General features: G+C 37.6%; 1 protein-coding gene across 1 annotated transcript; it reads left to right on the forward strand.

Moving 5' to 3' along the window:
• Positions 1-7,783: 7,783 nt before the first annotated feature.
• VEGFC (vascular endothelial growth factor C) lies at positions 7,784-86,804 on the forward strand. Its single transcript, XM_054825392.1, has 7 exons — positions 7,784-8,540; positions 65,010-65,223; positions 66,595-66,785; positions 76,878-77,029; positions 81,045-81,154; positions 81,414-81,744; positions 86,283-86,804. The coding sequence occupies exons 1-7, from the start codon at positions 8,397-8,399 to the stop codon at positions 86,395-86,397; spliced, it is 1,257 nt and encodes a 418-aa protein (XP_054681367.1). The 5' UTR covers positions 7,784-8,396; the 3' UTR covers positions 86,398-86,804.
• Positions 86,805-144,179: the final 57,375 nt, after the last annotated feature.

The following is a 144,179-nucleotide window of genomic DNA, read 5'->3' on the forward strand; positions in this document are numbered from 1 at the left end:
TTTTGACTGCTCAAAATTTTCAAACAGAAAAGGTAAGCAAAGGTGACTTTAATGTAATAATCCATATTTTGAAACCTATCTTTTTTTTAAATAGAATATCTGTACGCTACAGCTTTTTTTAATGCTTGTCTCTGTTCCTCCTCCTCTATCCAGATCAGTTGGTTACCCTGGGAAGATGCCATTACGCTGCAGGGAGTCTTACTAAGAAGCTGGGGTTGTTTTTAGTTTTGAATACACTCAGGCTTATATTCATTATCAATAGAGAAGATTAGGTTGAGTTCCACAGCTGGAACCTGCTACTGAAAATGGGTCTGTCGCTCTACCCTTTGCACTTAAGAGTTTTATGCTGGGACAGATTAGTTGAAGTGTCCCTGTGGAGTATAGCTGTAGGTTTGTGATGGCATAGGAATTTTAAAAATAGATTAGGCCCAGCATGCTACCCGCTTTTTAGATCAGTAGTAGCTGCTTAAATCCAAGTTACAAAGAGATAAGCAACCAGAAGGACGATGGATGTGCTGTACCGAAGGCCGCTTCGCTCAGCGATGATCTGGTTCCATAGGCTGCCTGGTCTAGCCTCAAGTGTTGAAAGTCAAGAGACTGGCCAAAGGAGAGAGATTAACAAGTTTTGCTGAAAGGAAGAAACAGTCAAGAACTAGTCTAAGAATGTTTCTTTTGTATAAATTCATTAATGATAAGGAGGAAAATTAGCACGGTTTTCACTATATTGTGGGAACTAGGATCTGTGTCACCCAGTGATGAGTGCTTAGGAAAATGAAATTTCCTGGCCAGTGAAGGAAGGAATTGCTTGTGGCCTCTGATGCAATCTGCATATCAATGCACCTTTGTTCTTTATTCTCTGTCATTGCTTGCCTTTTTTTTTTTTTTTTTTTTTTTTGCTTAGCAGCTTTTGGAAAATGAAAAGGTTAGCGATTGAATTTTGAATTCTGATGGATGGTGGCTCTTCATCCTTCTAGTTTTGTGCCCAGGATGTATCCTTAGGTCTGATAGCAACAGTAACAGTCTTGATTCAGCATAAAACATACAACTTCTTGAAGGGAACATGTTATGGTTTTTATTAAGCAATTGTTTAGCAGAAAATAAAACATTCTTAGTAACCAAGTTAAGCATGGTGCCAGTTCAAACTAGTAATGTTCATGTTCTGACTGAAAATTGGTATGTAGGTTTCTTGGTTTGCTGTCTTATCATTTGGTGGCTGGTTGTTTGGGGTTTTTTTAATAATAAAAAAAATCAGATGCTTTACTGTTTTTCTGTGATATGTATCCAAAAGGCAGATACATGGGGTTTATTTTAGGGTTTTTTTTCTTTTTAAGATGGAATGATTAAATCTAGTTTCAATGGTGATGGCAATAGCAGTCTCTATTCATTTCATTGTAGAGTATAAAGAACATTTTACCTTCAACTTTCAACTTCCTTTCAACCCTATCTGTTGGACTGACTTCTGGTGCAATAATGATGTGTAAATATAAGTATTTTTGTTATGACTAAGTATACATGGTTTGAACATGAGACTAAAAGACAAGAACAAATTTACTTTGTGGTTTGGACCTAAGTCAATGAGAAATTGATTCCGTTTCCCTCAAAATACAAGAAATGTCCTATTGGCTCAGAAAAACTATTCGTCCAGACTGTCTATCTAGTCTTCTGTCTCCAACAGTTGCAATTGAACATGCTATTTAGGGAGAGTACACAAGACTGCTCCTGCAGTCCATTTCCTTCACACTTTTCCAGCATCTGCATTCATTGAATTAAGTATGCAACGTTGTACTCCTCTACTTCTTTTCTTTTTCTTTTTTTGCTTTTCTTTGTGTATCGCTTTATGGTCTTGATCTCCATTAATTTGTCTGATTCATTTTTAAACCTCATAGTTGTCTGCCTCCAACTTCTCATAACAACAGATTCTAGAAGTTCACTACCTGGGGGGGGAGGGATCAACAAACCCAAACCACCAAAAAAAGCCAAACCAAAACCCAAACAAAATCCCCAACCCAAACACAAACCACTCTTTCGTCTTTTTAACCTAATCTCCAACTATATTCTACTGCGTGAAAAATGAAGATGGGGCTAAGCAAGAATCTCAGATCTGAATGTTCCCACATTTTGGCATTTTTGGTTTCTGAATCAGTACGATGGGCTGAGGCAAGCTCTGCAGTCTGAACCAGGACCTCAGGAGGGAAGTTTTGACCTTCGGCCAAACCTTGCAATAGGTCACTAACAATGCTTTTGCTAACCACAAGGAATCAAGGGCAGCATGAGTGGAATACACCTTTACTTTGCTACGTTTATAGATGAGATCTAGCTAGCAAGGACAGCACAGACAGGTAGCCTTAAGACTGGAAATAATTTTCATAAAGTCAAGAAATGAGTAGAAAAAAATAGGAGACAGTGGACGCCATTCAGTTAGAGAATGTGAGCGCTCCACTTACATTGGAAGAGTCAGATCTTCAAGTGCAGGAAAGGGAACATCTGGGTGGATGGAAAATCCTCAAAAAATATCCAAGAGTTACAACTGATTGCAAGCTGAGCATCAGTCTGCCTAATAGGCAAATACCATATGGGAATGTACATGCATAAGAATGGGATGGGTTTTTTTGTTCCGCTCCCGTTTGTTCTGCAGAACACAGGTCAGTTTTGAAGTACCCTTTTTCAGTGTTGGGCATTATCTATCAAAGAACCCCTGGATCAACTAAAGATTATTCAAATGACAGTTAGAAGGATAAGCAGAACCTTAGAAAATAAAAATATATACAAAAATTTTGGAAAAAATTGTCTTAGCTTAAAACAAGATGACTAAGGAAGGAAGGGTAAGTGTTCAAATGTATAAAAGGCTATTTTACATATGAGAAAAAAAATTGACCTTGGTAAGGAAAACCTATTAAATAATAAGGAACATAAGGCTTATAATCAGCAATAATACATTACACTATTCTGGGTTTGGAAATTAATTTGTTTCAATACTGTTTGACAAGTTTTTTTAAAAAAAAGTTTAAATGCAAATTGCTGAAGTATTAAAAGAGTTTAGCATGTTCTTAATTTCCAGAACAGACAAAATATTGAACAGAAGGTTTGAAGCACTGAAGAAAAAGGGGGTGGGGGGAATGGGATGCAGCAGAATATATATGAGTGGAGAAGATGTATGCAGAAACAAAGTTAATGGCAACTGCATCTCTTTATGCAAATAATTATTTCTGCCATTGTTTTTGTAATGATATAGAAATGTCTCTTGAATTGATTTAGGATTGTTTTGTTCTATTACATTCCAAAATTGTGTAACTAGGGAAAAATGATTCTGAATACATTCTTTATCTTGTAGATTGTCGCTTAGAAGACTACTGCAGGAAGGTACGTGACATTATAAGTGTTTGTATGTGTAGTGGCCATGTGCTGTTAAGTCCTAATATGTTTTGCTGAATCTAAATTTGTTTATAGAGTGACATGACTTCAGTTATACACAGTTTAGATTGTGCACAGCTTTCAGTTAAGAGGCAGCGTAAATTTACAATCAGTCATTTTGTTGTTTATAGTCAGAGGTTATAACAATGAACGTCATCACTACGTGGGGAGATTAATTTAACATCCTGTAAACTAATTAATATTCTCTGCATACCTGGTCTTGTGTGAGACCTTGCATACAAGAGGGAAGAAAAACTATGGTAAAGAGAAAGTTCCTGATGTAAGACAGCTGAATAAAATGCGTGCTAGGGCTTTCTCTATTCTAAATTTAGGGCAGCTTTAGAGATATGTAATTTGCTTTGGGTAATTCAAACACTTTTCTTGAGATGCTGCCTTGTGCTGTCCATTTCTGCGTCATACTAACCCCTTATTATAGTAAGGGTTGCAAGGGTTTTATGCTATTACAGTCATCCAGTCTGTAACATAGAGAAATTCTAATGTTAGATGCTGATAGTCTTGATTTTAACAGTTTAGAAAGAGAATCCCTGAGAACAAAGAAATCCCAATGATCCTGTAATCCCTGAATATCAACCAGCATCAAAGGGCTGAAGACTAAGGATTCTTGTCTTGTTAATTAATTTTCAAGAGGGACCACCTTTTATACCAAATGAAAGAGAAATTTCTAGATAATAAAGTCCAGGTTGCTAGGTCAAGCATTGCAGAAAATGATTCTGCAGCGGTGATGTCTTTCTCATTGAGTTAAAGTTACACATCCTGGCAATATTTTTAGAGACAATGAATGGGTAAAGCTATGCTTCAGGATCCCTAGCTGGAGGTTTGGTGTAGAACAGTTTCCCATGGGTTGAGTTTTACAGTGAGGATGCCTGATCAAGGTCAAGGAAAAGATTTCAGTTGCTCTTGATGATTTTCAAGCTACCATGCTTAGATCCTTTTCTAGTATCATATAAAGAAATACTAAATGAGGGCCAATACAAAAAAAGTTATGTCTTTAAATCCGTGAGGAATGAGGAAGGCCGTTATGCATATAATCAGTAAAACCGCAGCATTCCTAAACGTTTCACCTAAATCATATATGTTTTATATGAAGAAGAGGGTCTGGGGAGACAAGTGGACTACAGCCTGAAATTCACTGCACCACCCTTGTTCAGTAGCTAAGTCTTGTCTTCCATAGAACTGGTTATGCCAAGTGGATAAGCAATATGATAAAAAATGTGTAATAAACTTGGGATTGAAAGAGCCAGTTGGCAGAAAATGCATTAGTGAGCAGCTGTTCCAGAAATTTGGCACTGAATCTGAACTGTCTTTTTCTTTCTTTTTTTCCCCCCTATGCATATCAGGCTCATTTACAGTATTTACATAGGACTCTGGTATTTGAGACACTGATCAGTATCCAAACTTTTTTTCCCCTGTGCTTTTAAGCATTGGAGGAAATATGGGGGAGTCCTATCTGTAGAGGAACTAAGGACTGAAGCTTACTACACTGTCTTCATCTTTTGGAATGACTCCAGAATGGCACTTCTGCAGACTTTTGAGTTGCCGCACTGATGGAACAGTGTTTTCTACCTTTTGAGACTTACCTTAAATATAAATTCCATTGAAACTCACCTGTAAGACTATGTGTGTTGAAAGAAAAGCAAACCATGCTATCTGTGATTTTTAACTCTTGGGCATGCCTCTATGTATCTATTTAAGAGGAGAATGCAAAGGAGATTTGTTTGAATCAAACACAAAAATTTAAATATAAGGAGGATGGAAATGACATTCGTGAAGAGAAAACATTTAACACTTAGCGTTTAACCCTACAATGAGCAAACAGACCAAATTACAATAGCATGCTACTGATTTTTCTTGCTGCTATAGACACTTTTCTATTCCCTGGTCTCGGCTCACGTTTCTTATAGCGGTTCCTCTCTGACTTTTTGTATTGCTAATGAATGGAGATAGGAAACAGACACATCCACGTTTCAGAAGCAGAATATGTCAGAGGAAAACACCAGGTATGTCTAAACACAGGAGAGGAGTGTGCCTGGCAGATGTACGTTACACCAATTTGAACAACAGAATGGATTTTTTAATGCAATTTTAAAACAACATCAAGAGAATTCATTTGAAGAAATCTTATATCTGACATAAAAAAATTTCCTTTGTTTGTCAACAGTTGCTGTCGTCGCTGTTGAAACATAACAGGGCAAAGACCTATGCCTGTATCTCTGCACTGTTAGGGATATCTCTCTAGTCACTTGTGTTTATAAAGTCAGTTTACTGTCAGTGTGCCACTTAGAACTTTAAATTAATTGTCCTGTAGGCTGATTTCTGCTTAATTTGAAGATGAGGAGGAATATTAATCATTAGGTGGTGGGGAAAGGAGAAAATGCTTTAAGTTAGCCTTCTTTTATGGGATGGAAAGAAATATAGCCTGAATTGAGGAAAATCTTGGTGTCCTAGAGCCAAGGGAATATTGGTTTGTAAACAGAAGATATAAAGTATCATAGATCTCAACCTCTTTATTTTAAAACTTATTATTAGACTGTGACTTGAGGCACTATGACTATGATTACTAGCTTTCAATTATGACACTTTAAACTTGCTATACAGAGCAGTCGGTGGAAATGCTCTCTTGCATAAAAGCCTTTGATCCTGTGATGGATGTTCTATGAATTAGGGGTGGAAGGGACAGAATGAAAGCGCTGGGGAAATAAATAATGAAGCCAGCTGATATTATGATGGCACAGCAGGAGTGGTGTGTTCCATCCTGTTTTGTGATTTAGTTATGAAGAGGCGTTCCTTGCGTGGCACTCGGTTATTGAAATAATAGTATCTGTGCATGATTTGTCAAGTGGGTTTTATTAACGTGCTGCCAAAGAACTTGTTTTCTACACCAGTCTGATGTTTCTGAGAGATTTTAACATGTTTATACTCAAACCAGTAACGCTGTATTTCTATTTAGATGGGTTTTCCATCCTGGACTATGCTGTCTTTAGGCTTTAATCCTATGCTTTGATCTGCAGCGCTGTAAGAACAACAACAATAGGCTTCTTAATTTATGTACGCTATTTTATATGTACACTATTTTATATCTTTGTAGATGTTCTGCTTAACTCCTACCACTGTCTTTGCTTCATTGCTTTACTGTGTTGTGAATATGTTAAAAAATTGTTAGTGCTTCAATAACTTTCTAGTAACTATAAAAACTTTTAGAAGTAGCTCTATTTAAACTTTAGATGTCATTCTGATTGCAAATGAAGTGATTACTTCCTAGCATCAAAAGAATTTATTTGTGTAGCAGCACGGTGAAGTACCATCTTGAAAATGATAAGAAATAAATCATAAAGAACAGGAGGTACCTAAAGGCCTAGAGACACCTTTAGGCATAACCCCCAGAGCGTCATTCCCTGAATAGTTACATAATGGGATTCCCGAAGAATACGAGCAGTGTAACATGAGCAGACTGCCAGCACCCAGCCAAGGCAGTCAGGGATCTGCCCCCACAGTTTGTTCCCATACAGTCTCGTTACCAAAAGATGTATAACAGTGATGCAGAACAACTTGAAAAGCTTTCTAAATATTTACACAAGGTTCAATAATGCTGTTCACATAGAGCAAAAATAACAGTCCGGGGAATATAACTTCTTTCTTTTGCATAGCTGAGATTTGAGCAGGCTGTAGTGTGTTACTTTGTTAGCAATGTGCAATCTGTTTTGGTTTTACCGTTTGACTTTTTTTTTTAATCACAGTGTAACTGGAACACAGTATCTATGCTCTGTTTTATTTAGGGCTCTGACTGGGGTGTAACTTCTGTTCAGAGATGACTGGGAGATGTCACTGATAGGAAGGCTACAAATAAATGTGGTACTCTGGGGTACTCTGTTTCTAACATGGCAAAATCTTTTTCTCTCCAGCCAAAAAAAGCTGCATAGTCTCTCGAGTGAAGCTGCCAACACTGCTCAACAAGTAACTGATTAGGATTAACAGAAATTTTCTTGCATGACTTCAGACAGGCTGTGTGTGTTTTACCCAAATTTATCCCTCGGTTTCGGAGCCGAGTTAAACAAGCCGGGCACTTCGCTTTCCCCTCGGGGCTGGGACCTACAGCAGGCTTCATGATCGCGGAGCCAAGGCTCGGGGCGGGACAAGCCCAGCTCCGCTGGACCGCCTGTGCCCCTCTGGGGTGTGCAGGGGAGCCTCGGGCCTGCTCGCCGCCCCTTCCCGGCACAGCCGCGGCGCGACGGGCCCCGGCCGGCCTTTTGCCTGCGGTGCGGGACGATCGGCTCCCCGGGGCGCCAGCGCAGCGCCAGCGGCAGGCGGCGCCGCGGCAGCAGCAGCAGGAGGAGGAGGAGGAGGAAGGCCGCCGCCGGCCCCCTCTCTGCGAGCAGAGGCGCAGGCAGAGGGCGCTTTCGCCATGCGCGGCCCCCGCCGCCGCCGCGCACCCCCCGGCCGCGCTGCCGCTGACAGGCGTCCGGAGAGACCTCCGCGGCGGGCGGAGCGGCGCGGAGCGGAGCCCCTCGGCCCGGCCCGGCCCGCGCGGGAGGGCGAAAGCAACTGCCCGGGTGCGGGCGGCCGCTCGGTCCCGCTCTGTCCCGCTCTGCCTCTCGCTCTCTCTCCCTCCTTCCCTCCTCCTCGCTGGGCTTTCCACCTCCCCTGCTCCTGAGTGAGCGCAGCCTCGGATGTCCGGTTTCCTGGTGGGTTTTTTACCTGGCAAACTCCGGATAACTTTGGGGAGAATTTGCAAAGCGGCTGGGAAAGTTGGGAACTCCCCTGCAGGCGTCTAGGAGCTGCTGCTACCGCATCTTCTCCATCCCACGGATTTTACTGCCTTGGATACTGCGAGGGGAGGGAGGGGGGGAGAGGACAGCGACAGACGTTGGAGGGGGGAGAGGAAGAGAAGGAGCTTCATAATTTCGCCTGCATTCTTCCAACTGCCCCGCGGCCCCGCTCCGCGCCCGCCCTGCCATCTTTAAGGCACAATGCACTTGCTGGAGGTGCTCTCCCTGGGTTGCTGCCTTGCTGCCGGCGCTGTGCTCCTGGGACCCCGGCAGCCGGCCGCCGCCGCCGCCTACGAGTCCGGCCAGGGGTATTACGAGGAGGAGCCCGACGCGGGGGAGGCAAAGGTAAGCCCGTGTCCCCGCTGCAGATGCCAGCTCGCCGCTCTGGGCATCTGGCTCCAAGTCCGTTTGAACGGACCGCCTGGAAATCCCACCGAGGAAAACATTTGGGAAAAGCTTCTCGAAGTGGGGTCTCTTTAAAAACGGGGGGAGGATTTGTTTAAGAAGGAAAAAAAGAAATTGTCTGGGGTTTTAGGGCTGCTGGAAGGAAGGTTGTACGGGGAACAACTGTATGTGCAAAGAAAGGCAAAACACCTGATCGGCACAGGCAGCCCAAGGGCTCCGCTCCTGCCCTGGTGCTGGGGCTGTCCGGCGGGGAGCGGCCGCGGCCCCGCCGTTTGCAGCGGAGCTTGGGCAGGACTTCAGCACCTCCCGGCCCTGGTGCTGGCAGCTGGAGCGGTACCCGGAGCCGCTCCGGTACCGGCGAAGCTGCGGGGTCCGGCAGCGGGCTGGGACGGGCAGAGCCGGGGAGCGCGGGAGGGGGGGGCTGCGCACAGGAACGGAGCGGCGAGGGGGGCGTGGGGGGACGATGGCAACAAAACCTGAGACTTTCCATTTGTTGAAAAGTCTCTTGGAGTTATTGACGCTTTGGATGAGTTGCTGCTGCGTGACGAGGTGATGGGAGGTGTAAGGTGACACTCGAGTCTGAAAATTTTCATTCTGCCCACGCGTACGGTGAAGGTTGGGCTTAAATTCTCAGATTCAAGTCACAAATACTTACAATTCTGTGTTAATTTTTGTTTGCATAGGAAGTTTCATAATGTAGAGTTCAAGTACCTTTGGTACTTGTGGTTTTGCAGTTCCTGGTATGCTGATGCATAGAAATGATGCATGCATAGTATGTGGTTGTATAAGCATGTGGCATTATTAGGAAGACCTTTGATGTCTGAGCTTGTAACAGTTCTTACCCTCGTCTCATTGTTTTGAAGATTTCTGACATACTTATTGAAAGCAATCGTGACCCAGCTCATTCATTATTCATTTCAGTATGGGGGAGGGGAAAGTGTGTGGATTAAAAGTTAAGCTGATACTCTGAATTTTTTTCCTCTGCTGTTTGTTTTACTGAGCAGAAGTTTGGGAGATCTTATTGAAATCTGTGGGAAGTCAAGTTGTGATAGTGTACGCTAGCTGTACTTATTTCAGGTACTCAAACTGTTGTAGACTATATGTTGTTCATAGAATTTGTACTTTTCAAATAATACTCTGCATGGAAAAGGTTATTGAGTATACTGTAGTCTCTCTTTGAATATTTTAATAACAGCCAAATGCTTACATTGCAATGTTCTGAATGCTAATATGCTATCAGTGATCATATTGTTTAAATATTTAGCAAGTATTTTTCAAACTTAAATATTTGAAAAAGGAATGCAAAATCATTTCAGCTGGTTGCTCTTATCATTTAGACTATTTATTAAAAATAATGCAGTACTTAGTGAAGGGTAAAAATATCTCAACTCTTTCCAGCCCATGACTACAAGCCAGTTATTTACAGGGTGAAACTGGTGTTTGAGTTGCAAACCCTCGGAATAGGTTATGCTGAAAAGGTAGAAAGAATACAGACTGGAGCATGGTGCACACTTTGTACACTTAAACTGCTGAGGTAGAACAGCTGATGGTGAAGATATTCTCCTAAGCGATGCTGTATGTTCCCATGCACATGTTGTGCACAGTCGCTGTTTCTTGGAGAAACTGCTAAGGCTTTGGGAGCTGCCGCTGTTGTGCATTGCATAGAAGTGCAAGTGCTCCCTGGAAAAAGGGGAACTGTCAGCAAACCAAAGGAAGAAAGGTCAAGAGACCGGGAAGTGAGTGGGATAGCATGTGTTAAGCAATTACGTTAACAGAAAAATGTTTTTGTGCCTGACTACTGGTGAGTAGTAGGGAGAGAGAATAACTGGATCCAAGTGGACTTAGTCTTGTTAGAAATCTTTAGCTGTGAGCTGTTTTTTCTGCTGGAACTGTTTGAGTGAGTACTGTGCATATTTGTCTCCGTGATGAGAGAATGTTGAGATGAATGTCTGAAGTAATTATGACAGGATTAAATAAGTAAACTGTAATTGTTTCAAGGAAAATATGATTATATTGTCAGTAAAAAGTCATCTACTTGAACTTTCTTAACATCAATGAAAAACATGTGATCAGTTTGTGTTCACAGACATTATGCTTCCTCTGTTTTTACTTTTCATCCATATGCCATACTGCTGCATGTTAAACTGCCTAAGTGCAGGTCATACAGCCTTCTGGGTCAATGCTGTACACAATATATTTAGTTCTCTTTACTCCTATTTTGAGAACTTCAGCTTTAGAAACCTCTTAAAAAGTGTGGATGAAGTTGAGGGTCCTCCAACATGGGAGGAAAAGCTGGGCAGAAAATAAGGGTATCGTGTTGTTGTGCAGGTGAGTAACTGTCATGCATTAATCTTGGCCTAGAGATTTGCAGCAGCTTGGAAGTGTTACAGATATAAATAGTAGTAGTTCTTCATATACAGCTCTTGCAAGGGCATGTTCCGCAGCAAGTGGGCACTGATAAGCTTGTGCAACACTGCCTCCCCCCCCCCTTTTTTTTTTTTTTCAGCCTAAGGGTAAAGTTCATTATTTAACAAGCTTACAGGGCCCAGATTAATACTTTTCAGCTGAACTGTCTGCTCAGTGGGATGGGAATGAAGGCTGATCAGGCGACCTCCTCGCAGCTGCACTCTGCCTCTCCCTGGTGGGACAGGAGGCAGGGCAGCCCCCGGCTCCCCCTCTCTGTCTGGGTGGCCTGCTGCAGAAGAGAACCTGGTATTTCAGTTTTCTTTCTGCTTTAGGGGGACCGGGGGAATCAGCCCTCCTGCCCCTGGAGTTCCTGCAGTTTGGCAGGGACCTGCTGCCCAGCAGGGATGCTCGGAGCAGCTGCAGCAAGGAGAGGGTGAGCGTTTGTGTGACACTGGTGACTCAGAACTTCAGCTCCTTCGATGGTGTATGAATAATTTAATAACTCTTATAATGCACTTAGTCTCTGGTTCTTGTTCTTTAGATAGTTCTGAATTGGGAACATGTGGTGAGCATACACTGTCTACCTGGGAGGGCAAAGTATTTAAAATAAGTAAAATAATTCTTTATTGTTTGTCTGCTGAAAGTTTCAAAATGAACTGGAGGGAATACGCAGGCAGTTATTAAAATGAAGGTGTGACAGTAGCATGTACCTAGGCTGCATTAATGGTAATAGGGTAGCAATAGCAGGAGTAGGTTATTATGGCAACAGCAATGGTTACGGTGGTATGTAACAACAACTGAAAAGAAGCCACACAGCTGGGAGCGTTTGTCGTATCTGCACCTTCATTTTGTTGCGTAGTCAAATCTTTAGGATTATGTGACTATACAAAAGCAATATTGGTCAATTGTCCCACATGGTTTTAAGAGGTTTAAGAGGACTTTTTTTTAAGATGTTTATATTTTTGCAGGGATTCTTAGTTATGTATTAGAATGGTAATAACAAATGAAAACGTATTGGCCTGTCCTAAAGTGCATCCCTGAAACTGGCAATTGGCATCTTTACCCAGACAGCAGTAAAGTACAGGCCAGTCTTTGTGCTATGATTCTGTGATTTGCTTTTTGCAATGAAGGTAGGTGTGTTCACTTGAGCTCCGTTTAGCTTGGATGCTACCTCAGATGAGAGATACCTTTTAATTATTATTATAAATCTGACCTAATCATAAAATGCTGCTAGTTGATGGCTAATGGAGTTGAAATGCTGTTAGTGTGGGAGCTGGAGGAAAAGCAGTGTGTCAATTTCTGGGGTTTCCTCCTGTCACTGTATCTTGATGGCGTAATCTCAAACCCATCAGTTCTATGGCCGTGTCTAAGTTCATGAAGTGTGCCTTAGTCTGCACTGTGATATTACATGCACTGGTGAGAGATGAGGCTAGGCTCTCCATTCTGAAAACAAGCATAAACCTCACTCCCAGTACTCAAGCAGTGCTAAATTGAGTGGGTAGGGAGAATGTTGTTTTTCTGCTGTTGCTGTTTTGTCTGCTGCAACTTTCCTTTTCGCGTGTGTAACCACTCTCTCTTTTTTCAGACACACGTGCACACACAGAAAGATGCTGTCTTGTTTTAGAAGCATGATTTGTATTGGATACAATGGGATGACATAAGTAATATAACAGGATTTATTATGAAGACTAAGCAACGCTTCTGCAAACATAATTATTAAACCTTGGCCTAGCCTTTTGCGTGAGTGGAGTACAATACTAAGCTCTAAGAGCTTGTGGCACTTTATAGTTCTCAGCGTAGGTATGTGCATTCCTGGGTATCATGTGTAAGCACACTTGTGTGCTGTGAGGGACTTCACAGGATTGCTGATGACAAATAACTGTACTTCTGAAGGTTGAAAAAAGCTTTGGGGATCACTTTAACTGCAGTGTTCAGAGGCTTTCAGAAACATCCCATCAAAAATATTATTTTTACGCTCACTTAAGTTCAGTGCGTGTTTAAACTCTTGCCTGTTCTTCAAGGGTGTGTGTCCACTTATTTTAGTAAAAACAAACCAGGACTTGTTCTTCAGGCTGCTGTAGCTGAGGGTGAAGGTAATAATCCTCTCCCACTGATACCCTGCATCCAGGATAGGAAGTCTGGCTATAACCTCGTGTTCAGCTACTGCTTTTTTGAATGTGGTCAGTGATTCATTAAAACAAAATGCTTGGAACAAAGGGAATCCAACCGAAGCCAGACTGGTATCCTATCAAGTCTAATATCCTTGTTTAATGTAAAAAATGTGCTACAGCTGTTTGTAGAATGAATTATAAGAAATTCCAAGCAAGATTGTTATTTGAAAGATGTAAACTCTTTCGAAGTCTAAGTTGTTTCTTAAGAGTTTTGTTTGGCAAGGTATTGAATTTTGTGTAGTAAGATATGTATGATTGTTTTCATTATCTATTATAAATGTTCAGTACCTTCCCCCCTCCCCTAATTCCACCTTACTTCTAACCTGAGTGATATGTAATACCAAGTTCCTCTCCATGTACGTGTGTATCTTCTTCGAAGGCACTAAGGGCTGCATAAATTGCAACAGAATTTTAATTTAAACCATTGATAGCTTAGGGGAACTGTGGGAGATTGTTTGTTGAATTGCTATTGTATATGAATTTGTCAACTTGTTTTTCTTGTTTTGTGTTTATCTGTCACCAGAAGTTTTTCTGATGACTTAATATTTATGTGTTACTCTATCTTTTCCCCTCTTTGTTGCATTTCAGACTTTAGTTAGGAAATAGCTAAACTCTAAGTCACTTATTCTTCTACTCTTCCACTGTAATCATTGTAAATCAATCCCTCTAGCTCTGTAGTAATTTGGCTTTTTCTTTTTGACATTTCCTGATTTGACTGAGATGGCTGTAACTCCTTACAAATATTTAGAGACTGCAATTGCCACTTGAGTGAATTAATGTTTTCGTAAGATGTTCCTATTTAGCAAAGTAACCAAGAGGAATGGTGTTCTGGGGGGGGAGGAGGAAACACAGAAAAAATGCCTCATAACTGAAAGAAAAAAAAATAGTAGTAGTTGGTATATTTTGGCTATATTGTAGTCTTTGAGTATGTGTGAATTTTTGTTTTAGGGTGAATATGTTATCTTACTAGATGTAGTTACTATTGGGATCCTGATTATGGTTAACTTCAATGAAAAATGACTGTTTGGAGAAGTTAATGACAGTAATTATGTGATACTGCCATCACCTTGAACCCCATACTGTTCACATAATGGCTTCATCTATTTGATGACAATTTTCAAGTAGCCTGACCTTGAGGATGCAGCTAAAAACTGTTGAAGGTGTTTCTCATCCTGTTGCTCATTGAATAGAGCAGGACTTTTTATCCTGGAAAAGGGAAAGTACTGGCAAATAATTGGACAATTCTTGGAAGACCCCAGAAGGCTGCTGGGGAGCAGGGGACATGAGTGTTTCTCTCCGGTGTCACAGGTGTGGCATCCCCTGTGCTACTCCTACCTGCTTGTAGCAGCATTGTGAAATAAGTAATTTCAGGAATCAGATATAATCTAGAGCAAAATCCTTCACACCATTAAGTGGTTTAATTTTTTTACTTTCCTTATCTAAGAATTCTGCTCTGTTGGGAGAGAAATTGAACAGAAGGGATTGCTTCTGACAACAGATGCAGCATTTGGCTATTTCCTCACTCCCCCCCACACCAGAGATCTGTGGCAAGCCCCCAGTCTCCCCACATGCATGTGTGAAAACTTCCAGGACTTTTAGAGATTGTTAGAAACAATAGATACCCTATTATCCCACTGTATTCAGTGTTGGTGTGGGTTCACCTTGAGTACTGTGCGCAGTTCTGGGCACCACAAGGATGTGAAGGTCCTTGAATGTGTCTGGAGGAGGGCAACAGAGCTGGAAAGCGTGTCCTGTGAGGAGCAGCTCAGGACTTTGGGCTTGTGTGGTTTGGAGAGAAGGAGGCTGAGGGGCGACTTCATGGCTCTCTACAGCTTCCTGAGGAGGGCAACTGGAGAAGGAGGTGCTGAGCTCTTCTCCCTGGTATTCAGTGACAGGGCACGTGGGAATGGTTCACAGCTGCACCAGGGGAGGTTCAGACTGGACATTAAGAAGCATTTCTTTACCGACAGGGTGGTCAAACCCTGGAACAGACTTCCTGGAGAGGTGGTCGATGCTCCAAGCCTGTCAGTGCTTAAGAGGCATTTGGACAACACCCCTAATAACATGCTTTAACTTATGGTCAGCCCTGAAGTGGTCAGGCAGTTGAACTAGATGATCATTATAGGTCCTTTCCAACTGAAATATTCTATTCTATTAGAGGTCATTCAGAAAAAGCGAAACTACTCTGTCTTTGACTGCAGAATTCAGCAGACCAAATGCATTTGCAGTGGACTGCTCTAGTTGTCCAGCATGCACTTGCTGCATCAGTCACAATATTTAGAGCCAAGAGAAGAACTGGCCAAGTGAAGCTTCCTACGTTAGCTGCTGTCTACTTACTCATGTTTGTGTAGACAATGAAACATTTGGGGGTTTGTTTTTCATGGGTGGTTTTGTTTCAAAATGAACAAGAGAGATACAGCTGGTAAGTAACCTCTGTAGTCTGCTCAAGGAACAGTCTCATTAGGGAGACAGAGTAGCAATTTTGGAGGTTGAGGTATGTATTACTTCTAGGTCAAATGTTAATTTTAGCAGGGCTGTATTATAATTATGATTAAAGTAAGAGCCATTCACCCCTTTCCAAATACGTGGCTATCCCCCTTACCCTGCAAGTATGGGTTCCATGTACACAATCACGTGAAGAAAAGCTGGTAGTTGTTGTTTGAGGTGTGCTGTCTGCACGTGGTGGGATCTGTGTTCGTGTTCTGCGCGCCGTTTTCCCTATCTTACGGAACTCTTGCTGAGGAAGCATTGCGAGGGCGGCATGCACGAGTGCTGTTCCCTGAGCAACCTGTAACCCAGAGCGAGCCTAAATGGACACTGCTGTGAACCTGTTCTGTTCGTGGAGCTCGTAAGCACCAAGACTGGGATCTGTGGACCTGGATTCACGTTTACCTACACTTCAAAGTGCTCAAAATTGAGCTCCAGGAACTGTCTGTGTAGGTGGTCTCGCATTTTGCTATATGCATATTAAAGAAACTTAACATGAAGAAAGAAAAAAAATTCTGAAGAGCTTAAAACATAAGGAAAGCCAGAGAAGTGAAGAAAACTGTAAGGAAAAGCTTCCCTGAACAGCTTTGGTTTTGTTTCTTCCTTAAGAAGAAAAGAGAGTATTTCTTGCCACAAGTGTTAGAAGTAATGTTGAGATTTATTTTTTTAAAATCCGTTTTGTTTGAAAACGTTACCTTTGGAGCTCTGAGAATTCACCATAGACTTGACCTGTCACTCTTCTTGACTAACAACTGCTAAGTACTGCAAACTATGTTGACAGCTTTGTGGCTGCTGTGAACTGCAGACCAGGGGGATACCATGAAAGTAGGCTTCACTAGAAGTCAAAGAAAGTGTTTGCATTTTGTACCCCTGAAAGGATCGTTCATTATTTGGTGTACTGCTGAGGACAAAATCTCTGCTTATTTGCACACTCACTATTAGAGAACATCCCTCCTAATATTTCATCTTAGAAATAATGCAGAAAAGGAAAATTACATGACTTCAGTCTTTCCAGTTACATCTGTTTGTAGCTGGTCACAGATACACTTGACAGCAACATACTTTGCCTGTAAACGTACTAGTACCAAGACTCTTGATGGAGACTGTATGTTTCATTTTTATAGACTCGTTACTTATGGTTAGATTAGCAGTGTAATTAACTGTCTAAGGAAACTAAGAAATAAACTTACGAGGTAGCGCCTTAGTGACGTTTGTCCCTTGCCTAGGGACAGATGTTTCCAAATTAAAACAAAGCCTATAATTTCCTCTTCACCCCACCCGCTCCCCAGCAAATCTTGCGTAACAGGCAGAGTGCTGCTGTGGTACAAGCGTGACCATTGACTGTGTTTCATTTTATTCATGTATGTCAAGGTACTCCTGTTACTTCTTTGCCATAAGGACTTTTAAAATTGTATTTCCTTTATATCGTTAATATTGAAATATTCTGTGATTTTTAAGGAAACGTGACAATGTTGTTAATTGAATCACAGTAGATTCAGTAAACATGGAAGAGTGGGTTTTTTCCAGGAAGGAAGGTAATGATGGACAATTATCTTGTCTTTCCAGTTGGGTGTGTTTCAGGTTGGCTAAAGAGCAGCAAAATGTTGGTCATTTAAAAATACCAAGAACCAGCTGTACAGAGCACAGCTGTCAGGAGAACATTAACAGCTGCTTAATATCCCACTGACGTGACTGAATATGGTGGGTATTGCCCTGTGTTCTTTGTAAAATTTCGTTGCCTTTCATGGGGGTTTCATCTAAACTGCCAGGCAGCAGAAGCCAAGAGGTTAGACTCAAAACCAAGTTTTCCGAGGGTCTCCTTGCTCACTTGCTGGAGTGTTAGTGATGCTGAGTTTGTGCCTTCTGCCTCATGTTCCCAGCTGCACCCTGAGACATGAGAACATACTTTTTTTAAACCTACAGTTTGGAAAGGTCTGGGCTCCTCTTGTGGCTCCGCAGAGCCCAGCAGGTGGGCAGCTCATGGTTGCCTTGGTGCAGTTTCTTTCTCCTGCCAGGAATGCCATGTTCATAGCACTGGGCATGTGAGAATGTCTGGTCCCCTCTTAGGAAGGGATTCACTGTGTTTGTGCTGAGGGAGGTGGGTTTGATGAACAGTCTGACCTCAGACTGAGATCAGGCCACCTTAGAGTGGCAAATTGGTTGATAAAGAGTCGTGTCTGCGGTTATGGTTCCCTCCAAGACCGTGATGCTCTTGTCAGAGTAAACGCAGCCTGTACAATTAAAAGCTCTGGAAAGTGATGCGTGAAAAAATGCTTTTATTTTTCTTGCCCAAGAAGAGCTGCCTATTTCTCTCTGATCATCAACCGTGAAAATGATGAGGATCTTTAAGATTAATGAGAACCCTACTTCTTTTTCTTTTTCTCCAGGTGGCTGGGCCAGCAGGTGATTAAATTGCTAAAAAACAAGTTAAAGGAGTAAAGAGCTGTAGAGGAGTTCTGAGTACTTTCCTTTCCGAAATATCTATGGACAGGCTGATAAGGCAGTAAAGGCACGTTGAACCCTGATCTTGGAGCAGGAAGTAGGGGGAGGAGCAGTGAAGGATTTTCAGAGGCCAGGACCATGCTTCAAAGGAAGGAAGAATTAGGCTGTTCTATTGCATCAGGTAGAACTGAAGAATTAGGCAAACTCTAAACTGAACAGTCATTACTAATCTGGATTAACAGCATAAAAAGGCTCTTTGTAGTAATGAAACTCTTTGAATATCTTAGCTAACGGTTTCAGAAAATTAATGAAACTTTCAAATCCTCATCTATTATGACAGACAGATGATCTGTACCTTTCCCTTGAGCCTGTAAGTTGCTGTTTCACTCCATGATTAGTTGGTGTATGGCATTTTTTGAGTATTGAAGTCACATAAGAGTAGAAGAATGCTTGTACCTGATCAGACAAAATGCCTGGTTACCCTTATATACCATTTTCGACAGTATCCAACATGGGCAATCTCGTTGGACAGCACCTGCTGCATAGTCACTGAACATGCACAGTGCACCCCACTGGTGTGGCAGAGGATGACTTGGAGAACAATGCTGGAAATCTCATTCACACCACGTGACAGAGTGCTCCTCATTACATCTTCCCCCTCGCCCTCCCTTCTCCCCAGTTCCTTCCAGGTGAAGGCTACCCTTTGGCCATGGGCATGTCTCTTCCTGCAAGAAGACAGTGCCCACTGAGTCCTGGCCCCCAAAAGTTTCTCTTTTTACCTTCTGTCCTATCAGCGGCCCTGCTTGATTCCCCCTGTGGGGGGGCTTCTGTGACATTCAGCTGATTTGTCCCTCAAACTGTCCCATGGAAACAACTTGGGAAATTTGTACTCTGCTTGCTTTGTTTCTTCATCTTTGCATCCCACAGACCGTGTTCAGGAGCAGCCCTGAAACCCTGGTGTGTGAGCATGTACCTGCTCCTCATTGCTCGGCCAGCTGGGGACTTCAGTAGGAAAACCCAGCAGCTGGCATCAGATGTTCACAGGGTCCCCAGGCTCATCATGTTTTTCATAGTGAAAGGGTGACCATGGCAACATGCACCTGGCTACAGCCACTCTTCTGGCTCTTCCAGTACCTCTTAGTTAGTTTTTTTGGCTGGGCTGCTGCTTCTCTTTTTTTTTTTTTTTTATGCCCTTACCATCCAAGGCCCTGCCAAACTACAGGACCTACTTGACAACCTCCTTCTGAGCAAAGAAATGGAAAGTGTCACTGCATGCTTACAGACGGTTGGTAGCAGGGCAACCTGTGGACTTCCTTGCCTTAAATGATGGGGAGGGGATTATTTTATTTTCTCTTATTAAACAGCTTTTGGTTGACTTTTGTCCTGTGTGTTATCCAGGTGCTCATTGGGCTCACAGAAGCTTTTGACATCAACACCTTTCTGTATCAAGAAGTTTGGCTTTGAGTGGATGTTCTGTTTAATATATATAATAGTAAATTTTTTTTAAAAAAAAAGAGCCCCAAAACTGAGAGAACCATTCCTTTTGCTTGTCTTGAGCCTGACACCTGTTAATGATGTATGAAACTTTCCCAATCCTTGTACTGGACAAGGCAGGGAGCAATTCTGTCTGTGCCACTTGTGGTTTTATTGAGTTCCCCGCTCCATTGTTTTCAGGCTAAAGATTCTTCGCTTATGTAACCTCCTTTTTATAATGAAGCTGTTCCTTACCTTTGATCATCTTTCTTAATTCTCTTTAAGACTGCAGAGAAAGGAAGGGGGAGAGCCAGGAGTGTACACAGGATCCCGGATGTGGGACACCACGAATGTGTGTAGGGACACAATGATGTTTTGTTCTCTTTCCTAATAATTCCATGTATATATTTATTTTAAAAACGTGTCTTAACTGGAGAGTATTTTGTAACATGTCAGACATCAGTATGATTAAACTGCCTCTTTAAAAGAACTACCCATATTTATACTGAAGAACTGAATGGGGGAAGGCATTTCATAGTTATTACTACTTCCTCAAAATTGATGTAAAAGCTGTTCTTAGGGGCCTATTTCAAGATGATGTATGATTATTTAACCTATGTTTTCATTATTCTTTGAATGTGTTTTTCTGCCTGCCACATGTGCACAGTGAGAGACTTAATGGGACTAGCTATCTTGTGAGTTATAAACCGTGAGCTGGATATTTAATGTGCTTAATGATTTTTTTTAAGAGATGTACTCTCAAAGTAACTTGTGAAATATGCCAGCAACCTTGCAGAGGTTGCTTATACCTGTTAACAATAAGATGTTGCTGTCAGGCAAGATTTGTCAGAATTTGGTTTTTGTGCACTAACTAGGTGCATACGACTAAGTAAATTTATCAGGAACTTACCCACACTTGCAAATTTTTAGATACATGTCAAGCCTAGCCTAAAGCATAAGAATATAAGAAATACCCCACTGGGGAAGACTACTGGTCTGCCGAGGCGAGTGTTTAGCCTCTGTCAGACTCGGAAGCACATGCTGTTCTGTTTGAGAACATTTGGGCTTAGTCGCTTCCTGCAGTTCACTCCCCTCATACGCTCCTAACATCCACAATTGTTTGGCTGAGGTTATTTTAAGACATGCCCCTGCCTCTTCCCTTCACTATATCTGTTTATGGACATCTTGTCCATGGGTTTGTCTGGTGTCAGACTGAAGGTGCCATGAAGGGTTAGTAGATCCTGAACTACTTCATACCAGGATGGTGCCAGCTTGGGTGCAGTGGAGCTGCTTTGATTTTGGTGACCAGCAATATCTGTAACGACTTATTCTACAGTTAATATTCTCTACTTCGCTCTTCTTTGAATCTTGTGTGTTACACAGGCACAAAAGTTATTTTCAGTACTTAGAAAATAAAATTTTCTGTTCATTTTGGTATCTGGGATATATGTCCTGAAACTTTCAAAGACCAAATTGAAGAGGAGACATAAATGTGTCATTTAATACTTTCATACTATATTTCAATCAAATGCGAATGTGTTTTTTTATATTTTGGTGAGTCACAGGGACTGGGCCCAATGTCAGATTTATCCCGCCCCCTTCATTAAGAGGCTGATTTTATTTTCATCTTTAGACTTTTATTACACACATGATGTCTCTTCAGTTGCTGTGTGTAGTTTTGCCAGCTTTGAGCAGTATTTTTCCTATAGATCAGAATCAAAATTTGTAGCTCTCTTGAGATGCTTGTGGTGCCCGGAACCCTTATTATGGCTTTATTTGTAGGGAATTCCCTCTTCCAAACACCACTTGGTGAACACAAGTGCAGTGCTGAGTATAGGGGTAAACCACGAGATCTTATCTTGCTCTTGGTGCCCTACTCCATAGAAAAGTATGGGAAGAGTTGCCGAAATATTTAGAGGAAGGTGGTGGAGTTAGATCTAAACAGTTTTTTCAGAAATTTCCCTTAATTTCCTTCTCTGCTCTTCCAGGAGGACAGCGAAGATAAGGGAATTAAGGGAAACCCTTCAGATAAGGATTACATAATGTGAGCTTTAGCAGACACCCAGCGTTAGCCCCTTAGAGACTTCTGTCTTCTCCTGAAGAAAATTAAGTCATCTAGGGTTTGGGTTTTTTCCCCCCTTGCGTTCATTGTTCCTTCTTCGTGGTGTTGGGACATCTTTCATCTGCCTCACTAGAGAAGTACCATGTGCTGTTCTGAGGAATTTGTGTATCCTGTGAAGGGTCCCAGTGAGGCATATACATTTAAATCATTACTATCTTAGAGATGTTATCTAACAAGTGATATATTGCATAAAATTGAGGTTCTGGATAAACATCAGGTTTTTTCTTCCAAATGTTTGTGCTACTGAATTCTGCTATTGTTCTGCATATTCTTCATTACAACTGTGAAAACTCTTTAGCTTTGATTTTTTTTGCTTTCCTTCCATAAATACCATGTAACAGGGATTTTGAGGAATTCATTGTGCATGCATTGTCATACAGCCCCTGACTTACAGACTGTTTAACACATGGTCTTATAAAGATTCACATTTTTATAATCACTGTAGATTTTTTAACTTTTCAACCACCTAATGAGGAAGCTATTAAAAAGAAAGCTTATTCTGAGCCAGAGCAGGGTGTGTTCACTAGCTAACTGCTTTCATTAGAATGGGAATTTCCCTTGCATTTACTTTAAATTCCTCAACACCGCACTAACTCATAAAGTGAAAAGTCTTACAAAGATGTGGAATTAATTGTTTATCTTATAAAACTTACACTGATAGCTGAGTACCGATCTTGAAAGAAAAATGGAATTAATTAGTGATTACCAAAATGAACACTTAAGTGGCTGAATTTCAGGCAGAACTACTCCTGTCCACTGCTTACCGGTTATTTTCCCATATACTTTCATAAAATCAGAATTATTTTGCAACCAGCCTCCTGATACTCTGAAATGGAAATGCTGGCCTGCAATATTGCCTTCAAAGACATCTGCGAAATTGAAAGAAGACAACCAAGAAAACCCCACAACTTCCCTGGCTCTACTCAGTGATGATCACAAGTGTGAGAAATTTCTACCATCCTCTTTGAGGGCACTTTCTTTATTTCATTCCAAACTCTAGCAGAGCTGTACCTGGGAAGGACAAATGATTTTTTTTTTTGTTTTGGTGGGTTTTTGTTACTGAAATTGCCGTGTTTTTATTTAAGACTTGTCTGCAATAAATTAATTTTCTGGTATAATTATGTTCCTGTAAGCAACACCGATATAAAGGTGTAATTGGTCATATCTTTCTGGGTCCGGCCATAGTAGTTGCAGAAGGTAGTGTATATGAATAACAAGTTACTGCATTGCATCTGGGCTATGGTAAATAAGGCTATACTTGCATCATAAATTTGACAGAAGGGGTGTTCCAGCCAGAAGCCTGTCCCTGTTCTCCTAGTTCTTATTCTTCCCTCTACTGGTGTTGGAAAAGCTAGTTATGGGGGAGGTAAGACAAAGGTACTACTTCTGGTAGCAGCATGGATTTGTGCTGGATTATAGTGACTGTGCAACAGTTTACTTATGAGTACTTTTAAAAAAGTACACATAAAACATTTTAGGTAAATCACTTCTAGTGACTGATCTTGCTTTACTGTGTAGCAAAATTAATTAGGAGTAGTCATGTACCTGGTTGCAGTGATTCTTTTGTGGATATGGTACCTCCTTGCAAACACATCCTCATGATCTGTGACTGCTAGTGTGAACAGTTTATTCCAATAAAAGTGTCTTTTTCATTTCATCTTTGCAAGTAAAGAGGGTGTTTGTGTAGGTCTTACTAAGCAAACTAATTTTGCATTTTGTACTTTTTTTTTTTTCCCTCCTTATATAAAACTCATTACTATTAAAGCGAAGGGCTGGTAATGCTGGACCACATTGCTAACCTAACTAGTCAGCTGTTCTTCCTGCAGAAGGTGGCCCAGGATCAGCTGTTAAGCTCCAACTCAGCTTTCTTTGTGATTAGATGCATTCTGTGTAGTACGAGGGTGATTTGGTTAATGACATATTTGCAAACAGCTTAATTAATGCAACAAAATCCATGCAGTTCATGAGCGGCTAAACTTGTGCTGACAGTTTGCAAGCCCATCCCTTGGTGGGTTATTATTTGTGTTAATGTTGAATGGAGGTAGTTGTCCAAAATGATTTCTACAGAAGTACTGTAATTAAAGTGATTGTGATCCCTATTAAGCTAATAGAAGGACATATAAACAAATATTGTTTATGTTCTACTTTGTGCTTGGACTTTCAGTGACACGAGTTTGGTGCCTGGAAACCTTTCTCTTGCTACAGTATGAAGATCTATAATCAATATTTTGCTGTCATTCCACATAAATAATACTGTAGCCTAGAGCCAAGATAAATCTAGTAGCATTGATAGGCATTGCAACCATAAATGTATGTAATATATACACTATAGTTTGTTACTTCAGTAAAAATCAAGTGTTCACAAGTTACATAATGCTAGAGTTAAAAACTGCCCTTTTTTGTGATGTTCTTCTAATACTCTTTCGAGTTACCTGATGTTCAGGGACATTGAGAAGATCAACAAAAATGCCCACAGTTGTATCGTCCGAGTCCAGAGGACAGCCTTCAGTGGGCATGGGCCTGCGTGATCAGTTTCCCAAAGCATCGGGAGTGCTGCCTTTTCCCTCACCCACTCCTTGCTGTCACCCCACGTCCCAGCTGACTCCATCCTCCTTATTTAACCCGTTCCTCCGCCTGACTGAGTGGGGCTCGGTGCGGGGAGGTGGTAAGCGGCACCAGCCTAAGTGCTTCCCCTTCCCTTACCGCAGCCCGTGCTAGCTGTGCTGAACCTCATTTAAGAGCTGTGAATTCATAAGGAAACTGATCCAGCTGAAGAGGTGGAAGCCCACGTCTTAAGACCTTTGGGTGCTTTTTGCCCATTCAAGGCAGTGTTGTGTAAATACTAAAATAGCCAAGGGGGGCATCAGGCTGTACCTTCAGGCTTCTGTCTTTCACCTGTGTTCTTCAGCAGCTCTTGTGTTTTAAACCTATCTGTTAGTTCCTTGCTGCTTCTCCTCTTCATCAAACTATGAAATGATGTGACCTCTCCCTTCCCTTCTCCGTACCTGTCATCCGAACCTTTAATTGCCATTTCTTGTGCAAATAACTGGCAAGGAAGCTGCACCAGGCTGTCACAGCTCTTTGACTCCTTTGGCTCTTTTTCTCTGCCTAGAAAATTCTGTGCCAACCCACATCTCTTTTCAGTGTGTCTGTGTCTCCCCCATCTCCCTCAGTAGCTTCAGGTCACAGCTTTCTTTTCCTGCTTCTCTCACTCTCTTTGAGATCCAAGTTCTAGCTGCAGACTGTAGCTCTGTTCCCTCTCCCAGTGTCCATCCTTCCCGCCCCCCCCCCCCCCCGATTTTCTTCTCAGGGCAGACTAAGCCTTTTTCTGCTTTCTGTTCCTTTACACTCAAGTTTGTCCTTTTTAGCTGTCTGCTCTGGAATCACTGGGAGTACATGAAAGAAAAACCTCACTGCTGTTGCTTCATGACCTGCTGCAGACCGGAGCTATACCTGCACAGCAAGTCTCGTTCAGCAGCTTCAGGGAACGTGTACTGATCGTTCCTTAAACCTTTTTGTGTTTTAGCACAGCAATCTGCCAAAGTCTTTACTGGAAATTCATAAGTTGTAAAGCTTATTTGTTGGGCAAATTTTGCTGAAGATGATAAAGTATGCCCCTGAGGCACCCTTTGTTTTTCTCTCTATCACTCCAGATCGTACTTCCCTGTCAGTTTAAGATGCTACAAATCTTCATTGAGGAGGCTGCACTATTTTAATGTGGACAAGAAACAGGCATTAGGACAGCTCCCCAGTGGAAAAATCAAGCTTCAGGTTAAAATCTGTCAAAACCTTTGAATAAACAGCTAGAAAACAAGGTCTTATAAGTGGAAAAATTGGAGCAGTTCCAGCTGAAGTTAACCACTTAAACCCACGTAGTTTGGTGCCGCCAGCCCAAACAGCGTTCCCATCGCCAACGTGCTGCTTTGTCCCCTGCACTGTCCCTTCCCGCGCGCCAGCAGGAGCGCGTGGGATCTGCGTGGGGATGTGGTATGGGTGACAGCTTGTCTGGGGGTAAGGTGTGAGAGTTAGGGAGTACTTGGTTGGACCCCTCTTTGAGTCTGGTTTACCTCATGCCTGTGTCTGCACAGGAGACGAGGACTTGTGGGAGGGCAGAAATAAGCAGCTGGGAGTAGAAAGAGTAGAGGTGAGCGGTTTTTTGGTGGAAGTCTGGGACATTTGTTGATCAATAACTTCAGATCACAGTGGTACTGTTAACTCAGCTGCAAGGGCCTCTCTTCTTTTTGCTTTGTAATGTCCTATGGAAAAATAGTCTTAGAGCAGAATGAACCTTGAAGGAGCCAGTAATTCCTTGGAAAACATCTGTGATTATTGGTTGGCTTTATCTCACTTTATCTGCTTAAAGGTTAAGCAACTGAGTCACGCTGTCTGGACTCCTGTTGTAACTGAAAGACAGAAACAGGCAGCCATGAGGAATACATGACATGACCTCATCAGCCACAGTTTCAAGGTTTCTTCAAAAATTTCAGGTTTCAAAAGTTACCACTTGTAAGTGGGCATACTGATTAGGGGGGCATTAAATGAAGGAAGTGCGTGTGTGTGCATTTATCTTGTGTAACTACAGCGACTCTTTCGCATTCAGTGTTTTCCATATCCTCTTTGCTGAAATTGCTGCAGGATTTTTCTTAAGTATATGAAACTTATGTCCTCAGAGCAAGCTTGAAAGATTGCCGAAGTCCTGAAGCTTTGCTCAATGTTTAAATCCCATGGGTTGGTGCTGAGTTACAAATAGTAAGTGGCTGAAGGAAAAGGTAAAAGGGATAAAGAAAAGCAGCAGCAGGGAAGAGATGGGAACTGCTGTCCAATTATTCCTACAGCTTCAGCAATATAGAGCTAGAAACTAAGGTTAATAGGAACACTATATAACATGTTCTATGCTGAGTCTAAAGTATATTTTAATTTTTTTTAAATCATGTATTAGATCAATGCATCTGATACCTAACACCAGCTGTTGATCTTGATTTCTGTTCAGTGCTAATACAGTGGAATTAAAGGAGAGATAATTTTAGTATGGAATTTCCTGAGGTCGTATACTTTTAATGTATTGTTCTGTATCCGGATGCTGTTGCTTAATTTAGGTCTAACTATAGAGTATAATGATGCTGGTTCCACCCTTATATGTATAGACACGCACACATGCACAGACAAAATGTGTCTATATATATACATGTAGATTCTTTTAAATATGTATTGGTATTTTCAAGATATTTAATGTGTACTTAAAACTGTCAACTAACAATTGTGCTGTAGCTGAAGTAAAATTACTCAATTTTTTTTTCTGTGAAATAATCTCTTCTAATTTTATGGTTTGATTCCAATAGGTCAGTTACAATTTAGAAAATGCACAATCATGAGGAAAACAAATTTAAAATGGAAATAGAGTCTTAAAAATAGGTGTTTCAAATTTTTAATTTTTTTTAACTGTCTATTTTTACATAATGCCTAAAACTTTCTTACCAAATCTGATAAATGTGGTGGAAAGACTCTAATTGCAGACTGATAAGCTGTCTTTCAGGAGCTGGTTATTATACTTGTTAGTCTTGATGAGAATGTCATACCTAGGTGTATGTTAAGAATCTAAGATATTCACTTTCTATGTTTATTAAAACCTTGATGTCTATAAAATATTAAGTCTGTATACTCATGTGTAAGTATATTATTGAAATCTAGTAGAGTGGGGGGAAATGTGTGTTATGAGGACGAGAACTCGTTTTGTTTAGAAGAAACATTTTTCAAGACAAAATTGTGTCTTCATTAGAGAAGTTTTTCTAATTGTTAGCTGCCTGAGTCACCAAATGGTCAAATCATGCTGTCCATTCTATCTGATGTGGGTGAATAGTAGACAGAGTTGAGCTAACTTTGGCTCCTCTCACTTAAAACATTGTATTGCATCGTATATCACTTCATAGTATAAAAGTTGATGAAGATATGTACAAGACAGAAGTAATCAACTTAACCTTTCTTTTATTAATCTGATACCTCTAAGTAGTTTTCAAGGTCTTTATTCCCTGATCTGTACAGACTGAAGTACATGCATGATTATAACTTATTCCATAGTTTGTTCCGTAGCTAAATGTGACCGTTCACAAATGTACCTTTGGATACACTCGGAGACCTTTGTGGCAGTGCCGATGAATCAATTGCCTACGCTCTGCTAACTCAGGTGCCAAAGCCAGGGGCTCTTTCACTCCTGCTCCTACCCGCTTGCTTCATCTTCATCCTTCTTTAATAAACGTTTTATTCTGAGTGGAGAAGTGAGACCTGAGCCACGTCTCTCTCACTTACTCATTTCATCAGACTCAGAACTGTGTTTCACAGCTTACCTTGTTCTTTTCTCATATTTGCCCCAAAGTGTGAAGCATAACATAACGCATCTCTTTCTGCTTTAAAAAGGTGCTTTTAGTAGACCATGATTACAAAAAAACCCCAGGTGATTTGTACTTGAAGTGCGGTTCTCTGCCCCAGCACTCCAAGTGATGGTTTCATAGAACATGTGACAAATGAGGAATACCGAACGCAGCTCCCTGTGTTCCTCAGTCATGTTTTTATGGCAAAAGGCCGTTTAACTTCGTTAGAAAGGAAAGTGGAAATGAATCAATAAAACCCCTTACTTCAAATCAACTGGAGTGCCTTGATTTTTCAGCATGGATAATCCTGACCCTGTCAGGCCTTGTATTTATGATTGGCAAAGTGCATTGGCAGAAGCAGAGCGTTAGAGAAAAATGTCGTCTTGCAAGCCTGGAAACTTTCAGTTAAAGAGTAGTTCAACTCTCATACCATGCTAGTTTGAATGGCCCTAGTAATAAATTGCAAGTGTTTTATATGGCCTATAAAATGACAACCTATAAAGATAGGGAGAGCAATAAACAAACATATATTACTGTTGCGGAAGTACTTACTATGTCACTGTTATCTGCTACATCACATACAAAAAATTTTTTTCACCCTGCTGTAGTAAAATGCTGGCAGTCCCAAATGTGAAAAATCATGAGTCCAGCACAGCAAAATAATGAGACTTTAAACTCATGATACTTGAAGCAAAACTGTGGTTTGCCTTCTAGTATTTAAGATTGAATATACTTGTTACATAGATAGAAGACTATATAACAGAAAGTAGTACTAGAAGAAAGATTTTAAAGCTATAGTAAATACATTTCTATGTGATCCTTCATTAGAGTATTGTCACTCAGAAAGGGTCGTAAGAGCCTCACACATTTAGAAGGGAACAACAGTGAGTTACAGCAGAGACGTACCCTCCTCCCCTCTTCTGCGTGTGGCGCTAGTAAGACAGCGACTGTCTCCAATTTTGATCTCTACAGATGAACCTGTACAGAAAAAAATTGGGTTGGGGGAAAGAGAAGCATAACAATAAAAAGAGAGGAAAATAACTTCTAATGAGAGTCTTAGAATTGCAGATCAAAACATGACTGGAAAAAGCACATAGAAATCTTCAGAAAAGAGAAAATGTAACATGGTAAAAGGCATAGCAGAAATTAAAAACTGAAGTCAGTGACAGTGGGTTTGCACTTTTTCTTTTTTTTTTTTTTTTTTCTCAACTGTGAGAGTGACTACCCTTTGGAATAAACCGTCAAGGGAAATGGTGACTTCAGCATCTATTCTGATCATCAAGTCTAGATGCTCTCAGGTAGGAGCCTTCATGTTTCCAAGCCGTTCGATTCAGTGCTGAGATACATAGATGAAAATGGCCGTTGCATGCGGGAGGTTGGAGTAGATGATCTTTTGGTGTGCCTGACCCTCCAAGCAGCATACCTTTGTACAGGCACACACAGTATGGCATGCCAAAATCCTCTTTGGTCTGACTACAAGTACAAAAAAGAATTAGAAATACCATGCTGAAGTCCATCTGGGTTAGTATTTGATCTGATTGTGTTGTGAATACTGAAGGACTGTGTGTGAAGTGGAGAGAGGCTTTTTCCCAGTTTTATCCTTGGGCTTCTGTCAGGCAGCAGATTAGGGCTGAGCCTAGGTAACTCTAGCCCACCAAGTTTATTGGCTAGTTACGTACTCACCCACTCCAAGTTTGCTGAATTCTTTTGTTATGGCTGTTTATAGCTTTTGCCTTCATAGTCTTCCATGGCAATGAGTTTGAGTTGCACTGTGTAATTGAGTCTTGGCAGGGAGCTGGACCCCCCCTACCCCCCATCTTTGTTTTAAACTTGTTGTTTGATTGTTTCTTTAGAGTTCATCCAGTTCTTGTTTTGTAAGAAATAGTATATAATAATTTGGGTATCGCCATTCATAATTTTACTTTTATCTTACAGCTCTCATACAGAAACACTTTGGCATTGTGGGGGGTTGTTCTTGTCTTTGTCTGCTTGTCAGATCCTCTTTTCATTTTGAGATGGGGTTATCAGATTAGTGCATGATGTGAGAGAACAGGGGCAGTTAATGAAGTATAATCGTACAAGACCAAAATGTAGTTATTTCCTGTCAAATCAGCTGATAATAGCAGGATATTTTATTCAAGTGACATTTCCAAACGTGACTTCATCCGAGACATGCTCATCAGCGAGTAACATATGGGGTTCTCTCTTCATTGTAATAGCTATATATCTTACCACGTGATCAGAGATTGCATGCTGCCTCTTACATGTCCTTCGTGTCCTTACATGTCCTCTTACAAGCACACGTGCTGCTTTTATGTGAGTGTACGTTCATCCATCGTACATCAGTAAACTAGAGCAGGTATCATCGTGGCATGCCCATTTCTAGTCAAGTGAAGACAAAAGAGCTGTGATCTTTCCATAAACATTATGAGAGGGAGCAAGCTGTGAGAATAATTCATGCAGCCCCAGCTTGCCTTTATATCTGGAAGAATCTGAAAAAGAGGATAGGAGGGAGGAAGCTGTAGCTACGTGCAGAAGGAATTGCTCTAGTAAGCCAAATCCAGTCAGTAATTTTGGGCACCTCAGTCCAAATGACCTTTCTAGCTTTGGAAGAAGTATTACATTTTTTAGAGTTTTTTGTCCTTGCTGTGTTTTGTCAGCATATGTGAAAGTTTGAATTGTGATTGCCTCCAGGAGTTTTAAGTAAAACAGTAAAAGCTCTGTTTGAGGATGAAAATAAGATTTGGCAATATTGCTAACAGGAAAACGAATTACGCTTTCAAGCAGTGTATTTAGGCAACAAAGATAATTTATTTTATAGTAAATATAAATGCACTACTCTTCCTAAACTAAGCATGCTAAACAGCCTGGAATACACTTTGCATATCAAAAATATGTGACTGTTCTGATTTGTTAAGGAATTTAAAAATAGTAAACTAAAGTTAAATCTATAAATCTAAGAGTTATTTTGGCTTATGTTCTTTTATTTACTCAGTTGTATATCCCAAATAAATGTATTAAGTCGGTAGTTACTCTGGGCTTGCACTAATGTGAAAACAGAACACAATCCATATTTTTGTCCCAATCTGCAGACTTACGTGCAGAGCCACACGTAGAAAGAAACAAAATACGTAGCCAACATCCCCAGTACAAATCTCAAGCCTTTACTCTTGGTTATACTTTTGAGTAAAAGATCAAGGGTCTAATCTTTCAGTGGCAACAAAGCGGCAGGGAAAAGAGCAGCAAGCTGCTAAGGGCCAGATCCTGTGAGCCAGCGTGACGGCGCTCAGGATATCCGTACCTCATTGCTGGGCACTGAGCCCTGGGTAGCAGCCTAGCGCGAAGCAAGGCAGCGTGCTGAATCGGGCATCTGGTGAGACTCACTGGCTGGTTTGGAGCTTCTGGTAGAAACCGTGCTGGAATAATGGATCCCCATTTCCTAGAGGTCGTCGATCTCCTTCACTAAGTCTGGTTTTCACATGGAAGCGCCTGTTGCACCTTGCGCAAAACTCGAGCTTGTCAGGCTGCGTGAAATGCCTTTGGAGTGTGTCAGCGTAATCAGCTTCCTGGGGAGATTCCCCTCGGGGACCCTCCTTTGTGAGTCCCAGATCGTTGTACGTGTGCAGTGGGTGCTAGGACGTGCTACTTTTTCAAACTGGTAAGCAAGCATAGGTGAGTACGGTAAAACGTCGTAGCTGAGAGTACTGAGCACGGTTAGACAGAACACGCAACTCCAGCTTATTCTGTTATCCAGGTAAACGTAGCCAGATCGAGCGCTGTTTTGTGTGGCATGTGATAAAAGTAGGTTAGATACCTCTTCGGTGTACATCAGGTGTTTCCTGTTATAGGTCAGAAAAAGCCTGTTAGAATGGATTTTTATTTTTTATCTTCTGAGAAGTACGAAGAAAGTGTAGGTGGGTGTAGGGTGACGGTCAGCTTTAAGCCCCTGTAACATGAGTGCTGCGAAGCAGCCTGCCGAGTAAATTAAAGCTGCTTTGAAATTTCAGGCCACAATAGCTGTGGCATGGAAGTTCTGCTGCGGGCATTTGTTCTCCTCCTTTCATTCCCTCACTAAGAGGCTCTACTTGGAAAACCTGTAGCACTTCATATAAAACACTTCTGCTCAAGAAAATGCTCCTTTCGGCCATTGAGTCCCCTTCCCAGCCTGTGAATGCAGCTGAAGCATCATGTACGGAGGGGCAGACCAGGTCAGACTAATTCCGTTTAGGAAGCGGTGGGCACCAGCTAGGGACTTGAAGTACGTAAGCTAGTCTGGAGGAGAACTCATGGGCATGGTAGCGAGGGTTGCTGTAATTCTCCTCTTGTTTAGGAAAAAAAAAAAGCCAAACACACACAAACCCCAAAACCGATTCTTCATTGTTTAATGAGTGAGTTTGTTTATGTGTATGAATGTAAAGCCATATTAATTGCTACAGAAAGTGAAGACCCACAGAACTATTTTTATTTTATTTCTGTAATTTTCAACAACCAGCTGTTTGGTTAAGGATCACAGTGGGAAGGGAGGGTTAGAAAGCAGTTAGTCTTGAATGTGTCAGGAGACATCCGTGCTTGAACCCCTGTTTAAGATAACTAATGGGGTATTTCTAGGCATGTAGTTGGGGCAGGATGGATCTCTGGGAAAGCCTGCGTGAGGTTTCTTGGAAGGATTTTATCTGTGCTTCGTTCGGTGTTGCAACAGCCGCTTCAGTGTCGGTGCTCTAGGTAGCCGATTTGCTGTTAACTCATGCATCGTCACAAACTACCTTCACGTTTTTTGTTTGAATTGGAAATGAAAGCCATGATTAAATGTGTCCTGCAAAGTAGGTACAGTGAAGACAATGCCAGGCTTTCTTAATTCAGTTGTCTCACTACTGGTTCGAATATTCAGGCTTTGAACAACAGCTGCGGTATACGCTTGGAATTCTAGTTCCACAAAAATGCATAAATGTGCAGCATGTGGAAGTATACTTCTGATCTCTGTGTAGGTAGTGTTTGGATATATAAACTGCAAATGGTAATTTCAGCCCTTTTCTGCTAGCAGTTGTAATTTCAAGATATGTATCCCCACTTCTGTAGCTGAATTTTCTTGAGCTGATGACCCTATACACGAAGATCACATGTTCTCTGTTGGTAGTTATGAGATTCCAGATCTAATTCAGAGTTTCTGAAGTTAGTGAAAGACCTAACAATGGTTTTAGTAGGCTTTGAAATAGTCCTAGTGTGTGTATAAATAATTATTTTAGTGGGACTAAAATGTGTACTTCAAGATCATATAAAAATTAAAAAACACTGCCAAGAAATTGTTTCACCATGACTTTTAAGAGTCAGTAAAGATTGAAGTACATCAATACTATTGGGCCATTATATAGGGATATGTGAAAATATATTAGGATATTTGATTTCTTTTTAATGTCTGTTAATTTTTAAAGGCAATATAGAATAACTTAAGTGAGTGATGCCAACTTTTTTTTCAGAGTCTAAAGAAGTGCAGGAATCTTTGGAAAATGAGGGATTTGTAAGATTGTGAGCAAAGGAATAGTTATTACTAGCTGAGGGCTTCAGTGTGCTTATTAACTGAGTTGCATTTTGAACACAATCCACCATCTGTAGGCATTTAGCTGAGTGCTGTATTAGAAACTTGGTCACCCAAAGCTGCCTTGAGAGGGAACAGCTTTGAGGATAATTTAACCCATGCAGATTCTAAATTAGCTCCTGGAAGGTCTCTTCTTTCTGCACTAAGGAATTGGGAAGTCTCAGACTACTTAGTGCCTAAAGTGCAATGCATGTGTATGGTGTGTGTTTGTTTTTAAACTTGTTGCAAAATCTTCACTTTTGCGTTAATAAAGGTTAAGTTTATTTCCTATATTGTTTCTGTTGAAGGCAGTTTTAAAAATATTGGCCTTTTTGGTTCATGATTTGGATCCAGGTTTTGTTTGTGTTTGGGTTTGAGGGGTTTGCAGTTTTTGTTTAGGAATGCGGGTCTGCTGCGCTTGGATCTCATGATGATGACTCTGCCTAGGCTTCTCTTAATCAAGATGGGCTGGAACACTCTATCTTGCCTTGGTGCACCTCTCATCTCTGAGAGCAGGACTTTCAGACGCCCCAGGCATCCAGTAGCTTAAGCATCCGCAAACTCTACCTATACCGTTTCTTCACTTCAGCTATCAGAGACAGTTGAGTCAATGAGCAGCTCAGGGTTTTAGGAAGGTTCCTAAGACCTTTGGGTTCAAAAAAAGATAAGGAGTTATAGACACTGTTACAGAGCCTCTCCATGCTCTTGTCTGCTTCAGTTCTTCACCACTACCATTTAGAGAGCTTTGGAAGACAACCAAGATTTGTCTGCTTCCAAATGGCTGCTGAGATGGAAGTTCCTTCTTCCTCAGCTGGAGTTGTAGTAGTCAAAAATACTATTTTGCTATGAAACTATATTCCTTCACTCTTCTCTGCTGTTCCAGATTTCATTCCCTCCTGAAACCTCTGATCACGAGCCTTTGTTTTCCTCACTGCTTTATAAATACAGGCATTCAAGCTGTTTTCTACCTCTCACTGAAAATGAGTTATTTAGATGTACAATCTTTGTGGTTTTTTTCTGTTGCATCTTCAAACAGTAGTCCAAATAGAAAAATCTAGATGACATCCTAAGAACTGGGTTTACTGGGATGCAACAGAGCTGTATGGACTTACACAATCTTTCATTTAGTCTTAGTGAAGCCACTTTTAGTTAATTTATTTTATCAGAATTTTGTCCATATATTTGGTTTTGTGATTTTGATTGCTATTCTTTTTGAATATAGATTATTTTTTGTAGATAGCTGACTGATCCACCTGCATTTTGTGTTCTTAAAAAAAATAGTATCTCTACATTACTTTAAAAAAAAAAAGTCTTTAAAAGCTTAAGTCTTCTGAGAGCTGATTGCCGTTGCAAACTCAGTAATACCATATCATGAGTTATGTAACAATTTTCCAACTATTACAAAATCAAAACAATAATATCAGGAAGGAGTTTAAAAATTAGTATGTATGCCAAGCAAATGTCCACAAACAGGTGATACGGATCGCACATTTTAGTTGACTCAAATTTGTTTTCTTACTAATAAAGCTTTCTTTTCTGCTTAGTCAGAACTGAGGTTTTTTATGAGTGCAATGAATAGAAAGGAAAATACCTGTTGCTCAGTTATTGGAGTATGCACCTTGAAAGGAAAACAGTTTGAATGTTTAAACACTGTGCCCTGGCAAATCTTAAAGCTTTTTACTGTTGAAGTTTTCTGTTTGTGTATTTTTCTTCTCGCCGCATCATGTCTGCATAGTTGAAAAACTGTGCAAGTGAGGGACTTCTTAAAAAATGTGATACGTGGGTAATTTTGTTGTATGCATTAGTGCTCACTTAGCAATAATTGTTGTATTATTGCAGCTGTGTTAACATTGTTAGGTATTATTTAGGCCTTTCAATGAGATTCATCTTTTGTTGCGCTACGTCTTGTAGTAGCAAGAGCAGAACCCTACTTCAAAGGGCTTTACGTCCAGGGAGACAGAAAAGCAATGTTGCTCTTGTGTCTATTTAGCAGTTCTGTGTGGATCCCGATCCACTTCACTGTAACCTTGTTTACTCAAACAATTTGTGGTCTATCATCAAGAACAAAATACAGCCATTGATATACAGGTTTTAAATTTATTTATTTATGACTTATTTACTTTATTTACTCATGGCTTTGGTCTAGACCAAAGCCATAAGGGCATATGTTTTGCAGTGGAATTTCTCACATGCAGAAAATTAGGTTAATCTGTGGAGCTTTATCTTTTAATTTATTTAGAAATTAGCTAGAGTTAAGATTCTATATGGAGCTATGAGTTTTGTTTTGTGGGTTTTTTTATTTTTACCAAGTGCTTTAAATTAAACTTGAATTGTATTCAAAGTGGGACCGATAGTAATTTTCTTTTTTTATTCTCCCTAAGATTAAGTAGTTTAAAACAGCAAAACATTTGAGGTCATTATATAAATGTAACCTCAACCAGAGCTGCAGTGCTAGTGTGTTACAGGGGAGATTTCTTCCTGAAAAGCCAAATACTACAGTTTCTTATGACATAATTATTATGAAAGATGCTTATTCTAACTTTAAATTGTCATGAAACTCAAACAGACTGATGATTTGATTTCAGTAATTCTCCTTCATATTAAAGCCGTAATGTGATACTGAGTATGTTTTGATGGGATTAATTCATATCCATATAATTTTTAGGACTTTAGAACACTTCTGCTGATTAGAAAATCATAGTTCTAAAAAACCATCTTACATAAATGCAACAGTTTTCTGTCTGATTCACTTTTCAGCTCTTGAAGTACGACTGGCCTGTTTCTGATATTATGGTTGAAACCACTGATGTCGTTAAATATTAAATTGCTTTAATGCATTATTTTGAAAGTGAAAGAAAGCTTTAGTGTTCCCACTGATGTCTTCCTGATTATTAGCAATCTAAAATTAGCAGTGTGGCTGTTTTCAAATTACTAATTGTTCATTTTTACGAATTCTCATTGATCTTGCTCAGTTGTTAATTTGGTTTTGCTTACGTTTTTTCCTTACTGTGATGAAATGTAGGAAAGATAAATTGTAGCCACACACACATATGCTAAATGTAAATACAAATTATCGCTACATTATGGGCTTATTTAAACAAAGAAAGTCTATAGCAAAGGCTCCTTTAAGTGCTCCTGTAAACTCTGTTGAGGAGATGACTAACTGTGGACTCAGCCCTATGAATTATTGCAAACAGCAGCAAAGCTGAATGAGTTTGGTTAATACCCCTCATGTTATTTCCTCTTCTTAAATCTTCCACTTCAGATCACTTTCTGTATAATCAACAGGCTGAAGGCTTTTGGAGGATGGTAAGTCATGAAGGCAGTACTCGTGCTTACCGCGTCTCAAATCTAGTTCTATAGATTCAGGCACCCCTTGCATATGTTTGGTTCATCGTCCACCAAAACTGGTGGATATTTCATTATTGGTTTCACCAGGAGTTGGACCAAGATTCTGCATTTGTATAGCATTCTCTTTTTCCCCTTGAAAGCTGGTCTCTCTTTAATTAGAAGCTTTACTTGTCCAAGTGCGGTTTGTGGACTTCTGTATTGTTTAGAGTGACGTACCAGCTTTTGGGGGTTTTCTTTTTAAGAGAAGGAGGTACAGTTTCTGGTTTTGTGTGTGTCCTACACTGTCTTACTTCATATGAAAGCAAGGTATTATTTTTGTATTACTTTATATTACAATTTACTTTGTATTTGCCAAAGTAATGAAATCCACATTTTTCATTACTTCAGTATGCGTGTCTCATTATCATAAAATATTTTATTAAACAAAATGGCAAAATAATTTTTAAAATCATGCCATAAATTCTTTCTGGCTGTTTAGTAAGCTGTCATCATTCTAAATGCAAAGCTTTAGCATAAGAAGGATCCCCAGTGTTATGCGTATGAGACTTAAATAGAAATGTTGGTGTTGAGGTGCATGTATTACGAATGTATTGTTTCAAGACTACATTTTCTTCTTCTAAAGAACTTACAGATTTTTGTAGGGGGTCAATAAATCAAGCAAGCATACAAGTGTTTCCTCACACAAAGAGCCGACTTCTGCTGAACGTCGGCATAATGCAAGCTAGAACGGAGGGTCATTTTGTGGCTAAACCGTAGATCCATTTTTACATTAGACCCAATGCAGGGATGGGTGGTTTATATCGGAATTCATGAATGGGAAAAGTAGCCAGACAGCAATGTAAGTGTGTTCTGCTGGCTGAAAAATTACATTTCACTGCTGTGGCTCCCCTTGTATTTTATCTTCTTAAAGCCTAAGTACAGTTCTGCCTGTTTGCATGTTCGCTTTTATATATGCTTATATATGTGCCATGACATAGTTGGAGTAGATTTTGTAGTCTGAAAGTCATCATAAATTTTACACAATTAAAAAAACCCAAACCCTCCTACAATTTAAATTGTATTTATATTCCTTCTGAGAATGATACTGCACCTTAAACAAGCATTTGGAATTGATTCCTTAGTCACAAGAAGATCTGTTTCCCTTTCACTGTCTTTCCTCTCCTCTGTCCTCTTAAAGGACCAGGTGGCCATATGGTACGCAGAGTCCTGATTTTGGAACAGGTGTCCAAACAACATCTGTTAGGCCATTTTGTAACTGCAGCACACAAGAATAGTTAGAAGTACTTCATATGTTTTCAGAAAGAGATTTTGTTGGCTGGATATATCCAACACGTTTAATGAAAAAAATCAGTCTACTGGATTTTCCTGTGCATTTTTTAAAGCAACTGCACTTTTGTTCTAATATATATAACTAATTACACACAAGGACACATTTTCATGGAATCAAACTCCCATACAGAGCCCATATACAGCTGTCCATATAAATTTTTGAAGCAGTATTTGGTCAGAAATCTAGCTGAAGCCTCAGAATAAAAGAAATTTTGAATCAACATGTCCTTATTTTGTTATGTATACTTTGGAATATTTATAACAATTTTTAATAAGATGTGCTCATCTATTATCCATTAGAGAAATTTGTCTTGATTGCTTTCTGTAACTTCATCTGCGGTGATAGTTTTACCACAAGAGTGCCAGAAAAGCAAGAGACGGGCTAGAATAAGGCAATCAAACAAGCCGTGCTAGGTCTCTGTATGGGACAGTAAAGGGAACGCTGTTGTGAGACAAATCGGGAACTTTGCTTATATACTTATCTGTATGGATCCCTAGACAAGGAGATGATTCAACACAACTCTTTTTCCTAACATGCAATGTAATTATTGTGTGCTGTAAATGTAAGTCCGTTACTGTTTGTCCTGGACAATATGGCTATGGAAGATGGTTTATTTCCTCCTCCTTTGTATTTAGCCCTTTATCTCCCCTCTAGCTCCTCTTCTTTAGACTAAACAATGGTCCCTTCAGTTTGTTCCTTGTAGATGTTAGCATGTGTTCAGTTTGTGACTCATAGATGGCTTTTCTGAAAAGCTGCTACAGAGTTGGAACTTCTTCAATTTGTGTTTGGCCAGTTGAGCATTCTTGCTTGAAGGACAGAACTTAAAAGATCCTGAAGAGTGGAAGTATCTTAACAAAATCTCATCATCTTTCTTTTTCTTTGAGTATTTCTCTTATTGACCAAGTTCCTTTTGAATTCTGATCCTGTCCTCCAAAGCTTTTACAGCCTATCGCAAAGTAGTCAGACGCATATTTTGTAAGCGGCTCCCTCTTCCACCACCCAAATCCAGAATGACTATGTTAAACAGCACCCAGAGTACAGCTGTGTTCACTTTGACAGGGAACCATTGATAAACAATGCAGGGTACAGTTTTCCAACAGTTTTGCTTCCCTCTTTGTAGTAACTTCCTCTAGACCATATTTCCTGCATCTTAGAATATCAAGGAAAAAGTCTTACTAAAGTAAAAATAAATTACAGAGTGGACAAGTTGGGGCTTGTAATTCACACTGAGGTCACAAGCTTTCCAAGAAAACAACGATCGGGCATCTGAGCTGACAGAAAAAAATGACACAGATTATTTTTCTCAAGAATAATTGTAAGAGGAAGTGCAGCTCCATGACAACTGTTTCTATTTCTTGTGGTCTTTAACCAGTGCAACGCATTGGAGAAAGGGCCAAGTTTGCTTATCGGTGTCTTTTAGTGGGTCCCTTTGGGCACAGAATCTCACAAAATGATACATGGGCTAGTGTCATGGAAAAAAACCCAACCAAACAAAGAAAAAAAGCTGTGTTATACAAACATTTGATGTGCAGCTATAGCAGGTTTTGACTGCAAACTTTTATTATGCTGGAGAAATAGTGAGTTCAAAAGTCTGTGTGTTCCACCTAGGAGCAGAGGCTATCTGGATCTGACTAGTGTCTGCGTTAGCATGCAGGGACGGTGCAAGGTTGGGAGGAGGGTGCTGGGAGCCGTGAGGCTGGGCTGTGGGCTTGCAGGGAGCAAGTGTGGCTCTTCCCCACGTGCAAATGTTAGAACGCTGCTTATTACCATCCAGAGGGTTTATCCTCCGAACTCATCTGATCCCTTTTGCTGCTTCCTTATCAGAATGGACAATTTCCCTATCATAACAGGAAAAGATACGATACTCATTTGGCATGATTTGTGCATTATACACAGCTGTATCACATGTTTACAATCTTTTGGGGGGCAGGGGGTAAGGATTCTTCTTTTCCCACTCTCCAAGAACTTGTAAACAGCTTGTTTGTTTATCGTTTGCCCTAGCGTTTGTGCAATTCGAGTTGAGCCTGCGATAGGAACTCTGGTTTTCTTTTCCAGTCCTCTGAAACCACCAATCCTCCAGACTGGTTATCCTGCTCAAAGATAGCAACTAATAGCTCTCTTGTTCCTTCTGTCAAAATTCAAAGTATTTTAGGGAAAACTAGACAAAGTCAATTGATTTTTTTTTTTTTTAAAGCATCCAGATTAACATGCGGAGAATGCTTTCCCCATTTTAGTTGAAGCTCTTTGTTGCTGTGTTAATCGTGTCAGCTGCCTGACTGCAATTGACCTTTTTTAAAATAGAAAAGAAAGACTAAAAAAATATAAATCTGTCTTCTCAGCACAATCCGTCAGTAAGCTGCTCCTCTCCATTAGGTAGAAGATCAACTTGCCTTTCGAGGTTAACAGACTATTCAATTGAAAACTATTCCTTTCTTCACATTCTGGACTAACTCCTTCCCTGTAGTTTGAGTTGAATTTAGAAATGTTTGCTCTCTAGTGGTTTCCTCTATCCTCTGTACTGACAATTGTGATAAGCACATAACAGAAGCTTGCTGGACAATCTGTTCTGCTTCGTTCTTTCCTCAGCAGATTGGAAAGTTAAAGCACGTTCCTTTCCCAGTACTAATGTCCCGTATGTTGGGTGGTTGGACCGTGAGAGGCCATGTCCTCCTCATCTTTCTGTGGTTAATGTCCTTCCCACCACCTTTATTCCTTTCATTCTTGTCACTATCCAGTTGCAGTAGACTGTTTATAAACAGCATGTACTGTAGTAGATATAATGATGCACAAATTGGCATCTATCGTGATTACAACTTTGACCAAAACCAGTAGTACTTGCCGATACTCTGTTGTACCAGTGCTGTTTATCCTGTAAGAGTGTTATGTGTGGAACTCAATCACTTGGTTTAAAAAAAAAATAAAAATCTGTAAAAGCTAAACTAGATAAATTTGTGCCTGGTAAATCATTTGAAGTGATTAGACAGTAGAGGGCTGGATTTAGAGCTGCACCACTTTACATAAGCTAACAATCTGGTCTAGGAAAGGAAAAACAGCTTTGTATTTATGGGGACATAAGGTAGATTTATCAGAGTTTGTGTTGCTGGTGATTGATGTAGTACATAGACATAACAAGTGCCAGCTGTTCTTCCTGCATAAATCAGAAACAATAATATTTCCTTTTATTTCAGTGTGAACTGACTTGCTTGAATTCTTTTCTGAATTCAAAGGACTTTTTATTTACAGTTACAAATTAAATATATCTACACAAATGAGAAACATTGTGATATAAGACTATAATGCAACCTGAAAGCAGCATCACAAATACCTGTGCATTACCAGGGTTTGCTATCCTTCATGAGCTATGCCAAAACCATTTTTCTATATCTGCCCATATTTCAGAAATAAGTATTTCTGTCTTTCTCCATTAAAGTTGATGTGTTTGTGGCTGCCCACATCACTTGGTATTCTAGCCATATATAGAAGCATCATGGGTTTGCGTTGTTAATTCGACTCAAACAGATTTGACTATTTTATTCCTTTTGATCTCTGCTTTCAAAGTTCCTGCTTTGTCAGCAGCTCTTAAGTAAGGGATTTACATATTTAGCATAAAAAAACCAAGAGGTTTGTACTAACATATAAATCTAGTGAACTACGTGCTACAAGAAGTTGTCTTAAAATCAGGAATTATCTCCCTTTAGGCCTTAAGGAGATTACATTTCCTTACTATATCTTTTCAGTTTTCTGTAACTGATAGGCGTGTCGATGAATGTCATGTGTGATATAACAGGATCTAAAAAAACCCCTTAATTGTTACGTGTTTGCATAGTGTAAATGATTGTGGACTATGTAAAATGGAATAAATAAAGTTGAAATAAAACACTTGTTCAATATGCATAGTCATGTAATGCAACAAGTACATTCCTGCAGGTTGTTAATAAATTCAATAAATGAGAGTTATCAACGACTGGTATCTGCCTTTAGAGTTATCCAAATGAACAACTGGTGCATGGTGACCTTTGATAATTTATTTTAATTATATTTTAGTGGCTCTTCAGGGTTCTCGGGTTTAGTTAATAAAAAAAAAATTCTCCTCGCTGGCATATTCTCATAGATAATGCATGTCTTATGCTGGTTTCGACCTTCAAGTTACGTAATTTTTGTCGTTTTAAAAATAAAACACGCTGCTGCTTGTAAAAGAAAACAGGGCTACTGTGTCCATGTGTGTGACAAGTGGCATCAGTTCCCTTGAAACAGCTTGCTCCATTCCACTGGCGTTTAATTTCTAGGCCCCAATCCTGCTAACTTCTATGAAATCTGAAAGTTTTACTGAATTTTCAACTCCAAACTAGGATAGGTTACAGTAAGTACAAAACAGACAATGCTTCCTTTTTTGTTTGCATTTTTATTGTTTTTTCTATTTTAGGATACATGAAAAAAAGTCTTCCTTTTGTGGTGGTGTTATATGTGGCTTTCTCATGTTCTGAAGTTTAAACAGAAATTAACTAAAACATTCTGGTTTTGAATACACTCAAAACTACCATTTGCCTTTTAATATGATATTCTGTCATTTCAGATGTATTTTATTCTGTCATTTTAATCCATTTACTTTTGGAAAAGATTATTAGAAGTCATAAGACAGAGGTTCTACCACTTCAAAAATGTATGCTGAAGCTTTATTATTTCAGGACTTGTGCTTTTCAGAAATATGTTTCCCTAATTTGACCCTCAGTAACCCTTGAGAGACCTAAGCACAAGTTACAAACTAATTACATGAATTGCTTTACTGGAACTTGTTAGGCATTTTCTGTTTATACATTAATGTAATATAAATATAGCTTAGGCAACAAAAGCCCTTGGGGCAAATTTATGTCCTGAGTAACCCTGGTCTAGTGACCTCAACAGAATTACTCAAAGTCAAGACAGAATTTAAATTGGAAGACCAGATCTTCAGCTGCTGTAAATAGTCTGAACTCCACTAAAATCAGTGTAGCTGTGGTTACAATAGCTATAAAGACAGAATTACTCCTTCAGGTATATTTTAACTGGGTTTTTTGATTTGCAGGCCCTTCTAGTAAAGGGGTTGGGATGCCTTTTCTTTCCAGAGTTTAAAACCAAGCAGAATTTATCTGTAGAAATAACTCTGATTTTAGTCTAGAGCTGTTCTACTATTACACAACCCGCTCTTGTCTGAATTTTGAAAAAAAAGTCTTCATGGAGTGATGGGGAAAGCAGCATCTTTTGGTCCTGCATCTTTGGTTTTTCTATGCTTTTTTTTCTGTGCAGTGATCTAGCTTCTAAAATACTTTCTCTAATTAAGCAGCATACAGGAAATTATACTCAACAGTTATACGGTCTTGCTTAAGAGCCTGTAAATACACGTTTGTTTCATAACACCTCTGTTTCAAAAATAAATTTAACATAATGGCTAATCTGTACTCCAGCCCTACAAATGTGTATATCGCTTGACTTTAACCTTGGGGATTATCTCCTTGGTGTAATTGGGGAAAAAATGTGCTCAGTATTAAGTCTGAAAGTGGCTTCACAACTGGAAATTTGGATTGAGATTATTTTGTTTACAAGGAGCCATGAATGATCTGCAATTTTTACGTTATAGCAATAACCCACCATTGGGAGTTGTTTGATATGTTTTTCAATTCAGTAGTCAACATTAACATTCGGGGGGGGGGAGGGGCTCAGCACATTGAGATGTGTGTCTGTCCTTCCTCTCAGGGATTCTCTGAGCTAGCTATAGGGGTCAATAACATGTCGGTTTCTTAGTGACCTCCACTCACTAAGCAAGTATTAAGTTACCATCAGTTAGTTGACTTGCTGGAAGAGAAACAGCATATGTTTCTTATAAAAAGAAGCCCACAATGAGACTCTCATCTCATCCTTCTCTCAAGCTTTTCTGCAGGCTTGACCGAGGAAGCGGAATTGTAGCTCAAGATGTGAGGCTGGTGAATCCTCACTGTTGCTCAGTGTTTCTATGTCTCGCTGGGCAATATCCCTGCAGAACTGAGACCCTGCTGATTGTTCTGGTGCAGGACACGTTTTGGACTCTGTTGCTTTGTATTGTCTGTATCCGTCTTGGAGCCGGCTGGCACTGGCTCTGTCAGACACAGGGGAAGCTTCTAGCAGCTTCTCACAGAAGCCACAACGATCTAGTCCAACTGCCTGGCCACTTCAGGGCTGACAAAAAGTTAAAGGAAATTAAGAAGGGCATTGTCCAAATGTCTCTTAAGCACTGACAGGCTTGGGGCATCAACCACCTCTCCAGGAAGCCTGTTCCAGGGTTTGACCACCCTGTCGGTAAAGAAATGCTTCTTAATGTCCAGTCTGAACCTCCCCTGGTGCAGCTGTGAACCATTCCCACGTGCCCTGTTACTGAATACCAGGGAGAAGAGCTCAGCACCTCCCTCTCCACGTCCCCTCCTCAGGAAGCTGTAGAGAGCCATGAGGTCACCCCTCAGACTCCTTCTCTCCAAATCAGACAAACCCAAAGTCCTCATCTGCTCCTCACAGGACGTGACTTTCAGCCCTGTTACCTTTGTTGCCCTCCTCTGGACATATTCAAGGACCTTAACATCCTTCTTAAATTGTGGTGCCCAGAACTGCACACAGTGAAGGTGGGGCCACAATAATGCTAAATACAGCAGGATAATCACCTCTCTTGACCAGCTGGTTTTGCAGGGCTACTCTCCAACCACTCCTTTCCCATTTTATACTTGTGCCTGGTGTTACTTCATCATAGGTGCAGAATCTGGCGCTTCAACTTGTCAAGAATCATAGAATGGTTTGGGTTGGAAGGGACCTTAAAGATCATCTAGTTCCAACCCCCCTGCCATGGGCAGGGACACCCTCCACTAGACCACGTTGCCCAAAGCCCCATCCAACCTGGCCTTGAACGCTTCCAGGGAGGGGGCATCCACAACCTCTCTGGGCAACCTGTGCCAGTGCCTCACCACCCTCATTGTGAAGAGTTTCTTCCTTATATCTAATCTAAATCTACCCTTCTTCAGCTTAAGGCCATTACCTCTTGTCCTGTCACTACACTCCCTGATAAACAGTCCCTCTCCAGCTTTCCTGTAGGCCCCTTCAGGTACTGGAAGGCTGCTATAAGGTCTCCCCAGAGCCTTCTCTTCTCCATGCTGAACAACCCCAACTCTCTCTGTATTGCCAGTGAGATCATAGCCCAGCAGATGTGAGCACATCTCTCTCTCCAACTCCTCTTGTTTGTTCCCCATGCTACGTGTGTTTGTATAGAGCATTTAAGTTGGGCCCCTGAAGAAGATGGCTTACAGGCTGGAATTCCTTTCTGTGTGACAAGTGGCATCAGTTCCCTTGAAACACTTCAGGTATTCTCCTGCTGACTGGTGAGGCTTGTCCAGGCTCTGGGCTTCTGTTGCTGGCACTGGCATCAAACTGGTAGGAGTGGGATGAATTGAGGTTCCCCTCCTCTTGCAACTTTAGTTTAAAGCCCTCTTCACCAACTTGGCAAGCTTATGATCAAAGATGCTCTTCCCCTGTTCTTTGGAATTCATCCCATTAATCATTACCTAATGCTTCAATTTATCTAGATACCTCTGCAAGGCATCTTGTCCCTCGAGAGGGTCAACAGCACCTCCCACCTAGGGAGCCTGTGTCCTGGTCCAGAGCGTATCCTAGGCAAAACAATGAAGTTAAGCAGTCTCAGTACTGCAATCTGTAGATGTTCCTAGGGTAACTTTTAAATGAGGTAGTTGGAGTACTAGTGCAGGATAGCTACACCTATATGGCTGTTCACTCAATCCAAGGTGTTATTTTCAGTTTGCAGTTCCAGTCTTCAAATTTTCCGTGTTAAAAGAGATTTTAGCTTTGTTCGACTAATAGTCTTTCCTTCCATTGCCTGCATATATGATACTGATTGAACATGCTAATGCATAGGCTTCTACAGCTTTTTCATCATTTTAATTTACCACAGTACAGCTTTCCCAAAAGTAGCAATGCTAATTTGAAGTTGTGATAGCTGACAGGCAAACTGCTACTTTGTCAGATTGTCTGTACACACTTTTTAATTAATGTTTTCTTGCTGGAACAGAGAGGGATAGAAACAGATTTTAGAGAGAAGGAAAAAATTTCTTGGGAGAAAAGAATCCAAAATTTGGATGACAGACAGAAAAGTACTATTAGCAGATGGTCAAATCTGAGGAAGAACTCCAAGCAAAACATAAATCTTCGGGTTTATAGACTGTCAGGGAAGAATTGCCTGCACAGAGATACACACAAGGTAGGAATCAATCAGGAGGAGGCAGAGCTCTGCGTGCGGACACATCACAAAGGCATCATTGGAACAACTGTGATGAATGGATATAGGAAGACAGGCAGGGAACAAAGGAAGGAGGTTTTCCTTTATGTGAAGAAGCAGTTTGAGTGGATGGGTTGCTTGTGGATTAGGATCAGAGGTGGGGCTGGTATGGGTGACATCATGGTAAGCCGGTGTTATAAGATCATTTGGTATGAGGAAGAGGGCAAAGTTGTATTTAAGCAGCTCAGAGACCCTTGTTCTTAGGGGAGACTTCAGCCTTCCTGACACCTGCTGGAAGGACAACACACAAAAGTAACCCAGGAGGTTTCTGGAGACTGTCAAGGGACGCTAATGCGACATATCTGGGCACAAATAAAGAACTGGCCGAGGAGGTAATAATCAATGGCACCCTTGGCTTGTAGCAACCATGAATTACTGAAGCTCAACATCCTGAAGGGAGTGAGGAAGGCAAGTAGCAGCGTATACATCCTAGACTTCGATAAAGCAAACTTTGGTTTATTCAGGGAACAAGTAAATGGGATCCTTTTGGAGGCAGCATGGTTATGCCATGGGGAAATTATGTGTGACTAATCTGATCACCATCTGTGATGGAACTACTAGAAGTGGATTTCATCTACCTTGACTTAGCAAGGCTTTTGACTGTCTCCTGCAGTATTCTTGTATTCAAGTTAGGATGTTTCAGTCTGGTTGGTTGGAAGATTGTGTTCCAGAGTGTCGTTAATGGTTCATACTCTGTTTGGAGGCCAGTTACAAGTACCTTTTCTCAGGGGCCTCTCCTGGGATCTGTCCTATTTTATTATGACAGAGTGCACCCTCATAAGGTTTCTGGATGACACTAACCTGGAGGTATGGAGGCAGTGTAACTGATAGACTTCAGGGCAGGGTTGCCATTCAGAGGGGCCTAGGTGCACTGGGGAGATGGACTGATAGGACTTTGATGAAATTCAGTAAAGATAAATGTGAGGTCTTTAACCTGGGATGGAGGAGATCCTTGCAGTAATAGAGGCTGGGTCTGACTGGTTGGGGACCAGCTTTGCAAAAAAAGGACTTGGGGGTCCTGGTATATGGTAAGCTGAACATGAGCCAATGTTGTGCCCTACCAACAATCCAGGCTGACAGCATCCTGGGCTATATCGAGAGGAGAGAGGACCACAGCCAGTAAATTGAGCTAAGTGGTTATCCTCCTCTATCTGATGCTTGTTAAACCACAGGTGGAATACTGTGTTTGGTTTTTGGGAAAAAAGAAAAAAATACAGGAAAGATGTTGATAAACTTGACTAAGTGTAGCAGTGGGCCACCAAAATGGGCTGGAACACGTGCCCTGTGAGAAGAGTCTTGAGAGGACTGGACCTAACAGTGGTTTTCCAAAACTTGAGGTTACTAAGAAGATGGAGCCAGGCTCTTCACTGAGGTGTGTAAGGTTAGAACAAGAGACAGTGGTCATAAGTTGAAACAGGAGAGAGTCCAAAAGGATATAAGGAAAAAAAAAGTCTACTGTGGGGATAATTACAGATTGGAACAAGTTTCACCGAGGGGATGTAGATTTTTTTTTTATCTTTGGAGGTTTGATCAGGGAGTTGGATTAGATGGCCATTGGAGGACCTTTCCAATCTGAATAATTCTGTCATTTTAGGAGGAATAGAAAGTAACTAGTGCCAACCAGCATTAAGCAAACAAACAAACAAAACAAGAACCAAAGAAAAAAAACCCAAACCTGCTTCTGTTCAAACCTTTTTACTAAACTCAACAATTTAGTGGAATGTGCTGTTTATTTATTGCATACAAATACACCATGCTTTTACAGCTTAAATGTTGTGTCAAAGTTATCAGTTTACACAAACTATTATTTGGTAAGGGAGTGGGGGAGGCACACAGAAACACATGCATTCCCATTTTTAAAAACCATCAATTTAATTCCCCACATTCCAGCAGGGAATGTGCAGATGTTGAAAATGTCAAAAGAAAGTAAAAAAAAAAAAAAGTCAAAACCTTGAATGTTGCTGTAAAATTGAGTTACTGTTCTTCAGTTTCCAGGTTTTTTTATTTAGGCTTGATAAGGAGACTACTATTCTACTGCCACTAATCCTTTCAGTAATGTTACAGGAGTTCTGGTTTCCCTGATGATATCCAAGGAGATAAGATCAGAAGGTAAAACACTACTCTTGAATCAATATTGAAGGAAAGAGGATGAAATTCCAAAGAAATAGATGTTAAAATTGAGGATCCAGGGGAAGGATGGGGAGAAGTAGGAGGGAGGATTTCTTGAAAGAAGTCCCATAACACCCAGTCAAAAACAATGCGAGAGATAGAACGGGAGGCTTGTCCGGTTTTTGTCATTTCTTTAAAAATGAAATGTAAATCACTGTTATTTTTTCATTTGTTGAGAAATTATAATTTGTCCAAGTAAATTGTGTTGGTAAAGTTCACCTGTCCTTCAGGATAAAGTAACTCTTTTGTGGGATTAAATTTTCCAGATATTAGCTTTCTCGATCTGTTCTTAACACCTGGCCTTCAAATGCAGACAATTTAACTCAATATAATTAATAACTTACATTATATTCATTTTTTATAAATATAGGCATATTAGGAGAAAGAATGTATTCCTGTAATAAACTTTACCAACTCTTGTTCTTTAAAAGAATAAACAATAATAATAAAGTTGCCTTCTAGAGACTGCGGTTTTCAATATTTAGTTCAGCTACTCATGTTAAGGGACATCTGTTCTCTAGACTTTCATTTGGACTATTGAATTCTGGATGCTGAGAGCATCCAGATGCTTACCGATATGTTGAAGTAATCAGAAATTGGGAGTCAGGTATAAAATAGATGTAAACATTTGATTAATTTGTTATTTTTCTGTATGGTTCTGTTCCTTTAAAGTTTGGGGGTTTTAAACCTGTTGCCCGTTATCGGATGTTAAGTGTATTTTAAAGACATGATTTTTTTGTAACTTCACGAGTCCCAGAATCTGGGGTTTTAGTATAAGCTACAAACATTGGCAATGTCGTGAAAGTTCGGCTTCTAAATCCATGTCTTTCTACCAGGTTTTTTTTTCTGAGGAGCTGAATTCTTTCTTGTATTTGCAAAATATGTCCTTTTGTAAGGCAGTCACGTACATGAATAGAAATAAGCAATAGCCACTCAGATTTCAAGTTTTAGGCTACGTTTACCTATTTTAGCTACGTTTGGGAGACATTTTAAATTAAAATTATATCTCCCAGTTCTTTAACTCTTCCTACATATTGTCTGTCCTTTACACATCAAAACTGTTTTCTTGTGACCCACTAATATATCTGAAATCATGAAAATGTGACTCACCAATATATCTGTGATAAATCTGAAATTATGAAAGAGCACATACATAACTATATATTCATTTGTGTCATTTATATACTATTGCTGGATTTGACTATACTGCATTGTCTACTTAATATTTCTTTAAAAAAATTATAAGCAAACTATTTAGTGTGTCGTATTTTCTGTCTGGGTGTACACTTTCTGACATTATTTCTATCTAGGATAGCTCATCCTTTCTGAAGACCAGATTAAGAATAAATCCGGGGGCAATCACTTGAAATATAATGGCAAATCAACATCTTTGTAATATGCTATACCTCCTGATTCAGGATTTCATAACAAGAGTAACTTCTACCTTTTATTAGCAGATGTAAAGCCTTTTATCAGGAATATTGATACAGTCAGTTACGGGGTGCTTTTTGTTTGTTTTTCCCAGAATTTTTCTTGCTTCAAGTTTGGACATATTAATAAAAAGGTATAATTCTGCCTGCCAGTGACGTTTGCCTGACATGGAGCTATCAAAGAATTGAGACAGGGCTTTAGTGACTGTGGTCTTTTGTACTGCCACTGGGCAAAGCTGTAGGAGCTGAAGACTCACAATATTGCTCCCTTTCCCACGTATTCCCTGCAGTTATATTTGAATGCTAGTTCTGGAAATGAGAAGTATCACGAAACGTTGCTGTTCACATAAGGAATGTCCATGTGCTGTCCAATACCACCTCCAAGTGGGTTTAGCCCTATGGAAGGTGCTGAATTTGCCAGCACTGGAGTCTGCGGGCAGAATCGGTAGGTGCAAGGAGCATCGCTGTACAGACAGTCGGTGCTGAGAGACAGATTTTAATGCATGTGTCATTTGGTCTTAAAGACTGTTGGGAGGAGTTTTAGGCATTTCGTGTAAGGAATGCTCTGAGGGAATGTTGGAATTAAGCTCAGGAAGCCAACTGCATACGGTTGCAGAGAACAGGGATCTGTCCTTAGATGACAAGTATTTGTTAAAAATCTTAAAAAGGCTGAGGATGGAAAAGATGTATGTGGACACTTCAGAGGGAAGGTATTTTCTGTTCTGTCTGCAGGCTACAAACTACCATGGCTTAGTGCAGGCTTTACTGAAAGAATGTCAAAATAAGCCACATGAGAATTTCAATTCACGGAAAAGATACAGTTTTGAGTTTGGTTTAAAGATGTGCAGGGCTAGTTACCTTCCAAAAATTGGATTATCCAGTTCTGATTCATGCCCTCCATGTGTGTGCTCCGTGCTGCTTACAGACAAAATAACAAGGGAATACATCTTTCGTCTCAATTACAGCAGTCTAGCCTTTGGACTGAATCAATCCGCCAGTTCTTGTTGTCCAACCTCTCTTATTTGATGTCACCGAATACCGTGACACGGAAAGAGAATTACGTGATCTCATGCAAAGCATCTACGGATCTGTGCATCATCTGGCAAGTAGCTGTGCACTCTGCTGCTACTGTATGTGTCAAGGGGGACGAGAGTACGATGGCCAAGCTGGTGCTGGAAGCCCAGAAAGTTAACCGCTGTTTCTGCACGTGGTCCAGACCTGACAGCGCCTGTTGAGTGTAGTCTTGTGGCAGCGTCCCAAACTCTGCACTGAGTTTGCGTCCCTTATTTATCAGTAGGAGTTAAGTGCTGTTTTGCGTTTAAAGTAAATAACTGATAAAATCTCCTGACTAGCATGTGCTTTTCAAGCATGAAGAATACTGGTGCGTACCTCGATTGGCGGTGACTGTTTCACACTGTATTGAAGCACAATGTAACCTTGAAAGTGGACCCCATTAAACGGTATTCTGATCACTCACACAGTGATAGCAGAGAAACTGCAAAACTTGAGCCATGATTATGCGTCTGTTGCTTGCAACAAACTGGTGACTTTCTGACTGAATGAATATACTTTACCCACTGCATCACTTTAGTTAATGTTTCTGATTCGTATGTAACCAATTCTTCATCTTTCATCTGCTGCTCAAAAAATCTTTTTCAAATGACAATGAAATTATACTGCAATGCATGTACACCAAAGGGTGGAAATTAACTATAGTTATATGTTTAACCATAAAACCATAGATAAGGGAGTATGTTTTTTTTTTTTTTTACTCTCTTAAAATGCTATAATTCACAGCTGTATAGAGAAGAGGCTTTGCTAATAGAAACATGTTAGACAATCAGCCTCTCATAAGGAAAAAATCAGTCTGTGAACTCACAGCTTCTCAGCCTGTGGCACACAGTTAATGTGTTCTTCACAAATCAGAAATGAATAGTTAAAACTGAGGCAAACAGAAACATTTGATATTGCTCAAAGACCAGCATAAGCTGGAGACCTCTGGCCTAGTTAGAAACACAGTCTATAGGAGAGTTCATCAGGCTTTTTTTTTTTTTAAAAGCATTTAAGTACTAGAAAAAATTTGTTTTAAAATCTAGATCTTTAACATAGCAATCAAAATGTTCAGTGCTTGCCAGTGCATCTTTCTAAATGATAGAACAAATATTTAAGTTTCTTCTTGACATTGTGCCCATGCATTTCTCTAACACAGATTTTATTTTTATTTTTCTACATGTATATCAAAGTGTTCTGCTACAAAAGTGGAGAAGATACCACTATGAACATTATAGCTAGTATGGACCTGAGATAGGATGAAAAGTAGGAGGGAGTTCAGAGGGTATGAGACAGTGAAGTAACATTTTCCTATGGTGAGACTAGTAAGTGGTTGGCTTTCTACCTGGACAGCTCTGGTTGGATTAGTTTTGGTATTTTGCTTGAAATAGTTGCAGAGGCTGAGTCTGTGATGTATAAAGTCTTTCAGCATTAACACTTTTCTGTTTAATCCAACAGAAGGTTTAGAATATAGCTGGTTAGGGAGCTCGAGGTAGCTGCATTTTCACAAATTCCCTCCTGCCTGGGAGGGAATATTGAGCAAAAGCCCATTTCCTAAAAACTTATTTGGTATATACCTTGAGAAGCAACAGAAAATGAATCTGGATCAATAAAGTTGTTAGACTACACTGTAGCACCCTGAAGCTGCTTGACTTCCCTGTGATACTATCTGCATGAGGAGTTACAGTGTTGTAAATTGTATGTGTTGTCTTCTAATTTCATTGAACTGTTTTCGCTTTCCAGGGAGTCCATGGGCCAGGCATTACTTTGGGAGAGGCATTAGGAGCTGAGCAAGGTTTTGAAAAAGGTTGCGCCATGTGTATCTCATGTATGTGGTATTTCTTAAGGAAGCAAAGACTGTATCTAGGGGGTCTTTGTGGACTGTATTAGAGAGCAAACTCTAGCCCCCAGGCCACTTGGGTATGGGTCAACCCTTGTCAATGCTGCCCGGAGCAGGCTGACCTCGCGCGCTTGGCATAGCAGTTTATATGGGTCCCCCTCGGCTCCCATATAACGTCTCTTTTTTGTTGTTTTGGAGGGTCCTTCAGTTCAGAGGGATTTTTTTGTTGTTGTTTTTTGAGTATATGTTGGTTTGTAAATAGTCAAAGAAGGGTGTGTTTCAGCCCCCTGGAAAGGCGTTTGCAGAGCGTAATGCTGCGGGTGCCCGTTGCGTGCTCTGGGAGGTGGCAGAAGGGCTCGTTGGTGCCAGACCAGCTGGGACGCGCTGGAGATGAACTTGTGGCATTTTGTGTTTGCGCTGTTTGAAGCAGGCCCTTGAGTGAACCGTCTTGTCAGCTGTGTCTGGGTTTCCTCATGCGTTCAGTTTGGATGCAGAGGAGACCAACGGGCCTGGACTGACAACATGGAAACACCCTCGCCTTTGAGTAGTACAGCTGGTCTGATAAAAAATGATAGCGTGCGCTTTGTCTAGATTGTGGTGTTTGCATAATGATGAAAAAATGTTTTATGAACATATGTTGCGGGGTAAACTAAGGAAGGACTGCAGGCGACCTGATGTAAACATCTAAAAAACCCTTGGAATTGAGAATTAATCATACAAACATGCTTTGACAGGCAAAAATGTTTAGAGAAGTCAACAAAAGCTATTATGGGCATTGGTCAGATCATCTAAAAGTCACTAGACTGCTTTAATAGGGAGCTGAAATGTAACCAAGAATTCAAGAAAAAGACTTTGGGGTAGGAAAAATACTGTCTTTGTGTATTAGCAGAATGAGTAATACGGTAGTTAGGTCAATAGGTTTTGAAAGCAAATTAGCATGTTTGAAATGAAAAATATAGCAGCAGTGGGACAAACATTGGCTGCCAGGTAACTCATTTTCAAAATCTGATAGTGTTGACCATGGAAGAGCAAAAGAAAGTCAAGTACAACAAAAGGAAACTCAGTTTTAAGGCTTTGGAAGGGTGAAAGACTTAAAAAGTTCAACATGATATTTAGGGCTAGTAAAACTACAGACATTGCAGCCGTAGGGACTGAAACATACTACACACAGTGATGTATCGAGGCAATACTTAAGCTAGGAGGTGAAATCCTGTAATCCTCACTAAACAAAAATCCCATTGAAGTCAGTAGAAGATTTGGGTGAACAAGGAATGTATAACTGGGCAATTAGCAACAAACTTGCAGCCTGACCTTGACTGGGCCTTTGTGCCTGTGATTAACTGTACCCAGAGCATCTGGGCACGTTTGTTTAAAGGCACAGTCAATATTAATGACATGTCAAAAAAAACCCAAACCCCAAATCATTCCATAGTTAAGGTTCTAATGGATCCACATGACAAATGCGACTAATTGCAGAGAGACGTATTAAGGCTACGCTTAAAATCAGAGTCTTTTGGAAAGGCAAAATTTTGCATTCTTTGTTCCTTTCCTCCTCAGCAAAACCAGGAATTTAATAGATACTGTTCTAGTTTTGCTCTTAATAATATAGGATGACAGTTATGTGACTTTTCAGAAATGTAAGACAGTAAGGGAGACTATTGTGTGGCATGTCAGAAATAACCTCCAGGTAAATGAATAAAAATATATACCAGCATCTGCCTTATGTCTTTATAAAGCTATATTAATAATTGCTCTCGAAATTGTTTTAAAACTATTTCAGTATGAAACAAAATGTTCTTAAAGTTTATTCATTTACATTTTTCCCCTCTTTTGCAATCCCAGTTCAAATAAAATTGAAAATAAACAAAACACTTTCTTTGAAACAAAATTTAACTCAGCATACCAGAAATGTCATTCTCTCTGCTAGTTAGTCTAATGAGACATGTGTTCCCTGTGTCTGAATCTACGTTGTTTGAAAAGAGCTGCTGTCTCAAAGCGTTGAGGAAATTGCAGTTCTCAGTAAAAGAAATGCTAGCAACGTGCACCAGAACAGACAGAAATTGTTTCATGGTCTGGTCCTGTAAATGGTAACCTCAGTGACTACAATGGGCTCTTGGTATTAACAAGTCTATGTCCAAAATTCCAATTTCCAGGACTGTGATCCTGCAAGGATGTGTGCGCTTCGTGGTACTGACAATAAGCTGCTGGGAGAAAAAAGTCAAAAGGAATCCTTCTGCTACGTTAATTTTATGTGCACATAACTCCATCATGGTTTTATATGCAAATCATTACAAATAATCTCTGCAGACTGACTTTGGGAAGTGATTTCATATGCTTGAAAAAGCACTGCCTTAAGGGTTGCAGGTAGTGCTAGAGAATTTGAAAATTGTATTCTGCATAAATTCTCCTGCTTTGACACTTTCTTCTGCTAAAATCTCAAAAAACTCTGTAACCTTTTAGTTTGAGGAAACAATAATAGCATAGGATCTATTTTATTCAGACAGTCTAGAGTTCTTTACTTTGATCTAATTGTTTCTTCCTTTTGTATTAGAATCCGTCATGTTGAGATGCGTACCTTTGCTTCTGAACAACAGAATCTCACGTTGCTCTGAGGCTGAGACTGGGCGTTAGGTTGTGCTATCCTGGTACTTGCCACCTTTCGCTCCCTTATCTCTTTCCACCCTTGCTCCCATTTTCACCTTACAAACCTGGTACCTGAGTTTGTTTACTTAAACTACTTCTGTTCAAGACTCTGTGACCAGGTGAATTCAAAATGCAGTGATACAAACCCATTTTTTTCATAAAATAATTGTTTACTTCTAAGAGCAGATAAAAAGCTTAACATGAGAAAATATTTCAGTATAACAGTAAGATTTATGCATGTGCTTAGCTTAATTTTAAACATGTTCCTTACATCGTTCCACAGGCTTTGAATAATTAGAACCTCTGTTCCCCTTTCTTCTGCTCTCTGTATGCTTCCTTTTAATATATGTAATCCCTATAAATCCGTTTTCTTTTTCATTAGTTTCTGGCCCTGGATAAGAATGCAAGCAACTCAGCAAGGTGATATAGGGAAAGTTTCAACTAATGTCACTATCATGAATTTCAAGATGCAATATTATAACTTCCATCAGCGATTATACGTATTCTTGCAATTCAGTGGAAGTTGATGGCTCAGGACATACTTTGTAAATGTGTTCTTGCAAAAACTTCATTCTGCAGTCAAGCCTTCTTCAGAAAGTCTTCTGATAACACACTGTGTTCAGCATTGGATTACTCTGTGTCCTGTCAGGATAAATTAGGATCTAGTTTAATACTGCTGATGGTCCCTGACCCTTTTTAAGTAACGTTACAGTACAATACGCTATTCAGAATAATTTAAGCCAAAAATAATGGGCAACGTGTATTTCTCCTGATTTGGTTGCATGAAAGGGAATTGTGACCAAGTCTCAATGTAGTTCTTGGATTTGCCATTCTCAAGGATTCTTTTGCCTTTCCCCATTTCTCATGCTTTGCTGACAAATCTCTTAATACCTGTCAGGTTTTTCATGGTACAATAAGCTTTCTCCTTCAGTGATACACAAGCATTACTTCTCTTTTTGTGATCAAAACCCCTTGTTGTTTTTTATTTTTCCTCCCCATAATTCAGAAGGGATGCGAAAGCTCCACAGAACTACTGATCTTTTATGTGGTAGTTTGCATTGAGGCTAGCCCATCAGGGAGAGCAAAGCTGCACCTTACGTCATTTTACCATTCCTGTAGGGAGCAACACCTCCGCTGCTGATGGCAGTCCCCGAAAGTGTGCAGCTGGTACAGGCTATTCAAACAGAGGAAGAATAAAATGCTATTCTTCCCTGTCACGCTATTCCATAGTTCTCAGATATTGATGTGTTAAAGTACTGTATTTTCTTGGGTTTAGATCATTTGCTCTTAATGGAACATTATGGCTTTTTGTGTGGGTAAAGGATTTTGTTACCGTCTTTTGTTTTTAAAATGCTTTCAATGTAATGTTGTATTTAAAAAATTGAAAATAAATGTTCTTCACTTTGTACTGTTCTAATCCATTTGGTATTTTGGGATTCAGACCGGATAGTGCTTTTCTCTGTTGTCTGGCTATTTTTTCCTGCAGCATCACACGGCAAGGAAAAAAAGTATTGTAGACTCAATGTCTAAACAAGTGGTTTTATTTCTATATAACTTTGCTGTAACAGATGTCAAATGGTGATCCAAAGGATATTCGACACAGAATTTAGGAAGGAACAAATTTCAAATTTTCAAATCAGGGTGGGCACCAGTGGGCGTGAGTAGCGAGTCCTTTGCATCGTGAGCCTACCTCAGGCTAACAAAATTCAGACAATCTCTTTCTTTTGCCTGCATTAGCAAAGACCCTTTACGTAAAATATTTGGGTAGTACTTTGACAACAATGATAAAAGCGTCTTCTGATATTTTGTTTATTAATGAAATCTCACAGTTTAATACCTTAGTTACCAGAGGCGTAGCTGTGTGATGTGTTAGTCTGGCGTGTTACTTCGAGTTACCAAATAGACAGTTTTTAATGACTTGTCTAAAATGAACTGAAGAAACGTGATGCTAAAAAAAATAATCAGAAAATAATGTAATTTTAATGGCATACATTTAGAAACTTTAAAATTTAATAAAAAGCACAAGTTTTTAAGAGCCTTTATGTTTCTTTTTTCATATATAGAGAACTTGTTTGTAATAATTTAAAACAAAGATTTTTGCAGCTGGAATTGCTGTGTTATAACTTCCCTGTTATTCTTTGCTTTTTGTTGAGTTTTAAGTAGTGTATTGTGTTTATAGCTGGAATATTTGTTGAAATAGGCAATGTGACAAGGTAGGTGGTCTTCTAATTAATATTTCTGTACAGATCTGTAAACTGTGCAAGGCTTGTTTAACAATACAGAAATCATGTCCTATTAGATTAAGACATTTGTTTAGGAATAAAGTTCAACTTTTTCTTTGAAATCCAATTGATCTCATTTCATGGCCTGTGAAATTATTTATTTTAAGAACTGCTTTAAAAGTATAATTAATTTAAGAAATTTCTGTGACCTATTGCTAAATATTTAGACCACAGATTAATTGCATTGCTCAGGGCTTCAAATAGCGATTTTAAAAACTCGGTGAAAAGGAAAATTCCTTAGTAGTGAGAGAAATTCTACAACAATGATAAGAGGTGATGTGTTCGTGTAATCTTTCTGTCCTATAAATGGCCTTAAAAATTCAAAAATAAGCAAGAGCGTTGAATTGAAAACTAAATACTCTCATCACAGTGAGAGCACCCCATATGCTGTGGCCTATGTGTTCAGCATGACTCAGAAATGTTCTGAAGAATGTGCAATTTCTTACTGCAGCTGTTAGCGAAACCTTTTTATACGTACCATTGACACGTAGGATAAAAACATTACATAAACATTTCTGAAGCCCATCACTTGATATGTGGCCAGAATGCCGCCGCCTCGCTAATTAAGGTCTGGGATGCCTTTGCATAGCACACCTACTGTGCTCAAGCAGTATCTCAGAATGGGCTGGCATTCAAATTAAAATAAAGGGGTTGTCCCTTACCTTTCCATTTAGTACATCTCTGCTTGATGCTGAGAAGCGTTTTTAATTCTCACTGCCTGTGGTACATCTGCTGAAGTGATGACAGATAATTGCAGTGTTACCGTGTTAATAGTTTTCTTCAAAAACTTTCTCCATATTTGTTTGCTTTTACTGACAAAGCTAATGGCAGTCGCTAATAAAAGTAACTAGAATACCCATGAAAGCTCACTAAAGACTGAAAGTAAACAATCTTCTTATGGCGGCCTGGTAGTTTATTCTTATGTACTGATTTTAATGAGATGCGTCTGACTATTGGAAAGGAAACAAAAGCTTGTAGGGTATTTAAAAAAAATAAAACAACCCAGCAATATTCAAACCATTTTGAAAAATTGCCTAACTGCTGTTTTATCATTTTCTGAGTGAGATCTTATAACCAGTTGGAGTTCAATTCCTAAGTAAGTTTTCAGAATTATGTGGTTCACTTTCTTCAATGTTAGTTAAAAGTTGCTTAAAAGTCTTCAAAATGAACACATTGTTCTTATAACGTGTCAAATTCTACAGAACTGCCATGTGGCATCAACCCATATGCCTCGTAGTCGGGGCGCGTGCAGTTGGCACCAGAACCTCGCAGGCTGCAGGGGTTGTGTTGCAGGGGGCACTGGCGTTCGCATGCTGCTTGCCGTCTCCTTTCCAGCCAATCATTGTACATGTTAGCCACCTCGATAACCCATTAATCGTCACAATGTTGTCCTTTATTTTTACTTTACAAATGGATTTTACTTACAAGTGGTTACCCCTTTCTTTCTTCTGGTCATACGCCTAGTCACAGTGATCCTCGCATTTGTCGCCACTGATCGCTGTGCCTGAGGATAACCAAGAAAATAATACACAAATCTCATCTGGTACAGATTGCACTGCCTGATGTCTCCAAGATTTAATCAGATGTAAGCCTTTCGGCAGCAATAATCCGAATCCTTATGATTCCCACTAGAGAATGCTAGCTGGAAGGTTCAGTATGAGTCTGAATCAAGTGAAGAATGCAGATGCACTTAAACAGCAAATCGTTATCCCACAAATTTCCATGTCTGCTGCGCAGCCTTTGACCTTTAATTTGTGGGCTCATCTAATGTGAGCTCCTGAATAGTGAATCGAATCTATTGATAACAGGCTTGATTTTCATAATTTATTTTGCAATTATGGCTTGCTGTATTCTTGGAAATGGTCTGCAGGGATTTATGAGCACAAGTTTGAAGGCTACTGCTGCGGAAAAATGCAAATTTTAAAGATTGGGCTCAAGTGCATGAGAACAAAACCTTTTCTGTTACAACAATCTAGTTGTGAAATTGCTTCAGAAAAGATCACAGATATTCAGGGTCTGGCTAAGGTGCTACCAACCTCTTTCCATGCAAAAGTGCTTTCCATCATAGTCAGGAATGGTGTTTGTTGACACCTTTTCCCATTTCTATGCGTGCATGTCTGGATTGTATGGATTTCTGTCGTGGCACGGTGACATTCCTGTCTCTAATTGTATCAGATATCATGTCACCTAAGCAAAGTTTTAATTGCCCAGGCTCATAGAAACCTTGGAGAACTGGCCATCTAAGACAAGCTTATAAAACCAACAGAGCAGGGAGTTGCTCTAGAAAGCAACTCCAGTGATTTTTCTCTCTCTGCTTCCCAGAGAAATCAGACTCAAATCAAAAAAAGATATTTTCATAAGTAATTCCCATTAAATATATGAAAGTACTGGTATTTTATTAGGAAACATTGAGAACCATTCAGGAATACAGGTACTTGAGGAACAAGCAACAGCCAAGAAGTTTCAGAACCTCAGTAGCGGTTAAATGTTTGACTGAAAGACCAAACATAAGTGCCATGTGCAAATCTGTAATCTTGGATTTTTTTTCCAGCATTTTCTAAGAATATCTAAATAAAATACTATCTGAAAAATGCTGACTTGCATAAAAATTGCATTTCCCTTAAAGTGCAAATTTTAAACTACCTCAGCTTAAACAATTGTACTTAGGAGAGCAATATTAAGTACCATAAGCCTAGGATGATTATCTAATAGTTTATGCAAAAAAAAATGTGATGTATAATATAGAAGTGAAACTCCTGTAGTCTTAAGCGTATCCTCACAGCCACTATCTTTTTCTTTGTTAAAAAATTTTTGTTCAAATCTGTCCTCAAACTCATTTGTTTTTCCTTTCCTCTCCACTTTGTACATTCCTCCTCTCCACATCCCCCCATTTATTTGTTTTCTTTGCCTGGTGTTATTCTTTGTATTTAAAATAACGGAATGAATAGAGGTCACTTATAATATAGTTCAGACCGCTATAGTGTTACTGCTTCACTTTTGTAATACACTGTTACTATATTGAATGGTGAGTTAAAAGTTTGCAACTGTTGGACAGTCATTCAATTTTACTAGTGACAAATCGGTGCATATAAGACAAAAGTCAGAGCTATTCTAGCATGATTGTAGGGCTGGACAAAAAGTTGAATTTAATTCTTAACTATGGCTAAGATATTTAATTAGGATTTTTTTTTTTTTTTACTGGCATCAACTTCCAAAAACTAGCAGTGAAAAACATGAAAATTGCAATAAAATACTATGCAAGTGAAATGTTTATACATACTTTTCTTTTGTAATATTTCCATTTGCTTGCGTGCTGTTTGTTTCAACATTTGGATTTAACTACTTGATTCTTAATACATTTCAGTCAGCCAATAAATACAGTACATAAGCATATTAAAATGGAGGGGGTTATAGACAGCATTTTTCTATTAAGAATTGTCAACAAAATCCTTGAAAATGAAACGAGCTGACAACTATAATCGGAGCAGATGCGTAAAGTACCATTATAGCACATTGCACCATCAATTATGTGTCAAGCATGCTGCCAAATATTAAGTGTTCTGACCTTTGTTATTAATAATAGAGGCAGACACTGGGGACATGTGAAAGACAAATAATGTAATGCGTGGAAAATCTATTATAGATTTGGTTTTGTTAATGGATATAGAGCCTACTTGGTATCCTGCCCCTCCCCTTGTAAGCTATAATTTTATGAAAAACTGGACATACCATTTAGTGGAAAGCCACATTGTGCAAAACATACTTTGATAGACTAAAAGTTCCTTAAGTTAAATAAATAATAGTGAGAGAGTGCTTGTCATCAAGCTTTACTATTTTTTTATATGTGTATTTGTCATTTTCCCTCCTCCTTGGGAAATAGCGTGGAAGAAGTGAAATGAAGCAAGCTTGTCATTACTGTATTCACCATTCATTCTTGTATTTTGCTCAATATCATCTATCATCTTGTAGAGATTGGCTAGTCAAAGGCTTAGTCAATGTCTTTCTCCAGAATATAGCTTCTAGTATTTTTAGGTGATCATGTAGGACAATGTCGATAATATGTAAAAATGATAAAAACAGTAGAATGGGCAACCAAAGGGCAGTGATGAATCCTTGTGAAGTGAGTGGTGATCGGAAGAGGGGAGAGAACAAAAGCCCTCTAGTGATCAGGTTGGTTTTCCACAGTATATTTGGAAGTTTGAATTGAAGCCAGCTTTACAAGCAAATGACTGTAATAAACTAAGCACAAAATAATTCTGATGCAATAATGATGAATCCTATTTAAAAAGAAGTAATTATATTTATCTGCTCCAGAAATTGTTTTCCTCTTGTTCACGTTAAGTGAGCACTTCATGTTGTAGGCAGTATTCTCTATCCTTCACATACTCTGGCCCATGGAATACCCAGGAAGAAATGCATTTGAAAACAATACTTTATTAAATTAGATACAATACTTTAATAAAGCCACCCATTTCTTCATGTTTTGCCTTTTTTCATACATATTTTATATATATACACCAAATTTTCTGTCCAGCTGCAAAGACATGACTTAATTTCCCAACCAAAGAGGATTTCATCAACAGACATTATTTCTAACAAATGTAATTTCTTTGCTGCTCCATAACCTGACTTGTTATCAACTAAGTAATTTTGAGTTTCAGTACTTAGTTTTCTGATAATCTAGGCCTGTACCTTGAATATCTGAAACAGCAATAGCCAACATGTTGTCTACGGTGGGCTGCACGGGCTTTGAAGGGATTCATCAAAGGTTGGTGAACCTTTGGTTGGATTCTCTTTCCATGTCACCCCCATGATCTGCTGGTACCTCCTAGGATCAGCTACGAGGTGACTAAACACATTTTCCATTCCTACGCCTTTTACATAATGGCCTGGCATCCAGCCTTGTGACAGGATGTGCACGCCGCCTCCGCGCCGTGACCTCCCGTGCCAGGCATATTCCCATCACGTGGTGGGCACGCATCTGCGACGCCGGCATTTACTGCTTCCCGTTTCTCAAGGGGCATGTGCTGCAGCGCTCTCAGGAAACAGCCCAGCAGGAACAAGGCTACTCAAACCCTGCTCTTTTCACCTCTTGAGAGAGATAAAAGCAAGCAGACAGAGGCTGAATTAGTTGTTTGTTCAGCTTGGATTTTTGTCTGTGACCCACTGATTGAGAACCTGCGTGGCATCCTGCAAGGAGCGTAGGGCTGGTGGGGAGCGAGATGCTCTATGTTGCCAGTGAATTTGAAGGCGAGGCCCCAAGATACCGCTTGCTGGGTGGCTGGGGTCACCAAGAGATGACCCTTCCTATGGAGGCAAGGAAAGAGATGAAGCCCTGAATGAGCGCGTTTCTGAGACTGAGAGCTTGATTGTTGAAATCTCCCAGGACAAAGTAGTCTGTCATGACTCTGTGGTTAGTGAGGCTTTAGTGAAAACTTTTTTTTTAACTTCATAACACTTTGACATATAAAATGATTTTGAAATCTGTATTAGCTTTGGCTTCTGTGTTTAGCTGTATTTATGAAATTGAGTTCTGTGAATCTGCCTTACCCTGAGGCGTTTTTCCCGTATTTGACACCTGATAGGGAAGTGGATGCGCCAGCACGTGCCATGTTGTACCCTTTTGGTTGTTTGTGAGACAAGGAGCAGTTTTGCTTTGGGTGAGCTGTTTCGGAACTGGTTGTTTTACCCGTGTAACATTCAAAATCACCAAATTGAAAGAATTTCTTTTTTGTTAGTAGTGGAGTTTGATAAGGAGTCTTAAATTCCAGTCTCTGTAGTTTCTTATTTCTGGCTTTAGGCACACGTTTTATGCTGTTACAGCCTGGTGTTTCTTGGGACTAGAGCAACAATTTTGTAGTAACCTGTAGAGTCTGCAGCCAGTTGCTTGACACTTTTACAAAGCGTACCTCTATATTTTGTGTCTCATACTGCCATCTAAGGGCCACGTAGGCTGAGAAGGTGGCTAAAGGTTCTTCAATACTTCTTTTTCTTCTTAGCGTCCTTCCCTTTGAAAAGTCAGCAATTCACGGATGAGAAGGGTGGGCAGGGAATAACAGCAGTCCTTTGATGCAATATGTTGTTTCATCTAAGAGGACAGAGGAATCTTCCAGATAAGTGAGAAATTAGAATGTAAAACTCAGTCATCGTCTTTAAGGAAAATGCAATTGCAATGAGTTTGTGTAAAAGCCAGCAAAAAAGAAAGCAGGGTTACAGGATTTGAAGCTACTCTTGAAACAACAAGTTAAAGAGGTGTAGTGCTTAGAGTCCTGAAGAGTTTTAGGGGAGACTCTTAGCAGTGAGGGAGCATACAGTTCAAATTCTTAAAGGTACCAAAGTCCTTGACTCCTACTGATTTAAGGATTAGTGCTTTATGAAAGAATTTGGTTATTGAGATTTCCCCTATAAAGGTACAAAATAACATGAATTATTTTCTTTTTTTTTTTTTTTTTCCAATTTCACCATTTTTGCATTTCTGGATGTTTCAATTTTCCTGGAGTAAGGGAAAAAGGGCAAAAATTTGGTGTTACTTTAATAGTATGTGATATTAAATAACATGAACTTCATTTAAATATTTTGGGGTTTAAGCATTCAAAATTTTATCACGAAAACTCTTCTTTCCAGAATAAAAATGCTTTTTTCTTTTTCTTTTTTTTTTTTTTTAATCTACAAACTGTACTTGTATAGGCTTAATGCCTTTCTCACACAGATGTTTTGAACTACGAGTGTGATAAAGAATTAGTGGCAGAAGGAAAACATTTCAGTATTTGTCAATATAGTACTCTTGGCACTGACTGACAAAAGCAGGTTTTGTAATGAGGACCCCTTTGAACACAACTTTATTTTACAATGTTTGAGTTGTTTTTCAGGCTAGTTTCCAGCAAACCTTGTGTAATAGAGAAAGTAATTAATCTTGCGTGTTACTTTGACAGGCTCATGCAAGCAAAGACCTGGAAGAGCAGTTGCGGTCTGTGTCCAGTGTGGATGAACTCATGACAGTACTTTACCCAGAATACTGGAAAGTGTTCAAATGTCAATTGAGGAAAGGAGGTTGGCAACACAACAGGGAACACTCCAGCTTTGACACAAGATCAGATGATTCCCTGAAATTTGCTGCAGCACACTATAATGCAGAGATCCTGAAAAGTAAGTACAGGACACAAAACACGTTCTAACGCACAATAAATTAAAACCCAAAGGCTTGTCAGTTGTGTCAAAAATATTTTGAAATCAGTAAACCACATAGCGGCTATAAAATAAAATCTTTGACAGTCAACCTTCCCTAATGAAATAAATTGCTCCACAGAAGTATTTTTGGTACGTCCGTTCTAAGAAAGATACAGACTACTTTCTTAGCGCAGTAGATATAAGAAGTGTTTGTCTTCAGGTATAAAGAATCCTGCTTTGTAGAGGCTGTAATGATTTTGCAGAAAGCAAAGAGTTGGATTCATTGAACTATTTCTGCTCTTTTTCTGCAATTACGTCATGGCTGGTAATGCTTTCTTCTTTTACACGTTATTGCTTTAGGAGGCCAAATAATCCACTTGTACCTTTTTCCCGTTACAAGAGGGCAGTTGTCACGATGTTATGCTGAAACCAGAAAAAACCCCAACTTTGAAACAAGTATTTTGGTACCCCTTAGTGTTTCAGATGGCCTGGATAAAAATGTAATTAGCTTACAGTTTAAGCAAGTGCTTGCAGCTAGAGGAACAGAGGATTTATAGTGGGGGGTGTACTTTTTGACATGATACTGGAAATAATGTACCTTAATGGAGACTTTAAGGTAGGTGAAATTTCCATTTTCTCCAAGTAGCCTACCAAAAACTGGCTCCAAGAGATAATAAAGGGCCTGTACAGCTGCAAGTCTCATGGCTGTTTAGCGTAAGATTGCATTTGGCAAAAGGCTCTGTAACACTATGTAAAATGTTTGCCCAAATTTGCGTCAGTAATCTGGGCACAAATACCACCTTTCAGATTAAATCATATGGTGTGCATAATTGCTAAATAATAACCTTTTTCTTTAAATTATACTCGTGTAGTTAACTAAGTAAACATGTATTCAAATTAATTTCATGTTAAGTGTGTAGGCATCAAATGTAATGTTTTTAATATATAGTATCTGAGTGAAGTACGGTGTGGGACTGGTTAAAATTACTTTGCGGAGATTTGCAGTACTCCTTTGTACTTCATTCAGGGTGCTACTTACCCCAGGCAAAGGAGAAAGGATATGTACTGCTTTGGCTGTGGATGTCGTAAGATCTGCCCAGCCTTGTTAGGTTCCCTCTTGGCTCCACTATGACTTTTCTTCTGCTTCATGACAATATGTCACATCTCCATGAAGAAGAAAAATTAGCTAGAAGTTAACATACAGAGATATGTATTTCACTGAATAAAGGGTGTGACTAGCAATGCATGTTCTAGTTCTGAACTCAAAAAAAAATCCTACCAATTTACTGCAGGAGAGTATTGTTTTAAACAGTTACTTTATAACACATGAAATTCCCTATAACTTGGCAGGTATTGATACTGAATGGAGAAAAACTCAGTGCATGCCACGTGAAGTGTGTGTGGATGTGGGAAAAGAGTTTGGAGCAACTACAAACACCTTCTTTAAACCCCCATGTGTATCCATCTACAGATGTGGAGGTTGCTGCAATAGTGAAGGACTCCAGTGTATGAATATCAGCACAAATTACATCAGCAAGACAGTAAGTTCTTGTACTTATTACAGTCCAAATGATCCTTGCAATTCCATTTATGATCATGTATATCTTAAACCTTCTTATTGCTACTATGAAGAAGGAAAAAAAATTAATTCCAGAATACGTAGAAAAAACAGCTGAAGATACTATTGCATGGAAGAAAATGTTTAATACTCTTTTTCTCAATTTTTTTTTTGGGGGGGAGGAGGGGGAGGAGAGGGGAGTATCCTGTTCTCAATTTTGAGATTATCCATGAAACTTAATTCCTTTTTGTTTTTTGTTTTTTGTTTTTTTTTTTCATTTACCATTTGCCTGCTGCATGAGGCAAGAGCTCTCTGGAAAACTACCCTGTGTAATTTTATTAGTGAAGACTATTTTAGGACATATACAGACAAGATACACGTTGCAAGTAAAGCCTTTTAGGAACTAAACTTTACTATATTAAGAGATATTAGTATAATGTACCCATTTGTTTTGTTTTAATGCATCTTCCTCAGGTCTGTGTGCAGTTTTTATTCTTCAAGTTCAGGGGTAGTGATCAGGTAGGAGTGTGCAGAGATTATGCATTGAGCCTGTGATCTGCCTTTAAAGGAAAACGTACATGCATAATTCTGTTTTAAGTAGCTATAACAATTATCACATTATCTTACAACGTTTCCCTCAGAAAGAATGTAAAAATAGTCATACTTCAAAATATTTGCTAGGGTATTTTGCTTTTGTTACAGTATTTGGTAAGTTTTTTGTTGGTTGTAGGCTTTTTTGCTTTTTACCTCTTTCTGATGCTTTGAAGAAAACTAATTTTAGTCTAAATCTTGCTTCCTTTTCGACTGGATTCTTCTAACTGAAGATGCAGTACGTGTTTATAAGGAAGATACACAACTGCATAGCCAACGATAAAATCATAGTCCATTGAAATGTCATTCTTTTATCATGAAACTTCTTAGTGCTCTGAGCCTTCTTGAGAGGGGATTAGGAAAAGGGGTGTAAAGAACACAGGGGGAAAAAAACCCCTCATTTTTTAAAATACATTTTCTATCCTCATTTCTTACCAAATCTGTCCGAAATGGTATATTCTACCAAGAATTTTCAATCCTAAATTTAAGCTAGTAGTAGAGAGCCACACAGCACAGGAATGAATAATGTAACTCAAATAGCTTAAACAGGGAAAACTACAACACTGATTTTGTTCAAGCGCATAGTTATTCCCACAAACAGCTGTCCTAGTTCCACTTGCTTGAAAGATGCAAATATAATTTTCATGTTATAAACCAAGAAATATGACCTTTTTTGGGGGGGAGGGGAAGGGGGGATGATGACATGTATTTATGAAGTTTATCTTACTGGAATAAAGGATGATCTAGTTACAGAGAGAGTTTTTCCATTTAGCACAGATTTACTGATCTTTGAGCACCTTATCAGTTTGGGGTAAATAATCTCTTTCTATTCATCTTTATGTTCATATCTATTGAGTGAAGTAATATTTTTTTTTTCTGCCTAGTAGGAAATGTTTAGTACGAGTTTCTTTTTTAAGTTCTTGATGTCATTGGTGATGATATGATATAGGAATAGTTAAAGATTTGAGAGACTCTGAAAAGGAAAATGTTAACGGACTTGTCAGAAAGAAGAAAGAGGCAATAGCATTGTTTTGTTTTCTTACCTATTCTGTAAAAGCAAGCAATTTAATCTCTGAGTTTTCTATCTTGCTTCTGCTTTCCAGTTTTATCTGGTCCTTGACAGAATGCAGTTTTAAAAAACCCTTATAAAGGAAGAGAGCTATAGCTATATCTCTTCATCTGTCATCATCTCAAATCTTTTTAAAGTTATGTGACCACAGCTTACCCTATATCAGATGAGAATTAGGAAGAAAAAAGTATTGGATTCAAGACCCTTCTGTGGAATTCAGGTACCCTACACAGCTATTTTCACTACTGTTTTCCTTTTATTTCCTGAATTAAATGAGAACAAATGGTTAGTAACCAGGCATCTTTTGTTTTTTCATAAGTCACCATTTTTGTAGCTTTATTTTTGGTGCATAAATTCCATAAGATAACTTCATGCTGTTCAGCCTGCAGAAAAAGTGCTTAATAGGAAATTAACTTCTCAGCTAGAGGTCTTACTGTGAGGGGAAGCTCTAGCATTGGTTCCAGACATTAAAATCTAAAGAAAGTTGATATCAGCTTTCATCAAAATTAAGGAGAAAAGAGCTAAGCATCGAATTTATTTTTATGCATAGCAAGTAATTGATTGCCAGGGGAATGGACTAGGTCAGATGTTCCCAGATTGGCTTGTGGAACACTGTGGTGGTCCAGAGAGAGGTCAGAAGTTCTCTAGTTCAGGCTGTGTTCCTCCTTTCTACCTACTTAACTTTATTTAAAAAAAAAATAAAATAGAAAAGTATTCTGCATTGCTTTTAATACCATTTTTCCCCAAAAACTGTTTCTATAGTTGCTAATGTTTATACATAATCATGATTGGGGTATGAGACAATTTCTTAATTAAGATGTGGTACGAGGTCTATGAAAATATTTGAGGACCCCTAGGCTAATTCATAAAATGCAGTAGATCTTTTTCCTCTCCTTGATCTGTGACACTGCAGTAGCCCAACTTTGTGAGTGATGGTTTCTCTAATAAAGATCTATGGGGAAGGTGGTTGGTTTTTGGTTTTGTGGTGTAGTTGTGTTGGTTTTCTCTCTAATTCGTTTTTAATCAAACAGCAGCTCTGTTTCCATGACATGAGTAATTCAACAGCAGTGACAAAGATTGGAACTACCTGGTGCAGCAACAGTCTGTCCTTCATCTCTACTTTTTTATGCCCCACCTATAGGTACTTGCTTATAGGTTGAAAGGAAGGAGTGAGAGATGTCAAAGAGCCATCTCATTCCATTCTTCCTCTTGGTTGGCAGGATGGACATTTTTTTGGCTTCTTTCAGATCATTTGATATAAAGGTCCTAAATCTTCTTGTTCATGGTTACAGTAATAGTCCCTCAAGGGAAAACATCTTTCCAAGCAGTTTGAAGTTAGATTTAGAGGAGCTTTTCTCACAGGAAACAAGTTAACAGCTTGAAATTGTTTGTCATATTTGAGATGTACATGGTGTTCCTTTACACAATTTGGAGATGCATATGTCACAAGAATTTTCAGTAGGTTTGAACTTTACCATTTAAGGCTTTTCCCATGCATTTTTCTATGTTAGATTGATGATTGTAATGATATGGTAGGTACTATTAATAGTGGGAGATATATCAGTATAATTTCAAAATGGGTTTTTCTGTTAAAATTTCTGGAAAAAAAGTTATTCAAATATAAAAAGATAGAGTAAGGAACCCAAGCATATTTAACAGATATAAAGTATATTATATCAGATAAGTTACCTGTTGTTGTATTACACATCAGCCTTGAAATACTATTTTTTCAAAAAAGTTAGATAGTAGAATAAATAACGATGATGTACCACTTTTCAAATAGTTTATTTGCACTCTTTCCAGTATAGAGATGTTTAGGGTTTTGAAATCAAATAGTCTAATATCCTTAGCTTAAAAATCTCTACAGACACATTGTGCTCTGTTACACTGGTTATATTTGGCTGGCCTTACTGACACTTTAGGAAGTGCAAAGATCACAAGTGATGGAAACTGAGCGTAAATCAATTTAAGGGAAGCTTGCCAAAACAAACCACAGTCCATCAGAAGAATATAGTGTAGTTAATGTATATCTAGGAAAAAAATCATACATAAATCCTATATTTGAAAAGTATCTAGAATGATAAGGTTCCCTCGTCCTGATGTGAAAATAACAGTTTGGATTATATTTCAGAAGTCAGTGATCACAATAATAATTTTATGTATGCTGACCCAATGGAAATTGGTACATATGATGATAGTGCTGAATAAACTAATTTAGCCACCGAAGCAAAGAAATACTTTATATAGAAATCAACATTTTTTTCTGGAAAGTATGGCATGAAGTCCTTCTAGTCTAAAGAAGGAGCTGTCAATGCAGTGAATCAAAAATACATGCCTTTCTAAGGATCAGTGAGGAGAAATGTATGGGAAATTTTTTTACAGGAATTTTGATAGTGCTTTTGGTCAAGCATTCAGAGATTCCTGTCTGCTGTTAGATTTTTTTATTGTTATTATTTTTTTAAGGTTAAAATCATGCTGAGAGCTCTGGGTTTTGGGCCAGACTCCGGTCCCATCCTCATTTCTGTTCTCCACTTCAGCTCTATAAATGGCTAAAGGACGGGCACTGAAAAGAGCCTGCTACGGGATGGCTGGACCATGCAGCTCTGGCCTGGAAACTATTGCAGGGATGGCTGAAGAAATAACGAGGTTTGGAAGACAGTGTGGCTGGTGCCCTTGGCATCGCTGTAATTGCAGGTTGTGGAGTGCCAAAGGCCAAGTCTGGTTGCGCCGAGCAATTCAGAGACACCTTTGCCCGATGTCCTCTTGCTGTGCTTCTCACCTGAGAAGTACGGTACAGAGCATATGCACTGATTTTCAAGGATTTAAAAAACTGATATGTAAAAGAATGAAAATCCAGGAAAAAGAATTGTTCTTAGTTGCACACATGACTGTAAAAGTGGTCTAATTCCTTTGTATTAGTCTGAAAAGTTCTTTAGTTATATACCTGTCTGTACCTGGGAGGCAGAAAATACAAGCTTAAGAAGCTGATGTTCAGGTCTGCAGGATATGCTGCCTTTTAATTTTGGCTGGTGCAGAGGAACAAAGGTTAAGTATTAAGTCTAAAATACATCTTATTACAGTTCGTGTAATCAAAATCTAGAAGAAAAATGACCTTCCTTCATTTTTTGAAGATGAACAGTTCAAGTTTGGCTAGGTTGAAAGACAGATATAAAGTCATCTTGGTAATGGTCAGTGGGAACTACAGAAAATACATCTCCTTTAACAATAATTTAAAAAAAAAAAAAAAAAGTCCTGCAACCAAAATTTTTTCTTTTTTTTTTTTTTTAAATCCATATAGTACCAATGACTGTCATGGTTTTAGCACACAGTTTCTATTTAAGCCATTTACTGTACAAGGCTCTTCAATTTTTTAATGACACAGAAAAACAGGGAATAAACGTTTGTAGTTGCATATAATCTTGTTCAATGGGAAACAACTCTAGTGTGAGTAGCCTAATATTAAGGTTATCCAACATACTCTATTGTAAACTCTATTGTCATTCTCAGCCTAACTTTGCTATTCATTAACAATAGGGGTTGAATTTTTCTCTGCCTGACTCAGCTTGATGTGTTGACTTTACTTTTTAGTTTTTTGCTTTAAAACCTCAGCACAAGTGTACCAGACTTAGACCAGGGTGAGAAAGAAGTGTATATGGCTTTATTGTTACAAACAAAAATTGGGATTTTTTTTTTTCTCTGAAAAAAATTTCATGTTCCTTTATTTTAGGTAAAGGATATGATACTTGTTTGTTTGTCTTACAAATGTGTGGTTTGTTACCTTTGAGACAATTTGCATACTTTTAAGTGTTAAAAAAAGACCTAGGAGGCAAGTGGAATTTTTGGGAGACCTGCATTTCTTTGTAACTAGAACACTTTGTAACTTGGAGCTGAACAAAGATCAGAAGCAGTTTCAGATCTAGACACCTAAATCCCATCTTCTAGGGAACTTTTAACTTTTGAGTATTTGCCTCTAACTCTAGCAATACTCATTTATCGTACTTCAATTTGCTGCTTAATGTACTATAATTACTAACTTTTTTCTGATAACTGTGAGCAATAAAAGGTCTCAATTTTGACAAAACTGCTGTAATCTCTACTACTGTCAGATCTCACGTTCTTCTGGGGGTTGAAGTCATTCTTTGCAGTATTTAGACCTGAATGTCTGTCTGTGGGCATTGGACCCCAAGGAACAGATCTGAAGGAAATGTCTTTTCCCTGTTGCCTGCAGTGTGAATGTGTGTGATTTTTACTATGATTTGAAGCTGGGAGGGAAGAGAAGATTTGGACCTCTAAGAATACAGTAAAACCAATCCTTTACTGAATGAAGGATCAGGCAGAAATATAAGCCATCTGATCTCCCAGAAGAGGTCCCCGTATGGGCAATGTGGGTACCAGCAGTAGTACCCACAACCAGCAATGTTGCTAGAAGAGAAAGAAGTCAAAAAACAGCCTCATACACAGATGTTACGGTGCATTTCTCTTAGAAATATCCTTTCTAGATACCGACATTTGGTGGTTACATGTTGCCAAACATGCCCTGTAGTGACAACAGATGTTGAGCTTATTGTTCTGTTGGATGAGGAAGATAAACAAGAAATAAATTAAAGATGTTAACAAAAGCAGAAAGCATTACACTAGGTCAGATCTTACCTAATTTGAAATTATTTATTAAGATGATAATTCAAACGCAGCTTATGTATGTTGAGAGTTTATTCACTTACGCTTAAATAGCTTTATTGGATTTACTGATGCTGCTATCACAGCTGAGAGCAGAATATAGATTTTCTTTGGAATGGATCTTATTTTAAAATACCAGAGATTATTTAAACTGAATTATTCTGAGTATCAAATATATTTTGTGACTATTTTTCAAGAAATTATTTCTTGTGAAATCTCGATATATTTTCATTATCAGAAGAGAAGAATAAATATCTCCTTTTTCAGTATGCATCAGAATATAGTATCCTAATAGCATGACAGACAAAAGTGTAGGAAGAACAAATCAATAATTCCAACCTCACTATTTCACTTCTGTCATTTCCATTAATGAAAATAGATCTAGTTTATATTCTTTTCAAAATGCTAGTTCATGTATCATCTTAAGCACTTTCCAAAAGTGAGGGCTAGAAATGTAATACCAAATATAATATAAGCTCTGACATAAATAGTTGGCTTAGTTTTTTGACTTCATGTATAAACAGTAGCTACTATTGGGTGATGTAAAATAAATTGCTAGTAAGAGAATTTAGTTGAACAAACTGAAGGTAATTCAGTGAAGTCAAGGAAGCTAGTCTACCTTTACATTGTTGAACTGGGCTTTTTTTGCATTCACCACTGAAGTGTTGATGGGAATAGTTGTTAGCAATATTCATCTCTAAACCGATACCTTTCACAGTTTAAATGGAAGGATAAATGTAGATTAAGATAATTCATGTTCACCGTCATTCCTGCTCACAATTGGTATGTCTCAAGTGTTTTAGTGAAATTTCTCTCAGTGCCTTTGGGAAGCCGAACAGGAGAACAGTTGGACTGACAGGGACCTCTTTTAGGTGGTTTGGAATTGCATCAGTAGCCCTACACTGCCATCTCCAGCGGTCTGGAGTCTGCTACGCTCTGCAGCATGGCAAACTGATGTACTCCAAGAACAGAGGAAGAACAGAACATGCCCTTTTTTTCTAGTCAGCTGCAGTTTGGTCCATGCAAAGAATCATACTTATCTTCAGTTTCTAAGTTTTATCAGTTCTCCCTATAGTGGGTTTTTACTTCAGCTTCAGAAAAGCAAGCTCACACTGTCATAACAGAGCAGAGCAAACAAGATTCTCTTTACATGTATAATATTGTAATTAAGTCCATACTCTTTGTTCTGCCCCTTAATTCATATATGTCTTTTAAGAATAAGTTTTCTTATGAGATATTTAATATAGTAAAGGCTTTTGCATCTGTAGCTTCTTAGCTGTCCAGATTTTCAGAGGTCTCAACAGTCGTGCTGTCCTCCTCAAAGCACAGCTTGTTTAAAAAAAGGTACAAGTCTTGCATATGTACGTGAATTTTGTCATCTGATTAAGGATCAGTATTTTACAAAGATATGCAAAGAACTCATCATGTGTTTTCTCAAATGTGTACTGTATGCAGAAATGAAAACTATTTTTCATAAACACAGTCCTTTCTGTCTATCTACAGCACCACCTTCCTTCTCTGCAATTTCTTAGTTAGTTTGTGCATTATAACAAAACCTATGATGGCCTTCAAAGAGGTGGATATTTTTAAAGGAAATTAATAAGTACATAAGGCTATTTTCATATAACACATTGGTATGAAAGTGATAGCTCTGTGTTACGATTATTGCTCTTTGTGGATGAGGCATCTTGGTAAGAATGCCTTTTGTGATTAATTTAAAGGAACTTTTATAATAGATAAGGGTAAAGGAGCCAATATTGGTTCGGAAGCCAAAAAGGATTATGAGTATAATAAAAAGTTGATTAGAAAGAATCTTTCCAGAAGTCTATGTTGAACTTAGTGAAAACCCTGGAGGTATGTCTGGTGATAATTAGGCATCCATTTTATTGGTATCAAACTTTAAACTAGATGCGGACTTGTGCCCTTATTAATGACTCAAGACCAAAATTTTACGAACTGTTATTTATTTTGCAGCTGGAGCAAGAATCCAAATGTTAATACGCTTTGGCTAGAAGTCTCTCTAACAAGAGAAACTCTTTTCATGGTAGCTCTCTAGATGGATAGGTTTCTGTGATCAGTATTTGAAAGATGCAGGAAACTATCTTCTGTTTTGGTGTTCCTTCTGCAGAAGTAAACATGTATCAGTTTGCATTTTTAGATTCTAGTGGGGAAAACCCCCCAAATTTAAAACTAATGTAAGGAATGTGGTGCTTTTTGCAGCAAAAATAACAGCATTGTAATCTTCTGTAACAGAATATAATACAGATATAATCCTTTTGCTATTTCAGTTCTAGTATGATGACACTCCCAATGTTAAACTTATTTAAAGATCCAGTCACTAAATGATGTCAAAATTTGTTTTGTGAAATCGATAATATCTGCCAGAGTTGATGATGCTTTACACAATTTAGGTTTAAGTTGCGTAGTTTAGGTATGTCAATACTACGAGCTTTATTGTTGGCTGCACCTTGTGGGTACTCAGTGAATACATCCCGTACTGCTACACCCACATCCTTGTCAGTACCCAGGCACGCTTGTGTGCTTCAGTGCAAGACGCTGTTTTCAGGACATCCTGTAGATGTACTTCATATTTTGAATCATTTAAAATTACCAGTATTTTCATGACATTTGCGTGCTGCCTATATGCCATGCTATAAAGTTATTGATTGTAAAAAAGCATTGCAAATAGATTTCAGATACAAATTAAAGTCTTGTTACACAGTCTCATCCACTGAAACTGGAATAATAACCTATGACCGTGTTTTTAAAGCTAGTAAAGTCCCCCAAAGATGCAGAAATATTCTGAAATTTATTTGGAAAAGTGACTAAACACCTAAAAGGCAACAATACACTATTATCCTATTAAAAATACTACCAGAAAAAGTTTTTAAGACTTTGACCTGAAGTATTTGTCCTAACTTTTCAGGAGACTATTGAGATTTGAGTCCTACAGTGAAACTTTCTTAATTTGATGCAGTACCTGTCTGAATTGAACAGTGAAATGATTCCCCCTGTTTGTCTGTTACCATGTGTTCAGTTTTTCCACAAGGTATTGCTGAAGTTGTCCTCTTCAACCAGTTGAACTATGTTTCCCACTAAAATTGGGATTTTATTCATTCATATACGTGATTATTTTATTAATAGTGAATATTTCTTAATATCCTGGAAAATATTAATAGTTCCAGATACATTCCATTAGGGTAACCATATAATTTGCATTGATATGAATACTGGAAAGTCAAAAATACAGTATGCTGCAGTTCAAAACTTGTGCATCCAAAAATGTTTTGATCCAAGTCCAATATATTGCTGTTTTACACGAGCTTTTGTAATTGTGCAACTGATATATTAGGTTGTAGCTTACCCCCTTTATTCTCATTTTTCAACTTTTTGAAGCACCTTCCAAATGTTACATTTTAGATTTTTTAAAAGGCTGCCAATTTGAAGTAATTTCCTCTAGAAAAATGAGTTCTTTGTACATTTTCTTCTTTTCACAGGAGTTTAAATGTTATACTAAGCAAACAGGCACGTAGCAGGGTTTAACACTAAAAATGCTATTTTATTCATTTTGCACATAATGATTATTTAGCGGTATAATTGAATATGCCACTGAATGACGGTAGAGAACAAAAACCTAAACTGAAATTGCTTATAGCTTTTTTCGTATGTCTTTCTATTATTTTCAGTTGTACTGTTGCTGATCTATAAAAAAAAAGTTCTTTGCTTTCCCTTTTATAGTTGTTTGAGATCACAGTGCCTCTCTCTCACGGCCCCAAACCTGTAACCGTCAGTTTTGCCAATCACACGTCCTGCCGATGCATGTCGAAGTTGGATGTTTACAGACAAGTTCATTCTATCATCAGACGTTCCTTGCCAGCAACACAAACTCAGTAAGTATGAGACTGGTCGTTCCATTCACACTATGAGCAAGCCTATATAATTAGATTTAAAATATTGCCGGAAGCTTTTGACAATTAAGATAGGTGAACTTAAATATATTAGTAGCAGCAGAACGCATTTTGTGAAGGAGCTAATACTATTTTATGTGGAGAGAATGTTACTAAAGTAATTAGCACAGTACCTTTTTAGCTGGTAGATAAACTGGGGCTAGGTCATTTAAAAATGAAGAAAAATGTTGTTTGTGGGGTTTGTTTCGTGGAAAGAACTACAATGCAATTGAGGCTTAAAGGAAGCATCAGTAAAATTAACTTTAAAAAAAAATGTTAATCATAAAAGCTTTCCAAAAATACTTTTGCAAGTAAGGAGCAGACAACATTTCTCTCTCAAACTATTTTTCTATTTAAAAAACTGTTAAAAAAAAAAAGGCCTCTTTTAGGGAATCTTTGACTACAAATCTTTTTCTGGACATCTTCATATGCCAGAAGTGAAAAAAAAACCAGAATGGGAAGGGGAAATAAGGTTAATTAACAATCCACAGACTTAGCATGTTAATTTGTTTGGTGATTTTGAATGAAAAAAGTCACAGAATAAATCTGATAGCGAAGCAAGTGTTATTAAAACACTTGAAGAACTCCTTTCTTTCGTTTTAGAGGATTGGTTATTTCATCACGTATAAGAATTTAGTAGGCCAAAGCTATGTAACAAACTAACAACTGCTTTATGGAAGAACCAATGACTAGGAGCTGAACTAGAATTAATTGCAGACATTTTTAATAAGGCGAGTGAATAATGCAAAATGCCCAGAGGTGTAAGCTAGGTTGTTTTCTCCGTGTTTTCATTCAGTTAAAGTCTGCATGTTTTCTGACACGTTCCAGCTAAACACAGATTATATTCTATTTGCATTCAAATTATTGAATTTGTTCATCAAAACATGGATCATAAACAATGGATTAAAAAAATTAGGAAATAAATCCATTAATAGTTTAATTAATTGCATAATTATCAGATTATAAAAAATCAAAACCCAAGAGTCAATAATAAAGTTAAATTATGCTGACTGTTGGCAGCTTCTCGGTGCTTCCAGATTAAAAGCAGTTGTAATTACCATTGCAAGAGTTTACTCTAGCCAGGAGACAGCTACCTGTAGATAGAGGGAAGTAAGCGTTCAGATACAAGACTTTGACCATCACTCCCAGGTAGCTGCCTGTCCTGTAAGTGAGGAATCCTGCTTCAACAAAGGTGAGACAGAGTAGTACTAGATCAGAATATATACAGGCTTTCTCTACTCTGAAGTACTGTCTTTACATTTAAAGTCTATGGCTTTTTACAAGACAATAGAAAAAGTCCCAAAAAACCCAAGCTGAGTGCTTCTAGATTCTAGAAAGGAATGTAAGGATTTTTTTTTATGTTCCTGGTGGGTGCCTGGATGCTTTTCAGAATGCCACTGTTTGGGGGTTTTTTTGTAATTTCTACTAAAATTCTCAAATTCTTTTCAACTTCTTGTTTTTCCTTAACATTTTTATTTCTAGGTTTGAATGCTAGTGAATCTGTTGTAAAGCCAAAAGTTACTTTCTTGTCACTGTGGCAGACCTGCATGTGTGCATGTATTTATGTACGTGTTCATTTTAACAGAAATACTGTAATGACTTTCTTATGTATTGCTGAAAAGAAAAGTCTAGGAGTATAATCTCTGGGCTTAGAGTAGTGACACTTGGGATCTAATAAGAATTCAAGACTGGATTTTGCCACAATGCACAGGCACATGTTAGAAAGGAGAGAAATGACATGTAAGATAGAATATAAATAGTTGATCTTTTTTTTTATAAAATATATTTTCTGCATAACTCTGTCCTGAGAATTAAGGTCTAGGTCTTTGCCTGTTCTCCCACTTTTTTATCCTCCTAAAAAGTGTTAGCTATCTCTTCGTACTTGCAGAGCTGAGGCATGTCAATTCATGTTAACCACTGTTTCGGAATACCTCCTGGACTAATGGCATCTTAAGTTGTACTCTTCTCTTTTATATAGAATGTCATCAAGACGTGCAACTGAGTTAGAAAATTGTCACTCTATTTTAGAAGTTTAGCGATTTGGGGAAGGGGAGCAGAGGGGCTTTCAATACACATAATTCAGGTCCAAGTCTCTATAATGACCATTTTTCCCCGTGGTTTGTAGGTAGGTGCTTACAGAGCTGATAAGTGTATTTTAGATGTGGTTTGGATGTGTGTTGCACACAGTAAATGTTTCTTCCTCTTGTGCATTATCTGTCCTGACATTGACAGGTAACAAGTTAGCATTTTTTTTTATTTTTTTTAAGTTGAGTTGACAATGATTTGGAAAAAGGTAGTGAATTTTTTTGTGAAGTGGTTTTGCCTCTGATTTTTTTTCTAGCCTTCCTGAACTTTCCTAAAACGTTACAGTAAGTCATTTTAAAATTCCAGCCATAACCCCCCCCACCGCCTGGTAATTTTATATACTAGTGAGCAGAGTAGAACTTGTAAACAAGCAGTTCCAGTTCCTTTTGCTGGGTTTCTCTAACGCTGATGCTGAAATACATATCATTCTCTTCAAATTGTTTGGTAACTTGGGTTTTGTATCAACATTGTCTTCTCATGGGTTCATGTGCACTTGGTGTTTTCTTCATACTGTCACCCTGGCTTCCTTCTGTAGTTAGTTTTAACAGTCCTGGCTAGAGTCAGGCTGCTCCAGGCGTGAGCTGGGGTTTTTTTTAAACAGAATGCAATAATAAGTCTGTAAATTATCTGTAGCATTCCTCAAGCAGAATCAGGAGGCAGGCAAAAGGACATATACGCCAAGTGAGGGAGCAAGAGTGAGATCATTAGCAGAATGAAATCAGGAAACACCAGCTTGATAAAACATGAGGCGATGCAGGGTGATGTTAAACTACAGCAGTCTTTACAAGCAGAGTCATTTAATGTGGTGGAGGGGAGTGGTATACTTGAATGATGATCATGGATGAATGTCCTAGCACCCGCATTTTTGAATGCATGAGTAATGGTGCTCAGGGGGATGAAAGGTGCTTAAAATGTGTAATGTATGTGCTGTCTGAACGGATGAGGATTTTAGAAATACTACAGAAACAAGGAATAAGTGACACAGCCTGGAGACATGAAGTTAGGCGTGACTTGTTAAAAGGGGTAATGTCGCCTGTGGGGATAAAGAAATTGCAAACAAGGAAGATCAAATAATACGCAAATATTGTATCTGTGGTGCACGTGCTGGTTAAGTTCAGTCATCCTTTAAAAAGAGACCAACTGCTATTAGGATTTTTTACTTTCTTTGGAACCACTACCTTGACTGCAAAACTCCAGCAGGTAAACAGTATTAAACTGTTAAATTGTTTATTGTCTTTCATTTCTAAAGTGAAGAGGCATCGCTGCTGAAGTCTAAATCTTTAGAATCAAGAAAGCTGTCCAGGATTTGGTTGACTGATGAGAAAGAGTCGGTTAATGTCACATAACTTCCACATAAAGAGGAAGGGAATCTGACAATCTAATTTTGTTTTAGAAATCAGAGTTTGGTCTACAGCATTCATTCAGAAACTATTATCAGCTGTCTTTTGATATCTCTATGTGTGAAAACTGTTTTGTACAGCAAAAAATGTAGAAAATTATGTCTGTTACCACCTATGCAGTATTTTGTACGCAAATGTTTTTTATGCTGCTCTATTTTCTGTACGAGGCTTACCTTCAAGCGTTAGATCTGTTTCCAAACTACATTAGAAAAGTACAAATATCAGTTTCTAGAAGTTAGACCTAAAACCTAAAATGCGAGAAGGTATTTTCAACAAATGGTTGAAGATTCCTGTAGTGGGGAGAACTTTAATTACTAACAGATTTGATAGGAGTTAAAAATAAGATTATGAATGAGCTGAAGCTCTTCAACAGGGTTTTGTAATGGAGGGAAACAAAAGCAATTAACATCTAAAATAATTTTTTTTCCTTAACTTCTTATGGTAGTAAATCATCTGTATATTTCATTCCACAGGTGTCATGTGGCAAACAAGACCTGTCCAAAAAATCATATCTGGAATAATCAAGTTTGCAGATGTTTGGCACAGCACGATTTTGGTTTCTCTTCTCACCTTGGAGATTCTGGTAAGCAGTTTTGCTTAAGCAATTAAATGTAGTTCCATGTTTTGATTTACTGAAAGGAAAAGTTAAAAAATGTGAAAAGTAAATAGTTGAATCTTTTTCTTTATCGATACTATTACTAGTTGTTGCATGTCTTTTGACATATGTTTGTTCTTAAAACACCTTAAAAGGTATGAGTTCAATACTATTTCTTCACTTAAAAATATGGGATGGGTGGGGACAAAATTCTGATAATTGTGCAACTTCTCTGCTCTGTTCCTAGACACATCTGAAGGATTCCATATTTGTGGGCCAAACAAAGAGCTGGATGAAGAAACCTGTCAATGTGTCTGCAAAGGAGGCGTGCGGCCCTCAAGCTGTGGACCTCACAAAGAATTAGACAGATCGTCATGTCAGTGCCTGTGCAAAAACAAACTTCTCCCTGCATCCTGTGGGCCCAACAAGGAATTTGATGAAGATAAGTGCCAGTGTGTATGTAAAAAGACCTGTCCTAAACATCAGCCACTAAATCCTGCAAAATGCATCTGTGAATGTATAGAATCTCCCAATAAATGCTTCTTAAAAGGAAAAAGATTCCATCACCAGACATGCAGGTAAAAACTCAGTCTTTAGCACTTTCATTGGGTTTGAGATGTAAAATTTTGGGTTGTGTCATTAGCTGTCTTGCTCAATTGCTTCTGTAGTCTTAAGTAAACAGTAAGACTCTCTTCAGTTTTATCTTCTGTGACTTTTTATCATCTCTAAGAGGAAACTACTGGGCAGAATAAGTATTTTAAAGCATGTTTACTTTCTTGTAGTCTTACTACTACTTCATATGATTTTTTTTTTCTTTTGATGAAAATGAGCTGTAAGTTCAAGCTCCCTGGGTTTTTATGCTATTTAAAATCCCACTGTGTTTTTCCTAAGAACTGAATATTGCAATTCAAATAACTCAAATAATCCTAATTAGATTTCAGGGGTTAGTTCTGGAGATACCATCGTTCATTTTCACTTCCTAAATTTATGCATATCCTTCATTTCACTCAACTGATACTAAAGATTTATGAGTGCATAAAAAGTCTTATAGCTCTCAGTGATTTCTGTGAAAAATAGACATATATAACTATAAAACAGAATGCCCACATTCATAATTTAAAATGGGATTTGGTCAGGAAGAAAACTCTGCAATTTCTTTATATACCACAGGAGCTTTTCCTTCCATGACTGCTACACCCATAGCAGTAGCAGTCTATATATAAAAATGCGAATGACTAGGTTCTGAGAAACAAACTGTATTATTTCTGCTCTGTATATTTTGTGAGAAGAGTTTTTCTGTAAAGTGAATTTGTTAAAACAGAAACAATGCCATTTGGACAGAAAGATCACTTATTTATTAATATATGGGAATGATTTCTATTATATTCATGGCAAATAACAATTCCAGAAATGTTCAGGCACTGGAAATGGAAAATAGCAAACTGGGACATTTAAATGTCTGTGGTAATTTGTTGCTTATCAAAAGTAAACTTTATGGTTTTTTTTAGTATAACATGTAATTAGCATAAATATATTGCTATATATATATTAGTTCAACCTGGATAAAGAAAAAATGTCTAATATTAGTAATGACACCTATGTTGAAGTCTCTAAAATAGGAGAAAAGATTAATTATAATTGGCATTGCCTGGTTTTCCTATGTTTGGCCTTTTGAGTGCAATAGAAGAGTTGTTAGAAATGTAAGAAATAATTTCTTCTTTATCATTCAGGTTTTATTTCAGTTTTATGTTTGCAGAGGAAAAGAAACCAACCTGATTACATGATCTTTAGCACGTTACAAAGGTTTAGCACTACTCTAGTGTGCACTTCCAGCAATGCTACACATAAACCATGAGTATTTTAAAAGACCATTCACAACTGGAAGAGTCAGGGATTTGAAAAGCTAAGAACTGCCATAATAAATATCTGATGCCACCTCTACCGATTTAAAGGCTTAGTATTTGAAGGAGGGAATTGAGCCCAGCTTTTCTCTGTGGTTGGATATGATAAAGAGTTTGAATCTCTCACTTCCGAGGACAATGTGAGATAGGATGCTTTTAGCTGTTTCTCTTTCTAAGTGGTTCGTCTTTGCATGGAGAAAGAAAGATTGGTATATGGTGTTACTCTATAGCTCTGCAACCAATGGCCCTGCAGATGTTAGCACTGTCAAGGAAAATAGAGGATGCAATCTCTTCTCCTCCTTAAGAAAGGACTCAGCATAGGTTTCTCACATTTTGGTCCTGTCCACTGCAAGCTTTTTCTAAAATGAATAAAAACCCTGCAATATCCTGGTTGTCTTTGAAAGAAAGATCCCTTGCTGTTATGAGACCACGTAAAGGGAGGTACTGTTCTATAACTTTGTGCAAGATGCCTGAGACCTCGGCATGAGCAGAATCCTGTAGCCATGTCCTAGGCAGCTCCCCGTGCAGAGTAGTCGTCCTTGTAGATTCTGGTATTGAAGCACCACCATTTGTATGCACCGTACCTAAAATGCCTCTGCCTCTAACGTTATACCCTGTCCCAGAGGAAAGGAGCAGAAAGTCATTTACGAAGCACAGGATAGGAAGAGAAAGGAAAAAAAGAAAGAAAGAAACCGCCACCACCATAAAGCATACTGGCTTTTAAGGCGATCGTGCTTTTGCCACCACTAAAAGTAGCATTTCTACTTCAGTTTCACCTATGGAGTTGTTAGACTGCCCAAAATGACAAATCTGGGCATTCGATAGCAACAAATCACAATTACTGACCATAAAGAGAAAGTTGGCACTGACTCAGCCAGCACTGCACCTATTGACTGAACATCTATCCTAGCTCCAACGTGCTCAGATTGCCCACAGCAAAACAGACATCTGTCACACGAAAGCACTCCGCCCAAGTCTTTTGAAATACCTGGTCTATTGTTCAGCAGAGTTTCCTAAGGAAACCACATTTATGTAGTTACAATGACTCTGCTGCTATTCACCCTGTGTTACCACCTCAACTATTTATTTTGGGCAGTTTTGGCAGGGCCAGATAACTAGGCACCTCAGCTGCAAAGCATTTTAGAGGAGGCGAGGGGCTTGCTTTCTCTGTTGAAATGTCCCAAATGAGGCTAAGACTGCAGTAACCCGACCTTGACTGCTGCGGGACACAAACTCACATGGGAGAGATGCTTTATAGCACTCTCAGCTGTAAGTTAAGTTAAGTTGAAGTTCACGGTTCACTATGAGGCACAAATGAACTCCTCATATTTAACGATTACGTGACTGCTTTTCTTTTTTGTGCAACGTGTCATAGGTGGGTGGAACACTTTGGCTTCGGGGGGGTTTTTTGTTTTGGTTTTCTTTTTCCTCATCTTTATCTTATTTCATTCGATGGTCATTCAGCATATGAAATAGTCTAGCTTTCAAGGCAGAGAGGGACAAAAAGGCAAGTGAGCTCAGCGTTTCATCCATTGCATCTCAATGGAGTACCTTTTTCCCAGAACAAACCTACTGCTGCTAGCCCATTTGCTCAGAGTATTAGATTCCTTTGGCAAACACGTGCAAGACAGTAAAGTTCACTTACTCTCTTTCTCAAGTGACACTGTGATTTTTGTTGCCTTTTACCACTGTTTCCAAGCTTTATTGGGCAAAAGATCAGTAGGGCTTTGAGAGATTTCCATGAAGCTGTTACACTGATCTCAAATTCCTATATAAAGTGGCACAAAATAATGTTACTCCCTTAATTACAGAGACCACACTGGTGAGATAATCTATGATTAATGACATTGAAAACACAGAACAAGATGTGACTAGTTAATAAATGTCATGTTTGCGGTCTTCCTCATTCCTTATTGTTTTCCTCATAGCCAGGTTCATTGGTTGAACTAGCTGGCTTGAATTAATGTAACTGTAATCCAGACCTCATATCATAAACAAATTATTGCAAAGTAGTAACTTGGTATCCAAAACAAGCACACAACATATTAACTTATCTGCAACAATAATAAGAGTAGCCACAAGCCTGAAACAAGAATTGCCTAGGGAGAAGGAGAGTGACATTGCCTTAATATAGTGTACTGTACTGTCTTTGAACTGAAGTAAGTATGAATTATAGTAATAGATCATAATATCAGTGTTTCACAAACAGGCACACAGTATTGAAATACAAGTTTTAAGTAGAACTGTGTTGAAATTTGAAACATATACTTTTGTCTGTTGACTCATTGCCAGCGTCTGAAAAAAAAACCCAGACTTGTACTTTGTCTCCGTTATACACCAGAAAGTATTTAGCATTGTTATTGTAAGGTTATTTTAGGTCAAGTTCTTGTTTTAATAGAAAAATAAAGTAGGAAAAGGAAGAGTTCAGGGACAACCACAGATATTATCTTTGTATAACTTCTATTTTTCGGTCAAGGAATCTGTGAAAAAAAATTCTGCTGTGTTTTAGGTAGGTAGGACTTGTGGCTTAATGCTCTGTTTCTGTTAAACTTATTTTAATCAAACAGAGACTATTTCTGTTCTTTTTCCTTTAAGATTTATCATAAACATGCAGGCTCTGATCTATTGCATAGATAGGTGCAATGTGAAGCGTAGATATATCCCCACTGGCCTCAGAGAGCGGCTATAGGAGTTTGCAACTTGAAGGAAGTATGTTCTCATTTTCAAGGTCAGCGTCACAGCGTAACATACATAGAGAAATCTCTCTCAGGCTTATTGCAGTAGTGAATAAGAAGAGAACCATTCCAGGGTAAGAAGATGGTAAATTTGATCATCACCTGATTCTGGATTGCTACCTCAAACTGGCAGCATGCATAACAAGGCAATTTAAGTGGAGAAAAATATTACATTTGAAAAAGCGCTACTCAAGATTAGAATGTGACTAGAACCAGGCAATACGTTTAACAATATTCATAAGTATCTGTTGCAATGGAATCATTTCTCTCCGATAGCATTCATTATTCTTTCATTGTCTTTTGTGATGAATAATCCGATTCAAAGTAGTTGCAAGAACATAAACAGAAGTTAAAAGATATGTATTTGTAGGAATTAAATGTCCCACCGAGAAATGGCAATCTAAACATACACAGATTTCTACTCCAGGTTAGTATAAATGATCATGTTATATTAATGCCCACTTTTTTTCATTTCTTTAGTTGTTACAGACCGCCGTGTACAGTCCGAATGAAACGCTGTGATGCTGGATTTTATTTTAGTGAAGAAGTGTGCCGCTGTGTACCCACATATTGGAAAAGACCACTTATGAATTAGTGAAGAGAGCACTACTTGCTATTTTGGTGTACATTTTTCCATTAGAACAAAAGAACAACAGAAACTTTGCTAATATTTGGAATTAAATGTTCACCAGAGACCCTGTGGGGCTTTCAGACACGGACGCATTGTGCTTTTCTCAAGATGTGGAAAGCAAATGTAGAAAATAACTGGGGTTCATGTTTTATAAAGAACTCAATAAGGACTTATTTTCTGCCAATGACCAAACAGCCTAGGTTCTCCTTCTTGTGATTTTTTTTTTTTAAAGAGATAATGACTATATAATTTATTTCCACTAAAACCATTGTGCAGCATTTCTGTTTATAGCAGTAACAATTGTTAAAGCTCACTGTGATCAATATTTTTATATCATGCAAAGTATGTTTAAAATAAAATGGAAATTGTATTATATAATGGTGAGAATGTTTAATCATCTGCCTATAGAAAGGAACTACAATTCAGCTTTAACAACAGAGTTCTTCAAAGGGGGGCAAAGCAGTTAAGAGAAAGCACTTTTATGAAAGAAGGGCTACAGCCATTTTCTCATACCTTTTATACATGTCATTTGAAACAGGAAGAGTTATACTTGGTGTTTCATGACCCGGTGATATTGCTGTCTCTAGACTGAAACTAGCAAAGCAAGTACAATTAATAACTAATTAAAAACATTTGCGATCCTGTACATTGCCCAAGGATAAGGACTACGTTTAAAAGACTGCAGCAACTACTCACATGCCAATATGTTCGCCTTTTATTTCTGGTTAGCATTCCTAATGAATAATATAAAATAATGTCTATCGAAGGTTATTAGTATGAAAGTGGAAATACCAACTAAGCTTTTTATTTCGTATTACAGGCTATATTGTAAAATTTACAACTAAATAATTAAGAATGCTTTGATGCACTACTCTTTCATATAGTCAATCAGATATCTTGATCAACAATGTATGTGGGTGCAAAAATATTTTGAAGGAAAAAAATACAATTTATATTCCAAGGGGGACGTGAAAGGACTTCCACCAGTCTGGTATGGATTGACATAATCTCTACGTAAAAAAAATGCCAGGACTTGTCTTTATTAAAGAGAATGCGAAATCAAGCATCTACAACTCTAAAAAGAGGTGAGATTTTTAACTTGCATGGGAAGAGCAATATGCGTAGAACAATATATTCAAAATTAAAATATTTCAGAAGTTGGAAGGATGTTGTTAAATTATAGAAACTTTATTGGGTGCAGAAGTGGAACAAGTAAAGCTCTAAAGCAAGATTTTTGTAACAGTAGTGGGCAGATCTGCAAAAATAATTTTAGATGTCATTAGTCTGAATTGCTGGTTCTAAGCAGCTGTTCTTAATAGAATTTTTAATGAAATAGTATTATTTCCTGTTATTTCCTAGAAAGTTGGGGGGCAGGTATTGCTTTTCTAGATTCTTGCATATTTAGATATGAGAGTTCCTAATACTGAGTGACAGCTACTTTTAATTACTCGGTCCCCATCATGGGTTGAGACAGTCTAACGAGTAGGCAGGATGAGAGTTCACACTCCCCTGTACATCTAGTGTCTTCAATGTTCTTCCCAAGTGGCCAGCTATTTATTATCCAAATAGGATAATAGGATGAATTTTAGGCATACAAATAATACTGAGGAATGTCTTTATTACTATATTGCCTCAGCAATCAAATGCAAGTAGAACTGTGGATGACAATTTTACATTGAAATACAACTTTATGCTAGTATAAGAACACACAATTCCCATCAGTTGGATCAGTAGTTATGCAAATCCACAGCGTCTAAACTGGGAATGTCAATCTAATAGCAAGAGGTTAATAGTCAAATCTTCAGTATTACTAAAGATCCAAGCATCCACTTCTATATGTCAGCTCCACAAAGGAAGGATAAAATATCTTAAGAAATCAATCAAAGAGCAAATTTTAATGAAAGCTTAAGAAAACAAACTGTAGGTGAAGCTCCCAAAATAAGCTTTTTAATTTCAATCCAAGCCCAACACAGAAGAGAGGCAGTGAGGGAAGGACAAACCAAATCTGAAACCAGGAATAGAGGCTAAGCCAGCCAGTGTCTAACAGATAAAATATGTACTTGTGGTTAAAGAGGAGGGCACAAGTGAAGGCACAGCAAAACTGCATTCCAATAAGTAATTCTATGTAGATAATAAAAAGTGCATGTTACAATACTGTGCAAATAAAAACCCAACTAAACTGAACAATGCTCACTTTACATGTCTAAACTATTTGAAAGGAGTTCATGAAAACAGAGCTAATAAAACCGTTCTGGCTTAGCAGATATCTGGATTTCCACTGAGTGTGCTACACTCCAAAATCATAAAACCCATCAGGGCAGGGAAAGGAAGGCAGGAAGTTTGAAAATGAGAGCACTGAACAGGAAGCTCCAACTTTATTACAAACATCAGCATTCAATAAGAATGACTTTCTTGAATGCATTTTTCCCCAATTTCTTAATTTTCCAAGTATGGAGATAAATTATGTAAATCACTAAGTCAAACTAAGATTTAAAGAAAGCAAAGACCTTACTTCTAAGAGTTATGTCTGAGCAAGTGACTGGTCAACCATTGTCAAAGGTATGCAGATGAGTAGAATAATATATGCAAGCAGTTGATAGCATTTTCTAGTAATGAGGCGCTCTGATTCTTCTTTACAAGAAAATAGCTTTTTTTAAAAAAATGCACTGTACACAAGAACACAATAAATATCGCAATTATTATCATTAGTATAGGCTACAGGTTTCCCATTCTATATGAGAAAATGTGTTTCTGTTTATCTCAGTACTGTCACAAAACCATATATATTAAAGCAAGTGTTTATCTGTGGAGAAATAGAGTGGTAGCACAGATTTACACCATTTTCAGTTTTGAAGTGCTATTCCATTATAGTCTCCTTGCAATTTTCATCTTCATTTCAAATCTTAACTTATTATTCTTAAAATATAGAAAAGAAAGACTATACAGCTGAAAAGAAGATCTAAAAATACAGGTGATATTTCTGTATACAAGTTATTCTGCACTAACTCGGAATGAAAAGCTTATATTGTTATTTGTGCAAAACCCCTGTACCTTCTACAAAAAGACTACAGAGCGGGGAGGTGGGCGGGAGGGGAGAGAGAGAGAATGCAACTGCAGTAAATCACATTTAATAGTAAACAGACTTACGCTTGCATTTCATCAGGAATTTACTACAGTTTCTGTACTCTTTCAATATCGTACTATATGGAGACCATAAATGGTGCAGAGGAACCTCTCTATACCTGTATTAACAGAAGGACATACTATTTACAGTATGTGGTGTTAAGTCTACTGACGTGTTTGTTTAATTCGTATTGAACAGCATAGTAATCGATTCTCTTAGTGCTGTTTGAAAGACCGGCATGAAATCTTGCATGTGTACCATATCATTGTGAAAGGCTTACTGTTAGGATGGCTTTCAATATTCTCATTTTCAGTCTTCAGATCTCAGAGACAACTCCAAATGCCTTTGAATTTTAACGTGTATCTCTGTCTAACTTTCTGGAAGTACAACTAGCTATCACATCTATGCCAAAAGCTAGGAATGAAATAATCTGTGCAGACAGTAAGCTCATCAATAGATTAGCCTGAGGAATATAATGTATATTCTTTTAAATATTATTTAATTTAAAAATATATTCTTTAAAGATTATTTAATTAATTAAATATTATTTCATTCTGCATTATTTGGAGGTACAAAAGTTGCCTTCAAGTAGAAAAGTTTAAAGGTGATCAGCTCACAATTTTCAGAACTTTTGTAATTTGGTCAATATGATATAGTAATAATTTTTAATATTAAAGATTTTTACTTCATTCAAAAAATGAAAATAATAGTTGATAATTTATTTAATAGCTTCCTTTTGTTCTTTCTCTTTTCCTTTCCCATTTCAGATAAAACTTCTGGGAAAGAACAGAGGACAATCTTCTGATTGAGTGATGAAATACTAAGATCAAATGGACCAGGTATTGGGTTTTTTTAACGTAATAAATATGGAGACCTAATAAGGACCAATAAAATTACACCAGTTTAATGCAGGTTTAAGACTCCAGATTACACTGGGAGTTCTTAAAAGCTCTGGACCAATCACACCATTTTTATAAAATAACATATCCAGACTCATTTTATCTATATTTTCATGTCCAAACGTTGTAATGGAATCTGAACAGTAGCAAGCATTAAGAGGTCACCAATTTTACAATAGCACAGTTTCTAAATTTTCAGTAATTTGTCATTATAAAAAGGTATAATTTATCTACAGTCTGAAGCTGTGAATCGGGGGACGCTATTGCAGCTTGAGAATGTATTGAATTACAAAACAGCACATTCAAAAAAACCTCTGCAACCAACCAACCAAACATAAAACACAATCCTTTGCTCTTTTGTATAAGCATGGCTACTTGTTGGCAAACCATGATGGAAATTTCTGAAAATTGTATAATACCACTTATTCCCTTTTCGTCTCAGCAAAACATTGTCATGAAAATAAAATCTTGTAGATTCAGGTGTTTTTCCTGGGTTCTGTATCCATTCCTGACAGACACTGACCTTTCAACTGAGTTTCAGCAAACTCTTTATCCATTTTCTACGTTTATAATCACCTGTATGTGGTCATTGAACTCTTCCCCTTTGCCCCCTTTCTCAACTTAAATTACTTCGCTTTGATTTCTGGACCATATCTCAGTCTCGCCATAAGAATATCTGTATTTCTCTTTCAGCCTTTCTCACATATCACTGTTAACTCTAACCCTTCCGTTTCCCTTTTATATCTAATCTGTCACTAAAAATGGCATTGCTTGCTTCTCTATTACCATTAAGACCTTTTCCCTTCTCTCTACTTTAAATAATCATACCAAGATGAGGATTAATCTGTTTTAGTTGCCTAGTGATACTCTTAACTATACATACACGAAAGAACAAGTGTTAAAGTCTGAAACTTCACATTCCAAATGTGCAAATCCCATCTGCCCAAACAAATAATCATAAAAATTATTTCACTTGAGAGCCTCCCAAAACAAACTTGCAAATAAAAATAACAGATGCAGAAATCACCCTAGCAAATCACACTCAAAATGCAAAAGACAATTTATGATATCACCCTCCCTGTAAAAAAAAAAAACCACAAGCTTTAATTCTGGATACTATCTCTGCAGTCTAACATTGCACTCATGCAGTCCTCAATGTCTATCACAGCATTTTGGAACTAAATTCAGCCTTATAATTGAGTTTATGTTCATGTCTCATTCACACTGTGTGGAAAAAAGCCGGGCCTCAAGGGCAGGTAAGGAGACTTTTCAAACATACCACAAAAAACCTGGAGGTACCTGCTTTTCCTTAGCACAGTCGTAGCCACCTCTACACTTTACAGCAGTGTGGAGACAGATGAAGTGTGGTCACAGAATCCTCCCCAGAAGGATAATGCCATTTTTAAGGCTAGACGGCATTTGTAAGCTGAGTTTGCCTTCATAAGACGAAGGTGCTTTTCACCAGCCTGCACCCTGTCCAGCAGTTTGGAGGCAGAGAACTACCAAGTCACAGAACACTTTAGGCTCAACTTTAGGCTCAACTTAGTCCATGGGTTAACATCAAGGTAGATACTATATTGGTTTCAGTCGTGCCAATCAGTTTTTAATAAACCATTTAAGAGACACTTAGTTTAAAATACAGGAAATAACCTGTTACTGAAGCACTAAAATACCTTGGACTTGTATTGCTTTCAGAAAAAAAATATAAATCTAAACAGGAGTGGACATGCTGCTTGGAAGTTTATCTGGAATTAAACGCAAATAGAATTAAGGTAAGCTTAAAAATAGCAAACGCTGAAGTATTTTCTGAGGTTAAATCAAGTCAGTTACATCCCTCAGAGGAATATGTAGTAGTAACATTTACTTTCATATCCAAACTATGAAAAAAATACAAATATATGCTTTATGTAGACATTAAGCATTTATCAAAGGTAATTTCTAAAAAATAAGAGAGTGAGTTTTCAAATACCTATTAAGTACCTATTAGTGTCATCTGTGGGGGAACTATAACACGGTCTGACAGCACTTTCATGTATTTATTTGCAAGAACAGAAAGTGCAGCAATGAGATGATTTAATATTGCTGCAAGTGTGTGTATATATATATAAAATTACTATTCTTTTGAAAGATTAATACTCAGTAATAGGTTATGCTTTAGCGAAGCACAGTGTTAAAAATTCATCCATTCAGTACATTACTACATTATACTGTATTAAGTTTACAAACGTTCAGATTTTACAAATCTACAATCACAAGTTTTTAGCTACTGAAGATCTACCAGTTAGCATTTCCCCTTATTACTTGTCATCGTTCTTTAAAACGTACAGGAAGTATATCTTATATTCTTTAACTGTAGTTTATTTTGAAAAATACTTCCGAAATAACTATTTTTATTTTAGTAACTCTTCACTAAGATATGACAAAAAGCCCATAAGCAACCAGCAGGTTAATAAAACTTCACCTTTGACGGTCCCAGTTCAGTTATTCGCTCTGTCACCAGCCGGGGTTCTGCAGAGCACCGTGTACGCAGGTTCCTAAACCAACGTGCTCTTTCTGAGCGCTTTCAAGTTGGGGATGCGGCTGCAGCCTCCAGCGCCGCCACGATGCTGGCTGCTTCTGTGACTTACACGGTGGGTGGCTTCTTGGACCTGCTTTTAGCTTCGCCTGAAGATCATCTGTGTTAGAGAAGGGGCTTCTCAAACTCCCAGGAAGAAAAATCAATACGCAGGAAAGCAAAAATAAATAAATGGTTAAAAAAAAATAAATAATCCTCTTGGGCTGTGAGAAGACATCAAGAAGAGCTTAGCTAAAGGCAAGTCAAAACCATTACATCTGCAAGAGGCAGCTTGTTGCTGACATCACTGATTCTTTCTTCTGATTTAAATGTTGTTATTCATTTTAATGGCATCACTGTAAGACTGTGATCAGTCTTCAGAGTAGCAAGGCCTGGTAAATGTCATCAAGCACTCCTGTTCTTTACACGTTGTTCTAACATTTCTCAAGGAGGGAAGAACTACATATATTCATGGATATTCTACCTGAAACCTCCTTATATTTACCAAATGGGTAACTACGGCTGTGAGAACTCCATAGCTTGAGAAGACATCATCCATACCTTTGTTACTGTTTTTACACAAAATGAGTTATCTACTAGAATTCCTGTTAGATTTTTCAAGACAGTGAGCAACACTGTGAAGCTCAAAGCATGCCTTGTGGAAAAGGACTGAAAAAATAATACAGAGAAAATTAAACATCCCACCATTAATGAAGTGTTAATTAAGATTAAGTGCAGTCAAAACAACCCCCACTGACAGCAAAACTGCTTTATATAAGGTTCAGGAAGTTTTAAAACAGATAGTTTAGACTAAATTGTGGTTTCTTAACTATATTCCTGCCATGGGAGTTTGCAATATAATGAAATGCTGTACCAAAAACTAATTAAGTTTTATGAATACTCAAGAGTCAGCCCTTAAAATTTTCTTATTTGTCACTGAAGACTCTGTAAAGAGGAAAACCAAAGGACACATAAAGGAAAAAAATATATGAGGGATTAGCTCCACAACTGACTGACTTAATAATCATTGTGAGCAGTACCTGAATCCTAATATCCTCATTCATTTGCCCCCAATTTGTAAGAGGCAAGTTTGCCTAACCTGAGGACACACTTCTGCAGTGCATATAGTGCAGCATAACTATATGCCTAAACTCCCTCAAGGTACGTAAACTGACGACATTTCTATGTACCCTGTGACGTAAAATCTGGTAGCTATTCAGAAAGTACTAATAGCTTTATGCCCAAAACACATGGAAAAGGTTGTCTTACTCTCTTCTGTTTGAGTTGTTACACTTTGTATGAAATAAGTAAATAAGATTGAGGTCAGTAATGGAGAATATAATATTCTAAACTACTGTTGTTGATTTTAAAATGGAAGACCTGGATTCCAGTACTATTTAACTGACTATCATGTTCTTGTAACACGCCAGCAGATGTTAGAGAAGGAACTAAACTGTCCTGGATGTTATCACTTGCTGTTGCTTTGTAGTTCTGGAGGCTTGACAAGTATGGGAATAAATTCTCTTCGTCTAGATCGTGTGACTAATTCCCATTTCTCACTGTTGACATGCTTCTCCTATCTAGGATATGACATGTTTTGTTTTCTTTAACTAAGATAGTCTTTCTGTTGTGAGTTGCAAGTGTTCTACAATGTACAAAAATCCTTCACTTTTTTTTTGCACTTTTGCAGTGGTTACACTAATTTGTAGGGTAAATTGACACAGTCAGAACTTGTTTATACTTAAATTTCCATCTGCCTTGTTCAGCCTTGCCTGGTGTGCACTTGATTCTTTTAGAGCATTTCTTAGTTTACAATGCTAACTAACTGTTAATGTGATTATTTAATACTTTATATACTTTACTGAAAGCAATAAATCTCCTTTTCCTGAGATATCATCTTCATGTTTAGTCAGGTATAACCACTGAAAGAATTCAGAAAAGAAGAACATTTTGAACAAAAAAGCCTCTTAAACTTCAACGGTTTAAAATCTATTAAAGAAGAGAATAAGACAGTAGTAATTCCTCTTGTGTCTGATTTTTTTTCCTTCAAACCATCCAGGAAAATCAGGGATCTAAAAGACAAAAATACTGCATTATTTATACATGTGAAGAGTCTGTCAAACATTCATCCCTAAGATTATCAGTAATTTTATAGGATAAACTCAGGGCAGAAGTCAGGATGAGTTCCTGTTTGACATCAGTACGGTAACACATATTCATCTTTGGCTGATTGTGATAACCTCTTGTGAGACCTACTTGTAATTACACTCCGTGCAAAACTCAGTGGTACAGCTGCCATTTTGTGGACAGTTTGGCCAATTTGCATGGTGAACACTGTATCTACCACTAATGTTACAAAAGTTGTTTTCTTGAAATACCTTTCACTAGGATTTATACATGCTCGTGCAAATCAAGAGCATATTTTATTGTAGTGCTTGATGTGAAAGACTGAAACATACTCACATTCACAGTGCTTATCAACAATACCATGTCATTGACACCAGTCATTCTGGTGGGATGTTTTGAGGTGATGAATATTTAACTTGTTTCTTCAGATACAAGAAAAAGGTTGAAAATCCATTTTCATCTTCTTACTTCTCATCGCACACTTTGAATACTAAAGAAAACACAGGATTCTCAGGAAAGGGGGGAAGTTGGAGTCACAGGAGCTAGCGATTCTCTTAGTGGGCTTCAAAAATACTTAACCTGACTTTGTGTAAGATATGAGAGGTCTACATATGACCCATGAATCTATTTTAAGTAAGTCTTTTGCATTGTTTCTGATGAAGCTATCTACTAAATGAGAAAGCTGTTTAATTTGATATTATCTTGCAGTAAAAAGCCATCATGGCAGCAGTCAGATAACATGTTCTGCTTGCCTATCTTCAAAAACCCACATGTGCATTGATACTTAGTACTCACATGTCCAAAATTATTTTAGCTGAAAGGAAGAAAAATGTAACTGTCTTTCAAAGTCAAAACCAATATTCTGGAATTGCTGAGAGCTGATCCATCTTCCCTCTAAAGCCCTGGAAGTATGTTTTTTCCCCTTTGAGAATGTTACATTTTGGTTATTTATTACTTGCACTGCATACATTTTATTTTGGTTTTACACCAAAGAGAACAATCATCAACTTAAAATTGTCATCTGCTAAGTAGAAAACATTTTCATAAGCAGAGAAAGTTATTCGGCTGGATCCTTCCAGCTACTGAGACACACTGCGTGTGAGAACATCAAATACGCCTTTAATGCACTTAAAAAAATAATACTGCAAAAGCTATTTTTTTCTTTAGTTAGAGTTCTGATAAATCCTGTTTTACTTTCAGATTATGCCAAATATGCGTTCCTAACAGACATCTAATCTCCCTCTGATGCCAAAAGCAAAACAGAAAAACCAATGTTAAACATGTTCTCTAGAGATGCTTAACTGCAAATAAGACAGAGAACACTGCAAGGTTTTCATATTTCTCAATAAAATCATGGTTCCAGTGCTATTCATATATTTCATAAATTTTCAACAAATGAAAAGAAATTTTAAAAAGTTAATGACAGAGGCATTGAAAAATAAAAACAATAGAAGTGCCTTTTTGCTCTTGCATAAGCCTTTTCAGGCCAGCATTAGGCTGATCTGTTTTCTAAGCAGTCCATAAACAGTAGACTAATTCCCAAGGCACGACGCAAACAAGACATATTTTTCTATTTCACTGCAAACTTCGATGAGAATTAAAATGCTTGAAGTGCTGCACGACCTGGTATTAAGATCTGGTATCCAGACAGGTAGTCTCACTATATATATCATATACAACATATAAACGGTCTGATCCCCTACAACATTAACAATACAGCCTCCGACCAACTTTTCTGATCCATTTCTGTTCTTTTCCCACAGCTCCTCTTTCTATGAGGAACACCAATATGTTCACCAGAGCAGAGCAACAGTCTCCTTTCTGGCTCAGTTAGGTTCATGCATCCTTCCAGATGGAATCTCAACACCCACCCCACCCCCCCATCTACAAACACCCTATTAAGAAGCAAAGTTCTTCTTTTATTACAACACCTTACAGACAGTTTACCTTCAATGCCTAACTCAAATGCCTGACTGGTTTCCTACACAATCCCAGCTGGCTGCCAGAAGGTACCCACATCCAGCAAAATCCACATCATGGTCCAGTTCTTGAGAATGGTTGTCTTTGAAAGACAGCAGGAAAGACAGTCCCAGATGAATAATAAAACCTTCCCACAAGAGTACCAGAATTGTAGCTCAGGAAGTTTTGTTTTTTTTTTTTTTTTCCCCTTCCCATTACTTTTGGTTGAAATCCATGATTTCAGTGAATCTGCACACAGAAGTAGGTCTTAGATTCTGACATGCTTTAAATGGGAATAGATTCATAGGTACTAGCATCCAAGTTAAACAAAAAGATGCTTAATTCCTCTCCTGATCTGTGGCTAAAAAAAAATGATATCATTTTGAGTGGTTTCCAAAGAGTATGCTATATTTTATGTTCTTACTGTTTAAACAAAATAAAAAGAAAAGTAACATTCTCTTTAAAGTATGGGATATAGTGGGTGTTCTAAGTATCTTGAACAATACCTGATAAATTCCTACAGGTACATATTTGGATAATCAAGGAAGCTTGTATAATATATCTCTATAGTTATATGTATAAATGCATATATATATATAAGTGGAGTGAAAATACATATGTGTATATATACACATGTATATGTATGTGCATATAGATAGGGTAAAAAAAAAAATCAGAGATTTGAGTTTCAAAAGTAGGGGAAATCTGGGGAAAAACTGTTGTTTGGGACTGCTTCCTATTTTGTTAGATAAAATACAATTACAGATTAAAAAAAAAATATTACCAGGAATGGAAAGTGCCTCCAAATATAATAATTTCCTCACAATAAAGATGGCAAGACTTTACCCCGAGCTAAGAAATAAGCCCTGTACCAGGTCATTGAAATTATCAGTCTTGCTCTGATACTGGAGCAATTCTCAAACCTTTTCAAATGTGTCCCCCTTTTCCCATGATGCAGCATCTCCTCCCAGTAGATATTATAAATGATTTAGAGAAGACATATTTATTTACCTACTATTATAAAACCAGCAAGAGAACTGAATGTTTAGCTGTTGGAAAGAAAGTATATTTTATGTAGTATTACTGGAAATTAATTTTATGTAAATGTTATGCCAAGTCTCTCCAAGTTTTTCTCACCTTTTAGCTTCAGCACTGAATTTCACACACAATCGTTGTACAGTGATTTATGTCCCACCACTGGCTCTTTAGTCATTGGCTGATTCCCTGTTCAAGATAATCTCCCCACTCCCAAAACTGAGACTGGTTGCTGTTTGCCCTGTCATCACACTACAGCAGTGTCACGGCACACCACCTCTTGTTTACTTCTTCTGTCTTCCATAGCAGTAAGCTGCCATGAAGAAGGCCTGAATGCAGCATCCCATGGTTTCTCTCCCAACAAAGCAGCACAGCCTCAAAATTGAGCTCAGTGATTCAGAACTTCAGATATTTACACTGCAGGACTGATATTTAGCATCTCCTCTAGTCTGGCTCACCTTCTCTTTGAAAAGCTGGGATAATGAAAAAATCAGTCTTCAAACTACTCCATATACAGCTTCTCCCACTTTGAATTAATTATTGAGCAACAGACTCTCAGTTCTGTTCTCCTAATAGTGACTTTCTAAATTCATGCAACTAGATGAGAAAAAGCACTCTGCTGAATGTAGTTTTACCTTTCCAATTTCATTTTAGGTACTAGTTGCATATTACAACTGAAGACTGAAAGTTATGCCATTGGGCATAAAATTCTCATTAAAATGCCTGAATTATCTTGATTATATAGGACATAGATATGCTGACAAATTAATAAGTAGTTTTAGTTCTTTGCAGCAAATGGCTGTCTGTACAAATATTTCTGAGTTCATTTACTTCCCAAGTACAAACTTGTATAGTGATGGCTTATACAGGATATATAATTCCAGCCCTCTTTCCACACAACATGGTAAAACTACAACTGGTGGATGAAAACAGGAAACATGATTACTTTGGATCAAAGCCCTCAACTTTTTTTCTGCAGTAGGAACATAGGAAAATTACGTGATGTTATACTCCATTAGTATAACATTTGCACAGCAGTCAAGTAACCACCTATTCCCAAGTGAACAACTATGCCAACAGCATTTTTTTTAAACATTTGAGCAAAGGAAATCTACATCTTAATTTTTCAAACGCAACACACTAATCCATGAGTCACATACCCAAATCTTCACATTGCCAAGAGCTGTAAGTCACCGGGTTCCCGAAGGAGCTGGGAGAAGCCAGAGCCTTGGAAGTGGTGCAGAAGCTGGAGGGGACAACTGGTTCTCCAGTGCCCCAGGGCAACAGGTCCGGACCTGCACCAAGGCCACAGGGTGACCTCAGCCTTGTGCAGCCTCTGACGCCACCTTCTGCTAGTGCCATCACATCCTGTATTAAGGGCAGGGGGGCTCACCTTAAAACCCCAGACTCTCAAGGGTCATATATGGGCCACTCCAACAATAATTGATTCAAGTATAGAGTAGGATTTAATAAGCAGAGGTTACAGATTTATTTTGTTTCTTCTAACAGGAGTTACGCTGCTTGGTATGGAAAATGCAGTTTGCATTCTATACCTGTAGAATGACCACTTAGCTTTTAATCCACATAGAATATGTAATGTAACGATAATAATCCTTCTATTTTAGACTAAAAACCAGTCTGTTAAATATTGTGTGTTTATCATACAAAAGCTTTTTTATTTTCTTAAAGTATAAATTAAATGCATATTTGACACTTACTTCTGCATCACTTAAAATGCCTTCCAGAAATATTTTTAATAGTAAGTCTAGGAACGCTAATTATGCATCATTTGCCATTACAAATATATTTCCCAACAATTACTGTGTTTAAATATTTAATCCAGTTTTACCCTATATTTGGAATAGGAAATAACTGTACAATCTCATTTTCTGCTTCACAGTATTGACAACTATTGACTTCTTAAAAAATCTGCCAATAAAATCTGATAGGGCAATATCAGTCCAACCCAGATATGTGCCAATTTGGCTCCAGAGATACCTTCTGACTTGTTAAAGCATTTAAAAAAATCAATAGGAAATCTAAATCAAACATCAAAAAACTTAGTTACATGATATTACAGAATTTATTCATTTTCACTGTTCCACTCTAGAATACTCAGTCCACTAATTCTATAGACAATTTTTGGTATTATTAGGTAAAGTCAGCTTGTCTTTTTATCTTTTATGAGTAAGGACATTTTTCCCTGCCCTACATTGTCCTAACAGGACAACAGGAAGAGAGGCCAAACTATCAGACTCAAGTACAAAACCTTTTTCCATGTAGTCTGAAAATAAAAACTCATTGTGAACCACACACAAGTCTATGCTTCTTAGGTGACCTGAATGGCTTTATCAAAGGTGAAGTACACCTGACTAACCAAATTTTCTTCTATCATGAGATGACTGGCTCTGGGGACAGTAGGAGAGCAGTGGGTGTCATTTACCTTTATTTTAAAAAGATTTTTGTCCCATAGCACCTTTTGTAGCTGAACCAGGTGAAAAAACTCAGCTTGCTAGCTTAACTGCCAAGTTTGAAGGCTAGTTGTTAATAGTTTGAGGTCTGGGTGGATGATGATGATCAGTGGCATTCCTCAGGGGTCAACAGTTCTTTTAGGCAAATACTATTGAACACTTTCACCAACAACTTGGATGATGGAACAGAACATAATTGATAAAGTTCAGGAATGACACCAAACTGGAGGCAGCAGTCAATGTAGTGTAGGATTGAGCTGTCATTCAGAGGGACCTTGGCAAGCTGAAGGACAAGGTTTGACTGAAGCCTCATAAAGTACAAATACAAAACTCCACACCTTGGATGGAATAAGCCCATGCAACAGTACAGCCTGAAGGCAGACAGTCTAAAAAGCAGCTTTGTACAAAAGCATCTGAAGGTCCAGGCCAGCAACAAGTTGAACATGATCCAGAAAAGTACCCTTGCAGCAGTGAAGCAGGACTGTGTGAAGAGATATAACCAGAAGGAAAAGGCAAGAGATTATTTCCCTCTGGTCAGCACCTGCAGGAGAATATTTGACATGTGTCCAGTTTTGGGCTCCCCAGTTCAAAAACAACCTGGACAAACTGAGGGCAATCAAGTTGCAGGCCACTGAGGTGGTGGTGGTACGCAAGGCAGGGAAGGATAGCTGAGGGAGCTGGGCTTGCTCTCCCTGAAGAAGGCTAAGGGAGGTGTCTGACCACTCTCTTCCACTACCTAGTAGGTGATTGTAGAGGAGAGAAATACAGACTTAGACTGTTCTTGCAGGTCCACAGCGAGGACAAGACACACTCATCACAAGTTGCAGCAAGGGAAATTCGGACCAAGTAAAAGGAAAAAGGCGTTTTACAGAGATTGATTAGGTACTGGAACAGGCTTTCCAGGGAGGTTTTGGTATATCTTTTTTTAGAAGTTTTCAAAACTCAGCCTGACAAGGAACCAAGGAACCTGAAACTGCTCCTACTTCACACAAGTTGGATTAGATTAGATAACCTCCAGGGTCCCCCAGACTAATTTTTTTTCTGTGAGTCAATGAAAAGTGATTGCAGTGCTTGAGCACAGAGCTTTATAAGGACAACTTGTAACTCATTCTTTATTTGTAGTATCTCTAGCACATACAATGATCTAGGGCAGGAAAGAAGACGTGAATGCTGGACAGGTGAACCATGTGAAGGCAGACACCCAGGGAAAAATACACAAGGCTACTTTGTCACTTCCCTTCCTAGTAAATGTAATGAAACAATTCATTTTAGTAACTGGTAGCATCCTAATTCCCTTGTGTGTGAGTGAATGTTTTGGGGAAATGACCCTACCAGGGGTACATCTGCTAAAGGCACCCAGCACCTCAGTATATTTTATGGTCATAGCTGATGTCTGTAAGCAAGCATGAACGGTAAGGCAAGGACTCAAAACCACATCCCTCACCTTAGAGACCTCCCTTGGTCCAAAAGCCAAAGGAAACAGGTTTTGAGCACCTCATCATTGGTGTTTCACAGAAGATCAGCTACTAGTGAGACAATTTAAAATTTAATGTTCAATACCAACTCAATATCTAACTTAGGCTAAGTAGAAAGCCACTCTGGAGTTAGGAAAGTATTTGTCCCATTGTTATCTCTATCTAGTGTTCTTCCAGGGTGAAAGGTTCTATTTTGTACATAAATCTCAGCACAACTGAAAGGAGTATTTTACTACAAAAACCTTCCTTTTTTCAGTTAGTCCTACAGTTTCCATCAGAAAGAATCTTATATTGAATGTGTGAGCCTTTTAAAGAGCCACAAAAGAAATATTTATACATAAAACATCTTAATATTGCTGCATTTTATTCATTTATAGTTTGCATTCTATTCTCCTATTTCGTCCTCCTCTTTTTTCACAGTAATGATCATCCTTTAATTGTCACATCTTTTCTCCAAATAAGATGGTTTAAAAATCACTTGCTCTAAAATTTTACTATGTTCTTACCCTAAGATGGTTTCAGTAAGTAGTTTTAATATTGTTTCATCTCCACAGTGCTTGCTAAGCTTCCAAATTGTAGTCTAGAGTGACCACATTAGTATTTTTATGCATAAAGACGCCTCTTGTGAGAAATCCCTATTCTAAGAATATTCTCTTGTACAACTTTTCGTATTAACAACCTTCCCTGCAACTGACTCTAATCCCATGACTAACAATATTTTGAGTCAATTCCATCATTGTTTGTATCTCCTGTTACACCTGAGAAGGCATTTGATCTCATACAATATGCAGCAGTTGCTATTGTTCTAAAAATTGCCTCTATTGGCTTTTCTGTGTGAACGGTTTCTGAAAATTATGATGGTTGAATTTGTGGTCAAGTCAGTCATTCTGAGAAAGCTCATAAAACCCCAAGAGACTTGCAAAGAACAATCAATCCCTACATCAGGAAGCAAAAAGGAAGTGCCAACCCAGTGGAAATTTATTTATTACACGTTTGAAGTCTGCTGAAATAACAAAACGTGGGACTTAACAGTCAAACAGGGCATATACAAAGGCAATGGAATTAAATCTTATTTTCAACGAGGGAATGGTATTCAAGTAACTATTAAAAATGGATTTTTTTTTAAAAGTCATTCCTATAAAAGTTAAAAGAAAAAGTAAATGTGATCATATAAATTACATTAGGCATCGGTGAGAAACTTTCCTTGAACTATATCCTTGCAGGAAATTGGCTAAATGTAGCCCCTTGGCGCCAAGGAGGTCGTGAGCTCTGCGTCAGTGCTAATTCATTTTTCATGACCGCATTGTGTTGGGAAATCCCGATTCCCAGTGCTGAAGTGTAAAACAAGACTTTGAACTCTATGGGATTAAGCATATGATACGCCAAACATGAATGAAATTTCATTTCCTTAAACCTGTAAGGACTGTACGAACACAGAAAGTGTTCCATATATCGGTAATTATTTTTGTTTGCAAAAGTTCCAGACAATTCTCTCTTCTGAAATGAAAATTACATTTGGAATGAAAACACCTAATACAATGCAATTTTTTTTCCTTCTTGGTTTTTTTTTTTTTTCTGAAGATATCACCCAAACTAAAACTTAAAGCAAAAATAACCTACAACCACCTTTCAAGAATCTGTTAATGACAAACAGGTATTCACAAAAAAGTTGATTCTTATTTACAAGAAGGCTACTAAAACAATCTAATCCAAGTGTGAACACAACAGAGACCAAAACCACCCAACCAACAGGCTTTGCCTCCAGGTCAAAACTTCCATTTAAGTCATAGCTTCTGCTAAATAAAAGACAATCTTGCATGTAAGTCCTCAGATGTTGAAAAATATATAAAGGTATCCCAGCAATTAAACACCGCTCTTAAAAAAAATCTGCAAACTGTTTTCTCCAGATAAATAAGTAGAAGAGTAAATGTGACAAAGAAAGAATATGGTAAAGTTTTCTCAAAGGTAAAGGTTCATCATGCTTACAGCAACGCATCCCTGAATAGACAAACTGCAGCACTCTCCACTAGCATTGACTTTTGAGTGTGTCAGGCTTTAGGTTATGCAGCATACGTTGCAGCCATGGTTAATAAAATCAGGGATAATTCTGGGGACCTTCACTTCAGAGAGAAAAGATTAAATGCTTTTCACCCAATATGCAACTACCGCATGTGTATAGACACAGACTAGAATTCAGGACAACGTTAATCTGCTTTACAGATTTTCAAATCTTTGCAGACCCTCCTTGAAAAGTCCCACCACATCTTCCACTGCTTCACCTGCTCCATGCGTCAGTGTTATTTGTTTATCTAGCCAGAGCTGTGCTGAACTATTTCCAATCTAATCTTCCTCTCTAAAAGGGACTGGGAAGGGCATGCCACGAGAAGCCACTAAACAAGTCACGAGAGCCATTTTCTCTCTGTGTAGGCGCTGCAGGCAGAGAGCTTTGGAGAGTCACACCTGAAACGGCATACCAGGAATACTCCTCCTGCATCCACTGCCATCCACAAAGCAGCCTCCTGAAGTGACTCTTGCAAAATTTGGGAAAAAAGATGGCTTAAGCGGCAGAGCACAGAGAGGTTAGAGGAGGTGTAAGATCTTTTCCTAGTACTGAAATGCTGTGGCAGAAAGTGCAGTAGGAAACTGCTCTTAGGGTTAGGACATATGTGAATCATATGCAACGGGGAGGGTTAATCCCACCCAAAAAACATATTGAGGAGGACAAAATACATCTCTCTACCATGGCAAGAGATACAGTTTTGGGTGATGTTAGGGAAGCAGCTGACTGCTAATCACATACAGGAGGTGATCTTCCTTTCTCTCCCATGCAGGTAGTATCTGGATTGCCTCAATTTTGGGACAGACTGAACAGAAACTCCTGGAGCCCCAGGGCTTTCCCTATGTGAAATCACTGGAGTCAGTGAAAAATTTTGTTTGAATGCAAACAAACCAAACTCCTCTACTGAAAACTTGACAGCAATTATGTGTTTAACACAAACCTCTTTCTACCCAAAAATGTCAAAAAAAGCAATTAGGTTTACAACAGGTTTTAAGATAATACCCCTCCCCGTAGCAGGGGGGTTGGAACTAGATGACCTTTAAGGACCCTTCCAACCCAAACCATTCTATGATTCTATAATATCTTTCAGAGAGAAGATTATGGTATAGCCTGTGTGACAGTGAAAACAATGATTCTAATAACATCTGCGAAGAAGAATCTGACAAAGTCTATCAGCACATTTAGCATGATTACGGTGTCAATACAGATCACTTTTAAAAATGGAAATAGGGCAAATTTTCATCCAGAGGTTGCTTTTACTTATCAAGATGATCCAAGACATTTGCAGTAACAAAGTTATATCAATAAGGCTTTCAAGCCTTTCATCAATACTGAATGCACTTTAAAGATGTGCGAGTAAGGAAAGCATCCAAGTTTACAGAGTAATGTGCTCTAGTTATTTTAAAATCCGTCTACTTTCTATTTAATACTGCAGGGCAGGTAATTTTATAAGTATCTGGTAGCATAGCCAACAGATTTTCTAGTGAAAGCATCAAGGCCAAGGGATTGTTTTGTTACTGATTGGCCTACTTCAGTCTACCTGAGAATGGCAAAAAAAATGTACTTTCAGAGAACGCAGTGTGCGTTTTTTTAGAAGACTTACAATATGAATCATCCCAAGCAAGAAAAAGAAAAAAAGAAACAAAACCCCAAACCAAGAAGAAATGGGAGGCATCCCAGCCCTTAGTTAAAATGTTGTGAAAGCTTTTGTTGACCAGTCGTCTGTCCTCTCCTTTCTCTGAATACAGTCGGTCAACAGTAGCTAATCTCTCTTTGGAAAAAAATTCTAATAAAATTTGTCTTCAGTTGCTTGTGAAAAAGAAACAGTGGTTCAGAGCTGTTGGTTTTTTTCCACAATGCCACTTGAAACGGGAGGTAAATTCTGCCTTTGCAAACAGATTTTTCTCTGAGTCCCTGGAGAAAAATCTTCTTCACTGTATTCACTGCAGTAACTTCCATCAATAACCAGTGTTTATAATGCATTCATAACACAGCTTTTAATCTCTCTTCAGCCCTCATTGATTAGTTCTTGCTTTAAAAGCAGTAGAGGTGCTTCTCCTACACTTTGAGGGCCAGACATATGCTTTCAAATGAGAACACTGCAAGGCAGATTGGTTCAGCAGACAAGCAGAAAGCCGTTTACTAGTTTGCCTCCCTTTACTAGTCCAAGAATCACTTTCAGGAGGCACTTCATGTTACAGTAGGAAAGGCAAAGGCAGCTGTTTATATATCTTTACATAGCACATATCTTTTGATAAGAGACAAACCGAGGCGTTTATGTAGCACCCTATATAAAGGAAGGGAAGTTCCCTAGAGGGGAACTCCCTCCAGGCATGAGGTTTCATCCCCAGAATCAAAGTGACTCAGCAAAAAGAAGTTGGGGAGTCCACAGAACAACAATTCTTGCTTCCCCAGCACAAAACAAGCCATAAAACGCTCCACTACACCACAGCAAGTTTGGAGTGTTTAATGCAAAACACAAACCACAATGACCGCAGTCTGCACAGAAGGCATGTGCCTTATCCTTGAATAGCGTTAGTTAGGGAGATTAGAAAATACCTAATCACGTTACCATAATTAGAAGTTGTCTTATCAAAGGTTACGTTAGTTTAGGAAGATATACCCTTGAACTTAAATTGGACCTTGTTCTAGTTTTCTACTTTTTTTTTCTCTCCTTTACCCCTCATCCCCTGTTCTTAATATTTGCTACCAGACCTGAACTGTCAAAAATCTTGAAAGCACCTATCCAGTTCCCACCAATAATCCATTTGGACTATTTTACATTCTGACCTTTTTACCATCATGAAGGAGGTGATTTTCATTGCCACATGTTCATAACCATTAGCCATCTGGCTTTTGCAGATTTTTTCACCACTATTTAAAATTGAATCAAAATACTACTTTTGTTTGGGCCAATACAGATTACCTCATGCAAACAGATCTTATTCTCATCTTATTTACATATCTAAGGAATCTTTTTGTTTGTTTTAATTTCCTTGCAAAGTCCGCTTCAGCTTGACTTCTGGCAATTCTAACCTCTTCCTACTTTCTCTGACCTACAAGATATGGCTCTCTTTCATGCTGTCTTTATGGCGGGAGAGAAGAGATTCTTTCTCAGGTCACTATTCATGCAGATAAACCTGGAGACCTTCCCTACAAGGGTGATGTGGTTTTTTTTCTTTTGCATTCTGACTTGCCAGTCTTTTCTGTATTCAAGTCCTTGATCTATTTAGCTCAAGGTAATTAAGCCAGTACTTTGGAAACAAAATTATCTTAAAACATCATTTTGCTTTTTTCATACTTATATTTTCTACCGATATGTATGTTTGTTTTTTTTATTTTAGCACCCGGAAATATTTTGAAAGAACACATACTTAGTAATTCATATCATTTCTTGCTGTACATTGAAAATATATGTATATACGAATTGGCTTTTGTCACTCATAGACCCAATAAATATTTTGTAAATATGAGCATTACTAGACATATACACATTCACACACTGAAGAAATAACAAACGCGCACATGTTTTGTAAGAGGCATTTCAGCAAGCATCAGGACTGCATTGCAGCTCTCTACGAATTCAGATTATGTTTTGATCCCCCAGACTTACAGTAAAATGTTTATTCTCCTTTAAGTAGTATATACGATTTGAAACCTAAGCAGAATGTCCCTCTTCAAGTTAATTACTATACTCAAGGGCTGCCACACACGCATATAGTAGGTCAGACAAAACGCACATTAGGTGTTGTCCCACATCCCAAGGATGTTATCTAATGTGTCAACATTACAGTTTTTGTTTTTATTAGTCCCTGGAGTTGCACTAATTTTGACAGCTGCTAAACTCATTTTCCTGCATTTTAACTGCTCTAAGACAATCATCATAAAGGGACAAATCCTGCTTGGCTTCATAAGGGAGAAAGGCTTTGCACAAGCCTTTTAAAACACGATGAGAGCAAAGTGATTGTTAAGACTCAATGGTTTGTTTGGGTTTTTCTTCCCATTCAAAGCAAGACAAACTACCCAGGCGCTGATCTTTGTCCCTCTTTTCCCTCCCTCAATATTTAGAGGATAGCTGACCTTTAAAATTACATATTCTGACAGCTGCTAAACTGCAAGGACAAGCTAATAAGCATTTGTTTAATTAAACATCTTCTGAAGACAACTGCAAAATCAAATCACTAACGTAAGTATTTAGACAAATCTCTTCTGAGACAATCTCTTACCCTTAAAATATAGTTTATATTTAAAGTGAAATTTATTTTAAAAGGGAAACAGGAGCTATGTTTTATGCTACTGTTTCTCCAAAATATGCACCGTCTTGGCTTTTCCATACACCTCATACGTACTACGTGATAGATGTTGGAAAAGTCCCAAGAAGAATATAAGAATCCCAGCAGTAGACCTTTTGGTTTTGAAAGTGAATAAAATGAGGAGAGCAGGGAGGAAGAATTACCTCAAAGGATGCTGTCATTGCAAGAAAAGGAGCAGTACATTTAGCCAAGACAACTTGCAATATGCATTTCAAAGGAGGAACTGAGAAGACATTCATCCTTCCGGAGGAACCACCGTCCTTTCAGATAAAGCAGCTAGTAGGGAAAGTGGTCTAAAATGTGGTTAGTGAAATTAAAGCATCTGAACTACTATCATAAGCAAAGCTGTACAATGTTTGACATTCATTTCTTTCAGGTAAAGGATTCTTTTGAATTATTATCTAGAAACAAGTCGAGAAGAGAGTTTCACAGGCCAGAATCTAAAGATGTTGCATGTGCTGTCAGAGATTTTACTTCCCCTCTCATTTTCACCCCACAGAGCTATTCAAAATACCAATATTCACATGTGAACTCATCCAACAGGATGGTTTCACAGAAATTACAATCCTTCTTATGACCAATCTCTACATCAAATGCTCCTTATAAAGTTTGCAGACACTCTGAAAACAGTTTCCACTACTGAGTCACCTTCTTCCAGCCTCTTAATATGCAGGAATGCAATTATTATCCTTGCAGGATTGGCTAAAAAGGACACAATTCCATGTCCCATGTTTATTTGCAGTAAGTGAAACTTCATATGCCTCCTAAACTGTAATAAATACATTAAGTTCCCTTCCTTGGCTTGTAGCAAGTTGCTCTCTGGGGATCAAAGATATTATCTCAAAAAGCTAGTCAGAAGAGAGAAATTAAACAAGAAAAATCTCCCAAATCTTTTCATGTACATATTCTACCGAGTAAAAACTGTGGCACCTTCGTCAGCCCTTTTTGTTAAAGACAGTGAGCTTATTATTTAAAGCTTCCCTTCCTCACTCCTGCTTTTCTCAGAAGCCATATCAAACACAGCTTCCATGTATTTCAGTCTGCGTCAGAAAGGGAAAAATCATGTATACCCAGTGAAGAATTTAGGGGTAAAAAGCTCCACCTGGTGAACAGTGGAGCATATTCTCATGTATTGTAGAATTTTTTTGTTGTTGTTGGGGAGAGGTTCTTTTGCAGTTTTTTGTTTGTGGGATTCTTTATTTCCCAGTAGGGGGGAGGAAGGAGTTACAAAAAACACGGTCAAAAGGTTATATGTGGCAATACTGATTACATACAGACTGATGAGAAACGCTGTTCAATTCTGATAAAAGTTGATTCAGTTTGTATTTTTATTTAATCAAAGATACTTTTCAAAACTTACGTAAATTATCATTTCACCTACAAATTAAATTATGTTTTCAGTTACATACTGAAACACTATGATGGCATCAAGATAGTGTCACTGAACAGCAGTGTGGAGACATTATCTGCAGGTGACATAGCCTCATGCCGACAGCATAACAGGGTTAGCAGGAGCAGATACTCACTACACGTTGCTCTGTCCAGGCACATTTCTCACCCCATAACTGACTCGCATTGAAATGAAGCCTTCAGGCAAATATTTTATTTCATTCTCAATGAGACTCATAGGAAAATGGGCTAGAATTGCCCTCTTCACCCCTATGACTTCATGAAGAAGTAATTCTGCATGCTTCCTTGCAAAATACTGTTATTCTTAGTACACACCTTTTATCTAATGTTACACCGTAGCCTTACTGAACATTCACGTACAAAACCCCTCAACAACACCATAATAGTCACGTCCTGAGATACTGTCATCTTGTGGCAGAATTGAAGGCAGAGTAAAAAAAAAATAAAAATTAGTGGCTATTTTAAAAGGCTTTTCTCTAACAGCTCCCTTAAAGGCATTTCCTTCTATTGTCTTTCAAAAGCTATGTCAACCCTCCATTGTTCTTCAGGGACTAGGCTGACAGCATAATTTTTAAATGTCCCCAAATTTGAGAGTTGCCATCCATTTTCAATGACATTTGGGTTCCAAAGTGTTCAAATACGTAACTTTCAGAACTGGGATTTCAGCACTTGTATGGCTTCGAAACCGTTTTTACAGAGTGTTACATGGCTACGAAGCATAAGCCAGTGTTGAAGAACAAATGACTTGTTTTCCAAGGGTCAGCAACCTAGTACAGCATTTTAGCAGGTTCAGGTCATTTTTCCCAGCTCCATAGTACAGCTCCATGCACGTCTATTTGTCACAACAAATAATTCATCATTCCTTCAGTATTTATATTGAGCTAGACTAGCATCTTTGTAAATTAGGATTATTTCCCCATACTTTCTAATTAAGAAAATATATTTCAGCTCCAATGCACGTACTGGAGGATCATGTTTGCACTACAAATTTTATAAAGGACATCAAGTTATTCAAAAGAATCAAAGAGTCACTTAAACAAATCACTATATGTAGGTTGGTTGGGGTCCTGATGACTGCAAGAAGCTTGGTTTTAATGAATCAAGGATGCTTTCTCTTTATATCAATAAATGAGATTTAGTGAGGAGTTAAATAAACCACCAATTGTTCATATAATCAAAATTCCTCAAGCAACACATACACATTTTTTTGTGACTTGGACTGAAATGATCGTAACTATTATAAACCAAAGAAATGCATGAAACACACGCCATGCACAGCAGTCAGGAGAATTTGAAAAGTCAACCAAAGCTCCTATATTATTTCATTTTTCAGGTCTTACAGAGTTTTTCTCCTCTTTCCCTCTGGTGTTCTCTTTCTGCTCAGAGGAAAACGTACCTGCTAGTTTATGATGACTGTTTTATATGACTAGGAATGAACTTGAATTTAGCTATTTTCAGCTGGGAACCTAAGAGTAAGATGCATGATGCTTCTTTAAATAACCAGTTCTTCTATTGTTTAGTCCTAGAAAATACTAGTTTAATATCTGATTATAGAATTGCTCTGCGTAAATTACCCACAGTGCTATTCTGCATGGAACTGCTTGTACATCTGAAGTGGTGTATACCATTATATTCTAGACATGAAGGTTGATCCATAACAAAAGGATACCTCTTTTTGCTTTGTCACAATTTCCTTATTCTTTTTTAAACAAACTACGTATTTTCTTATATACAAATCCATGGCCAGCTAAGGGAATATTTAAAAAAAAAAAAAAAAAAAAAAAAAAAAAAGCAAACATGTGGAAGTGCTTGGTTTCTCACTCTTATTTGTATGACATCTAATATCAACCTCAAATGCTTAGAACTTGCCTTATTTTGCGTATCTGCAATGTAATTATGCCAGGGATGCCTTTCAAAGCATCTATAAATGTCTTTAAATTAAGTTTTGTTGCTACTACCAGGCACTGATTTTATGGTTAGCTTGAAGTCTCATTCTCCCTGACATCACTTTGCACTTCAAGACAACTTTTTAATTTCTTATTTTACGTTTACAATCAAAACTTCATAAAAAGACTCCATGAACTGCTGACATCATAATATTCACAGCACCCAAGAATATCTAGCAATATTCTTCTTCATTTCCATGTGATAATTTATCTTGTTCCTTTTTTTTAATATCTTGAGGTTTTTTTCTACATAGAAGGAGCAAAATATCCCCAATTCTATCCCACTCTATCTAAACTGGCAATCTGCACTTACAAAACATCGTATGTAAGATTATAGACTACATATATTACATAAACTGAAAACATAACCAGGAAGAAGGAGAGAGTAGTAGAAAGATTCTATATGTGCCCTCAAGATAGTCTCTGATACATTCCCATATGTTAAGGTGTGGGTCACCCACACTCACATAATTCTCAAACAGAAAAAATTAAAAATATAAAGAAATGTTTAAATAAACAATGATAGACATTCCATAACCCTCTAAGCAATTCGTTCATCTGCCCTTACCATTGATAATTTTCTTGCCTTATTTTTCCTTATTGCAATTTGAAGCCAACTGATTTCTGTATTATCAAATATGAATATAAGAAAAAATACTATTTTCAAGTAGTGTTTCCCCATATTTATTTGAACACCATTCAACCTATTCTTCTCTTTTTTTATTCTAAACATCCTGAAGTCCTTCCATTTTTCTTCATGGAACTGTGTCTTCTAAAAACATGTTTACATTTTTCTAACTTAGTTTAAAACAAAAAGACTATCTGACATGTTTTATGTGTTACCCTTCTCTTCATATTTCCCAGTATGCCAATACGATGTTTTGCATTCCATCTACTTTACTCCACCAGCCTCGTGATTTTTCTCATTTAGGTGTACAACTTTTCCTTTTATCACGTATTCCTGAAATATTTTCTTCCATTTTTAGAAACCATTCTTATCTCTCATCCTGTCTGCTTTATGGCTTCCTTCTAGGTCATCGTTATCTGCAAATATGCTGTATATTCTTTTTATTCCATTGTCAAGCCAATAATTAATATCACGTGGTACTAGATTTGAGATGGATGATTGAAGAATACCATTCAATACATCCCCATTGCTGCAGTGAACTATTTCATCTCATTATGCTAGGAAATCCACGTGCTAATTTATTGTTATTATGTGTTACTCACTGCATATTTTTTATAAAATAATACTTATGATTCTAATTACAACTGGTTAATCTAAGACAACCTACACTGATTCTGAAAATAGCAAAACTGTATATGTCTGCTATTAATCGTGAATTTACTCCTTCTTTATATTCTAAGATTTAATTTCTATTATGTACCCTGTAAGAAGAGGCTATGGAAATTTGAAGAATCACCACAGAAACACAGTCTGAAATGGCAAACACAACGAAAGAAAGAGTAGGATCCTTATGAGTCCCTTCCAACTCAAGATATTCTATGAGAATGATTTTCTATCTTGATAATAATTTTGTATCTTGTAAAAATAATTTCTTTTATTTCTCAGATCCACAGTATAAGGATAACAAAGACCAAGATTATTAAATGACATTATGGATTCGTCACATTTTTCACACATTTGAAGGTATCTTAAAATAGCTATCCAAGAATAGAGATGTTCCAAAATTCTTCACACATACAGAAGTAATTTTAAAGTTTTAAACCAAAACATTAAAGGGCCAGAATCATCTAAACCACTCTGCTCACAAGAAAAAAAGTTGCATACATTTATTTTACAGTTTTGACCTAATATGACTACTAGGTTTTTTAAATAAAATTCTTATGGATTCCAGCCTATTGTCTCCACCTCAAAGAGCCTAGTTTCCTCAGCAGGAAATCAAATTAGAGATGGAATAGCCTACAAGTAATGCAGGTGTACTTTGATTTTCACTTTATTATTTCCTTAATTAATATAAAGAATAACTTCCAATTCAGTGAAAAAAAGGGGGGGAAAAGATCATCCTAGCATGGAGTACAAAAGAGTTACGTTTTTGCTAACACAAATGCAGTTATTCAAAATATTTGTTTTGGAAAAGGAGTTCTTTTCCTCACAATCCAGGTTTCTTCTATTTGATCCTGCAGGAGAAGGTACAGAACTTTTGTTTATGATCAAATCTGTGAGTGGAAAGGACTGTACTATCATAAATTTATCATTGGGGGTGACAATTTCCCTGCAGGAATGCACAAGAAAACATAGCAGGAGAAATCAGCTTTGGCATCAAGCAACAGAGTTGTGAACTGATAAACTCAAGAGAAAGAAAGAAAAAAAAAAAAAGTACAGTCAAGTGAAGAACTGTTTTTAAGAATCAAAATGTATCATTAGACGCGTATGATTATATGTCAAAACAATTTAAGAAACTTAAGAAAAGGACATAAACTACTCTGGTTGATTCTTATGCACGACAGGGTGAAAGTAGTCAAGAAATGTAAGGTGCTGTCATCTTCCTATTCGCTGAGGACCTTCTAACAAGATGAAATCCCACTTAAAGCAAGTAGTAAAATATAAAAAGCAAATCTAAAATACTCCCATTACAGTCTTCTTTGAGATTCAAAATTGAGGTAAGTACCACAAAACTAAAACCTTTACATCTGCCCAGAAGAGAATTCCTCTAGAAACAGTTCCTACTGAAGGACACACATTTTCTCCTGAACTAAGCCCTAAAGCCAGCTCACAAGTGAAACATAGGCTAAACAAACTCAACTGTTCCCCCTTTTCATGGAAGTCCAAAAAAAAAAAAAAAAAAAGTCAGTCGGAAATAGCACGCACAACTTTGTTGAAAGCAGACCACTGCTAAGTAAACCTTCGGAGCCACTTTGTAAACAGCCAGAAACATCCAGCCAGTTTTCTGTAAACAGCCAAGTCACGCACCAGCTGAAGGCGGCAGCCTTCTGCAGAAGCCGTCGGTTGATATTTAACAGGGTTACATTTTAAACCAGCAAATAGTCGCAGCTATTATCATTGCAGGTTGATTGCACAAACCAGAAAACTCTTCAAAAAATGAGCCACAGCCTGTTCTGATTTGGTGATGCCATCTGAGACCTTGACAAGACAGAATAAATCGGGGAGAAAAATCAACAGATCTCCTCCTAAAATATGACAGGCCAATTCATGCAAAGTTCGTCCTTAATCCTCACAAATAAACAGAAAAATTTTAATTCACCTTGAGTTTACAAGTTTCAAGTCAGGCGACAGACATAAATGCAAATATTTATGCCTGCCTTGTTTGCTTCTTTCTACTTTACACTTATCCCCATTAACATACTTTGAGAAGGAATTAAATTGATCATGTGAATGATTTCCCTGACCTTCAGAGATTGAAAGATTTAAGACTTGTATTTACTCAAAGCAACATTATATGTTTTATCCAAATAAATTCTCCTCTTATTTTTTATAAGCCTTCTTATTTTTCTTTATAAAGTGAATGTATCACCATTACTCCCACAGGGATATAATTCAGTTTAACAACTTAGTCTTTTAATCCTGTCTCTCTGCACCTTAAAAATAAACTAAATTACTGTAAAACATTCAACCTGCCACAAAAATAAAGATTTGGCAAGTTGACCACAATTCAGATATGAGCTGCTCTTAAAAATTGCTCTGTGAAACTTTTAAAACTCCAGAGCTCTTTTAGGTTGAAAGGCAATGTAAAACGGAATTTTTTTTAACAGAATGAGTACATTTGCATGTTTCCTGTACATTGTCTGTTTTCTGTAGAAATAAATTCCTTAGAGCTTGTTCTCAGTTTCACTGATATAAACCAAAAATGACATTGTAGGACTTCTACACTAAGGGCTTATGGATGTTCATTTTTAGTTTTTACAGATGTAAGATCAATAAATATCATGTAGCCTGACTATCCATTGTTATTTTGCAGTAATGATGACTATTTTTGATAGTGTACGTAGCCTAGCCCAATGCTGAGTTTAAATACTCCCCCAAATTCTCCCCTTTTTTAAAGAATTCAAGGTGGTTCTACAGTTTTCCAAAATCTGAGAACTGCTAATGAAAATTGAAGAGATTTAAACAGAAAAGCTAAAGCTTAACACAATCTTGCATTGCTAATGCAAGTTTCTCAGTAACTTCAGTAAAGTATGGACCTAAAAGGAGGAAGCTAAAACTTTCAAATACCTGCAAGCTAGAGGATAAGACTGGCTAGTGTATTTAGGGAACCTTGATATCTGGAATTAGCATGCAAAAAATGTTAGGAATTTTGTTATGGCATGGATTTTGAACATAGTTTCCCAAACCTAAATTCAACACATTTCTATAAAACTACAGATTTGTTCTCAGAGTTAAACCTATAATTCATTTTTTTATCTTACCATTATTTTTATTTGCTTTAAAAGCCAGCATTAGAAGAACATAACCAATATAAACTTCTACTTACCTGAGCATTTTCAAAACATGTTATGTCTCAGAGTCACAAAAGTCATCTTTGTTTTTATCTTATTAATCCTGCAGGGAGGGGACGGAGCAGGCAGGAGAGGTGGAAAACAGGCTGCACCTAGTTTCTCTGGTTTTGCTAGCTTGCACCCTTGGCAGGTTTTCCTCCATGTATGCCAAGAAACTAATCAAGGGCACGTTTGGTAGCTTTTACTGAAGGTTGGCAATTGCCAAACATCATCATCTTTGGCAGGAAGAATTCCATAATTTTGGTCAAACTCCTATAAAAGTTATGTCTTCCCAAACCTCACTGTATTAACTGACTGCTGCTTTCCCCTCCACCCAGCACAACATTAGTACAATGAGAGATATCAAAGATAGATGCACTGGAGGGGATGAAATCTGCAGGACCCTATAGATTTAGCCTTTGAACTGAAGTGATATCTGCTTATGACAATCTGTATTGAGCCTTTGTTTTGGAGAGAAAAAAAAAAAAAAAAGAGGAAAAACCCCTGTAGCGGCCTAACTCATGCTCTATCTTTGGATATCAAAGGAACATAAGTATGGATGTGTTTTACTTCTTAAGCAGACAGAAAGAACTTTCACCTTGTATCAACTGACAGAAAAGGACACAGAGGATGGGAAACTAAAGCTAAAAAAGTTTTGGCAAAAATCACATTTTGCAGAGAACTGTTATGGAACAAGGAAGGATGCAATGTGAACTTTTCCAAATTGCTTACAGAGATTTTTTTGAACATTGCTTCATTAAACAGCTAGCAGTATACCAGTAGAAAGTATTATCTACTAGATCCTTTTCCATCTTTAATTATATTTATTGTGTAATCATAAAATTATGAGATATGATGATCTTTTGTCTACATAAACTGATAGCATCTTTCTCATCTCAAAATAGTTGTTCATTGTTTTAATTTCCTATGGGGAAATGGCATTTCCTTACCCTGGCATGCTATATTACATGATGTAACAATCTAGCTCATTCAGATTATTGCAAGTTATCTGATTTTCCTCATCTACTGAAATTAGCCTCAAGATATGATAAAAAAAAAAAGAAACTTTTATAGTTACTGGATACTATTCAGAACTGTAAAGGAATTCTTTCAGAAGCCACAGAGTGGCTGGAATCTTACATAAATTCTACTTTACAGAGAGAGAGAGAGAAAAGAAGTAATGCACAAGCATTTTATACAGTCTCGTAACTAACAGTGCTCAAGAAGTTCACCTAATGGACTACAGCTCTTGGTGCCACTGTAATTGTCCCTTTGCCTGAGTCACTATAATGAAGCATCTTCACTGTGATCACGGTGAGCCGCAGAATACATCGTCTAGAGGGCAACCTGGCAAACGGATACAAGGAAAGTGTGAGATATGTGAGACCTCAACTCTCATGAAGCACCACAATAGCTTAAGGAAGCAGATTTTAGACTGATTCAAAAGAAACACATTAGGGTCTTGCGGTATGCTGAAAGTAAGCATCTTGTTTCAGAGGTGCTGATGTAAAGATTTTAGTTTGAAACAGAAGTGAACAGGTAGGACAGATCATGCCAGGAAAAATGTTTGCTTTCTATTTATCTATTAATACAGAATTTTATTTGTGTGCCCTCCCCCCTACACACACACTATGGAATGGAAAAAAATAAGCCTTTGCATATTGCTGGAACTCTCACAAAAATAGTGGAACTCAGGGCACTTCGATTCTTATGGTTAGGGGTGCCCTGGTTAGATGCTCTGGTGTATAGGGAGTTGAGGCTTTTCCCACAGATGGATCAACTCAAAAAGCTCACAGGATTTCTCTGGCTAACCTCATACCATAGCATTTCGCTCAGTAAACATCACCCATACACAAGATTCAGATTCATTTTGATGAACCTGGATGAACTTAATAGCCTTGAGACTTCTATTACTCTTTCAAAATCAGTTGAAGTAGGCCAACTGATTCAAAATTTATCAGAAAAAGAGAAACCTTGACTAGATTTTTTTTTTTTTAATATGGAGTTTGAAGTAACAGAAAACATGATGGTGCATGATTACTCTCCAATTAGAATGGAAAAAAAAAGAATAAAATGGAATTCATATCTCCATTTTGGTTCAATTTTGAACGCAGACACCTATTTTGAGTTAACTGTGTATAGTTTTGCAGTTAAAAAATAAAAAGTTAAAATTTTTCAGAAATTGAAGAACTTATAAGGTGAAAGTACCATTAGAAAGGCAAATCAAAATGTACCCTAATAAATAAGGGTAACAGATAAAACACTGGATAAAAAAAGTTTTCATATAGAGAATTGAAGAACAAAAGTAGGAGCAAAGATTTTCCTGATATGGAGGTTGGCAGTTTTTGTGCTAAAATCAACTTAGAGAATTCAAAAATAATCAGTGCTGACAGCATGCTAAGTACTTAAAGCTTTCTATTAATTCCTCAATATTTTAGATTTAATTAAGCTGAGTTAATTTCTGCAGTATTTGCCTACCCAAAGCAAAGTCCTTCTGATGTGATAGTAAATATCTGATGAAACCTTTCTTCTCAATGGATGTCAACATGTAACTATAGCTTAACTCTACTTAAATAACCTAAACAAAATCTGATATAGTAAAGTAATATATGACTTGTGTTGAACTAATAAAACTATGTTCTTTTGATTTGCTTCTAGGGTATGGGTTCAAACTGTCTAAAAATGTTAATCTAAATGTTGAACTGAAGTGCCTTCACATCTCCCCACACCATTCCCAATTTACATCATGACTAGAGAGTATTTCCAGCTGTTACTGATATGTTAATAGGACCACTGTGAATGCATACTATTTTTTAAGCCATACATATAAAAAGGAGTATGGGTAATATTTCCAAGATAATTTCATTCAGCCCTGCAATGACTTTTTCTTTGAAAGTTGTACTCAATTTTCACTCTTCTTACTAACAATGAATAAAGAAGTTGCCACATTAGGTATGCCAATGGTACCCTACTAATGTTTGCTTAAATACGCACACCTAGATTACAGAAGAGTGAAAAAGTGCTATGGAAGAGTTATTAAATATTACATCATCCAAAAACATACGTAGCATGTATGAAGACTCATTCTCTCATTCTGCCCCTTCCAATTATTTTCTTTGTCTTCTTTCCCCTGCTCATGCAATGAGCCCCAAGAGGGGCAAGTAAAATGCAGTGCTGCCAAAATGCTGGGGATGTTGCATCCCGATTACAATCTAAGATGACCATCAGTTTGTTGTGCTACAGCTTGTGCAGTTTACATGGGCTAAAGAAACACCTTACAGGTTAAAAATTAAAACAAATTTCTGTAAATCTCAAATCATAACAGTCTAATCAAGGAATTATTATTAGCCCAGATCTGCTTAGTACAGGGCAAAAAAGGAGAGAAAAATCAAAGAAACAATATTATTGTAGGAAAAAAACCCTTCCAAAACACTAGTTAAAATTGAGTCTACACATTTCCTCGTATCTACACCTTATTTTTTTGTGTTATCTCACCCTTCTTTTGGGAGAGGACAAAGACTTACAATGGAAGCTGATGACTGCTTTCTTCTCTTCTCTAGGAGGTGTGTGATGTTGAAGTTTTCTTCCTCCCCTCTAAGGTCTGTGTAGCACTATTTTGATGTGCTTTCTGACATGCTCTACACATTGCTTATATCACTAGTTTACAATTGCACACTGCAACCAAATTTGCTATATAGCGTGTTTTAACATATTGAATACTTCTCTGTTCTCTTTGCAATCCCTAATACTAGTTTTGACCAGTCCCAAGGCTGCATTTCTGTGGTGACCAGTGACCAACCACATGGAGTGGTTTATAGCACCGGGGTCTCTAGTATAATTTAAAAGGCTTCCATTGTCATCCCCTCTACATTTTATCCCAGGATCACTCATAACTTTATGATATTATTACCTATTATTAAAATATATAGGTAACAGTAAGCACCATACCACAAAATTGCAAAAAGTTAAGTAAAAGACAGAACAAATCGTTCCCAGTCACCTCGTCATTATGTAATTGCCGTAACAGCTAAACAAGCTAAAACAAACTTCCAGGAACACCGAGACAAGGTCCAGACGAAGCGTGATAAACCTGTGGCTCAAGCTGTCAGCTTAACACAAAGACGCGTGGCATTTTTCTAGCAATGGCAATGCCTTATGTGTGGGGCTACAAGGCTACATGACTGTAGCATGGATGGTAGTGGGAAGCTAAAGCTGATATGTTCTCCTGGACTTCTGATATGCCTGTTCCAGACTATGTGCGGTATGATTCACTGTCACTGATGTTGGTAAAATGGTGGTACAGATACAGGCACCAATCATAATGTTGACGGTTTGAAGTTTTTTGGCATGATATCCAGAATTTTCCCAAAAATATACAAATGAAGGAAACCTCATGTCCAAAACCTGGGTCCTGAGTATGAGAATCAATATCTATTGGACTTCTTTCACTAGACCAAAAATCAAAACACGAAAAATAAAAGCATGCAATGTTGTTCCTACCAAATAAAAGATCAGTGACAGAATCTCAAAATACACATGAAATATTTGAAATTTCAAAAGTATTAGGAAATCTATAAAAAGCTAACTGCAGCAAGTTAACAGTACCTTAACAGTAGGAAAGCACAAGTAAAGCATATTCAGCAATTGCTGTTGGGATTACAGCACCACCTAGTGTGTTCTGGAACTGCTCCTAAAATAAGCTTTTTTATTGTTGTGTTTACCTTTGGAATTGAAATCAAGTTGCTATGGTTTTGTTTTTCATAATTCTTGTAATTTGTATTATAAAATCACAGTCTGAGTTTCATTAAATTTATGGATTTTGACTCCACAAGAACATCACCAGAGGAACTGTTACATATTATTATACTAATTCTTGCTCCAGTGCCAAGGCAAGACTTATTCCATTGCCTCATGAAATGATCTACGAGACCTTCTTTTCCTCTGACCCTCTTTTTAAGGGAATGAACATAATTTTCTTCAGGCATGGAAGGAGGAGCCTGTCTGCAGGAAGTAAGACAGCCCAGCGGTAGGACTGGCTGCCTTCATAAGCACCCAAACATGGGCTCTCCAGGTTTTCAGACTTCTCAAGAAGTGAAAGGACACCCTCCCCTTTCTATTTATCCTGAGCATTCTGAGAGATCATGGAATAAACCCCTTACCCATAGGTTTTTTCCTCCCTGCAGAACAGGATAATCCTAGATAACCCTGGGCAAAATTTGATAATGAGAGTTGATAATGATAAATTAGCTTTTGTATCTTTTTCTCTGATTGCAATGCATATACAAGGGAGTACAGTGGAAGGTTTGGATGGGGAAGGTAGGTTATTTATTTACATACTTATCGAGAAGGAAAAGCAGTACTAGAATTAAAAAGGAAGAACAGACACAGTGATTGAACAAGCCTCTGAATTTTCACATATTTTTGAGGTCACAGTTCAGTTGTACCACCCGACTTCGAGATTTGAAATGGACGTATTGGTGGGGCTTTTTGTTTGCTTTCCGTAAGAGACAATGATCAGAAGGGCTGGAAAACTACAGCCTTTTCAAGCATTTCATGGCATATTTGTATATATACTATTTAAATGTATTAAAAAAATGTAGAAGTTGGAAAGACCCATTGAAATCTAGTACGTAAGTGCTAATTTGAAGTTGTCTAGGTTAATCCATGCCATTGCAAAAAGGACAGTATGCATACGATTGCATGAAACTTTCTTTTCATTGCACTCCTATCTCATGCAGTGAACTTATTGCTGAATATAAACGTTGCTCAAAAAAATGACTATTTCTCCCTACAGTCTTTATGTAGAGCTTTGCTCTGTTACTGCAGATTGTGCAAATGCAATACTGAAGACAAAGGTAGTCAGGTTTCTAGATGAGGGGTTTTGCCTTGAAGAAGGGCAAAACCAGTTGCAAATGGTAGGAACTACCTATCTTTGTACAATCACCTTCTGATTAGAGCACCTTTCCAGGAAATAACAGATTCTTCTAACTGATAAGCTACGAGTGGGCTATAACGGGACTAGTCTCCTTCCCTTCTGTGGTAAATGAGTCTCTGCTGAAAAGATTCAAATATTTAATGCACAAGAGACAGCCTGATTGTGTGACCTAACAAGACAGCCATTTCCCATGAGAAGCTCTGAGGTCTTGTTTTTGTTCACTGTGTCCCTTGTGCGCTTATTTTCAATGCCTCTAAGCAAACTGCTCCAAGGATGGCCTATGAAGGAATCAGAGATTTGGTCTCCCCCATCCAATGGGATTTACTTCATCACAAGGCTACAAAGTTGAAGTTCTTCAACTTTCTCAGGAATAAACATATGTCATTTACTAAATAAATAAAGACCAAAGACAGCCCAAATATGTAAGGGGAAAATTGCAAACCTGACTGTAATTGCATTCATCACAATCAGCTTTACCTGCGTTACTTATTTTTTGTCACTGATCATAAATTTCTGGACCAGCAATATTCCACCAAGCTGTTAGATGCTTTAATGTAAGGGGTTTTATACATTTCCAAAGTTTATATTAGCAAGCTAAAACAAGCCTGAACTTCATAACCTAGCAGGAACACAGAATGAGAATTATGACAATAGTACTTGTAATTCAGATTTTAAGAAAGCATTCTAAGAAGTTCATGAAGAGTTACTCCTGGGTTTTTTTATTGGACAAGAAGCCTGGCAGGTCAAGAAAATGTAATAAAATATAAAACCAAAATCTAATTAAGTTTTAGTCTTAGCAGCAAAATAGAAACCTGCATTATTTATGCAGAGTAGTATATACTCACATCTGGCTTCACTTACACACTGTACATATGGGTAGCTGAATGCTGATCTCTCCCAACTCTGCAGACAGTAACACGACAGCTTGGCTATACCTGAGCCAGCTACCTCTGTGTCCCTTCACAGACGATGGAGAGCACTGAAAGGGTGTGGTTTATCTTACCAATTTTAGAACGAGATTAGTCACGCCATAGAAATGCCTGGTTTTTTCTGCTGCCTATAAATGAACCCAGATGACTAATTCTGATGATGGTATCTGTATTATGGATGTCAATATTTGGTCAGATAAATCCAAAACCAACTGTCTCTCCTCTTTGTGCCGTTCTTACGGCAGGAATAACAGGTTTTCTGGCTTGAAAACGTACATGACTTAACATCTGTGACTTGGGAGCAAAATATCTTAACTGTAACTTTTACCTTAAAAATTATTAGTGTTTCTTAGAAATACCAGGTTGAATATGGAGTGGCAGTTGTCAATAAAACTATTATTTCTATCGGCTTTTTTTTTAAAGTATGAATCTCTGGAAATTGTATATGCAATCTTTTGCTGACAGTATTATTGGCATGTTGTTTTGTGCTACCACGATTCATTCAAATGATCACAGGACAAAATAAACAGCAGTATCTGGTTCTCAGTAAGAGACAAGTGAGTTGCCTAGTTTTGTTTAAAAATATATATATACGCACACACAAAAAGATTAAGAGATCAATTGACTTCAACGGTCCATCGGTATTGAACTTTTGAGTCTCCAAACATGTTTTAAACTAAATTAATATGTCCAAACATAAGGGAACATTCTCCCAAGAAAAACAAAACAACAAAAAAACATGTTTTGGGAAATGGGATTAAAATAATCCTTAAATTTTAAAGCTGACAAACTCAGGGGTTCGGAACAGCAATATTTTTACAAATATGGCAATGTTTAGGAAAAATAGTTCATGGCATATACATAATATTAAATATTTAAAGACATAATTTTCTTTTATCTACATTGCTATCCAAATTCTAATTAAATTAAGGATTTGGAGAGAAAGAATTGTCTGAACTGAGTACTAAGTAGGTTAAGAAGGCCAGATGCTCAGAGGTTGATAGGCAATAATTTATAAATCATCAGGCAATATCTTTTATTGAATATGTGAAGTAGGAGTTGAGGTATAGGAGAAATGGAGTGATAAGCAAAAATACCCTTTTGGAAATCCTTATTTAAATTAATATGTCTGTAGACTATGTGACGATATAAAAGAGTGGAATAAGATCATATCCTAATCATTTCTGTAACCCATATATAAAAAAGTGCTAGTATATATCTGGCTAGTGGCAAGGCATCACATAAAGAAAACCAATGAATCAATCTAAGGAAACTGAAGTAAGGACTGAAAACAGCTGTACAATCAAAATTAAATCTAGCAGCAATTTTTATCATGCATAAGTGAGATGCATACACACAGTAAGCCCTGGAGAACATATTCATCAAAAAAGACAGAAGACAAAAAACAAAGAAACAGGCTTTGAGTGCAAGATAACATTTAGAATTATTTGTGATATTGCGATGATAAAATATTCTCTCAAGTTAAAAGAAAATTATATCCTCCAAGGAAACAGGCCTTCCTATTTATATGTCATCACATGGCATGAAATCAATTTTTTTTTTTTCCATGGAGCCACGAGTACAAAGACCACTTGACAGCTCAGAAACTTGGCAATATTCAGCGGTTGTGTATTACAGTGGCATATTTTAAGAACAGCTAAGGCCCCAATTTTTCTTCAATTCTATTCATTAAAGATAAATTAACCATGAAATGTAATAAAAACAAACCTTTCTGTGAGCCTTCTTCCATCAGAAGATGTGTCTAGTCTGAATTTCAACTAAACTTTTCAAGGGGAACAAATAAAGTTTAAAGAAAGACTGCCTTTCCTTGTATACTGTTAAAAATATTTGAATAAAAATTTAACTTCTCTGCTTAAACTATTGTTCAGTTTCTCACAGATACAAGAGTCGGGGACAGTAACCTTCTGGAACAGAAAGAGGATAGGAGGCATTACACTGAAATACAATTACCACATTGCAGCAGCTTTCACTGTGAATATGCAAAACCTGCTTTATTTGTTGAGTCATTATTCAATGATTTTTCTAAACACTGCTATAATTATTAACATGATTTTCTCAGTTCCAATAGAAATGAAATTCATAGAGTTGTTTAATAGAGAAGTTTAATAACATATATCCCTGACGACACTCCTTTCTGCAGGAAAGGTTCATCAAGACAAATTCACCTAGTCTATCAATTTACCATCCTCCAATTTACCAGCACCTGGCACCTCAAACTAGTAAAGTTTTTTTGAAGATGACATGACTAAACTCCAAACACTGGCATAGGCTGAACATGAAGCCCTTCCCCCTAATTTTCTCTTATAACAGAAAACGCCGGGGAAGTTGCCTGGTGTAAATTCCTACTATATATGCCCTAGGTCTTATTTTCTTTTCATGTATTAGATAAAGCAAAGTTAGCAGAGTAAAAAGTAAAATTCTAAATAAAATCATAGCATGTGTTTATTCATAATAAATTGACCATTCCTCCAAGAGGCCTTATAATGGCAATACACTATTTGTTCATCTAAACAATTTTCCATTTTAGTACCAGGGTCTTGTTGATGCCTTCCTTTGAACTTTCAGATTTTTCCAATGTAGCACCATTACATTTTCTCTAGGTAACACTTGCTCCATCTGGATTAGATTTGTTTGTGATCTTCACCAAATTCTGAGAGCTTTAAGTTCCCTGGCATAGAGTATTTAAAATGCCTACTGCATTTCACCTTCCACCCCTTGCATACCTTTCCATGGAATCATTTGATAAAGTCTTCACTCATATGACTAGTGTACTCATCTGCGTCAGATCTACAAGAATGGAGCCTATGTATAAGCAAGAAGAATGAGACAGTAGGGTAGGAATGAAATGTCTGTGTTTAGTACTTAAATTCCTTACAGATGTCTCTTTCTAGCATATCCATATGTACGTCTTATGATTTTCTCTCTTAGAAGTGAAAAAGCAAGCCTAGTTGCCTTAGAAACAGGTTGAGTACAGAATCAACTAAAATATAACATGCTACAGGGAATTTACAGGAAAAATGCACTTAATAAAAGAGTTTAGGATTACTTGTGCCAATAGCCCACCCAGTATAAACATATGCTGGCAACTGAAGATGTTATTGTTTCTCTGCCTTTACTATATAACCTATTTTTTTCCCTGAAGTATTTTTTTTTTTTTTTAAAACTGCTTGGCTGCATTGCTAAAAGATGCATCATCTGTAAAGACTTGCTAAGTACCTGCTAAAACATGTTTTTACGTGATCATCATGATCATTATTGGTTAAAGAAGCTAAGTATTAATTTGGAAAAACAGCCTGAAAATGTATCAGTGGAATGTGTATTTGACCTTCTGAGCATGTGAACATTACTGTGAAAAGTTTCTCTAAGACTTATGAGAATTTCATAGAAAACAAGAAAATTAAAAAATTCAAAAACTAAAAAGTACAATTGCAATCAAGTATTACATGAATAACACTTAAATCAAGCTTATGAACAACAAAATCAAGAGGCAGAAAAAAAATTAAACAAAATATAATAATATATAACAAAATATAAGAATATAAGCACAGCTTTCTTCCCAAGACCTTGAGTTAATTCCCTCAAGAGTGCTATTTACTGAACTATTTATTCACTTATTTCTTGTTTTACCTAAATATCATACATATTTTGCAGTGCCCAAGTTCTCTTTGATGGCCCATTAAGGTTCTGCTGAAGTCACATCTTCTCAGGTTGTAAAAGTATTCACAAAGACATAGATATAGAAACACCACATCATTTTAATGTATAGAAATAAAGTAAAATAAGTTCAGTCTTTTTCTAGTGGTTTATCACCCACAAAGAGCTGTCAGAGAACTGACCTAAGGCTAAAATCTCTCTTTCAGCCATTTATTAATCATGAGTTAAAAAATCACCATAAGACGGGGCGGGGGGGGAAGCTGTATCTCAAGTGAGGAGAACATAATGACACTGAAAATGTTTAAACTACTGTAAGCCAGTTTGACCAGCTTGTAGGGAGACACAACTGAGGGAGCAGCTACAGATTTTGACATTTGCTCAAAAGGTCCTTCCTTGCCAGCCTTATCTGGGTTGCAGCTAAGCCAGATGGCCTTAGTCCAGGGCTTATAATCAGCCAAATGTAAAAGAAGGCAACAGTTCTAGCCGAAGAGGAAACAAAACAAAGTTTAGAAATACTAATGACAACCATGGCAATGGTAACCCATATCCATCTATAGATCTGCTGTAGTAATTGAAAAGATTAAAAAAAAAAAAATTAAAAAACCCCAACCCACCAAAAAAAAAAAAACCAAACCAACAAACCTACCCCACAACAAACAAAACAAAACAAAAAGATGTCTGCTGTTCTGAATATTTCTGAGGTTGTGGCTCTTGGAAGTAGAAAAGTAACTGCCTATAAACCATCATCTGTGATGTCTCAAAGAAGAATGAATGGAATGATAACAGAGTCTTTGCTTCTGTACCAAAACTCTCAGAACCACAGCAACAGCAGTTCCTGACTGGTAGGGTTGACATTAATAAGAAACATCTTTCCGCTCTAAAAAGGATATGTCTAAATGGACACAGGGAGAAGCGTATTTTAACCTACCTGAAATATTTAGCTTAATCCAACATATAACATTTCATTACAATTTTTGTTTTGATGAATTTAAAATTTTTCCTTCTTCTTCCTTTATTTTTTACTTGAGTTTACTTCTAATGTGGAAATGGTCATTTCAAAATGGAAAAGACTATTGTTTTATCACAAGAATAAATGAAATATTTCATTTGCATTTTGGTTTTTCTCCCCATCTTTAAAACAGTCACCAATTTTTCTTCAAATTCTCCCTACAAAATGTTAAAGAGTAATCCTCTTTAGATAGTACTACACGCTGCAGACTCTGTCCGACGTCATAAGGAGACAGGAAACTGACCACTACAAATAAAATCCCATTGCGGATTTAAATAGAATAGTAGAATGGTTTGGGTTGGAAGGGACCTTAAAGATCATCTAGTTCCAACCCCCCTGCCATGGGCAGGGACACCCTCCACTAGACCACGTTGCCCGAAGCCCCATCCAGCCTGGCCTTGAACACTTCCAGGGATGGGGCCTCCACAGCTTCTCTGGGCAACCTGTTCCAGTGCCTCACCACTCTAACAGTAAAGAATTTCTTCCTAACATCTAATCTAAATTGACCTTCCTTCAGTTTAAAGCCATTACCCCATGTCCTATCACTCCATGCCCTTGTAAACAGTCCCTCTCCAGCTTTCTTGTAGGCTCCCTTCAGGTACTGGAAGGCTGCTATAAGGTCTCCCCGGAGCCTTCTCTTCTCCAGGCTGAACAACCCCAACTCTCTCAGCCTGTCCTCACAGGAGAGGTGCTCCAGCCCTCTGAGCATCTTCATGGCCCTCCTCTTGTCTCACTCCAACAGGACCATGTCTTTCTCATGTTGGAAATTTAATTAGTAAATTAAATACATTTAATTCTGTTCTAAAGATTTAATTCTTTTTTCTATTACATAAAGTCTATTTATTGAGTAATATTTGATATCTATCAGTAATTGACTGGATGTATTTAAGGAGGTTTGCTTTTTAATTTTCCTTTCAAGAAAGCGTATATAAAACTTGATGGGAAGTAGATCCAGAGTAGGTCCAGCTATTTCTCATCATTTGTCATCAGCCACATAAGGGATGGATTTGATTAATATTTGGTAACATCCGTTTTACAAAGAGGATCTAGAACATTCAACAATCAAGGAAGTTTTTAGCTGTTTCCTTCTACCCTGATAAACTACCACAGGTTTCATTTCAGATGACACCCACATACTTATCTGTCAAGTAGACTGAGACACACTGTCTTTTAAAAGAAATGTCTAAAAAAAAAAAAAAAAAGCGGAAATACGTCTTTGATTCATACTACTGAAAATGTAGGAAGAATACTTCTGAAAGTCTTGTAGATCACTTTTCATTAGTTGTAATATCCTAAAAAAAACCAATGGATCAAAACTTCAATTTCTTGCTGAATGCAACTATTCTGCAGGCTCAGACTTGTATTAATATGTGTATCTGACATTTCAGCTATATAAAAAAAATGTGAACAGCACAGCAGGCTGTTAGTCTCAGACAAGTTTTCCTAAGTCAATACATGCTTCTAAAATACTTTCTGTGACTCAGAAGGAAGTAACATGCTGAAAAAAACCCTTTGTCTTTGAATAGGTTTTTGACTTTACAGCACAGAAATGTGAGAAGATGCACCCTGGCATTTACCACCAGAAAGACAATTTCAGTATCTTCTGTTTCAACAGATTTATTAAGAAAAAGCTCCCATTACCAGATACATTCTACATCTGTTTTGAACCATAGACCACATCCTATATCCTTAAATGAACTAAACTATTACTTGTCAAAGTCAAATAAACTTTGATCAAGTAAGGAAGTCAACGCTTAGAATATTTTACAATTTATATATAGGTAAAAAAGTTTTATGTTCAATAAAAACTTTATTATCCATGACAATTTGTCTCACTTTTAGGCTTACACTGTACCCCTACTTCTGATCTGTGCCTAACCACCCTGCTTCTCCTTGCCTGACTTGCCTTTTTACCTCCTGGGCCATCATTTGCTTTCTCTCTCCTCTTTAGATGAGTTTCAGCAACAGACTCCTCAACGAGGCAAATGGAGTCTCTCCGTTTCACATGGAGACACCAACAACATTGACATTTCAGGGTAGAGTTGAGTAGAATGTATTCACTGCTGTAATAAGCATCAATAATGGAAAGCATCATTTTACACCAAGTAAACCTTTAGTTTCTCGATTTGTGTACTTTTCCAAAATGTAATATCTGGTCACGGTTGTGCAGTGAAAAGGTTAAGAGAAGTTCATCTATTTCTACTTCTGTTACATGCAGAATTTTATGAGGGACTCTCCCAAATGTTATTGCCACTGATACACATCTATTTAAGTAGAAGGCACATTACACCTTGTAAGATCAATATCTTTGGGGAAAATTTCCAGTCAAGCATTAAGTATTTAGCATTTCCCCATAACTATACTCACTCAGTCAATCCATTACAAAAGTGCAAGTGTATAAAAGTCTCAGCTTACCAACTTGGGCTTGGAATCGATCAAGGAACAACACACCCTTTCCCTTTCTTATTTATTTATTTTTGAAGCACTAATCACCCCACCCTCTAATTCCCAGAAAAAGAATTTGACAATAGACTTTCAAACACTGTAGAAGTTTTACAGATATATAGAGCCAACAGTGTGCATTTATAATTACCTATAATTTCTCAATTTATTTATGGATGAAGTTAGTTAACACCCTAGTGGGGATTGAGCTGCTCAATTCAAGCGTCACAATAGCCAGAGAGAGCTGCCAAGTTCCAGTACAATATTCTAGAGCCAAGTTTATTTTAAAATTATTTTCTATTACAGTGCAGGGTAGTTAGATATTATACTAACTATATCCAATTTCAATGTCAAAACTGATACAGTATTTTCTGAATCTGAAGCTTTTAAATTACTTGAGGATTTGAATCAAGTCAATATATACAAAAGCATCTTTTTCCCATTATCATTTGGTTGCCTCTGTAATTAATGGCAGGTTTTGTCTATTAAATGATTTCTGAATCTTAAATAATCATCCGCATTGACAAAACTTTCTGAAGCAACACACCAAATTTCAGCATTATGTTATTATCAAGGAGAAAAACCTAGTAGACTAGAATAGGTAGCGCTCCATTTACTTACTCAGCCATGAGGATGTGCATAAGAATACCAAGGAGAAATTTTTAACAAGCAAATATTCTAAGGCAGTAGCTTTCTTGCTTTTGTCACTCAGAATTACTTTTATTGCTTCTGACTAGATGTTTGATAAACAATAAGAGGACACTATGAGTACTTTTTGATAAGATTCAAGAAAGAACAAGAAACTCTGACTGAAAAGTATATTAAAACGAGCTTGTATTTCTGGCTTTTGGAGTTTTACTTTCACACTGTTGATATTGAGATATGCGTGTATGTGTGTTTAAGAAATGGCGAGGGAGAAAACCAACCCTTCAGCCTGAGCCTGACAGCGCCTCAAACCCTGAGAGACATCCAAGCAAAGACTCTTTTATCAGTACATCTGGAAGTGAGCAGGAAGTACCAGCCCACTGGACCTCCACCTATTACTTGTTTGACAGCTGTGAGTTAATGTATGAGCAAGCAGACAATGGGCAAACACGATGGGGTCATCCTTAATGCAGATAAATGAAATCTGATAAAACACAGGATTTTACAAGGCTGCTAATGAAGGCACTCAGGAAGTAATGGAAGGAAGACGTGTACTATACAGGGTTTTTTCCCCACTTTCAAACGTCTTGCAACAGACTTAAAATTTTAAGCCAAACAATTTGCAGATAACTCCCTTCAAGGCTTGAGGACAAGAGAATACGACATCCCGTTTCCTTCTACTCTCACAAGTAAAACCCACAGCTCAGTTCCTGAGGGTAGAGGTCTACAGGAATACAAAGGAAATGAAATGAAATGTCAGCCAATTTAGTTACTAAGCCTTAGTTTTCCTAATAATTATGCTTCGTACAGTCAGTTAACCAGTGCAACATTCTTTGAGACTGTCTCGTTCAGAAACACAACCTTCAAAAAACTAACCAAAAAACCCCAAAACTCGAACAGTCTTTCAGGTGCCATAAAGTGACCAGACCAGCTTATCAATCTTCAGTGACAATGACTGACTTTGAGAAGCTGCTCCAATATTGCCCAGTGGAAAAAAGACAAAAAAAATCTTAGAAAAAATATTTATCCTTCAATAAATTGTTTTTAAAAACCCAGGAAAGCAATGAAGGGCACTTGGTTGTCTGCATACATACTAATCAAAGAATATTTTCTAAGGCTGGCATGGGAGTTAGACTGCTATGAACTTCAATAAAACATAAACTAGTCAAGTGTAATCAATGGTTTCCAATGATACAAAAATATTCTACAGCAACAGTGATTATTAAAATATTTTGGAAGGTTTTTTTCAGTGATGAGAAGAATATACGGAACATAAACCAAAACAAAAAAAACCAAGACGAGACTAAGAATTTTTATATCTAACAAGTCACATACATCAGAGCAGCATAGAATTTATCTATATTTCAGATGGGACAAAACAAATATTGTAGAATATTTGGACCATATGTATATAAATATATACATATATATTAAATAATTACATACATCAGTATGTACTAGACATACATTCATTATATGTCATTACATATATATATATGAATTTTGATTATTTTAACAGAAAACCTGTCTTGCTTTTTACATTTGTAAAATCAAAGAAACTGGAGAAACCAAACATTATGATCAACTAATTCAGTCCATTGAAGATGTTAGGGTGAAAGATCCTAATGAAATAAAAACCACCTAGGTGAATCTGAACTGAAATTAGAAATTAGTTACTGTAGTTGTCTTCTGTTTATTAGCTACTATATATCCTATGAAAACCTACAAGATAAGGAAATACTAACAGAAAAAGTAGAAATTTGTCAGTTATAATACCATATAAATATACATATGCACATAAGTATACAATACTATTTGTGTTGTACATATAATACATTGTATATAGTGTTTATATAATATCATAACAATTTCAGAAAGGGTACACAAACAAGGTAGAGAGAAAGTCTGGATAAGGGCACACTAAATAATAAAAAAGACCTAATTTTATTAGAAACTCTAAAAAGTAAGTTTGAAAGACTTCAAAACATATCCAAATGCACCAATCTGAACTCACCGATTTGTTCAACAAAAATGAAGTTGTAAATGACGTCTAAATCAACACTAAATCAACATTACATATTGGTATTTCTGGCATATGTGATTTCTGGATTTTTTTTTTTTTTTCCCCCCCCCCCCACAAATTCATCTCCTTCCTTGAGATCTGCCATTTCGGAATTGTTTTATTGATATGCTTTGCTTTTGTTTCCATTTACATACAGTTGACTTCTGTTCTTTGTTGACCTAGAAGATCGACTGATTACATGCCATTTTGGAGCTGTAACTGATTAAATGCTATTTTTCTCTGGAAAAATTCTGAAATCTGAGTTTTGTTGTAATCTGACATTTACTTGCAAACAGGCATGCACTCTGAAAGAGTATTTGATTTTTCTATACATTCACATTTGATTATATTCAAATTTTAGCTTTCATCTATTACTCTCTGGCTGATCAGGCATTAGAAGACACAGTCGGTTTTGATTAAATAATTATTTTTAAAACACCCTGATTTATACTGGATCTCTATAGAAACTTACTGCTTTCATATTGTCATGTAATAAATGCCAACTCACAGCTAGCTGTAAAACAGCATCATCTGGTCAGAAAATATTTGTGTTTTATAAAAAAATCTTGGGGGTGAAGGTGTTTTATAACAAATGTGTAACATTTCTGTGAAAGTGACTACTTTTATTTAAAAATATTGTTCTGAAAAAAATCTTGATTGCTATAAAAGTAATCCTGAGTGAAAAAAGTCATAAAATATAAAAAAAAAAATTATTAATATATGAAAGCATATTCAAGGATACATCTGATATTCAAATATAATTTATGTTTCAGCTATTGAGCCAACCCTATATTTTTGCTGCTTCTTTACCAAAGGAAGTGACCAAACAAGAAAGTGTCTCTCCTATAGGAATCTACAAGATCAACTCACAGTAACTGGCTCTACCAACTGAGAAGAACCTGTGTTCTCAAATAAAATTAGGTTTCTATATTAAAAGGATAAGCGACAAAATGATTCAAACCATTGCTGTAACCTTTCTAGAACAGGCTTATGAACATTGCCTGTTCTCCCTTCCAACTGCACCAACCATCACTTTGCTGCCAATGGCATGACAGTTACACCTCAGTGCACTTGTAAGAAGTAATTCTCTACTAATTTCCACTTATAACTTCAGCAACAATGCTAGAGATGAGCTGCAGAAAGAAACAGCACGGAAAAAAGTAACAAAAATAAATGAGGAATAGGAAAAAAAAATCCAAACTGAAACCATTCCACAAAGAAAAAGACTGCAGTCTGCAAAGGAGAATGTGAAGGAACACCAATGGTGATGCATCAAGACAAAACTGTTTCCAGAAAATAACTCTCAGGCCGGGTCCTTTCACAAAGTCAGTTTTATATCTTCTATCAGTTTCATAATATTCTTCTTAAGCACTGGTAAGGTTCTCAGTATTGAGGCCAAATAAAATAAAAGCTAGATATCTGAATAGATACCTAAAGGACCAAATAAGTAAGTTTGCTGTTACAGATGATAAGTATTTGTCAGGTACATATGAAGAACTGACATACAAATTTTGTGTTTAAAATTGTCTTCATAATTTTGCCTTAAAAGGTGTACCTGACAAATGTTTTTACTTCACCGCTTTTACCTAGACTTCCCCTAAGTTTAGCTAAGCTAATTTTGCTAATTAGCTCAGCTAATTTACCTTCTTACTTTGAAAGGCCACCAGGCCAATTGAGGATCTGTTGATTCATTTTGCTCTCACCACAGAAATATTTTTTCTGGTTTTGAAACTGTTCCACCTCTTCTCCCCAAAATTTATCAGTTCTGGGGCTCCTGCATTCAGCTCAGCCCCACCTTTGTGAGCAATTCTTGACTCTGCTCTGTTCCACTCACAATTTAGGCTGGTCTTTCCAGATGCAGGCACTAGATTCAGCCAAGCAACAGAAGACAATACCAATCAATACAATTCAACGCCATCTCTCAGATAATAGTAATCTCTGTATAAAAGATAGCTAGAGTAACAAATAATTAAAGTATTCATGCAGGTAGTCATCCGTCTTTATTGGAGCAAGTCTCTGCTTTGTGGCTGAGGCACTGCCCAACCACATGGTGTCCAGAAAACAGGATGGAAACCCTCAGAGTGACACTCCATGCTAATCTGGAAAGCGGCGAGATCTTGATAAACTTCATAGCTATTTCTGAGCGCTTTGCATTCTATGCACTTCGCAGTTGAGAGGAAGCTCCAGTTAATCTCAGCCAGCTTTCTCTTCTGTGACCATAGAAACCTAGGAGAACTTCAGGCTCCTCTATTCCATAAATAAATGTTTAATGTCATGGGCAGTTAGCAAGTATGCTGGAAGTCTACTCAAGTCAAGGTCACAAAAGCAATAGTATAGCTACAATGTATGTTTCAGAGCAGATAGCCAAGACTTCCAGATTTCTATATGCAGATAGGACTAATTAGAACAGGACTTGGAGAAAAACAGAAAAAGGCTTTTTCATTTCACCATGGCTCAAATGAATAAATTTAAGAAAACTGTCTATGAACATGAATTTTGATACTCCTCTTCAAGCTAGCTAGGCCTTTGCAACACGTACAAAGAGAACAGTGTTAGCACTAACCACTACGGGATTTTAGACTGCATCAAGAATACTATCAACTTAGCTGGGTGTTTGCACAAGGGAAAAGAAAAGTGCACACAAAATGCTGATTAGGGCTCATAATTATAGGGGAAAAATTTATGATGACTAGGATATCCTGCCTCCACCCTATCACGTAACTCTGCCTGCCTACCTAAACAAATAAAGTGTTGTATGATTTACACTCCTTAATGTTAATTAACCTTCTTTTCATGTTTCCTTTTAAACTCAAATAAGTGTTTTAAAACATTTTAAAACTTTCATTTCTGGTTTGCTATTTTAGAAACACTATGTGAAACTCCTCTTTATAAAGTAAACTTTGACATTAGGAAGATGTATCAAGGATTTAAAATGCTATAGTAGCCAGCGTATTGTTGAATATTCAATTAGTGTTTTAAGGGTATGGACTAATGTTTTATGTAAACTGTGCTGCAATATCCACAAGCGACATCTTATCCAATAAATACAATGAAAAGCATGTGTACGGGTGTGTGTGAGAAAGAGATAGGGAGTTATAAAAAATGCAGTTCTTAAATAAAATATATTTTAATTTATGTGAATTTGGCAACGCTTAACATGCTTATGTCAGTCTAAAAATTATTAATTGGTCTCATTTAAGATCAGAGATTCCCATACTGGCTGGATTGTGAAGAGTTCACCTAGAGAACAAAAACAATTACTTTCAGATGAAACTTTATGGATGAGTGCTGATAAAGAAGTTTCCTTGCATTATATTCATCGCATTTCTGGCTTCGTTACTGACCGCCTCAAAAGCCAGAAAATACATTGTGATTTTAAGCAGGCTGAAGAGCCAGGTTCTTTGCAACATGATGTTATGTTTCAAAAGTTTCTCAAAATTGTTTCCTTGGTAACTATTGACAACATGGGCCTGGGACGTGTGTCCACCAAAATATTACACACCTTCTTATTGATAACTGAATTTCAAATGAATTGAAACAATACAACCCTGGATAGAGATTTTACTGTTCTCTTCACAATTATTTCGGTGACTTGTTACACAGGCTGTCATTGGGTAGACAAGACTTATCTGGTTCTACTCTCCCCACCATCAATTTAGACTTCACAGTACCATGGTTTCCCAACTACAGTTTCGATGTAAAAGAAGGGAAGGTATTTTCAGCGTCTACTCAAGTGCAAGATATTGACACATTTCACTACTAAGTAGATGAATATCACATAATACTCATCAGGAATATCCTGATGTCCTGATAAAAAGATCATCTTTCACCCAACACTTAGCTTGAACAAGAGTTTATTTTGATAAACATTTTAAACAGAAGTGTTGGTAGTTCTTGGATACAGCAGGTAAGGATTTATATCTTTACAAGCTCCAGTTCAATTTCAGGCTGTCAAAGACCACACAGCTGTAACTGCTGTAATGATTTCACATTACATTATTCTTGAATTCCAGTAAGAAACTCTATCTAGCCTACAAATGATTGCTTCAGGAGTAGAGAAAGCTCCTGTGAAGCCCAACACTTTTAATCCAGTAACATACTGGCTTCATTTTTATACTTGGAGACAGCTTAAGTTACTGTTCGGAGGCTCCTAAATTTAGATCCAGTTTCTGAAGTTAAAATTTCAAATTAAAACCTACTCTCCTAATGGAAAGCATACTTTGAACATTTCAGTCTTTTTTCTCATTTGAAAAAACAAATTGTCCTAGAATTCCATTCAATTTCATCAGCGCAAAATGAGAGAAGATAAATCTTTCTATGTCTCAAGAAGCAGTTGCCTTTATTATATTTCAGAACAGGACAGTAGTGACTTTCTGGGGATGATGTAAGAATCAATCTTCCTACACTTTCCGTGCAGTACCTCTAACATTGTTATATATCTTTGTGAAATATGCAAAGAGCAATATAGCATCATGTAAAATATTTTTTACTATTACACTAATAAGTTTTTGGTTTTCTATCTGAGAAAGAGAGAACTAGCTGAATATCAAAACATAGCTACTACTTCATAACCCCCAAAGATGGCTGATTACAATCGTCTTGTGCACATACTAAAACTAATTACTGGATTGAACATTTAAGGAAACAACTACTGTACCGTGTTCAAGCAGAAATAAGACTTAGCTGTTCCTGTGTTTTGATCTCTATTGGTATCCAAGTTGTCATTTAATCAGAACATTGCCAAAGCATTTAATACTGCCAGTACAGCCTAATCAAAGGCATAGTGTGAATAAAACATTAAACTAGATTAAAATTAATTAATCAGTGAAATTAAAGCTTCTTTCCAATAGAGGAAAGTAGTTGTTTAAGGTCTGGTGATGTGATTATCTTGATTGTCTTTCTGGCCTCATTTCAACAATTTATTATCTCAGTTTCAGATGAAATAAATCTGAAGGGGAATAGACATCCGCTTTAACTTAGTTTGTTTTGGCACACCATTCAATAAAAGACTTTCATTTACGTACCATATGATTTGATAAAACAGGTTGCAATTACTGCACAAAATATGCCATCGTTCTCACTCATTAAATCCAGGCAATAATTTTTGCTTTTCATAAATCCACAGATTCTTTTCCTCCCCTGTGGATTTGCTTCCTAATCATTCATTCATTAATGAAAATAAAATAACTATAGAAATCAGTTTCTGAAAACCTCCAATTTAGCACATATTAAGCATTTTATTTTACAAAAAATGGGAAGAGGATTTTAACTCAGACTGTTTTTAGAGGTTAAAAATAAAACTAGTTACAGAACAATTGTATTTTACAGGACTAATATAGTCAGCTTATCATTCAAAAATATACCTATTTCAAACAACAGTACAAAACCATTTAATTTAGATATAATATCAGAGATCTAGTCAAGTAAATGCTGTTTTAAGATCAAGGTGCTGAACATGACTATGACACTTAGATTATTTTTGGAACCATCTGCAAATGCAAGTGTCTGAATGGCTTGAATTTCTGAAACTTTACTAATAAAACAACTGCAAAAAGAAGTTATGGAAAGTCTTACTATAAACTACACAAGAAATACCTTCTCATTTACCTGTCTGTTGATGCAAAAGGAGAATCTAGGGGAAAGAATGCTTCATTTCTATTATTCTATCCAAACAATGAATTTTGATCACTTTTCCCTCTTGGGAAAACAGATTCTTAGCTAAGAATGCTAAGACCTTTAAAGGATCTCATCCTTAAGAAGAGTGGCCTGATGGATAGTATGCTTCCTGTTTTCCTGATTTCATAACAATCCTTATTGCCTATATCCAGAGATATTATTCTGTCTCAAGCCCTACCAGTTTTAACAAGAATTGCTATCACGGCTATCTAAATAACATAATGCCAGTACACAGCAAACCACTTCTCTGTTTCCAACACTACTGATACCAGTAAATATTTGTTTGAAAAAGTACATTTTCTTCTAGACTCTCTGCATTAACTAGTGTTTTTCAAATATTTCACTTGTGTTGAACAATGAACAGCAACAAGAAATCTTTGTAGGTTTTACAGAGAGGCATCATTTTAGCCTGTGTTCTGCTCACTAGCAGCAAGAATGATCGGGGAAAACACTGTGCACTAAGACTGAAATTAGCAGAAACAAGCTGAAACAAGAAGCCCTGTTTAGCTAATATAACATTCTTCAAATACATAAAAGCAACTGCCCTTGAAATGTCTTATAAAATTTGGATGATCCTAGGGTGATCAAATTAATTGTAATATCATTTTACAGAAGGGTGTAAAGAAAAGATTAGTCACCAAGACTTAGAATCATGGAATCTTAAGGTTGGAAAAGACCTCTAAGATCATCAAGTCCAACCATCAACCCAACACCACCATGTCTACTAAACCATATCCCAAAGTGACATGTCTATCCATTTTTTTTTTTTTTAGCACCTCCAGGGATGACGACTCCACCACCTCTCTGGGCAACCTGTTTCAATGCCTGACCACTGTTTCGGTGACAAAATTTTTCCTGATCTCCAATCTAAATCTCCCCTGACACAACTTGAGGCCATTTCCTCTTGTCCTTTTGCTAGTTACTTGGGAGAAGAAGTTACTTCAGTTTCACAAAAATGGTTTCTAGAAGTAAGAACAGCAAACCACTGGCACAAATTGTCTAGGGATGCTGGAGTTCAATGCCCAGCGAGATCTTAAATATTCATTATGGAAGACAAATATATAAATGATACTACTTTGGGGTAATAGAATAAAACTAGACAAAATACTTTGAAGGCCTACTATTTATGTCTTTGTATGATTTCTGTTATAGAATACATTCCTTAGAAAAAACATTGTTACAGGATACATTCCGTAGAAAAAAGTGCTTCTCACTCAGTTCTGACTCAGTTGCAAGAAGCAGAAAAACATAAGGTGTACTGGTCATCAGAGCAATGAATCAACTTTAATCCTTTAGAAGTTACTTGAGTTCATGCCTGGGTGTCCATTTCTCAGATTCTTTTTCTAGTTTTGTGTATCATGTGTCTATTTGCACCATTTCTAACATAGAAACTCCAAAGAGCAATCCAATTTCCTGTGAGGAGCTCTAAGTCTCTGGCAACATTTAGATATATCTTCTGTTACCTTCTAGAGAATATTGTCATTAAAAAAAGTGTCAAAGTATCTGCTCTCTATATAGACTTCCATTGGTATTAAATGACCTCCCCTCAGTGACCAGCCAAGGTTTGAGACATTACCCTTATTATACAGCCATTTACTTCAATGAATTCAATCAAATTTTCACTGACTAAAATCGCAAAATTCAAATCAAAGGTTTTATGATTTTATTATTTATTATTATAGTATTTATTATTTCTATTAATTGCTGACTGAAAATTTAAACAGTATTAAAACCAATACAACTAAAATCCCTATTAATTCAATATTTTGACATAGATTCTTTTCTGGAGGAATGTCAAGTTTAACAGTGTGCATCTGCAATTGCAAGAGAAAAAAGTGATATGGATGTGAAAGTACTTAAAAATCTAATATTACAAATCAAGACAATTTAAATTAAAATTTTCAGTAAAAAGAAATCTAAATACATAAAGAAATACACAGGGAGGCACTAAAATTATTTCTGGATCATAATCACACAGCTATTCTATACTGCACTTACATTACAGTGTTCTTTTAGTTCGGTTTCTATTTTCTGTAGGTATTTTCTTCTTTTTGTTTTACTTTGTTCAAGTGAAAGATCCTAATTGTCCCTAAATTTAATCAGAATATGCCATAAACCAATTTAACAAAGTAAAAAATAAATTGAAACCAGCCTTTGAATTGTATGCAAAACTATATCCAATAGTAGAACTAATATATTAATCTTCATAAAACCATATGTTGTTGAAAGAATAAGTCCCTTCATATTCCAGAATAAGAACCAGAAGTATGCACAAGCTAATTGACTTGCCAGTGGCAGAACACAGAAAACCTCAGAACAGAACTAGGAATGGAGTTGCTTACATCTAGTTTACTTTCTTGTACAACTTATGTGAATTAACTGATTTTGATAATGATTATCCTCTTTCTATTAGAAGTAGTACATCAGTTAAGCATCTTTATTATCAACAAGTAATTAAGATTAATCTAACTGAATAGTCTTTTATAATATATATAATCTTTTCAAGTATTTCCACAGGTTTATATGGGATCAGAAATTCACGTCATCAACAAGAGTAAGCTTCTGTGTTTGCCATATCGTTCAATATCATGTTTCATGAGAAAATATCAATACAAAATAAATATAATAAGGACTGAGATTAAGAGGTGTTACATCTCTGAATTTTCCTTAAACTAGCATAGTTAACTAAGCGTGGGTCCGGATGCACTTACTGGAGGCTCAAGGTTTTGTCCAAGGCTTATTAAAGTCAGTGGCAAACTGTTCTTGGATCACCAATACAGATATCAGGACTAGCTCCAAGATGCTCTTCCAAAATTTAAAATGAAGGCTTTCATTTTCTGTCACTATCCTCAGCCTTTACAACACCACAGATGGCTTTAAAGTACCACTTACAAGACGAAACATGCAACATCTGTTGAAAACACTTTGGGGACATGAAAGAAAACAATTTCTTCAAGTTTTTTGTTTTTAATACAGAACAGGTTACTTAAAAAAACCCAGGGATTTTCATAAGACCAAACTATACATTTTTCCCATGTTCAATACATGTTTTTTCCATTAAATCTGTGTTTGGTATTGTAATTTGTCTTTAAAGAGTGCTTACAGAGATAACATTAAAAGTTACCGTGTAACAAATGAGATTTCCTCTTATTGTGAAGAAGAAAACACTCCCTCTTAGTCACAGTTAGTGGAGAAGAGGGGGGAACACAGTTTCAAGACTGTTTCTTTATTTAGTTATGGTTGCCAAATTGGACCACATTCACATTCATCAAGTATTCTGAGCAAGTTCCTTTCTTAAATTGTTTCAAGTGTTTCATTTTTTGAGTACAATTTCATTACAAGTGGGGCAGATTAACACTGAAAGTTAATTGCAGAACTGAACTGAAAGCTCTGCTTTAACAGAATATCAACTTTTTCAGAATTAACACAGCTTTTTTACTATGAAAATTAAAATACAATAATCTGTCAATATAAAATTATGTTAGTTTAGAAATAAACTTTTAAGACTATGTATAACCCTAAAAGTTCACCTAGAAAAGATACCATTTTAATAATTCACACTATATCTAAATATTCCAAACAGAAGCCCCCACCATACTCTGTGTTACAAACATCAGCACTGAAATGTTTTCCTAGCTGAAGGCAATTTGCAACATAATACTGGTTTAACTCACAAAAAGCAACTTCAGCTTCTCCTCTGTTCTTTTCACCATACAATTCCAAATTTTCATAGGGATAAAGGAAGAATCTAAAACTCATAGGACAAATGACACTTAGCCATAACCATCCACTTAGAAATACAGTATTTGACAGAATTATACTAACAAGATTTTAGGAAAACCAAAGTTCAGTGTTGTCTTTCTGCGCTTGCTGAAACTCCTAATATCAAGTTTCATTCTAATTCAAGTAAGAAATATCGATGTCTCAGTGCTAAGTATTCTGATTACCATACACAATCACCAGGGACCGTATAGGGAAAATACATAGTGTCCAATACAAATGTCCTCATAAAACACTTCCCATTATTTACTCACTTATTTATCTAAGCATTAAACTACCCACACCTGATTTCAGGAGTACATGACCTGTGCCCCCTTCCTCTTAAGAAGCCTCACACACACTCAATACTATTTTCTCTCAGCTCATCTGCCTGACTATCATAACTCATCTCAAAGCAATTGCTCCCAAACTGCTCTTAAATTGAAATCTGCAAACTCATCTTGGATTATGAATTTTGTGCCAAAAAGTTGGGACAAAGAAAATGGTAATTTTTACCAGTTGGACTCATAAAAGCTGCAGCTTCTCTAATCTCCTATAACACAAGTTTTTTTGAAAGAGATGTGATGAAATTGTAATAGTCTACCAAAATTTTCTTGGCATGTTTCAGAAGGGAAGCAGTTTTGGTTTTTTGCTTTTGGGGTTTTTGTTTTGTTTTTTTTTAATTAAACCAACTGTCTTTATATTCTTGTGAACAATTTACTTTTTGGCTTTCATTTGGAAATTTTTTATGCTGCTTATTTTGGCCAGTAAAGGGCTGAGAAGCAGTACATAAATATATAATGGGCTACCAAAAGATACAAAAATGACTCGTCTGATGGCCCAACAGAGAAAGGAAAAAGGATCACATGCCACTTCTATTTGACTCTGAGATAAGCCAATACTTTCCAAGCTTTTCCATCTCTCACTCCCACCAGGACTCCACTTTGAAGGGTCAGCTTTTACTTCTGGAGTACCCTTAAGGAAAAGCCAAGCCCTGGGTAAAGGCAAGGAAGGCTATAAACCTTATGGAGGGCAGGCCACTCTGGGAAGCAGCCACCTTTGGTCGTGTTGTACCACCAGGACACGGGATCTCAGACAAGAAAATGTCACTGTGAGTCATTTTTTCTTTTCCTCTTCACTGTCCTATAATTTCTGCTGGAGCAACAATGGCAGCACAGAGATGCCCAAATATCAAAGAGAATAAAGCAAGAGTATGTTGTTATGCCCATATAACTCCTAGCTACAAGTCTAACCTAAAGCCTCTTTAATTTGATTAAAAGAATTTTATTTACCCTTCTGTAAGCCCCACAACTGCAATTATGGAACCAATGCCATTTCTTTGGGGTCAATTTTTTTTAAAGTGAATAAAATCTGCTCACAAAAGAAGCAAATAGTTCAGAGTGGAAGAGCCTTCACAGCATTAATAAAATTATTATTAGTAGGCTCATTAATAGATGCCAACTTAATTGCAGATCTTTAAATAACATGCTACACTGGTATCTCATTTTGCACTGGTGGACCACTTTTGAGTTTTACCAACATGCTTTCTTACTGTGATGTCTCTCAGAGCCTACAGAGTACTGTGCACTCTTCTTGTGAAGAGTTAAACTTGAATGTGTTCCAAACTAAAACTGTTTTTCCTCTTATAGAAAAGCCAGAATGCTGTTAATACCTCCAACAGTTAGAGTCAAGCCAAGCTGTTTAAATAATTTCATTGCAAATTATAGCTAATTAAAATGGAATCCTTTCTAAATGGCAGTGTCTACCGCATTAGCCAAACAAAC

The sequence above is a fragment of the Grus americana genome, chromosome 4 (genome assembly GCF_028858705.1).
Source record: "Grus americana isolate bGruAme1 chromosome 4, bGruAme1.mat, whole genome shotgun sequence".
NCBI lineage: Eukaryota > Metazoa > Chordata > Aves > Gruiformes > Gruidae > Grus > Grus americana.

Coding starts and splice junctions, on each gene's coding strand:
- VEGFC (XM_054825392.1), top strand. CDS start 8,397: ATGCACTTGCTGGAGGTGCTCTCCCTGGGTTGCTGCCTTGCTGCCGGC. Junction 8,541..65,009: donor CCGACGCGGGGGAGGCAAAG/GTAAGCCCGTGT, acceptor TTACTTTGACAG/GCTCATGCAAGCAAAGACCT. Junction 81,745..86,282: donor TTCCATCACCAGACATGCAG/GTAAAAACTCAG, acceptor TCATTTCTTTAG/TTGTTACAGACCGCCGTGTA.